Here is a 138415-nt window from a genome sequence, read left to right on the forward strand (position 1 = left end):
ACCGAGCACAAAAACGCCAAATGTGTCATCTGTGACACATGTGAGGTTATCACAAACACACTCCGACAAATTTGATGCTGTTGAACAACAAAAATGTGGCGAGTTTACCTGGTGATATCCTCATCCGCGACGCGAACGCGAAAACAGCAAGCAATTAACACCACACCGATGTTGTTCACAGGACAGCAAGAGTAAACGATCGGGAGACTCTAGTCGTCGTTATCGTTCCCCTCGCACGGTTTATTTCTCCGGTTTCAGCGTTTTTGCTTCACAACTAAAGCGAGCAGTTGACTTTGTGCACTAACATGGAGTCGAGTCAACCAGCGCCACCTCTGGCCAAGTGCCACAGCCTACAGCCAGATCAACTTGTGACACACATCTGCACCACGTTTGAATTCGTGTCATGCACATTTGTACCTTTCAAATTTGTCTGTTTGTGCGTCATGCAAATAAACCTTTGAAAAGAATGAAATGACACTAATATTTCACCAGTGTTGTAACATCACATGTCGTTAGCGTAGTCTGTCTGCGTCTTGTGTGGTTAATCTAATGAACATTTGTAAGGAGATGGCAGTTACTGTGAATGTACAGCAGGTGATTAGTAATAAACAGTCAGTGAGAGTGGGTGGATTTAAGAAAGTCAGTGACTCAGGTGTGTCGCTTGGTTTGTCATCTGTTTGTGAGACTGGAGGAAACGTAGAAATCCTTTGTTTTAAATCTTAGTTAGGAAGATTCCTGTTTGAAAACAAGAACTTTTTGTGAGAAATGCAAGAAGTACATCTGCAGAAAGCACACAGTTACATTCTGTCCATCATGTGGACAAAATTGTAAATGTTGAACATTGGAAAACTGAGAACGTTGGGCAAGTTCAAAAGAAATGTGTTTGTAAGAACGAAAAACCAAATTGTTCCTAAAATAGTTATGGAAAGTCTAACAGTTGTGTGTCTGTGTTCTACATGTTTATCTGATGGGAAATAAAGTTGCTATTGTTTTATTGCAGTTTCTTGACAATTCTGAGTGGATTTACACAGTACGGGTCAAAATGACCTGCAACAAAATCAATGTCACTTTTTTGTTTTTCAACATAATACAAGGGTTCATTTCCAAAACTTGCTTATGATCTTCAATTTGTAGCAGATCCACTATCACACAGCAGCTGGAGCAGTTTCAAATGGAGGTCAGTCCACTACTACCATAGCCTACTACTAGATTAACTTGTGACACATCTGCACCTGCTGCTATGATCACATTGAGTAGAGGCTGATTGGCTGCACTAAACCCTGGTACATCCAAATCTACCCACAAACATGTTGACAGATGCAATGCCAGCAATGTGGATTGTCAACACTAAAAACAATCAGTAAGCAAAGACAACAGGGATCACTTTTTTCTGTTTATTTAGCACCCACAACATTTGTAGTCACCTTCTGCACAGGGGAAGTCCACACACACTGTGTGGTACCACTTTACGCAGAAGGTGCATTCAGTCTGCAAGATTGAATGGGATTGTCAGAGTCATTGTCTGACTGTTTATTACTAATCACCTGCTGTACATTCACAGTAACTGCCATCTCCTTACAAATGTTTATTAGATTAACCACACAAGATGCAGACAGACTACGCTAACGACATGTGATGTTACAACACTAGTGAAATATTAGTGTCATTTCATTCTTTTCAAAGGTTTATTTGCATGACGCACAAACAGACAAATTTGAAAGGTACAAATGTGCATGAAACGAATTCAAACGTGGTGCAGATGTGTGTCACAGGTTGATCTGGCTGTAGGCTGTGGCACTTGGCCAGGGGGGGCGCTGGTTGACTCGACTCCATGTTAGTGCACAAAGTAAACTGCTCGCTTTAGTTGTGAAGCAAAAACGCTGAAACCGGAGAAATAAACCGTGCGAGGGGAACGATAACGACGACAGTAGTCTCCCGATCGTTTACTCTTGCTGTCCTGTGAACAACATCGGCGTGGTATTACTTGTTTGCTGTTTTCGCGATCGCGTCGCGCATGAGGATATCACCAGGTAAACTCGCCACATTTTTGTTGTTCAACAGTAGGGATGGGTACCGGTGTCCGGTGCCATGATGGCACCGGTTCTGACATAAACGGTAGTAACCAGACCGAAAAGCAGCGCACATTTCGGTGCTTTATTTCGGTGCTTTTTTCCCTGAGCTGTGATACACTTCTAGCCAATCATTTTACGTTTCCGAGGATAGTAGGCGGGGCCAGGTACGTACGTTCTGTTAGAGCAGAGCTACAGATTAAAAATGTCCAAGGCGAAGCGGTCAAAAGTCTGGCTGTACTTCACAGCAAAATATGCAAACTCAGCAGCCTGCAACAAGTGCTTTAAGCTGATACTGTGATACTGTCAAAGGAGGTAACACCAAGAATCCGATTAAACAGCTGGCGACGCATAGCGTTTTTTTAAAAGCCGAGAAATGCGCCGTATTTGATAGCTTGCTGCGAGACCTCACACCGTGCACGTCGGGTGGGTTGCCAGTTATCGGACCCGGAGCAACATCCCCCAAAACCCCGAAGAATAGAGTCCTGGCCCCTATCCCTGCCAGTGTAGCAGAAATGATGAGGATGATGATGCAGCAGCAGCCGTTCTTCTCTGCGTGAGTAGCTTAATGTTCGTGTGTAATTTACGTTGAGTAGGCTAACCACGTTATTACATTAATGCATGTAAGGTGAACTAGCAAACATCATCATAGCTACATGCGGCTGTCTTCTTGTTTGATGGCAGATACTCCCTTCACCCTGGCCAAAAAGGCTAAAATGACCAAAGAAAAAGTGGGAAACAGTTAAACATGAGAGGTTTTTGGACAAAGTTTGTGTTTTTTCCATTGATTAAGCACTGCTTCCAGCCAAGAGTGATACCATATATGCCCCATAGCTGCAGAAAAGGCTAACATTGTTATCTTTTTACAAAAAACCAGCTGAACATGAGAGGTTTATGGACCAATTTTGTGTTCTCCATTCTTTAAGCACCGGTTCGAGCACCGTTTAAGCACCGGCACCGTTTCAAAAGTATCGATTTGGCACCGGTATCGGATAAAACCTAAACGATACCCATCCCTATTCAACAGCATCAAATTTGTCGGAGTGTGTTTGTGATAACCTCACATGTGTCACAGATGACACATTTGGCGTTTTTGTGCTGGTTTGTCGGTGGGAGCTCCTGAAACGCAAGACTGCCACACATCTGTTCGACCAACGCCAGTTGATCTAAACGCCAGTTGATCTGGAACACCGGTCCAAACAATTTGAACCATTGTTATGTTTCCTTTTGTGTTGAGTTTGACTGATATTTGCTGGATAGCAAATGTTTTAAAGCTGTGCAACCTTTATCTGCACATAGCAGTTAAACTGTTTAGATCAATCTTTATTGATAATATACATTATTTATTTATGAATTACTGTGTACACAAGAATAAGTTAATGTATTAAGATAAACTGGCTGAAATTTTTGTATTATTCTTGTGATTTTTTATTTTATTTTATTGGCCCTGTTTAGTTACAGGCCAGGTGACCCTTTAAGGGTTTAAAATGCTGAGCTAATGAACGGCTGGGAGCAGGAATCTTTCTTCACTGAAGCTTCCACTTTCACGGGTCTGGTAGGAAGTTGTCAAAGACGACCCCCCCCCCCCCCCCCGCCCCCCAGCTCATTATTCAATTACACTGAATTCCTTTTTTTTTTTTTCATTTGTTAGAAAATTTACTATTTATTTACGTTTTTGGCCATAATCCTTTTTTTTTCTTGCCTGTCCTGCTTGGTTCTTTTGCCATCAGAATTATTGTCTAAAGACAAAGAAAGATAACCAACGGATTTACTTTACCAAATGGACCATCCCAGCCTACTGGTCTATTTGAATCTCCTTTGCTTTTATTGTTTATTTTATTTTATTTTATTTTCACTTGCTGAACATGGGACAGACTTGACTGGGGAAAAGAAACGGGAGAAAGAAAGAGGGAAAGAAAAACAGCGGGGAAGAGGGACGGCGATAAAGGGCAAAAAACAAAAACCAACAAAACAAACAGACAAAAAATGCATATATCAATCACCTGGATCACCTGTTGAGAAAGAAAAAAGAGAAAACAAGCAAAGAAAAAGAGAGCAATATAATAAACAACATCACGATGATATATGGGAATATAACAGTAAATACTTAATATTAAACATTATTGTGCAGCACGTAATATCGACAGCGCACAGTGTGCTTTGAGGTAGGAGCCAAAAAGGGTGTAGTTTGTGTGTGTGAGCACCCGTGTGTACACCTGTGAGCATGAGTGCGCTTGTATTTAAAAGGTTCCTTCATGTAATGATCTGCTAGATCATGTATTTTAATAAGAGAGGCCTTTATAAACCTGCTCTCCTCCAGGGCATGAAGCAGGTATGGAGGAGATCCAGGCTCCAGACATCCAGAGGCCCCCAGAACACAAGAGACCAAGGAGGACCACCGGAGAGGCAACCGTGCCACTATCCCGGAAAGAGCTGAGGAGAGTCCCAGATGAGGGATCAGCTGGGAGCAGAAGCCAGGGGGGGTTGCAGTGACGTGCCCGTGAGCTCCGTCAGCTGTGCCAGAGTGACCGAGCCCCAGGCGAAGAGGCAGAGGGCATCCCACCCCCCAAGGAGCCCGAGTCAGCCCCAGGTTTCAGGCCCCGACAAGCAGCCACCAGGAATGAGCCGGTGCGTACCTGGACGCTCATCCCCGGACAGAAAGAACCACCAATGCACCGATGTCTGAAGGCGTCTGCCACTGGCAGGGGGAGTGGTGGGGGGAGATAGGCCTCCATACCTTGGAGGGCCTGAGATGTCCCCAGAGAGGTGGCGTCTGATACCCGACCTGACATATGGACACAGACAAACAGGCACACACAGATACAAACATCCATTCCCACCCTCATGCTCTCATATGCAATTACTCAGCAGCAGGTAAGCGCAGAGCCCCTCCTGGTAGCCCTCAATGTCTACGTGTATTTAAAATTGAGAGGTGGGCAACGGCACCAGGGGTGAGGTCGTACACCCTGATGGTCTTCTGGATGCCGTGTAGCGTTCCCACCCCCAAGGTCCTATATGTATGTGTTATGAGAGTGTGAGTAATGTGAATGTCTAAGTTGTGGGATAAAATTGAGGCACAGGCAGCCAGAAGGGGACAGAGGGGGGGATGCCTCCCCTGCACCCTGGTGACACACCTTTACCCCAAGGCCCTGCATGTGTGGGTGATTGTGGTGGAGCGGGAAGAGGGAGGCAGCTGGAGATGGGGAGGGAAGGAAGGGAGGGGCAAGGGGGCCCAAGCCCATCCGGACCGGGGCCCAGTTCAGCAGCGCCGCCCGGCCCCACAGAGCCCAGGACGGCCCACCCGATCCCACCACAGAGAAAACTGCACCCACCCCGTCATACACTCATCCTCCAGACAACACAAGACATAGACACCCAGGCTGAGTTCTTCCTCCACCTCTCCTGTATCTCCCCCACCTGCAGAGTGAGTTCCTGGAGAGAGGAGACCTCCTGCAAGATGTAACAGCCTCCCCCACCAGTCTTCCATACAAACGTTAGACATGCAAACACTCAACACAGCAACACTGAAAGCATTTGAGTGTAAATTTCATTCAAATCAAACTTTATACACAATTACAATAATGGAAAAAAGTCTAAATATTAAAACACTACAACCGCCGAAAAAACAAATAAAACCAATCACAATCAACATCAAAATATGATCATAGAAAAATAGAAGAAGATGATGACAGCTCCAGCACCGCCCACGACCCTGAAAAGGAGAGGTGGAAGCAAACGGATGGATGGAAAAATAGAAGAGACATATCATACAATTCATATACGTTCATGTGATATCTTTGGGTTCAAAAACCCAATAACCTTGAATCCTTCTTTTAAATTACATTTAAATTTCAGCTGGCAGCAAAGAAATTAATCAGAAATGAACCACAATTAATCTGCAGCTTCATCAATGTGATGCTGAGTTTCTGACTGAAATTCAGTCTGAACATGTCTGACTCTGTGAAACAGTCAGAGTGTTTCTCTATCAGCAGGAGCCTCTTTACACTCAGCTTCACACAGACGAGCTGAGGAACGATCAAGCAAACTTCTTCTTCTGTCATTTTTAACAGCAGCTTGCATCCAAAGATGTTGCACTACTGCCATCTCCTGGCTTTTACTCTTACTTCTCTTCCAGATCCTCAGATCCTCTTGATGACATCAGTATTTCTCAAAAATGAAAAACCACTCCTTTCACCTCATCAGGACTTAACTGATTAACCACTTTTTCAAACGTAAGTTTCATTTCACCACCAGTTCCCACCCTCAACACTCTCCTTTGACTTCTAGACTTCCTGCAACTAATAACCACATGTTCAACCGTCTCCATAGCATTACACCATCACATAACCCAGTCGGATGTTTCCCCATCATAAAAAGAGAACCATTCAGAAAGCAATGACCTGTTTGTATTCTCCTGCTGCCTATTTAACCCACTACTCCTCTTAACTTCTATTGTGTTTTGTACCCCATGTCTCCCTTTTGTTCCATTATCCCATGCCATTCTCCAGAAGTTCTTACTTTATGTCCAAACTATTCTTTTCCCTCAGATTTCAACAATGGTATCTGCACATCTATGTCTACTTTTTTTAACAGCTGCTTTAGCCAACCTATCTGCTCTTTCATTACCCACAATACCTCGGTTGAGGGGGTCAGACCAGCACCGTCTCTTTCAGCACACATGGATATTTCATCAGTCTCATAGACACTGAGAACAATTTGTGTATGAGACTAAAGAAACAGTCCACACATAATTGAACAAAAGGCCTCTAAAGTTCTGTGGTTGCCACATTTCCGCATGACTGTTTAATTACAGCAAAAACCATCATTATAATGATCTTGATTGATATTGTAATCTCAGTTTTCAACACAATTGTTCATTAACTTAAACAATGTTACAAGATAAATATATATTCTTAGTGCTTATTTTCTGATTAGATGGTTTTATGTATTTTAATAAGAGAGGCCTTTATAAACCAAGCCCAGACGTGAGACAAAAACTAGTTCAGAGGGTGACAGGTCACCTAGCAACAGAGGCTTTAGTAAGGGGAGGTTAAGAAACAGGAAGTTTAGTGCAGAGCTGCAGAGGCGTATTAATAAAATACAGAAAACCAGACAGAAAAAGCGGAACTAAGTAACACGCTGACGCTGACGCTGGTTAAGTGGAGCTGTGGTGAGCACTTTTAAATTAATATAGGGCCTAGAAATTTGACCGTTATCGGTGACGGCGTTCCCAGTTGATTGACCAGCAAGGTTGGACCTGGGCTTAGACGCTTTTAAATTTGTCAAAATTGTGTAAGAAAGGTCTGGTATCAGTAGAAGGGGGCATAAGGGTTGGACCCGGGCGTTGGATGCCAGAAAACCCCCGTAGGGATCATGGTGTTTGTGTCTGTGTGTACTTGGGTTGTCTGATTATTGTGTATTGCTGCAAGTGTGCAAGAATTCTGCTAACCACGCTGAGGATTTTTATGTGATGGATGTCGTTTGGTTAATGTTTGCAAATGGAAAGAGCTTAGTATGTGTGTGTGTGTGTGTGTGTGTGTGTGTGTGTGTGTGTGTGTGTGTGTGTGTGTGTGTGTGCGTGTGCTGAGGGTGCATTCTTTTTATATTAAAATTAGTAGAGTTACAGAGGGTATATAGAGTGTGAACATAAAATAAGAGCTCGATTAGAAACGGATGAAAATCCAGTAAAGTGAAGTGTGTGTGTGTGTGTGTGTGTGTGTGTGTGTGTGTGTGGCAGGAAGTGAAGCAGGAAGTCTGAATATAGCTTGTGAGCTTGTGAGAGACGTTTCAAAATGAAAACAGAGGAATTAGAGAATGAAAGTGCTAAGTAATAGTAATGAAAATGATATTAAATAAATGTCTTAGTGTGTTAATACAGGTGCCCATGGACTTGCTCAACCTCCTGGAAGAATACAGCAGAAAAATGATAGATTAACAGAATTGGGACGAAAACAGGCTTTGGTTTAAAATTTCACAGCTTCACCTCTCATCCTGTCCTTATCCTCAGAAGAAGCTTAAAGGGCAGTTAATCTCCTGATGAAGAGAGAAGACAGACAGAACAACACCGTGGACTTGAAGAATTAACAGCAGGCAAAAAGACAACTGAAGGGTCCAGCAGCATGTATGTTGATGGAAACATGCGCTCTGAATTACAAGCTGGAAAGTGTACCAGTGACATGACTGTGTGAAACCACTGGATGGGACTGTCTGAGTCTCATATTTGCCATGCTGGGAGTTAAGCGCCAAGAAAAGACTGAAAAGAGGAAGAGAGAATGAAGAGAGAAGAAGAAACAGCTGATTTGGGCCTGTGTTTGATTTGGGAGGCCACACAGGAAGTTGAGAGAAGAGGGGATGAGGACCGGTGAGAGGTGAAGGCTGGACGTGTTAAAGTGACAGCAGAGGAAAATTGGGTTGAAAACTGAGGCTGAATTTGTGGGTTTAGAAACATCCAGAGCATCACAACAGATGTTTTAGTATTTGACAGTGACACCAACTGTGCCATGTGTGCAACAGCGAAACCACCCAATCCAGGACCCTCCATCACTGACTGGGTATAGTGTTTTTAAAAAATAGTTTTATGTTATCTACAACAAAGTATTTGACTCTGTATTGTTAAGGATTGTAATTTATTAAATCATAGAATTATTTACTTCATGTGTTTATGAAAGCTCATATGTTATTTGTTTACAGCTTCAGTGTGATAACTGCAACTGCTGGTTCCATTCTGAATGCCTGGACCTGACAAATGAACAGCTCAGCAGTGCTCAGAAGATAGAGTGGAAGTGTGTGCTTTGTGTAACCTAATTCCACATGCAGTGAAAGCTACTAGAATAATCTGCTTATAGTTATTATTGGTGTTTTGAGGAACACATGTGTAAAACACAATATGTATAACATTCTTGCTTTGAGCACGTATTTTAAGTGTTTCCTTTTTGATTTTTTGGGTTGATTTGTGTGATGACAGATAATGAATAATAATATATCAAAACTGTATAATAGTAATCTGAGAAATGTAATTTCTCACCCCGACCGGTCGAGGCAGATGGCCCCGCCCCTCCCTGAGCCTGGTTCTGCTGGAGGTTTCTTCCTGTTAAAAGGGAGTTTTTCCTTCCCACTGTCGCCAAAGTGCTTGCTCATAGGGGGTCATATGATTGTTGGGTGTTTCTCTGTATGTATTATTGTGAGGTTTAACTTATTATGTAAAGTGCCTTGAGGTGACTATTGTTGTGATTAAGCGCTGTATAAATAATGTCTAAAACTAAAGTTGCTACTTGAGGTGGTGTGTGAAAATATTTTCATAATAATGATGTTTTGAAAATTAAAATTTTGTGTGGAAATATATTTCTTGTTGTTAAGCAAATACTTGAATGAACTCATTTTGTTCAGTAATGGATTAGGTTATAATTTTTATCAGAAAACAGTACAGTAATTTTGGATGTGGATCACATGGTGAAGAGTGGGGATCACCCAGAGTCAGAATCTAGTGAGATAACTGTGTCACCTCTTACAGTTTTCCTGTAATCTGAGCTCAAAGATGAGAATATATAGAGTACAGTAGAGTAAATTGGGTAAAGTTTACTGTTAATTTTCTGGAAAACCGAACAGTAATTTTGGGCGTGGATCACACGGTGAAGAGGGAAGATGGCCTAGAGTCAGAATCCAGTGAAATATCTCCTCTTACAGTTTTCCTGTAATCTGAGCTCAAATATGAGAATATTCAAAGTACAGTACAGAAATTTGGGAATAGTTCACTATTTATTTTCTTGTCTCTGAAATCGTTCTGTACTTTGGGCTGTAAGGCAGAGGAGGAAGAGTGGGGGTCTCCCAGAGTCTGAATCCAGTGAAATATTTTCGTCACCTTCAGAAATTTTTTTCAAATTGGAATAAAAAAGACGATCAAAAATACAGTACAACAGTTTTATTTAGTTGGGGTAAGATCAGAGTGAGAAGACAATTCTTTGGAAATATATTGTCAGCTCTTACAGAATTTAACATTTGTAGTGTAACAATATATGATATTTCTAAAGTTAAAGTGGATTGAGCAGTAAAATAACAATAACAAAATAACAATGACAGGATACAGAAGAGTCGTATTTCTAAGCCAGTCGGCACCCGTACCGTAACTCGCGTAAGAATAGTGCAACAACATTTTAGGTGCGGCTGGCGGTGCAGCTAGCTTGACTGTGACTTCGTAAGTGAGGGCTCACTTGACCGCAGTCATACTTGGCCATTTTAGAACACACACTCACAGACTTACACTGTGCAAAACAGTCCAGCTGCTGATAAATGCCAGCCATTGGTGTGGCTGGCATTTACAGTGGGAAAAGGATAAAGGGTGATTCTGATCTTGATGTATAAGTCAGAGTCAACCCTTGTGGGCAGAGTAGAGCTCTGCCCACACTATTGCCTCACAAGTAGATGGTTCCTGGTTCAAACCTTTACTGGAGCCTCCCAGTGTGCAAGCCACAAAAGTGCAGCTCATTTCTTCTTTTTTCTTTTTTTGCACACAGAAACCCTTATTAAATATTAAGAACAAACCCTTATTAAATAACAATAGTACAGAAATGTTAAATAAGTTGAAATACTCAAGGGCCTTCCTGCTCCCATCTTTCCTTTATCTCCATGTTTGATTTTCATGTCGCAGCTTCCTTTTGCTCTGCTGGCTAGTCTGCCTTTGTAAAAAAAAACAACAACAAAAACAAAAACAAAAACAACATAGCAGGTTGAACTGATTGCTTATGCTTTAGGGGTTTTTTTCAGTAAATTTTATATCTAATGTCCTTTTTTATAATGGTTAAAAAAAATATATGCTGTGGTCAACGAGCTCACTTTTGGCGCCGATTGACTTGTTCGCACTCCAGGCCAGTAGAGGGCGAACGGCTCCAAGCTGGTTTGCTAACTACCAATCAAAGCAACAGGAGAAGAAGAGAACGCGGACGGTACAGTGGCGTCATTTCATTGTTCATTCATTGGTATCGAGGCCTACGTCTCTTTATAGGTGAGCTGGGGGTTTTGGTGTGAAGACGTGACACGACTCTTTATGTGTGCGATGTAAAACTTACGTTGTGGTGTTTATTAAAGAAGAAAATTAATTAACAGGCCAAAGTGAGTGAGTCTGCGGCTAGCGAACATTAGCTTCCTGGACGTATTACAGTCAAACATTATAAATAGCAGTGGATGAATGGTGAAGAGTTGCGAACTAAACGGTGTTTACATAGTTTAGAAATTAGGAGCAACACATACCTGTGGCGTTAGGGTTCGTTATCGTGTGATTAATGTAACATACGCATTAGTGCTAACAAGCTAGCTACTTTACGAGTGCAAAACTGGTGTTGACATGTCTCCACTGACAAATGAAGGCAGTGCGTAATATGAAGGTGGTACTTTTCCAAATACAGCATACACACACAAAAGTTAGCACAGCTGCTCAGCAAAAGTCTGTTTATGTCACTCAGCCCCAAAGCAGCTCCTGTCACAGCCCGGAGTTCTGCTCTTCTCATCTGCGGATCATTTTGCAGCAGCAACATGTAGATACGGTTTAAATGAATTGTGTAGTCTCTGTGTGTACACTTGACTACTCGAGTAGTCACACATGTTAGATCACCTGTGATGAGTACAGATAAGAAGCTATCCTGCCAGTGTCTGACATGGACATCATTCTGACCACCACAGACAGTCCACACGTTGAATCTTCTGCGGTCTAATAAAAGAAGCTGAGTGAATGATTCTCTCCTTTTATGTGACTTGATTTTGGCCTGTCCTCATTGATGTTTGGTGTGAACACATTCAACAGTTTAAGCAAACATGCCCTGCCTTGTTAATGTTTGCGAAGGCCTTTGTATTAGCTGAACAATTGCTTTTAGATTTAGTTTGTATTTATTTGTATAAGGTAGCAATTTCATGACATTGTTAACCAACAGAAATGGGAAATGGCCTTCACATACTTTTAGATCAATAAGTATGGAATGTGTTCCTAACAGACATATTTCTTGATCTTCTAGGATACACAGAATTCATCATGGTGAAAATTTTTATTGGCAACCTTGCCTGCAATGCCACAGCAGAGGAGCTACGGGAACTCTTCGAGAAGTACGGCAAAGTCACAGAATGTGACACTGTCAAAAACTACGGCTTTGTACACATGAGCAACATGAGCGAGGCAGAGGAGGCTATCAAAAACCTCCACCAGCACCAGCTGCACGGCTGGCGCATGAATGTGGAAATGAGCAAAGGGAGGCCTAAGTCCACCACCAAACTGCATGTCAGCAACCTCGGGGAAGAGGTCACTAGTGACGTTTTGAGGGCCAAGTTTGAAGAGTTTGGCCCAGTGGTGGAGTGTGACATTGTTAAGGACTATGCCTTTGTTCACATGGAGCGAGTCGAGGATGCAATGGAAGCCATCAGTAAGCTGGACAACACAGCCTACAAAGGTGAACGCTCAGGCAGGGGAGTGCAAGTTGTCTTCTCTGTACATGCGATTTTGGATTCTATTTTGCCGCCGTAGGGATAAGTAAAGTCCTCTTTCTGATGTATTACCACAGAGTATGGATAACCGTTGCTATAACTGACGAGTTAACTAAAAATAATCACAAGTTTGGAAGGTCTTTTTGTAAAACCAGTGGCAGTGTACTTGATGAATGGGCCCTGCACTGTCATTCAGTCACCTGCACGCTGTGCTGCACGTTTTTTCGCTTCTCTCAGTCATTGTCGCTTTAACGTGTTTAATGGTCGTTAAGAAGCTTTCCGTGTCAGAGTCCCCACGGTCTCATGCGTGTCTTCTCTTTCCTTACAAGGCAAGCTGATGAGCGTACAGCTATCCACCAGTCGGCTTCGCACTGCCCCGGGAATGGGAAATCATACGGGCTGCTTTGTCTGCGGGAAACACGGCCACTGGTCGAAAGACTGTCCAGTCGCTCGGAACGGTAGCCACAGTGACAGCATGAGAGGCCGCGGCGCCCGGGCCCTGCCACACGGTCTCCCAAGTTATGGCAGCTACGGGATGGCCTCACCTGCAGCAGCTGATTACATGGGTGGCTCTGCATATAGTCCGGCTAGTTACGTAGGTGGGTTGCCTCCACCTCTTCCCCACAGGCTTAGCGGCTACGCCTCTGAGCCGGGGGATCGGTACGGCAGCAGAGCACCAGGCTCCTATGCTGATAGGTCACCAGCCTTTGATCGTGACCATTTCTATAGCAGCGTCAACTATTATGAGAAGTACAGAGCTCATCCTTTTGGCTCAAGCTATTTTGAGGATCGGCGCATGTCCTACCTTCCCCCTCCCCCACCTTCCTCCATCTCAAAGCTCTCATCCAGTGTAGATCCCTTTGAGCGTCAGGCCGTGCCTCCGCCTCAAGCGCCTGCCGCATGCTACACAGGTGAGCACACCCCGACCAGACGAGCAGCTGTCCCATCGGCCGGCTTTGCCTATGAGCGAACACAACTGTCGCCTGCCTCTGCCTCCCGGAGCTCATACACAGCTGCACGACCCAAGGGTCATTATGCATCACGTTATGCGCCTTACTAAAGCCAGGTGAGCACCACAGTCCATAACGTTACTTTAAGACATTAGCAGTCAGCGGGCACTGACGCGGTTCTGTGTTTGTCTGAACTTGGACTGTTTTTAACGTTGTGAATCTTTTAAAGTTGTGGTAAGTGTCAGCACTGTTTCTCAGGAATGCTGTGCTCTCTTTCTAGGTCTGTCTGTGAACTGCAAGACTTTTCCTTTGCCGTCACTTCAAGTGTGATTCCTTCAGTCTGCGTTGATGTACGGCAAAGAGACTCTGTTTGGAAAATGGTGTCCGTATCTTCTAGGCATCTGAGATGCCAGTGGCCTGCAGACGACTCGTCCTTTTCAGCCATGTTCCCCTAGCTTGTTTTCTGAAGGGGCGATTAGCAAATGTCACACTTTGACATTTTTCTTACTCTGCAGGTTTTCAGCTCGGGTTTTAGCCAAGTCTTTCTTTCTTTACATGTCTCTCATCATTTGTTGCAAATTGTTCAAATCGGCAAATGATAATTTTTGGTCTTTCTTTGTCATTTAGACATATTCTTGTTCAGTTAATACATGTTTTGTTTTTTAAGATTGCATGAAGCGTACCTCATTCCACATAATGGCATAGGTTACCTGTTGCACAGAAGAATTGGATCTTGCCCTTTCACACATTTGACATGTGTGTCAGTAAAAGGAATTTGGATAAAGAGAAAAAAGTGTTACAAATGATCATCATTGCTGCAGCGGGCGGTAACTCTCAATGTGTATTTTATCACAGGTAAAGCCAGACGTGTGGAATCGAATGGTGCAGCGTTTCCCTCTGTAGTGGATTAAAAGGCTAAAGGCAGCAGCAGGGAAATGGATGTGTGTGCAGTCTGGCGTTTAGTTAGCATTTACAGAGGGATACTTTGAGTTTAAACCAAAGTTAAGCCTGGAGATCATAAACATTCCAGCTTTTTTCTCATTTAAATGTGTCTGTTGGGTTCTGCTATTTGTTCATTTTCTAATAATTGAGGTGTCTGCTGGGCTAAAATTCTTCAACTAAGTGACACCAAAGTGAGACTGCTAGCTGATATGGATTGTGCAACTGACAAACGGTTTTCTTCCCGATGATAGTGGTGCTGACTGCCTGTAGCCAACAACAGAAATGAGCCACGATGTGTGAGATCTCTATTGTATCCATGTAACACTGAGTAGGAACAAGTCTGTGGGGGGACGGAGCAGAGCTGTAGAAGTTGTGAGGCACGTCCTGTGTACTGTTGAAGGTGCCTTTCCTTGTTTCGCTTATGAGTGGATTTGAAGTTTGTATTTTTCATACTAGCTGAAAAAATATTAATATACCTTTTAAAAAAAATCTGAAGTTAATGATTTTTAATAAAGCCAAAATTATTTTGGTCATGCTCTTTTCAGTGTTTTTACTTGAGTATGATGAATGCAGTGGTGTGGCTTTTGGTATTTTGTTCTAAAAATGCTCCAAGTATGAATATCAGAAAATAAAATCCAGCTATTTTTCCAAATAGGGGCTCAAGGTTAATGTTCAAGACGATGTCTTGTAAAAAAAAAAAAAGTCTCCATGAAAGGCCATTCTTCACCTATTTAAAATCTATATTTCTTTGAAATTCTGTTTTTTGTTTGTTTGTTTGTTTGTTTAAAGCTCTTCATTGATGTAGAGCCACAGTTGAATTAAACTTTTCAGTGCAGATTTTAGGGAGGAAAAACACTAACCCCTGTCTCTTCATTGTGTTAAGATTCCATTTAAATCTTAACAATTCCATTCCATTTAAAAGAGAGAGAAGTCACCGGGACAAGCCGGGAGAAATAAAAATTATTTTGACAAACCAAAACAGCCTTATGTGCTGAGCCACAGTTTGGGTCATGTGTGTTTTATTCTGCTGCGGATGGTAGAGTATACAGGACGATCCACTGTGCCCAAACTGGGATGGATCAGAACGAAATTGCCCCCTCTTTCGCTACGTTGTTATCAATAAGGTTTTCATATCAGAACATATTGGACGAAACGCATTGACACTAATCTGTATGTGGTAGTCCAGTTAACTTGAAAACTTTGCTCCGTGAACCGAGATGGGACCTCCAAACTCCAGGCTACAGATCCAGCTTTGAGTGGGCTGTGTGTCTCCGCATGAACGCTTTCAAAGACCCAAAGATATTTATCCAGCGACTGTATGAAAGAACCTTTTTCACTTTTTATCAGCGTGATTAGGTGCTAATCTTCCAAAGCAAGTCGGATTTCTTAAATGTCACTGTTCAAGTACTGATAATAATGTTTAGAAAAAAACTATTTTACACGTAGTCACGAAGTATATCCTCCATCTTGCCTATTCTCCTGCCTTGGTTTCCTTTGCTCTGCATGTGGAGACGCCATGGCTTAGCTTTCGGTGCTAGCTAGTCCCTCCCAAAAAGCGCTAGCGGGGTTAGCTGTATGTATTTGCCTGCCAACGCGCTAGCCGCCATTTCATTCTCCGAGGGAGGAGACGAGGAGTGCGACTTTTAACAGGTATGAATTGTATTACCCCGTAATTGCGAGGAACAAAAATCGGTTGCGAAAATGACCCAGTGCACCACAGTTCCAGCTGCTCCAGAAGTGTTTGCTGTAAAAGAGATCTGCTAATCCAACATCCAAGCTACAGCCTCGCGACTCGTGTAGTGAAGGCCGCAGCCTGAATGTTGTGACGTTACGTAAGAGTAACTGACCAAAGCAGGCGTAGTATAGTGCGGTAAGTTTAAGTGTGTAAGTGTTTTGTCACGGTTTTGATGCACATTGTAATCAGATGAGCTGCGGTGATGTTATTTAGCGGTGCCGCTAACGACTTTTTTCGGCTGCGTGCTCAGTGTCTGGTTAAGCACCGCGCGGGCACTGCTGTGCTTGCTAATGGCTCGTTCGCGCGTTTCCTTTGGACTCCGCACACCACGCTGGTTCTTTGTAAACTAAACAGCCGATAGAAATGGCTCCGCTGAATCCAGTCCACTGCAGCTTTGTCTGTTGGTCAGCTCCTTCGTCAAACTTTAATTGTTGCGCTTAAACTTTTGCCCAAAGAGCGCGTCCATTACGTTATTCTCCAGTTGACGTTCAAGGCCCATACGGTGACTCGTTAAAGCTGAGTGGGTTATCTTTAATGAAATACTGTCAGAGTGCTGGCTTTGTTAGTATTGCTGCCACTCTATTCTGTGCGGACTGTACCAGTGTTGTTCGTGTTGACCCCATTAGATTACGTGGAGACTTTCTATACAGTTAACTAGTAGGGGTCCTCACTCCTACATGCCCAGGAAGCCTTGTCAATGGAAAAAAAAGTCCATAAAGTTTGAGTAGTGATTGCTCAACAACACTGCTGGAAACGCTCATTATTGCAGAGGTTCACCTTACAACCTTGGAGTTGTGATTTGGCGCTATATTAATAAAATTGAACTGAATAGCATTTTGTTAAATGAACTGGTAAAAGTTTCAATTCAGTCATCGGAGTCATGACGCTACTAATGCTGAAGTTCCTCTCTTCCTTTAGTGACGTGGACCCTGCACAATGGTGAAAATATTCATAGGGAACTTGTCCCCAGACACCACATCAGATGAACTTCGCTCTCTCTTCTCTCAGTATGGCAAGATTGCAGAATGCTCAATTGTCAAGAACTTTGGCTTTGTGCACATGGATGACAAAACGGAGGCAGAGGAAGCCATCCGCAATCTCCACCAGTATGAGCTGAATGGCCAGCCTATGAACGTGGAATTAAGTCGTGGCAAGTCAAGGGGATCCACCAAACTGCACGTTGGCAACATTGCCTGTACCAACCAGGAGCTGAGGGCCAAGTTTGAAGAGTTTGGCGCTGTGTTGGAGTGTGACATAGTAAAAAACTATGCTTTTGTTCACATGGAGAGAATGGAGGATGCCATGGAAGCCATTAATCAGTTAGACAACACAGCTTTTAAAGGTGAACTCTTGGGCTGGGCTTGATGATTTAATTAAAGTCAGATTAAAGATGTAGTATCAATATTGTTGTTATGTTGATGGGTAAATTATTGCTCAAATGCAGGTGAGTAAAAAGAACTAAGGTAAGTTTTAATAGACAATTCCAACATCATTTTAAAGCTGGTATCCGTAATGTCTTTGGTAATATCCGCCTGTGTTGTGGACTTAAAGGGACACAGACTGGAATTTATGACTCACTCGTCAGGTAAACACCTGTTGTGTGGTTATTCCAAGTATTTGATTTGAAGTACATAGAGTGTACAAATCGTACCAAATGCATAGTCCCATTAAGGGCAGGATTAAAACGGACATGACGTAGTCCTGTTCGTAGAACGTGGTGTTTGACACGCATTTATTCGCAGGATCATAAATCTCGGGTTGCGCCGGTGAGATCCACGTCCGCACCACGGGTACAAGTTGAAATTGACGCTCACTGATCACATCGTATTAGTTACCTGTTGTGTTTTCGGTGGTTTAAGAAGCGTTTCAAGTTACGGATTTCAGCTTTAATAACCATATTTTTAGTGCTCAAATCATTAGGTATGTCTTCTTGCTACTGTTGAGATACAATGCAGCCTTTTAGCTGATTGATACAGGCAGGAAATATGAATGCAGGTATAAATCCTTATTGAGTCTTTTCTTTTTAAGGCAAACTGATGAGCGTGAAGCTTTCGACTAGCCGCCTGCGTACTGCGCCGGGAATGGGAGACAGATCGGGTTGTTATCGTTGCGGGCAGGAAGGCCACTGGTCCAAAGAATGCCCTCTTGACCAAAATGGCTACCACGGTTCAGAGCCAAAGTCTGATGGATACGATGCCTCGAGATTTGGCGGGCGGGGTCGCAGCAGGGGTTATCATCCGGACTTCAGTGGCGAACCAGATTACGGTGGCAGCTATGCTCCTGTGCACGGTTTTTCCCGAGGTTCCGGTCACAGCAGCAACATGGCAGGGTACAGAAGAGGTGCAGGCTATGAGGGTGCAATGAGGTATGGGCCACACCCGGGGTATGGTGTAAATGCTGCTGCAGAACATAGCATGGCTCAGATGTATGGCGGCGAGGCAGCATACAGGGGCAACGGCTCACTCTATGGCGCGTTCCCAGCCTACCCGGTGCGACGGTCGCCTTACGAGGAAAGAGATCCGTACGGGGTTGTGGACTACTACGAGAAGTACAGGGCCAATACTTACGGAGGCAGTTATTTCGAGGAACGCCGCGCTGTCCCCTTGCCTGCTCCAGCAGCGTCCTCCTCCACGGCTATAATGAGAGAGCGTCTGCCTCCCTCTAATGTCAACCCATACGAGCGCCCTCCCCTCCCTCCTCCACCAGCCCCAGTCTCTTCATACTACGCACGTGACCGGAGTCCGATTCGGAGAGTTGCTGCCGAAGCAGATGGATATACATATGAGCGTTCGCGCCTTTCTCCGGTGACCGCCCTCCCAAGAAGTTCTACCTATGAAAATCCGCGGGATCCCGGCGCGGAGCGGGCACGGTATACATACTAGTGCTTGTCCCATGCAGTCAGGGCAGAGCTGATTTACAGTAAGCAGGTAGGCTAGCCGAAGTGCCATGTAAACGTCACACAGTGAATCTCATTGCTGTTGTTTGAAGCTAAAGTCAGCGCTCTGTATGTGGGTGGGTGGGCACAGTAAGCAGAACATTTAAGTCTAAATGGTTGGATACATTCACAATATGCTTTGATCTTCTTCCAGGTCCTAATTCACACTCCAGTCCAAACAGTGGCTCAGTTTCCCATCTCTCATTGTCTTGTAACACGCTGTGGTATAGCTGCAGTTAGCAAGTATGTAAAAGCAGGTCCAGCCTGATTCCTTACGTGACACTGCCACAACTGAATTTTTGCCCTTCTGAAAAAAACATACATAGCCTGAACACATTACATTAGTGCATGGTGCTTATTGTAAAGGTGAGTCTTCTGTTAATAGAACTTAAAGTGTATTCAGCAGCTTCTAATGTATTATGTGCGTTTAGTGTATTTGTGTTAGTGGAAGTATGCCTCATAACTGCAGCGACGGCTAAACAAATGTGAGTGCTTGAAGCCTGAAAACGAGGACCTTCTCTTCCTTCTCATGGTTCCACTTTTCTGTTCGGGATCAGATGAAAACATTTGTGAAATTAAGATGGGAGAACTTTTTTTTTTTTTTCTTAAGCTACATTGTGTTTGATTTTTTTTTTTCTTTTTTTTCTTTTATTGACAGTAGGAACATTACTTAAATTCCATTGATTTCCATTGCTATGATAAATATGAGATTCACATGTTCAACCTGTAGTAGTAAAGCATTGACCTCGGAACCTTTTTGTCTGTATTGATTTCTCACTATTAGGTTATAATAAAAAATCTGTCTAAAGTTTGAGGATTGTGACCTCTCTCGTGTGTGTGTGTGTGTGTGTGTGTGTGTGTGTGTGTGTGTGTGCGCACTTACTATAAGATGTGAAATCGACTGCAGAGTCCATCAGCCCGTGAACACACAAGTGAAGACTGGTGGAAGATCACTTTGTCATACAGAGAATGAGAAATGCAACTTGTGACATGAAATATGTCATGACATGATGAACATTGACTTGGACATGTTTATATATCAGAATCTGTTTGGCCAAGTTTGTTTGACTCCAGTTCAAGTTTTTTTTTTAATGCAAAAAACCTGTTTTGTTTTTTAAAAAAAAAAAAAACCCTCTTGCTCTTTTACAAGTTACATAGCTATAAATGGGGTGAACATAGTGCAACCCTGGATGAATCTTAGACACTCATTTTAATAGTGTAATACTAAGCCACTGTTACCTTGAATGATATAACAGTGGGCTATTTCTCAGTGTTCATCAGCATGACAGCCTGGGGGAAGAAACTGTCTTTGGCAGCTGGTTTTAGTAAACAGCGCTCTGTAGTGCCTCCTGAAGGAAGCAGTTGCAATGTGAAGGGTCTGCAGAGATGTTTTCTGGCCCTTTCCTAAAACTGGGCCTGTACAGGTCCTTGATGGAAGGGATATATCGGTGCTGATAAGCCTCCCTGCAGAGCTGATTGTCCGTTGGAGTCTGAACTTGTCCTGCTTCATGGCTGACCCGAACTAGTGAGTACTATTATTAATGTTGTTATGATTATGTATAATGTACAGTAACTTTAGTAATGACACTTGGCTGTGTATCTGAAGTTTTACACTGCCAACTTTCACACAGTACGTGGTCTGTCCCACCAAGGGGGAGAGAATTTTAGACCTACTGTTAGCATACAGACACACACACATGTGCGAATGGTTAAAGGAGGTCTTAGTGAAACTACAGGGCTGTTTTGAGGTGACAGACTGGGAGACACTGTAAACTTGTCAGTGAGGACATCAGTGGGCTTACTGAGTGTATCACTGACTCCATCGTCCCTGCTCAGACTGTCCATTGTTACCTAAATAACAAGCTGTGCATAACTAAGGACATAAAACCCCTCCTCAATGACAAGAAAAGGGGCCTTCTGAGTGGGCAGTATTGAGAAGGTTCATCTTCAGAAGTTTCCTGATGACTCTGCGGTGGTTGGATGCATCAGTGAGGGTGTTGAGACAGAGTACTGAGTTATGATGGACTCTTTTGTCATCTTGATGCATGCTCAGTCATCCACGTAGGTAAAACTCCAAAAGTTGATTCTGTTCATCTGGATGTAGCGTTTTCTTTTGTTGTGTGGTACGAGCAGAGTCACCTGCAGCTCAACAAGACAAAGACCAAAGAATTGTTTGTGGACTTTAGGGGGACCAGGAAACCTGTGACCCCTGTTTCAATCCAAGGGGTCGATGTGGACATTGTGGAGGACTATAAATACCTCAGAGTACACATAATAAACTAGACTAGGTTAAAAACACCACTGCACTCTACAGGAAGTAGAAAGTAGAAGTTTTTCCGGAATATCCTGTGTAAGCCTCAGAGAGAGAGGCTGTACAGGAAAATCTCGGCAGTTTGTGAAACCGCAGCTCCCATTCAAAGTCTCTTAATCTTAATCACCTTTCTTCCCTACGCTGATGCTAGGTATGAATTTCAGGAGGTCGTCTACATGCATTAATGTACAGACTTGGAGCCGGTGAGCGTATAGACACGTTATATTTGCGATTTGTTGCCTGTTAACGAGGTATCAAAAATAGGAGATTGACATTTTTCAGCCAATCAATTTTTTAGAATGAAAGGCGCAGGGAGCATTGGTCTGACCAATAGGAATCTTTCTTACTGCGAAGGCCCGTCCCACGTCCGAAGGATTAACCTTTGTGATTTTCTGTTGGGCGCCATTTTGATTGAAGTATTGTGTGAGAGCTAAAGCAGGAAGCACTTTGTCAGCTATTTGCACACATTTAAACCTGAGCTGACTGATCGCTCATACTGATTGAGCCATTTAAGTAATTCTAAAATGGCGACGGGAGCAAATGCAACTCCATTAGGGAAGTTGCACCCTAGTATTGGCGCTAAACGAGCCTTTGATGCCGGGCCTGGTGCGGGGAACGGGCTGATGCCAACACCGGGGCCGCCCGGGTCCTTTCCTTCTCTACAAGGCTTCCAGCCTTCGATGCCAAGCGCATCTTTTCCCCAGTCTCATCAGTTCAACCCGGGGACAAGTTTTTCGAGTCAAGCTCAACAGCAATCTGCTGCGGGGAGCGGAATGGCTAAACCTGGTAAGTTAAGCGAGCTGAAGCTAACTCCTGTAGCCCTCAACGCGGCGTTAGCGAGCTGAAGCTAACGACGTTAACCAACATGGGTGACGAGCCCTGGCCTGAACGGCATGGATAAGGAGCCGCTAAAGTTGGTTAGTAAACGATAGTGGTTGGTGTTTTTTGGTCTAGGTTGTCCTCTTCTGACCTGACGGTTTAGTTAACGAGGGTTAATAGTGAAGTCTGGCGAAACGACAGCTCTCTGCCTGACGGTATGTTTTATTGGTAACAGTGCATTGCCTCGCTTTCATACGTAAACCTCATCAAGGCCATCCATAACTGTCTTTTTCTAAATCGAAGCACATGAGAGAGGAGTAGCTGATAGAGCCCAAACGAGGAGTCACCACGTTGCCGTTCTCCTGCATTTAATCTCGAAATACACTGGCTCCATCAATGCCGTGAAGGGCGGTAGAGCTGGCGTGCATCATGTAATGTTTCACCGGCATGCTGTGTTTCTCGCGGTAGATTTCGGCCAGAAGAAGTCAAGAAAGAAGAGTCGTTGGAGCAGCGAGACGCCTGATCAGAAGACCGTCATACCGGGCATGCCCACCGTTATCCCACCCGGACTGACCCGGGATCAGGAGAGAGCATATATAGGTAAATATTGAGTTGGTGATAATGAAACATGTAGTTTCTTGTATTATGTGTCTAGGAAATTACTTGTTTGGGGTTTAAGTTTCCCTGCCAGTAATAATTTTATCCTGTTTGCTGAACTGCCAACAGTTAGAGCTTCTAAAGACACCCATTACACATTCTGGTTCCAGTATGTTTACTCTAACACGATGGGACATTTTGCTCCAGCTGTTGTCTTTTCTGAAGAGCAATGATTACTTTATGATTGAAAATGTTAAGTTGACTTCTTTGTAATGGAGGCTTAGTGGTGGTGCTGCATAGTGTTATAGTTTGCATACCATTGGGCACCCATTAGCAAGAGGAGTAGATTGTTAAACACCACTGCTTGCAGATATCTGTCCTCAGCTGCAGGTCACTGCTCACTGTCTTGCCTGATTCCCTACACATCATCAGTTTTGTTCCTGTGCATGGAGGAGTTAGTCATAATGTCCTAACATTGCTAAAGAATGCTGTTTATTTTGGTTTGAAGTGTGAGCAATGCTGCTTCAATGGCAAACGAATCCAGTGAGTTTAAAGAAGACAAATTGTTGTTTTTGTGGGCACTGCAAATTCGGAAATGCTTAAGGACTGTGTGCGCGCTCTGATTTTGGCCTGTCCCAAAAACATTGATCATAAAAAGTCCTTTTGAACCACACATGCCTTCCAGCAGCAGTGTAACACCAACATACTGCCTTCACAGGCCCTCAGCGGGTGTTCTGAAGCAGACCAATCCTTTTTTTGTCAAAAACTAACATCATTATTGATGTTGTGCACTCATTGGTAATGGTTGATCTTGGTATGTAAACATTCATTTGTGCCCACCCTCCGTCGTCACACTTGTTATTTTTCCTCATTCAGTAAAGCCCCAAAAACATTGTGAGGGAAGATTTAAAGATGAAGCACAAGTCACTGGCCCTTTATTATTCTTCTCAATAACCCAGACTAATAGTTTCAGTGCCAGTGAACCTGTGTGTTTGGTGTATTTCATCACAGCTTTCATAATGTGCATTAGATGACTGACTGATTTCATTGCCTTTGGAATGATCCCCTCAGTGTTAGATCTGTGGAGTGACTGCGACTGACTTTATAAAACCAAATAGCCAGCGTATCCTCAAATGTTTAAGATTTAAGCACTTTTCATGGAATTAATTAAAGAGTCTTTTATGCGGTAGGTATTATTAGGAGTCGTGGAGTTAACGGACACATTGACGTTCAGAAGACGTTAGACTTTTTCATGCTAAAGTAAACGACCTCTAGGACTTGCTGGTAATGTGTGCTTCTGATGATGTAATACTTTAGAGTCTTGCCAGATGTTTATTTGATCTTCCTTTTGTATTTAACAGACTCACCGTTTGTCTTTACCTCAGTAATGAATGAGATAGTGCTCCAATGTGCAGAGCATTGTCTCTCTGTTGTTATTGTGGTAATCAAATTTCTCTCCATCCTTGTTTTTCTTTCCTAACCTGAATTCTTCCAGTCCAACTGCAGATTGAAGACCTGACTCGTAAACTGCGTACAGGAGACCTGGGAATCCCTGTTAACCCTGAGGACAGGTCGGAAAAAGATTAAATCCACGAACAGTAACACTTTCTCTACCTTCTTGACTTTTTGGAAGACATGTTCAGAGTATATGTGGTTGTTAGCCTAAAACTTTAGTATTAGCTGAAGGATGTAGTTTAGTGAAGAACAGTGTTGTTTAGACAGTTTGAGTTCTTCACATTTCCATTTCCTGTTGCTAGAGGAGAATTGATATATATGAACGTTTTTCTAAAGAATGCTCCTCGTCCATCACCACTTAGTACACGTGACTACTAGTTTCAGCACTTCTCTATACATGCAGTGATTGTCTAGAATTGGTAATGATGCATTTTTAAAAGTAAATTAACATTTTCTTTGAGTAAACTGGAGAGTGATTAACGGAACTCCACTGTTACACTGTTTCCTGTAAAACAACACAAGTTTGAATGTTTTTACTCAAGATGGAGAAGCAGTGTTTGTAATTACACTGAAATGAAAGAATTGTAATAGAACGGACAGCCAAAAGCCAACCTTAGTAACATTTGAATAGTTGTTGGCGCAAACAGAAAGTTCCTTCATGACAGGTGAGATATTTGTTTAACAAAAACACTAAATCAAAGTGCACATTGTAGCTGCTGCTGCTTTTTTGGAAACCAAGTTTTGACAAAGGTGTTTGCTCTGAGCTCAACAGCTGCCATCAGCACAGGAACACTGTAACATGTGCTTCACAGTACCGGAGAAGTGATTGAATGGTCCCTTTGATTTGTTTCTCTCACAGAAATCTGTACAAGCTTGTGCGAATTGTTTCATTTGAATGAAATTACAACCACTGTTTTGATCTTGAGTTAAAAAAAAAAAAAAAAGGCCAACACATTCTCACTCCCCTCTCACCTTTCTATACATTTATAGATGGCTGTGCTTGTTTGCGACCTTTGGTTTCACATGTTACCAGGCTGACAAACTTTAGTGTTTTCCATCCTGATACAGATTGAAGCTAGCGTCCTCATAATGCTATTGCTAACGCTGGGTAGCTCATATATAAACTCGGTGATCCTCTCCTTCACGTTTTCAGGTAAAGGCAGTATTCCACATTAACTCGCTATAACTCAATAGCTCGTCAAAGTCTTCACTCTGTATATTTTCAACCTAATTGACAGCTGTAACTGTATTGTTAACAAAACAAACAAAAACAGTGGCTGCTCACTTTCTTGCAGCACTCACCACAGGAGAGGAGCCACTGAATAATGCCCAACACCCTTTCTGATGCCGCCCTCCCACTTTTGAACTTTGTGCATTAGATGAGCGTATAAACCTCTACACTGTGGAGCTGCATATGTATTTAATTTCTATATTTTATACCCGAATACGAGTCAATACCATCACAGAGACTTTAGTGGTAGGTGTGTGTCCCTGTTATGCACACACCTGAAGGCCACATTAAAGAACACGAGGGCGAGGAGTGGTCACGTATTAAAAGCTATGAACCATTCAGAAGGGTTACTAGTTTGCTACTTATTAAGTTAATGTAAGTTTAGTAATGTAGCTAAGGTTTACATGACTGACACCAACCCCAAATATCTCTGATATTATTTTGAACTCAAACATCCGCACAAATGTTTGGAAAATGAACTTTTCCTAGGTATTGTGTTTCATTCCTCAGTACACTGCAGCGAACATGTGCTGCAGGGCCAAAAAGCACATTAAATTGTGACCTGCCTGAGGTGGGAGTGAGAATAAGTTGAAGGATTTTAAGGCTTTGAAAGCCAGCTTTCCATAGTCGACTATAAGCTCAGTCTTTAGAGCTGTCCTAACAAGGGTATCTAACTAGTCACTGCCAGACTCCTTCTATTGGATGCTTGGCAGTTTACTTAACACAGTCGTTGCCTCAAATTTAAAACTGTAGTATTTCTGCACACTGCTTATTCTGTGTCTGCAGTAGGGGCCTGTCTGGATATGTGAGTGCTATAATTCATGTGTAAAGATTTTCCTCTGACACAGGTTGGACTAGTGTACAAATAAGTTTGCATATTGATTTATTTCACATCTTAGGTTTGACTTGAATTGGCTTATTTTGAAAAGATGGGTACTAAATGCACACAAGCACCAAACTACTGCTTTGTCTTACTTTATTTCACATACTTATTTTGGTCCATTGTTGCCAGTGACTCAGCCCATGGCATGAAGCCTACTTGATTACATCCCAGTGATCCAACTGGGCTTTGTGTTGGAGTGAACGAGTGATCTATTGCTAGTCCTCTCTGGTTTTCCCCTAATGAGGCTGTGAACACTTCTGCCCAGGGAGGAGGAGGATATGCTCAGTTTTCCCTCTGGATTTTGAGGTCTGGAGGAAAACTGACACAAATGTATGTGTTCTTGGAAAGCCAATGGCTGCCTTAGAGTGTGAAGTTGACCTTTGCTAGGTAGCGTCCCGGTCACCTGTACACTGTATATAGTTTTTTTTTAATCATAATCAGACATTTCCACAGCTGTCCAAAACTTGAATGCAGAGCTGCAGAAGCTTTAGAAATCACTTCCCAATCTAATGTGACCAACTTGGGAGGTGTTTCAGGTTGTCAGCGTTGGAAGTTTGAAGCGTAAAATGAAAATTTTTTTTCTCACTCGTCACGTGGACACATGTGGCTCTCTGATGGGGGAGCGTAGGAAAAGGTGGATATCTAATCTTAATTCCTTTTCTCTAACCCAAATTACCCCACATCAACCTAACCCTTTTTCAAGCACAGAGCCTCCTTAACGCAGTACCACAGGTTTTCAGCATCCAAGGGGAGGCACGGACCTCTTCCACCACGTCAGCACCAAGCAACTCTCACAGCCAGCGTTTCTGCTTAGGATTGCAAATTTTGCTTTGATTTGTTTTCTTGCCTCCAACTTTGCTTTCTTGTAGGCCAACAATCCTGTATGCAGGTTGAAGTTATGGCCGTGTATTTTATTTTTTCTTCTTGGTTGATGCCCCTCCAGATTATTTGTTTACTGCCACTATACAGCTTTGGTTGCTACGTTTTTCTTTTGTTTTCTTCTGGTTTTGTTTAAAAAAAAATATTAATTTTTTGATGTCAGAATGGACTTCAGTCTTTGAAATGGCAGTGCAGAGCTCCTATATACTTTTCTTTTGTTTAAGTTTGCTGCTACTGCTGCACTGGCCATGAGTCAGAGTCCATCTGAGATTCTCTCAGTAGAAACAATTACAGTCTCAAAGTTTATTGTTGTTTTAAAGATTCACTGATTGAGATTCTTTTATTGTTAAAGTCTTAGTCAGCTGTAGGGAGCCTGTGTGATTGTTATTGGCAGAGCTTTGCTTGTAGGAGGGTGTTGATGATGTCTGTCTTGTCTTTTGTCTGCCGCTCTCAGGTCTCCTTCTCCTGAGCCCATCTACAACAGCGAGGGCAAGAGGTTAAACACCCGCGAGTATCGCACACGAAAGAAGCTCGAGGAGGAGCGACATGCACTTATCACTGAAATGGTTGGACTCAACCCTGACTTCAAGCCTCCTGCAGACTACAAGTATGATTATCTTTTTTTTTCTTTCACCCCATTGACTGTATTTTAAATTTTTGTTTCATTTTGTGTTCGTTTATCTGATAAAATAAAAGGCTGGCGTTTTATCTGGGACGCCAGTTTGATGAGGGACAGAAAAACAACATGCAGCACGCGGTCTTTTAATGGGGGGCACTGGTGTGATTTTGGTAGAAAAAGTAAATAACAAATGACCAATTGACCGACCGGATGGTTAAGCGTTGCTGTTAGTGTGAGTGTGTATCCCAAATAAGGTAACTGTTACTAACTGTTAACTGTTGGACTGAAGATGTTATAATGCCACCCTCGGTGTCTGTGATGGGAAATTGCAAACAGGGAAAGTTGATAAGTAGATGGATGAAGCTTTGCAAAAGCAGTGTTCTGCAGTCAGTTGGTGCAGAATTAGTGGTTGCATATAGACTGTGTCACAGGAAAGTTGCCTGAAGCAATGTCTAGCCACACTCTCCACAGGTGTGTTGATGCTACCTGCAAAGGAACAAATGCACTGATGTCGGCAAATTAATCTAACATTGCATGCATGTTGAATATTGCCTGTGGTGCAAATTGTTGCCCATTTCAGCAGCAATTTGTGACAATTGGTCCTTAACAAATGTGAGGAAAAGTTTGGGTTTGCTCTTAAAAACACAAGCAGTACTTGGGTCGTATTTAATCCCAAATTACTTTTAGAGTAGTCCACTAGTCTCCCTCTCTGTAATCTACTAGCTTTTTATTCTCTGGGAACAATATGACATAATTAACAACTGAAGGAAAAAGGTTAGAGGGGGCACTGAGAGAAACAAAAGATTTAATTTTCATCCATCCATCCATCCATCCATCCAAACGGTTAACTGGGTAATGTGTCCTCTGGGCCATGGGGCTGTTGGTAATGTCAGACCCTGATGATTAGCTGAGCTAATCAGTCAGCCTTGTGTTTAGATGTTAAACTGCCTGGATCGCAGTTTGCAGCTTGTGACACATTTTCCATGAGGATCTGTTTCTGCAGGTACAGCATTTTGTTCAAGCTGGGGAAATGATGTTCAGAGCAAGGATGTGTGAGTCTAGTGGACTAGATGAGTAATTGTCACTAGGCTGCTGCAATTTGAGTATTTTTTACACAAATTCTTTGCTTCGATGCGTCGTATAAGACGGCTCTATAGCACGCCATTGTCTCCATGGATACACAAACAATTCACCACCAAATCACAAGAAGTGTCGCCTCACTGCGAGCGTTTCACCAACATTTGCAACTAAAAAAGGACCTGCGATACCAATGTATTTGGGAGCAGCATATGAATAAATAACGTGACAACATAAAGCCCACACAGTGTTCAGGCTGGCACAGTTTCGTGTGGAGCTGGAGTCTGTTTACACACTGTGAAAAGCATAGAGACGTCCTGTTACCGAGACGATGAGCTCAGGTAGCATGAAAAAAAACATGTTTCTAGTCTGAAACAGTGCTGCTGTTCCCATAATCACCATTAAACCTTTAGTGGGAAAAAGCTAGTGGAAGTCCTTCAGACTGTCAGAGCAGACGGTGGATGGAAGTCACTGCTGTGATAAAGCAGGACTTGAGCAGAACCGTAGTGTTCTAGCAGCAGCTCATTGTAAAGAAAGATAGCAGATACCTTTGGTTTTGTTCGTATTAGTAAACGCTGAAGCCTGGAAGCTCACTGATAAAACATTGTTTGTTTTTACTGGTCTACATCGTTATTAGTGCCATTAGCACAAATTTGAATCTATCGCCCACTGCTGCCTCACAAACCATCTGAGTTCAGTGAACTCCTGTTAGGGTCAAGAATCTGATCTGGGATGTGGAGTGTTGGCCATTAGATGATGGGTACACTGTGGCCAGAGACATGCTGCCATTATTTTCCTTGTCTCTTATAGAACAGGACATCAACAGAAAGAAGAGTGGAGGTCTCTGTTAGTGCCAACAGTCTGATTGACTTAAGCGTTTCTCTAAGCTTTGAGAAGCGTGTTCATTCGACATTACTACTGTGTTCTTTTCATCATTGTCATGTGCAGTCACGCATGCAAACGAATGATGTGTCATCAGAAAGTGATTTTTATGCATTAATTGTCAGAATGAGAGCGTTTGACTGGTCAGTAACAGAATCATTTCAGTATAGTTTTCTTCTTCAGTGGTCTCTGTCTAATCAGTGATTGGAGTCCATCTGCTTTGTGCTTTCATTTGTATCTTAATGATTCTGTGAAGAGTACACACTTTCTTCCTGTAGAGCAGCCCTACTGCACATTGTGGGACTCTCCATGCTAATTGCTGATGATCTAAATACTGGATTGGCTCTTAGGACATTTAGAAAGCTAAATGCTTTACCTGTTTGTGTTCTCCAGGCCTCCAGCCACCAGAGTCAACGACAAAGTTATGATCCCTCAAGATGAATACCCTGAAATCAACTTTGTTGGTCTGCTCATTGGACCCCGGTAAGTTCGATGCCATCTTAAAGTCATGCAGTTTGTTTGACGTGCTTTCATACTGCAACTGAGGGGGGAAGAAAGAGTTTCTCACGTTTATTTTTCCTCCCAGTGGTAATACATTGAAGAACATTGAGAAGGAGTGCTGTGCCAAGATTATGATCCGGGGGAAAGGGTCTGTGAAGGAGGGGAAGGTTGGTCGAAAAGATGGCCAGATGCTGCCAGGGGAGGACGAGCCTCTGCATGCCCTGGTCACTGCCAACACGATGGAGAACGTCAAGAAAGCTGTGGAGCAGGTTGGAGCACCTCCTGTTCATTATGTGAAGATGTTTAGCATCAGTTTGTTAAATGTAATGCATGTATACTTTGGGGAATATATACCGTGATATTAATGGTGTGAAATGTGTGTCCACAGATTCGTAACATTTTGAAACAAGGCATTGAGACGCCTGAGGATCAGAACGACCTAAGAAAAATGCAGCTCAGGGAGCTGGCCAGACTCAATGGCACACTGAGGGAAGACGACAACAGGTCTGTGACACTGCCCGGGCTTTGTGCACAATCACTTCTTATTTGTTATAACACGAGGAGCCACCTGGTCATTAAAGTACAGAATGAGCAAGAATAGAAATCAAGGATGGATTTGTTCCATTTCTGAAGTCTCCGGACACCATGCTTATTGTCTCTTGTATCCACAGGATTCTTCGTCCTTGGCAGAACTCTGAGCCACGCAGCATTACTAACACCACCCTCTGCACTAAATGTGGTGGAGCTGGCCATATCTCCTCAGACTGCAAGTACAGCAGGTGACGATGCGCTGAGTGTCCAAACTTGAGCTGAACTCCTGACTCCACTCGCCTGAATTGTGTAACGACGTGTGCTTCTTTCACAGCTCGTTCGCTGCACACAGAGCAACTGGTGGAGAGCCCCCTCAGTCAGCTCAAGACAAGGCTCGTATGGACAAGGAGTATCTGTCTCTCATGGCTGAGCTGGGGGAGGCCCCTGTCCCAACGTCAGCCGGAGGACACACCAGCACCCAGGGCGCACCTCGGGCTGCAGGCCCCAACAGCACCCAACCTCCACCGGTTAGTTGGGACGCACGTGGTTCTCTGTACTCGTCGTGTAGAGCTCTGTCTGAAATTCTCTGTGTGTTCAACAGAACCGGCCTCCGTGGATGAGTTCTGGTCCAGCCGAGAACAGGAACTTTCACGGCATGCCTGGGGGGCCCGGGGGGCCCGGTGGTCCTGGAGGACCTCACAGTTTTCCTCCTCCGATGCCCAGCATGGGAGGACCGCCTATGCCTCCCAACCCCAATGGCTTGCCTCCACCCTGGATGCAGCCCCCTCCTCCTCCCATGGGCCAGGGACCTGGACCGCATGGACACCCGATGGGTAAGAGCAGATCCAGACTACACAACAATGTGTTTAGTGATGACATATGAACCCTGCTTCAGGTCCAAGCTACTCTGCGTTCATTAGGGCTGTTGTGTATTTGACATGTTTTAATGCTTTGTATCTTGTTCTATTTAATTATTTTAAAAGTCAGTTTCTAAACCCTTTAAGCCCATGCAGCAGTCTATTAATGACTAACCTGGTATTGTGGATGGATTGTCTCAGTTGTTCTCCTGACTGAAGTTTGGTCCGTTTATCCTGCCATGTGATTGCATTTGTCCCTAACCATCAGGAACCCTCATGTTTTATTGAGTGGAAAAAAGTTAGCGTTCATCCTCCAGCTTCACCGTGTTTATATTATGCTAACAAAGCTGTGTCGCTAGCCACCACGTAGCACATCATTATATACCAGCTAGCCCAACTTCAGTAACCCTACAAATGTCACTGCTGTTTAGTTTTCTGTCTTTATTTATGTTGGAAGTGATAGCAGAGCTGTACGTTTGAGAGATTTATGAAAAACTTCTATCAGAACATGCTATATCATGTTTAGGTGGAAACTAGCGAGCTAACTTCCTGCTAACTTCTAACTCCGTTGAATTTAATAAATTCTGTTTTCGTGGATGCCTGGATGTTAAACTTAATAGTTACACCTGGTAAAGCAGCAACACTGATCATTTTATTAAAGATGAAAGAATTTAGACAGTTTGTAACTCTCAGTGATGCCGCAGTGTTAGTTTGTTTTTGGGACCTGAAGCGGAGTTTGGGCCCAGACACAGCTAATGATGTCAGACTTAAGGTCCGGATACTGCCAACAAAAATCAGAGTGTATGGAGGATTAAATTCTGCATGGTGGTGATAACAGTACAGTCTGGGTAAAAGGCTAAGACCTGGTGATCCATACAGTGCCAGTGATGTCCCACAGATGGCAGGGAGCTGGCACAGGCTGGACTCTCATGAAGGCTTTTAGATTTTTCAAGTCGAGTTACTGAGACGTCTCATGAAAGCTAATGAACTCTGTGTAAGATTCAGTTCAGATTCAGATTCACCTCCTGAGTTCTTTGTGTCGTACTTAAGTTGCTTTGAAGTGTGTTTTATTGTAAAGATTTTCCAATATTGAAGAGGTCAAACGCAAAAGAAGCGTCTGAGCGTCTGCTGTATTAGAAAAGGACCCAAAACTTTACTGTAGAAAATCTGCAAAATAGAAAAGAACCCCCAAACTTATGTGCTTTTGTTGTAGGTCTGCTGCCACCTCCAATGGGTATGATGCCACCTCCACCTCCTCCCCCAAGCAGCCAGCCACCTCCTCCCCCTTCAGGACCTCTGCCACCTTGGCAACAGCAGGCTCCACCTCCCCCTCCAACCAGCAGCATGGCAACTAGCACACCACTGCCCTGGCAACAGAGTAAGAGAGCACAAAAGCTTTATTGAGAAAACTTTCAGTGGTTCAGCACACACACAGCTCTTTTATACGTCAGTGGTTTCAAAACTGGTTCCTGTGTACACTGAAACGAGAGGTAGTGTGTTCACTGTGTAATCTATAACAAAGCGGCTTCATTTTTTTGGTTTCTGGGGGGGCTGTCACCCAAAGACGAGTGTTGGCCTTGGTGTGTTGATTTGACTGAGAGTTTATCACCGAATCAAACAGATAGGCAGTGCATATTTACAATATGTCTTTGTCCTTACACACACACAAAGACGTACTCACCGCACCTTATTCACAGATCTGTGGAGACTCTATGCATAAGGAACCTTTATGTTTGCCTACAGTTCATTTCCATGTGTCCCCTGCTCTCTTACAGACACCACCACCACATCTAGCCCCGCCACCGGCACCCTGCCTCCATGGCAACAGCCCCAACAGCCTGCAGCCTCTGGAGCCCAGCCCCCACCACCCATGGGTACTCCGTCCATGGTGCCTCCTCCACCTGGGGTCCAGCCCCCACTGCCCCCGGGCGCTCCACCACCACCACCTCCACCTCCTCCAGGCTCCACGGGCGTGATGTATGCCCCACCACCACCTCCACCACCCATGGACCCCTCTAACTTTGTCACAATGATGGGGATGGGGGTACCGGGCATGCCCCCTTTTGGCATGCCTCCTGCCCCCCCCCCCCCTCCCCCCCAGAATTAAGTGTGGGTCAGAGGAATGGTCACCATGTACCCATAGACTGAAGTCTGTGCTCACAGAAATGTAACCAGTGCTTTATTTTTTATGGATCCATGATGTTGTGAACAGTGACAGGCTGTGATTGTTCACTCTGTAACTTAATTCCACTTCTTGTCGCTGTTTTTAACGTTTGTGTGGACACGGCGCTCGGCCCATGTGTACAGTGTCCCTCTCTGACTGCCATAGTTTGTTACATAAGTACAGTTATGACTCAGCCAGCCAGCACCAGGTTTAATGTATGTGAAGACTTGCCTGTCATTGGCTTTAATATATCAGAGTTCAGCTTGCATGATCCATTCAGACAGCTCATTCTGTTTAAAGTGACACATTTCTACTCTGACCTGCTCCCCATCTTCGCTTTGAGCTGGACAAGATGAATATTTTTGTATGCAACATAGGAAGTGTACCTTAGTTGCGTAAAACCTTTGTAGTACTAAGATTGTTTTCCAGGGATTCCTGTGGTTTTCATTTTCTTCTTTGGCCTGGGTCTTGGCGGTGACACAGAGCTTTGTGCCCCCTGCACTAATCGACTGCTCAGAAGATCCTCGTTCATGTATCTCTGCTGTGATTAGACGCTGTGTGCAGTGTTAGTGTTGCTTCTGTTTGACTTATCTGAGTAGAAAATTGTTCATTTCTGGAGTCCACCGTGTAATGTTAGCCTGAATTAATGTTGGTTTCATATTAAACTGATCCATGTCAACTTGTTGTTTCTCCTTTTATGGATGTCAGCCCTTTGTGTCAGAAAGAAAGCTAGATTTTCTTTCCCCCGAGAGGAGACCCTGTTGGCCACTTCATTAAAGTGTTACATAATGTGGTCTGCTTAAAAGAACATGGCCTTAAAAATGCCGTGCAGCTCGTGTCCCCATGCTGAAGCAACTTTCTTTAAACGGCCTAAATCTATGTTCAGAAAAATTAGCTTCAGAGTTACTTGATTGCCAACATGTACCAGTTGATAAGATAAGATAAGATAACCTTTATTAGTCCCACACGTGGGAAATTTGTTTTGTCACAGCAGGAAGTGGACAGTGCAAAAGTTATGAGGCAAAAATTAGAATACAATAAGAATAAATACAGTACACAACTGTACAGAATAGAATAAAATACTATATACAGTAGAATAAAATAAAATAAATATACAATAAGATAAAAATAGAATACAAATACAAATACTATATACAACTGAGTAAAAATACAACGATGCCAGAAAGGATTATTGCACTTAGTATTATTGCATATGTATGGATGTGTGTGTTTGATCAGTTAAAGTCTTTATTATGGAGTCTGACAGCAGTGGGGAGGAAAGACCTGCGAAATCTCTCCGTCCCACACCGTGGGTGCCGCAGTCTCCCACTGAAGGAGCTGCTCAGTGCTGTCACAGTCTGCTGCATGGGGTGGGAGATGTTGTCCAACAGGGATGACAGCTTAGCCGCCGTTCTCCTGTCACTCACCACCTCCACTGGGTCCAGAGGGCATCCTAGAACAGAGCTGGCCCTTCGAATCACCCTGTTCAGTCTCTTCCTGTACATGTTGGCTTGTAAAATCCTGACTATGACCGTGCTGTGCAATAGTCTCCCCACACATATCCTAAGTGTTACTGTCAGTCTATGAAGTCTAGGTTGGGTCAGCTCTGAATAAATATCAGAAATGTTGACAGGATTACAGATGAGTACAAAGGATTGGACTGTGGTGTTTTACTCAAAGAGAGATCTGTCATCTGAACTATTCAAAGTTTAAACCATGTAATCTAAATTTAATCGTTTTTCATTTTTAATCTGTGCCATTTGGGTAATTTATAATTGATTACTTCATATTACATGTAAACCGTTTTACTGTGGGTCACGTGATGAGATTAGCCTGAAGACTTGAAGGTGATGTTTCCCACCACCTGACCTTGGACCGGGTTTTCTCTGTGGATTCGTCAGTACTTGTTCAGTTCAGACACTGAATTTAGACTCAAATTTCTTCTTGGTTTGAATGCTTTAAACCAGGGGCAGAAAGATCAATGTGCTCAAAGACGCACCAAATATTTTATTCTCATTGTGCGACTGAAGTCAGGGTCTGTGGAGTTTGCATAGAACTGCTACATATTCTATCCATGTGCGTCTCAGTGAGGCACGGTTAAGTCAAAGTAGCCACATTTACACTGGAAGTTAGAACAAGTATTGTTTACCGAGTTTCGTGGAGTACCCGAACAGTAAGACGAAAGTCTTCCAAGTCGCTGATTGGCCACCTGATGATACTGAGTTTTATTTTGAAACTGTCGACCGGAAAAGCTGTTTGGCTGTTACGTCCTGACGCTCTCAGCTGTACGTGACATATTAAAGAGGCTGGAGCATCGCTAGGCTCCGGCTGTGTTCAACGCAGAGCCGAAGAAGAGCAACGACGCGTCGGGTCACACTCCGGGAGCACAGAGATGGCCAAGCCGCTGACAGACCAAGACAGGAGGAAGCAGATCTCGGTGCGGGGCCTGGCCGGGGTGGAGAACGTTGCGGACCTAAAAACTAACTTCAACCGGCACCTCCATTTCACCCTGGTCAAGGATCGGAATGTGGCCACCAAACGGGACTACTACTTCGCCTTGGCAAACACGGTCCGAGATCACCTGGTGGGCCGCTGGATCCGAACGCAGCAGCATTACTACGAGAAGGACCCCAAAGTAAGCAACCGGGTGCACCGCAGTCGAGCACAGCTAATCGGAGGCCTGGGGGAAGGGAGGGGATGCGGGTTCGTGATGCGGATGTCAGCAGTGATGGCTGCGGCTTGTAACAGCGTTGCTCTTCGTATCCATTTATAGTCACGTTCGCTCTGACCGTGAGTCGTGTGTCTGTGTGTCTGTGTGTTTGTGTCCCTCGACAGCTCCGCTCTTATGAGATGTTACGCAACGTCATCCGCAGCTGTCTCACCTTCACCTGGCCTCTGCTGTTCCTCGCTCACTCATGTGCGTCCACACGGGCGGGCTTGGGGCCAACCAGTCATAGCTCACGTAAACGCATGTCCTCCATCCATCCCTCCACCCCCTCTCCTCTCACCAAAGCGCAAAATGACCTAAAGGCCTTGAGCAGGCAGCGAGAACTGAGCCCTCAGAGCTGCTGCATAGCCCCTTTTGCATTAGTACCCACTCTGATCAGCTCGCCACTGTTTTATTACCTACTGGGCTGGGGTTCCTTGAGGAGGGGGCTGCCCTCACGGGCTCACAGCTCTGATAACTGCGTCACTAAGACTGCATACCAATGCCACGGCCCGAGACCCCGCTGTGCTCCAGCCTGGCTGTTCAGACGGCTATGTCTTGTCCTCCTCCAGCTTATTGACCGGTGTTGTGCCAAAAAGTGATTGTCTGCCAAAACCTGATTTCCGGTATTTGCCAAAAACTGATTGCTCGTATTTAAACTGCTATAAGTAACTTGTTGGCCTATAATATGTGAAACATATGTCAAATGCATCCCTCATGGATGACACAAAGTCATATTGAGCCACAAACAACATTCGTGTAACAAGGTAGAAGCCGCAATCAGTTTTTGGCAGCGACTTTTATATAACCTTTATTTATGCAGTTAAAAAAATCTCATTAACATTAAAAATGTCTTTTGTAAGAGTAAGTTGGGCAGGAGGACAGCAGAAATGGCAGCAAATATTACAATAGTTCTGTAAAAATATTTTAAGTGGGGATAAAGGACCGGATTGGTTATGTGAGTACAATAACACAGAGTTATAAAGATACTTGAAAAAACAGATAATCTTTTAATTCTATATATAACCCCTTTGTAAACGCTGTTCACCGAAGTCTATTTACGAACATACGTAAAGATATTACACATAAAAAATACACAGAAACATTGGAAATCACTTTTTGGCACAACACCGGCTTTCAGGGAGGCCTTCATAGTCAAAAGATGCTGATCTGCTGTGCATAAAAGTATGAAGTGATTCTTTTCAAAGCATGTAAAATGTTAGATGATGATGATTCGTTGAATTTTCAGTAAAGAAGTTCTGGTTCTCTGGAACTGGAGGTTCAGGGTGAGCATTGCATTCAGCTGCTGCACTCTGGTGACTTTTCCTGTGACCGTGTGGCGTGGTGCACTTGGAACAGCTGTCACATTTCTATACACTGAGTCAATGTGCTGCTGACTCTCAGCACTCTTAAATTGGTGCTCAGTTAGACATGTCAGACATGGAGGTCAGTGTTAGACGATACATATGCTGTGACAAAGAACGAAGGAGCCAGTGTGACCTACCCTGCTGACCTCTGCATGTCTCAGTCACTTCGGTCTACACATGCTTCTCATGCTGGAGCCGTATCAGAATGTCAGAAGCTTTGTTCTCTGTACCCGACTTGTAATGCTGCTTCTCTGAAGTGAAACGGTGTCATTGCCTGCAGTTGCTCTGCTGCTGTCTTGTCCTAGAGATCACGTGGCCGGGCCATGGGGCGCATACTGTGTGCTTTATTGTCAATAACCTGACTCTGTTTCAGAGTTTCATCCAGTCATATTTGTGTTGGTGCCTTTGGAAATATTTTTGCACATAGATGTAAAAGTGCAATAACTGAAAGGAAATTCAAACTACCAGCAGCTCAGGATCAGGTGGAAGTGGAATAAAAAGCCATTTTGCTCTGTTTTCTTGCAGCGCGTCTACTACCTCTCCTTGGAGTTTTACATGGGCCGTACTCTGCAGAACACCATGGTGAACCTGGCCTTGGAGAATGCCTGCGATGAAGCCACATACCAGGTGAGGCTAATACAGCACGCTTCCAACAGAAACAAAATCAAATCAACCCACACTGATGCAGAGAGGCTTCCACATCCTCAAGCAATGGCTGAATAAAGTGAGAGGGATGACCAGAGATATTATAGATTTGTAATTAGTTTTTACTTTTATTTTGACTTCCTGTTTTTAATTCAGTTTAGTTTCAGTGAGTTCATGACTGAATCTTTAGTGTTAATGAATTTTTTTATTAATTTAAATTTGAAGAAAAAAAAATTGAAGATGTCGTTTTACAAGATCCCGCAAAAGTTTTTAAGTCCATGCACTTCCAGGTCAGTCTGAGACCTTGGAAACAACCATAGCAATGATTCACAGATTTTTAGTTAGAGCTTGGCCCAAACTATGAAGACATTAAATGAGTGCTTGGCAGTAGACACGGTTTTTATATAAGTGACAGCCATCTGAAGAAAGTTCTTAGTTTAAGGGGTTACAGTCATCACAAGGTGTAAACTGACCTTTGGCTGAATTCAGTTGTGAGCAGCTCTGGACAGCTTCAAGTAATGATGGAAGTGCGATAATGGCAGGGGAATAAAGTCTTTCTCAGGATCTTGCAGAAGTAGATCTCTCTCTCTCTCTCTCTCTCTCTGGAGCACACACTGATGCTTTACTGTCAATAACACTCAGCCAGACAGTGAAGCTCTAATGTCCATTGCCATTAACGTGGGAGGAGTGATTAACAGCTCTGTCCTGCAGTACTCACAGCTGATCCACACCGTTACTGTGCGTGTGCTCATGTTCTTTAGCTGGGTTTGGACATGGAGGAGCTGCAGGACATTGAAGAAGATGCTGGCCTAGGCAATGGAGGCCTTGGACGCCTGGCTGGTGAGCTCCTGATTGGCTGCTGACAAATGGTGATGTGAAGCACAGCCGTGTCTAACAGCGCTCCCGTTTCCACAGCTTGTTTCCTGGACTCTATGGCCTCTCTGGGTCTGGCTGCTTATGGATATGGCATCCGGTATGAGTTCGGCATTTTCAACCAGAAAATTGTCAGCGGCTGGCAGGTATGTCCACCCGGTGCTGTGTATGCACTTAAAGCACCTTTGCACTACAGTCATACTGAATAAGATTAGCCAGACAAAAGCGCCCTCTGTGATGGTAGCAGAGGGTGTTGCATGATGGACCCGTCACAGTTTGTTTACACAAGATATGGGTGATGCTGATTAAAAGGAGCATTAATAGGATTATTAGGAGGATTATTCAGAGCACAGAACGTGGCAAAGTGAGAGAATTTGATGGACCGTCTGTTCACTCTGTAGTCTTAGTGGAAATGGAGTTATAGTCAGAGTACCGTCTTGAAACTCCAGTGTTTGTTGTGTTTGGACAGGACGGTCTGCTGATGTAGTTTTTGTCATATAAGCAGCATATAAGTGCTCAAATATGAGACTTTTAAGGACTTTTTTCGTATTTTAACTAGTTTTAAACAGGAAGATGCCATCTGGTATTTCCACAGGTGGAAGAAGCCGATGACTGGCTGCGTTATGGGAATCCCTGGGAGAAGGCTCGGCCCGAGTACATGCGCCCTGTCCACTTCTATGGCCGCGTGGAGCACACAGCTGATGGAGTGAAGTGGGTTGACACGCAGGTTGGTACCAGGTCGTTACTGTATACTCTTAATAGAAAGTACTGAGACTGTCACATTTTCTTTGACACCTCTAATTGTGCATGCTACTACTACTATTATTATTGGGTAACAAAGACTACAGTTTAACGAGGATACGGGGTAAAGACAAACCCCTCAACTTGCTGTAATTATCTAATAGACACATTTTTTGTTTTTTGGTTATAGTAGTTTAAAAAATTGAGTTAAACAGTGGCTGGATCAGGTTAAATGCACTGGGATTGTATGCATTAGTAACATTTGCATGCTGCAGGTCAGTCCTGTGTCTCTAGTGTCTGTCTGTAGTCTCTCTCAGGGGTCGAGGGGGAGGGAGAGCAGATCCTCTGTTAATCGTAAGGTTGGTGCTTCAGTCAGCATGCCAAAGATCCTTGGGCAAGATACTAACCCCAAGTTTCTCTCCGATGTATCCATCACAGTGTGAAGTAGCACTTTTGTAGAAACACATAGAAAAAAAAAGTGCTGGTTTGAATGAGGTGAGTAATAAAGTACCTGGAGTGCTCGGGTAGAGTAGAAACACGCTACATAAGAACCAGTGCAGTTGCAATTTAGTTGCACAGCTGATATACAGTTGAAAGGTTGGTAATGTTGTGTGAAGCAAGGACTTTTTCCCACGTGATTTATACAGTGCCAAATCACACATTTGTGTATTTGTATTGTAAGATGAAGACCTTATGATAATACAGAGAGAACGGCAACAGTCAGAAAACTCGCTGTGAGCAAGCTCTTGGTGACGATGAGAAGGAAAAACGTCTTTTTAAAGTAAGAACCCTGCGGCTGAACCAGGCTCAGTGAGGGGCTCCAGTCTGCCCAGTGATTTGGGGAAAGTGGGACAAAGATGCACCGTAATCTTCAGATGTGGTTACATTCATGGCAGTAGTAATGACCATGGCAGTAGAAGAATGCAGGGTGGAGAGAGTCCCGTCACTTGTTCTCTGCATCAGAGAAGGTTGAATGCAAACAACAGTAACAGATATGAATGCTTTCTGGTAGCTTCCAGCTCAGTATCTGTGCCTCGGGAATATGTGAAGGATTAGAGAGTTCAGCTCTTCATGTCTCCCCGATGAACACCTCAGTTTGCCTGAAGATGTCTGAACCCAGGAACCTTGCACTGTGGTCTTCCCTCACATTCCCTGTAATGGTACCTGGGACGGATGGTTTGTATTTGCCCTGCAGCCCCATCTCAATCTAGTTGGCTTGTCCTGTGGTCTGTGACATCATCCCTGACAGTAAATCAGCAGACTGTAGTTTAAACACTGAGAAATGATGAAGTGTGTGTGTTCCAGGTGGTTCTGGCTCTTCCCTATGACACTCCAGTCCCCGGCTACAGAAACAACATAGTTAATACGATGAGGCTGTGGTCTGCAAAGGCGCCCTGTGACTTTAACCTGAAAGACTGTGAGTACTGCCCTCTGCTCACATCACTCTGTGAAAAGTAGAACCAGCAGACATGGACTGCTCTTCTTGCTGTTGTCCCACAGTTAATGTTGGAGGCTACATTCAAGCTGTGCTCGATAGAAACCTCGCTGAGAACATCTCCAGAGTGCTCTACCCCAACGACAATGTGAGTGGATTTACAGCTGCACTTCTTATTTATTTTAACTTTTGCTTCGTTCACATGAACTAGTGGATGGTGCTGTGCGTGACATTGAGAGTATTTGCTCATCTGCTTTCACACACGTATGAACTTCAGCGACATCCCATTCTTAATCCCTAAAGTTTAATATGATGTCAGCCCACCCTCTGCCGCTATAACAGCTCCAACTCTTCTAGCTTTCCTCAAGGTTCAGGAGCGTGTTTATCCCTGTGCCAGGTGACATTTTTCCTTATCTGTCCAGTGTTTTAAAAGTTAAGATTGACCCAACTCCTGCAATGATTGCATTTTGGACTTGGAAATAAGCACAGGGTCTGCAAAGGGCACAAAAACGTCTCTTAGTGCACAGGTTCCCAAAGTGTGGGGCCCACCTCTTGGGGGGGCGCCAAGCCATTGCAGGGGGGAGGGGCACGGTATGAAAGGAGAAAAAAAAAAAAAAAAAAAAAAAGGAACGCTTGGACGCTGCTAGCCTAATGGACAGGTTTTTGACGGGGCTCCCACACAAACGCAAAGCAGGAGATGAAGCATCGCTGAATATGTTTCCAAACCAACTTCATTCTAAGCCAAAGACTAGAAAATATGAAGAAGCATATCTTCCCTTTGGTTTCACCTGCACAAGTGCCGAGGTAGGTCTTCCCTGCAGAATTGGTTTTCCCTGCGTCAGGAGCAGCGCTGGGCTCTCCAAATCACGGGCAAACAGTATCCCACATTCTTGATTTTTAGTTCACAAACACTTGTTGTAATGACTAACTACTCCTGACATTTTGGAGATGTTAGCTCTTTATACAGTAAAGTTGCAGTGAGATACAAATAATATCAGGCCGTTCCTGCCATGATTTGTCCCCTCAGTTCAAATCACGGACTAACCTGATGATTTCCTCCTCCTGAGCTGCTCTCTTTTTCTGTGCTTCTTCCATAATAATGTCAGCGGGTGTACCGGCAGCAGATTGATTGTAAGCGTTGAGATTTGGTGTAACAGCTCTTCATGCTCTCCTTCAGTTCTTTGAAGGGAAGGAGCTGCGTCTGAAGCAGGAATACTTTGTCGTAGCTGCAACTCTTCAGGACATCATCCGTCGATTCAAAGCCTCAAAGTTTGGCTCCACAGAGTTTGTGCGGTTAGATCTTTCCACACTGCCAGACAAGGTGAGCTTGCTGTCATTCTGTGTTATTTGCTTCTCTTTTGCTTTTTACTTTCTCTTATTGATTTCTCCTAAAACTGATGATCATGAGTTTTCTGTTTTCTCTCCATGTGCAGGTGGCCATCCAGCTGAATGACACCCACCCTGCTCTGGCCATTCCTGAACTGATGAGGCTGCTGGTGGACATTGAGAAAGTGCCCTGGGAGAAGGTATCACATCGCAAACTCTTAACTTTTCCATCCAGTGTGCATCTGTAGTGAGTCTGTGGGACCCTAATGGTGGAGACCATAAAGTCACTGGGAAGACGTTTAGTGAGCTCTGCAAATAAGAAGTAGGTGCATTAGGAGTCGCTACCTGCCATTAAAACAGATGCAGTTTTCAGACTCTGGCTACGCTGATCAGCCCATATTTTATAGACGTTCTAGGATTCTTCGACCGGGATTCAGTCTCCTTGTTTGTGTCCTTAGCGCTAACCTCAAACCAAGTCACTGATCAGCTGGATGAAAAAGTGCTTTCACATTGGTTCACATTTTCTTTAGCACAGTTTCTTAAATGCTAACCTAGCTGCCTGTGGCTCTGGCCTCTGTGTCTAGGCCTGGGACATTGTGATCCGAACCTGTGCCTACACCAACCACACCGTGCTGCCTGAGGCACTGGAGCGCTGGCCCGTGGACCTCTTCCAAAACCTGCTACCTCGACACCTCGACATCATTTACGAGATCAACAGGAGGCACCTGGAGGTATGAGGGGAGGATGTAATATTGGAGCTTTTCAGGCAATAAGGTGCCTGAAAAGCTTTGTGAGCAGAGAAAATGTGGTTCGTTCTTGAAGAATGAAACATTTTTTTTATACGCGCAGCGGTGAGTAATCTCAGAGTGTTTATCTTCACTCCTCCAGCGCATCTCGAAGCTTTACCCAGGGGACACTGACCGCATATGTAGAATGTCCCTGATTGAGGAAGGAGATGTGAAGAAAATCAACATGGCTCATCTTTGTATTGTGGGCTCTCACGCAGTCAACGGAGTGGCCCGTATCCACTCAGATATCATCAAAAACACTGTGTAAGGAAACCTGTAGGAATCCAGCTGCATAACATGTTACAAAGATGTTTGGAAGTTTTTCTGACTGGTGTTCCACGTTCCTTCCAGGTTCAAGGATTTTTACGAGGTTGACCCTCAGAAGTTTCAGAACAAAACCAACGGTATCACCCCCAGGCGCTGGCTGGTCATGTGCAACCCCGGTCTGGCTGAGGTCATCGCTGAGGTGGGTTAGTTATTTGTGAACGTTGTAAGTCTTTGTAGAGATCTTGCCTAATTCACCTGCTTAACCTCCAGAAAATTGGAGAGGATTACATCCGTGACCTGGACCAGCTGAAGAAGCTTCTGGACTTTGTGAATGATGACGCTTTCATCCGGGACGTAGCCAAAATCAAACAAGTGAGAGCTTAAAATGCCAAAAGTAAAATGCACTCTGTTTGCGTGCTTCTTTTTACACCCTCTGTCTGAACTTTCAGGAGAACAAGATGAAGTTTGCAGCGCATCTTGAAGCGCACTACAAGGTGAAGATCAACCCCAGCTCCATGTTTGATGTGCAGGTGAAGAGGATCCACGAGTATAAAAGGCAGCTACTCAACTGCCTGCATATCATCACACTGTACAACCGTGGGTGCTGCTGAGCTTTAACTCTGAATCCAGACTTGTCTTCTGTTTAACAAACAAACAAACAAACAAACAGTCTTTCTCTCTGATCAGGCATTAAGAACGAGCCCAACAAGCAGTGGACACCCAGAACGATCATGATTGGAGGAAAGGTGAGCAGCAATATTCCTAAAAGTTTAATGTGGTCAGAAGAAAGCCTGTCATGGAAGCAGTTTATTCCCACACCCACTGCACTTCACACTACATCAAATCCAGCCTTATCTAGTATGTGTCTGGGCCACTTTGACACAGTCAGTCATAAACATGGCTGTCCATCTGTCTGCACATGGATGTTGTTGCATCAGAGAAGCTGCTTGTAGACACCTGTCTCACCAAGCAGGACCTTTCTTCTTCTTCTTCTACACTAACCTCATTCAGTAGTTTTATTCACCTGTAGTTTATATACGGCTGTGACAGGACAGGCTATGAAACTATGATTATTTAGAAGTACCTCTGGAGGAAAATTGAGCATGATTGAGTTGAGCTGCACGTCTTGGACGAGTTGAAGCTAGCTGTTAGCCACTACGAATTTAACACCTGTTTTTGAACTTTGAGGGTGTGGTGAGCCTCTTGGTTTCCCAGCATGTGCCTTCTGCGTTTCTAGGCTGCTCCAGGATACCACACTGCCAAGATGATCATCAAGCTGATCACGTCCATCGGAGATATCGTTAATAATGACCCCGTGGTGGGAGATCGCCTTAAAGTCATCTTCCTGGAGAACTACCGCGTCACACTGGCTGAGAAGAGTAATAAGTTTTTGACTGTCTTACTGTAAATAAGTGATGTATAATATCACTTATTTACACTACAGCTGGATAAACCTGATCTTTTATGTTGGGTCATTTTCTGTTGGGACAGTAGCACATAAAGCTGACTCCACTGTATTCTGTGTGTCTCCTCTGTGCAGTCATCCCTGCGGCTGACCTGTCTGAGCAGATTTCCACAGCAGGTACTGAGGCCTCGGGCACAGGGAACATGAAGTTCATGCTGAATGGCGCCCTCACCATTGGCACCATGGATGGTGCCAATGTGGAAATGGCAGAGGAGGCTGGAGAGGAGAATCTGTTCATCTTTGGTATGAGGGTGCACGATGTGGAGGCTCTGGACAAGAAGGGGTGAGTTTTAAAATGGTCTTGGTTCGTGTGTGTGTGTGTGTGTGTGTGTGTGTGTGTGTGGATATACATCCACAACATCAGGGATAAGTGAGATGCTTGGCTACAACAACCAAAAGGAGACTAGAGGCCAAGATCTAGGTAGCATAGAGGGATGTTAGCCAACTTCAGTTGCAGAAAGGTCACTAAGAAGTACAGCAAAGTGTCCATACCTGAGGCCTTGGAAACAGCTGCTAAAGATTCACAGCCTTGGCCAGCCGCTTGAAGAAGTATACCTGACAAACAATATGAGAACAGCACCACCGAGGCTGGGGGCTTTTTTCCATAGGCGAGCGGAGCAATACTGGAAGAGCATATGGGAGAAAGATGCAATGCTCAGCAGCCAGTGGATCTAAGAGCAGTTATTTACTTTATTGCTTAGTTACTTTTTTTTTAATAACATGATACACAACCTGAATATAACAAGGCAACAGACCTTTCAGCCCAGTTCTATTTTTTCTGCATAATCCATCATATTAAACTGAATCAAATGAAAAAGTCTCTTTAAAACTTGTTTTATTAGTTTATTAGTTATCTTTTAACTTTATGCATCAAGTAAAAATTAAATTATATGCAACAATCTTTGACTGGAAGAAATGTGTTTAACATTTAAACCTATTTCCTGCATAATCCAGCAGATAAAATAATGTTTTGGGTTTCTACTCTTTCAAATAGATGCGAGTAAAAACAGCAGAAAATAAATAAAATCAAAGACTCAGCAGCTCTTAAATCTATTGTCACCTGTTTAGCTGGAGTGGGGTGGGTGGAGGTTTGCCCACAGCTGTCCTGTCAGTGGGAGGATCCGGGGGTTTCTCTGTGAATGTCACATTCCCGTGGCAGCGTGCTCGCTGCTCGCTCAGAGTTGAAGTTTAATTTTTCGCTGTAGAAAGAAGTTTTCTTCCCACGCAGCGTGAACAGCAGACGCTGATGTTTTTGTCACTTTTCACAGAATCAAACTCAAAGTAATGTGATTACTTCCACGCTTTAATTGTTGCATGGTCGTGCTCTCTCTGCACTCCATATTATCCATTGTTGATCTGCACACGTCTGTTGCTGCCACGGACGTCTTACACTCAAACATGTGGAGGGTGAAGGTAACAGTGGTCTCAGTGGTAATCGGAGCACTCGGTGCGCTGACTCCCAAGTTAGGCGAGTGGCTCCAGCAGATCCCGGGAACAACATCGGAGATCTCTGTCCAGAAGAGCGCAGTCCTGGGAACAGCTAAGATACTGTGCAGGAGCCTCGAGCTCCCAGGCCTCTGCTCAACTAGTTAGCTAAAGTAACTTAACCATGTAACGGCAGCTGAACAGTATCATCACATAATAATAAAACCGAAAAGTATTTTCCACCTGGGATGTTGTGCTTTTTAAAGCCCTGCTTTACCACCATGGAAACCACAGGAGTAACTTCCATCCACCGTCTGCTCTGTCCTGTGGAGCACAGCTAGCATCTCTGTGTTTTTCTCCGTCCTCAGCTACGACGCCGTGTCCTACTATAACCGTGTCCCCGAGCTGAAGCAGGCAGTGGACCAGATAGCAGGAGGCTTCTTCAGCCCCAGCCAGCCTGGCCTCTTCAAAGACCTCGTGAACATGCTGATGCACCATGACAGGTGAGCGCACGGTGGTCCCTAAACTCACGAGTCAGTACTTTTGCATTCTAACTCACACTGTAGGCTCCAGTGATGTCGTGTCATTGCTGAGCAAACATGTAACTGACTTTCCCAGGTGTTAGACACGAGCTGAAGAGTGAACAATGCAGCTCACTGTTGAAACATTTTTATGTCCTGCAGGTTCAAGGTGTTTGCTGACTACGAAGACTACATCAGATGTCAGGAGAGAGTCAGCGCGCTCTACAAGGTATGCTCTGCTGCTAGTGAGGTCATGTACACAAGTATTGTCCAATAAATGGCACCTGGCCTGTGACGCCCTCTCTATGTTAACAGAACCCTAAAGAGTGGACCAAGATGGTGATTCACAACATTGCTGGCTGTGGAAAATTCTCCAGTGACCGCACCATTTCTGAGTATGCCCGGGAAATCTGGGGAATGGAGCCCAGTCTGGAGAAGATCGCTGCTCCGGATGCCCCTCGCTAAACCAAACTACCTTCGTCCGTAGCTCAGCACGTGGTACGGCAGCCAGAGACGAACCCTGTAGCTTCTCACTGTGCACTGTGGCATTATTTCTTTACAGTAACGATCCCTGTACAACCTCAACCACTTCCAGTTCACCCTGTGCTAACTGGAGCTGAAATGGTCCACTGTGGATGTGTGACAAATTAAAGGAAAAAGCAGAACCTGCGACTCCCCCACTGAGGGCTGTGGAGGTATTTTACCTCCATGGGTTTGATCCACTTTTCTCTTTTTAAGGGGAAAGATTGTTGATCCTGAAAAGAGAGGGAATGATTTTTAGAAGTATGGTCTGCCATTAGTCCATTTCCAGAGAGTGGGAATCAGTGCCAAAGATTAAGGCTGTTGGCGTCCCCTTAATAAATTATTTCATCACTTGTTTTTCCTTTAACTTGTTACATGTCTTTATTTTTCTTTCTTCACCAGTAGCATCTGTATCACTTGTACAAGTACTACTAGGCACTGAGCTGTTTTATGTAAAGTGTAAACTGTAGGACGCATAACAAGTACTGTTCATTTTATTATTTTTACTAGTAGTACTTGTACTCCACTAACCGCAGATTATGAGAAAACTGGGAATGTGTTTGGTCACTACAGGATAATTGAGGCCTGTCTTTAACAAGAGCTAGACTACATTCCCTCCTTCCAAAAGCCAGCATAACTGCAGATAAGCCCGAGTCCTGTCACTGTTCCTGACCAGTCACGTCTTCCATGGAAGAGTGTAGCCTCCCAGCAGTACTGTAACTAAAAAGCATGTACCCGTGTTTCAGCACATGACTATTTCACGTTCACTGTCCAGCTGCTTGTCCAGTGTTGTACGATGTTAGCTGAATGTATTCATTTGTGTGTTTATTATAGTTGAAGTTTGGTAGCTGTGACATCCTGTCAGCATGTGTTGTCTTTGTGCTGTAGTCTGTTAGACATCGATGGTGCCTACTCTTTGCATACCTCTCTGGAACATGTGTGTACTCTCAGCTGTATTTGTGTGTAACATAGAAGAGTGATATTAAAAAAGCATTTATCATCAACTTTTTGACTCCTGGAGTTAATGTGTAATTCTGTTTGGAGCAAAATGAGGAGAAAGGAAAACGATGCATTCAAGGAAAATGTTCCAACATCTGTGAAGGGACCAGCATTTAAAAGTGAAAGCGCACACACACACACACACTTTATCCTTTCATGCAATTCACACAATTTTCTGACTAAATCAACGACCAACTCCAATACTCTATTAGTTTATTTTGGTTTTCTCTTTTTCATTCCAAAGTGAGGAAGTTTGTCTTTTACAGCACGGTCAGCTTTTCCCTATTTTCTGAAATTCTGATATATTTTTTTTTCTTCCTATTTTTCATTAGCACTAACCTTTAAAGTCAGTTTCTAAAACTGACTCAACAGCAGTTGGACTGCCGATTAAACTTAGGACGTCACTTTAGTCTCGTGACTTGTTTGATACACAATTAGCTGCAGTTTTGCTGATTTTTATTTATTTATTTATTTATTTATTTATTTTTATTCTCCAGTCTTTCTCCTGAAATAGTTCACCCATACCTCCTCCAAGATAGTTCAGAGTTTACTACTCTCTACAAATTTCCAACAAACAGGAAGTGGGAAGCTGTATGTGTGTTTTAACAAATTCTTAATATACACCACAAAAACAGTAAATGTACTTATTCTAGCATATTCTTATGTTATTATACTTATATTGTGGATTTCAGGAAGCACACAGCCCCACTCCCCCCCATCATCCTGACTGACACCCTCATCACCTCTGTGGACTCATTCCGCTTCCTGGGTACCACCATCACCCAGGACCTGAAGTGGGAGCCCACCATCACCTCCGTCATCAAGAAAGCCCAGCAGAGGATGTACTTCCTGAGGCAGCTGAAGAAATTCAACCTGCCAAAACGGACGATGATGCAATTCTACACTGCAATCATCGAGTCCATCCTCACCTCCTCCATCACCGTGTGGTACGCTGGAGCCACTATCAGGGACAAACAGAGACTGCAGCGTGTTGTGCGCTCTGCTGAGAAGGTGATTGGCTGCAGACTCCCATCTCTGCAGGACCTGTACACCTCCAGGACACTGGGGCGTGCAGCTCGGATCTCAGCTGACCCTTCTCACCCTGGACACAGTCTGTTTGACCTGCTCCCCTCAGGCAGGAGGCTCCGGTCCATTCACACCAGAACCTCTCGCCATAAGAACAGTTTCTTCCCCTCTGCTGTTGAACACATGAACAATAACCGTATGACTGTTCCCACCACTAACACATGACCCTACGCTGTGTTCACTGCATCATTCCATGTTTGGCATTGATCACCACCTGCACTCATGTATATATCATGTATATATCTATCTACTTAGCACTTTTAATTCTCATTTTTATTTTCATGTCTATTTAAGCGTTATATGACAGTATGTTTGCTGTCATATAACGCATATAACCGCGGCAATTTCCTAATGTTGTAAACCTGCTCAACATTTGGCAATAAAATCCTTTCTGATTCTGATTCTGATTCTTATAAATGCTGATTTATTATGTGGAGGGCTTACACTGGACCTTAAATCTCTTCCTGCTGACCCTCCCACATCTCCGTGGCTGACAGTTGTCAATCACGGCCTGCCTCCTCCTTCCCTCACAGCTATTATATTAAAGGCTCATTCCCCGTGTGATCCCTATTTACTCCACCTGATCCTCAGTCTCACACACACTGCGATGGATGGCAACACTTACGGTAAGACACCAACATCTCTCTGTTCTGTGTTTTATCAGAATGAATGATTTTTACTTTGAATCTTTTTATTGTCTGTCAATATGTCTAATACATTATGTTAGACATGGCTGATATTATAACACAAAACTTTATTCGCCTTTGCATTTATAAGCAGCATAGAACCAATAGCATATTAGAAAAAAGTGTATTTGTTCATAATTTGTTTACTCTCAAAGTAAGAAGATCATTCGGACTGACAGCAAAGTGGAACAGTCCCCCATCATACAAACACAAACCAGCGTCTCTCACTGTGCATCCTGTAGCTGACTCGCATCACTTTTGGTTGATGATCTAATAATTTAGTTCATGCTGATTAATGTGATGACACTGTCTGGGAGGTTTTAAACAGCTAATACAGTGCTGTGCAAAAGACTTGAGTCCCCCCTCCATGTGTTGCTAGAAAAATGGGGATATCGATGCAGTGATTTATTGAATAGTTCTCCAGAGCTCTTCTTTGGATGTTTCTGTTCTCTGTCAGGATGATCCCGCACTGTTTTAATAGTAATAATAATAATAGTAATAATATAATGTTGAGCTCTGGGGAGGCCGGTCCATGAACGATGGTGCTCCACTGTGTTCTCTCTCCATCTCTGCTTTCACTGCACTGATGGTGTGTTTGACGTTATTTTCATAATGATACTTTTCTGAATTCATCATTTCATCAATTTTGACAAAACCCCCAACACCACTGTCTGAAAACCAACAACAAAACATGACAGAGCCTTGTTGCATTTTAAAGATGACTGCAGGCATACATACGTATTGATGGTGATTTAAATCAATGTTCACAGTTGGCTTCATTCCCCCATCAAACCGGCTGCCACTGATTTTCAGTCCAATTTCTGTGAAATTAGGTGAACTTCATCAGCATGCTAGACAGCCGTCCTTCTGGCTCCAGAACAGCAGATGGGTCAGATGAAGGTCCTGGGTCAGGTGCTATTTCTTAAGGACACGAGTTTCAGACATTGTTCATTTGCTGTCCTTTCTTTTTAGGCCACCTACTTCGGGGCTCTACTTTAATTTGTCTGACACGCTGCACAACATGCTGAGATAAACCAAGTTACCAAGAAAAGAAAGAAAACGATGTTTTCAACAGGCTGCTGGTAACAAAGTGCCTGAAAATACTATTTAAAATTTCTTGTGGCAAACAAAAAAGTTCATCTGAAAATGGTGAGGTTCAGGTTTATTGTGTATTATTGTGTCTTTTCCTTACAATTTAAAGTGGCTTCAGGTGACTGTTGTTTTGATCTGGTGCTATATAAATCAAATAAATTTAATTGAATAAAATAAGGGAGAACAAAAAGAAAAAAAAAGAGCATCACCTAAAAGAAAGTCTGGGTCCTTAGAAATAAAAAAGAGAGGGATGGCTCAAGACTTTTGCACACAACTAACTTATATTCTAATTGTGTAGCTCATACATACATAAACGTGTCATCATAATAAACTTAATCTCTGTAGATTAGCTTTATTACACCATGTATGAAATAACTGAATCAAAAGTTGTGAAATATTTAATGATAGGTCGTCTTTAATGTGTTGTAAAGAGTAAACATAACTTTTGTTCCAGAGTTTGATGTCCTAGAGGTCCCCCCCCTCACCCCAACCAGTAAGGAGGTCTTCACTCAGGCTGTGAAAGCCAGCTTTGCAGGCTTCACTCAGGAGAGAATCAGCTGTCACTTTCCACAGGGTACAGTGGGAGTGGGAGCTTTGATTAGTTGTCACGTGTTGCCGACTCTATTATTAATGCATGTGCATGTATATTTAGATCCTAGGTTGTGGTCGAAGTGGGAGGTGAACCACTGGCTGGACTGGTGCCAGGGTGAGTTTGGGCTCTGCTGCCTGGGCTCAGACCTCAGAGGTCTGGATGGCAGCGAGCTGTGTGGTCTTGACCAAGAGGCTTTCCTGGGCCTGCTGTCTGACTCCACTGCAGGAGAAATCCTGTGGGAGCACCTGGAGACCATGAGGAGAGGTGATAGCACTTTTATTGAAAAGCACAGAGTTAGCTTTCTAGCCACATTGTTTTCTATCATTGCACAAGAATGGTGAAGAATTCAAAACTCTGAAATTTTTAATGGTCAGTTCTCTTTGCACAGTCCTTTCTCTCAGCAGGTCATTATGTGGCATTTCAGACAGTGTTGAATAGATGTGCTGAGCCACATACTACCACCTGTATATGTTTGGACTATGAAAAAAAATAGAACTGCTTCAAACTTGATACTATTACTATCATCAGTGAAAAAAATTATATATTGATATATGGAACAGAGTGAACTGTATGCATAGTTCATTCACAGATGCGTTCATACTGATTGTGAATAAAGCCCATTGTCACTGAGAGAACGTGACTGCTCTTCTTCATTAGCCGTCTGCACGCACCACCCAACTCTAAGCTTGAGACTTTTGTTGTTTTGTTGTCGTGTTTCCTTCAGAAAATTACTCAGAGATTGAGGGATGCTCAGACAGAGATAATTACCACCTTCAGTACCATCCCAGTGAGAGCTCAGACCTCCACGATCTGGAACCAATGAGTGTGCAGCATGGAGGCCACTATCCAGCCTATTCACGTGACAGCAACAACATTAGCTCTGCAGCCCCGCTGCAGGAAATACGAGGGAATGGAGGTGAGACAGATCACATGATAATGAGTCATCAGTTGAATAAAAAGCATTACAGTCAGAATTGCTCCACAAAGGGAAAAAGACCCAATATGGACAAAAGTAAGTGAGCCACATACAGTTTTAGAGCTGATGTTAATGCCAGAGGAGCTTACTGAGTGAGCAGAGCATTTATGTGGGCTGACAGGTGCTGTGGCTCGTAACACATCCACTTTGCAGTTAGAGGACTTACAGCTGACGTGGAATATAATAATCGTTTCATGGTCGATGGGTCTTGGAGCCAGGGTTGTGAGTTTTTGAGGATCACTTGTGTTTTAGTAATGCTCTTTAGGAAAATGGTTGCTATTTCCCTTTATGCTTTCATTATCCTCCAGCAGTGTATTTGGATCTTTAGTTATGTTCTTGTTGAGCCCACGTGTCTCTGTTATGTAATATTTCCCTTCTTGTGTGCCCAGTTGTGTGTGGACATCTCTGTGTCTTGTCTCCGTGGTTTTCTGGTTTCCCCATTACTTGTGTCGCGTTTGTATGTCTTTGTCCTGGACTCAGTCTTATTTTATTTGTTACTTATCTCCTGTGCACTGTCTTTAGTTTTGCTTCCTTTGCCTTGTTTCCCAGTGAGTTTCAGGTGTGTTCCTTGGTGTATCCATCTCCCTGTGTACATATGATCTGAGTCTCCCTCTGTTCTTTGCCGTGTCCTCCCTGCAGCTGTGTGTTCTGTGTTTCATCCTTGTGGAAGGAGGCTCTGGACTGTGCTCCGACTAAAGCTCTCTTCTTCAGTTAGTTAATTTTAGTTACTTTATTACATCAGCTCATTTTTGGAAGACTGTAGACTAATCTACAGTTTGATATGACCACTCAGTTGAGCTGGCAGACATCACTTGATTCCGTTTCCAATGTGTGTCCAGGGACAGGCTCAGAAGTGGAGAGTGTTCTTGGGGATGAGTCTGCCGCTGTGGGCACTCAATCATGGGCTGCTCCGCACCATGACGTCCAGCCAGTAATGGAAGAGAGCATGTCTGAAAATGCCTTCATGTTACCTCAGCAACAGAGGAACTTCAGGGAATGTGCAGGCAGCAAAACTGATCTGGAGACAGCTGTAATACCAGTAGCAGTTCTTGCTGGCTACACTGGTGAGTAGAGTGGCTGAAGGAGGTAAACGATAAGGTGTAGCCATGAGGTAAGCATACTCATTTGTTCTGTCATGTCTCAATAGGCAGTGGGCCCATTCAGCTCTGGCAGTTTCTGCTGGAGCTTCTGACAGACCGCAGCTGTCATTCGTGCATAAGCTGGACAGGAAATGGATGGGAGTTCAAACTGACGGATCCTGACGAGGTCATTAATGCTGAGTTCACAACATATCAGGATATATACCTGCATGAGTAGAGCATGAAGGGCTACATTTCAATTAGGGTATTTTTCACTTTGTAATGGCATATTTGTAACCTCCACATGTTCCACTCTGCAATGAAAGCACCAAAGAACCTTCTTCTATGAGCTGACATTGCTAACTACTGCTTCAATATTGGTCATTTAGAAATCATCATGGTGCTGTTATAAAAAGGAAACACGAGGCTTATTCTGCTGGTGTTTACATGTGGATTATTTCTTCAGGTGGCACTGCTGTGGGGTCGCAGGAAGAACAAACCTAAGATGAATTATGAGAAGCTGAGCCGTGGTTTGCGCTACTACTATGACAAGAACATTATTCGCAAAACCGCTGGCAAACGCTACGTCTATCGCTTCGTATGCAACCTGCAAGGCCTTCTTGGATATGAGCCTGGGGAGCTGCATGCCACACTGGATATCAGCAGTAAGAGTCTATAGTGAGGCAAGAAAAAGGAACAGTACTCGTTAAGCGTCTTATAGTTTTCACTTTACATGACACAGCTCAGCGCATATGCTTGTTTGACGACATGGAAGTGGTGTACCACTTTATCTCTGTCACTGTCAAATAATAGAAATCAATTCATGTCAGTTCATTTTAAAAGTTATTTATTCCTCTGTGAATAGTTAAGGGACATGGACTCGTTTAGCAATCCTTTGTATATTTAACTTATACTATAAACATCAATTAAAAGAAATAAAATCAATGAAACCGTAAATGAATTACAGCTGATTTCTATCTGCTTCATCTCAGAGAAACATTCTCATTCATTCCTCTTCTTTTGCTTATCCAGTTCAGGGTCAGCAACGGGCGGCAGTCAATTCCAGCTGCCATAGGTTGAGAGGAAGGACAGAGCCAGGACAGGTCATCAGGCAGGGCTAACACAGAGTGCTATATTGCAACAACAGTTGCCTCAAGGTGCTTTATATTGGTAAATGGATGGGTTCTTATATGACATCTTTCTATCATACTCCATACAACAAACCTTAACCATTCAGACAAGCACGTTTCTCGACACCTAAGTGCTTTCTAGCTAACATTCAAATCTAGTGGACGCCTCGGAAAGCAACTTGGGGTTAGTATACTTAGAAATCTAATGCAATTTGACCCTCAAAGTGACTTTTTTGTTAGGGAGGATTTATTTGTTGTTGAGTTCAGTGTTAAAATAAGTTCTTTAAAAAGCCAAAATATGCCAGATTGAATATGAAGGGGACATGAGCAGAGAGCACAAACATGCTGAGGGATCGGCTCTGTTAGTTCAGTGAGAGAGTCACAAACTCATGTGTAACCTTAGGTCTGCATTTTTAATTTGTTAAATACAAACACAATGATAGCAGAAGTGCTGCCACATGTCTAACCAGAAAGCGAGGACCAACGTGTTTATTTGGTAGTTCAATGAAAGGCTTCAGTTAAGAGGGAGGAAAAACATTTGCGTTCACGTTTGCAGTTTTCTCTTGTTACACAATATTTTACATTTTAAAAAACAAACAACCCTCACATGAGATGACAGTGCTAGCAGTGGCCCACAGCTCATTTAAGTTTGAGACGCCTTCCCTCTTGGTGACAGTGGGAAGGAAAAACTCCCTTTTAACAGGAAGAAACCTCCAACAGAGTCAGGCTCAGGGAGGGGTGACCATCTCCCACGATCAGTTGGGGGTGAGGTGAGGAAGACAGAACAAAGACACACTGTGGAAGAGAGCCGGAAGTGAATAATAACTATCGAGAACACAGGGACAACCCACACAGAGAGACTGTGATTGGCTGTGAGTGGACAGTGCTCCCTAATGTGCAGCCTGGAGGAGTCCGTCTTTGCCTACCACCCACTTTTATTCCGTCACAATGAAACGAGTATCCTTTTAATCACGTTAAAAGGAGAAATAAATAAGAAGATGGCATTAAAACAAGGAGAGAGAAACAGTTATGTAAGAAAAAGAAATGAATCTAGTGAATTTAAAAAGAAGTCTCAGTATGAGATGGACATGTATCCACAAAGCTTTAAATGACTGAAAACAAATTTCAGCTGACTGAAACTTAAGAAAAAGGAAAAATCAGACTTTAAAATACTCACTGAATGGCACCATATCAATGAATTTCCTTCTCAGGAAATATTTTTAGACTGACTGTGAGTCGGTGACCTTACATGTATTTTCATTTTCCTGAATATATTATGACTTATCTGCCACCCCAGAAGCTAGACTAAAATGCAAACAAGTGGAACATAGTAAGTATAATGCCTCTGAATGTAGCAGATCATTCACCACACACCCCTGACAGCATCAAGCATCAGGTTTAGATCAGAAATGGCTGAATGCTGATTTTATTTCATCCCTCAGAGAACAGGAAACAGAAACAGAGCGAGAGTGTCAAGTGTGTGAGGATTAATTCCACCACTTACCCTCCTGAGGTGTGCTAATGGAAGAGCCATCAAGGGGAAAAGTGTGTGTCTTTGTCTGAGCCTGAGTGTATGAGGATGGATAATTTATTCAGGACAGAGCAAGTGTATGTTCATGTGACATAAAACCTGATGTTTTCTACCAGATACATTTCTCTTTAAGAGCTAATTATGACTTTATGCTTTCCTTTCAACCCTGAGAGTTTCTGAATATGTTCGCCCTGGAAGGAGTGTTTGAATAGAGTTTGGTTACATAAAGCTGCTTGGCCAAAAGGTTATTACAAATTAAGTCAATAAATATGCAAAGGCAAAAACAGGTTGGCCAAGTTGGTCCTGCTCAGCAGAAAGACCAAAGGAATACACCACCTGAAATTAACACTAAGTACAAATCTCTGAGTTGAAGATGAAAAGCTTTTTATGTTAACACACGTTACAAACTGGCCTTGCAAACAAAGCTCCTCACAATGACTCAAACCACTCTGAAATAAATCTGCTCAAGTAGGAGTGAAAAGGCAAGAAATCAATAACCTAGCCCTGAAATGTATAACAGAGGTTAAATTAGAAGGCCTGATTTCTCTGCAGGAGCTGACGAGTCTAGCTAACCACACACAAATGCACTGCACTTCACCTGTGCACTGACGTGAAAAGCAAAGAGAGTTGGCTGAGCAAGAGTGAAGACATCAATTAGGCTCCATCCATTTAGTCCACCCACCACCAGCTGATCCTTGGTAAAAACAAACAAAAACACAAAAAAACACCTCCTGACAGCGATTCTGAGATCCCGCTGTACCCGAGTCCATGAGAGGAATCATGTGGTGAGCTGCTGGAACCACTATGGAGCTTGTGCAGCTTGCACATATTCACAGTGAGAACTTCACATCACTGGGAATTTGGACTACAAGATGCCCTTTTATTATTAAGGGAGGGTTCAGATTGACTCTCTACCAATATTATGTATTATAGTTTGTAATACCACCAACTGCTGGTCAGATCTCAAAGTAGCTTGGCTGCTCTGCTTGGTTTTAGCTACTGGATTGTATGTACGGAGGCTGCATGTTGGCCCTAACCTTTGATGCAACACATGTTGTGTACCAGCATACCTACTGTATGCCTCATACTATATAAAGACTTCAAAAGCTGTGGATAAAAAATATTAAACCTCTGAAATATGTCGGCATCTGTCTGTTTTTGTATTTTGTCCTTTTTGTCTCCCCAGTCTGTCATGTCTCTCCGTATCCCTGATCCCAGTGTCACGTTCACGTTTCTTAGTCTGAGTCTCACTGTGTGTGCATGTTACTTCCTGTTTTATTCTGTCCTTTGTGTGTGATGTTCAGCTTTGCTCCGCCTGTCTCATTAGCTGTGATTCAGTTCAGCTGTGTTCCCATGTGTATATATTGTCTGCATCTCCCTCTGTTCCTCATTGTGCTCTCCCTCATGATGCGTACCACCTCTGCTTGAGTGTAGCTTTGTATTTCTCATTGATTACTGTACTTTTGATTCTGACTGACCACTGTAACTCTCTCTATTTAGGCATGTGTCACTCAAGCCTGTCCCGCCCGCAACCAGAGAGAGAAAGTATTACTCTGATACTAGCATGTAGAGACATTGGCTGACAGTTAAATATAGAATTGATTTTAAGGTTTTATTATTTGTTTTTAAACCTCACCATCGTTTGGCTCCAGGTTACATTTCAGATCTCCTTAGCCTACACCTACCCACTCGAACTCTGCGCTCCTCCAGTCAGACGCTTTTATTATTTCCATACTCCCAGTTCAAATCTAGAGGTGACAGGCTTTCTCCATTGCCGCCTCGAGACTCTGGAACAGTCTTCCCTCTTCCTCCTTCTTCAAATCAAATCTGAAGACCTACCTATTTTCCAAGGCTTTCAGATCTCTCTGACACCTATTTTATTATTCTGGTCTTTTATCTCATTGGATGATGTTTGCATGTGTATACTTATACATGTATTTTATGTTCATGTATGTGTGCTTGTGTGTGAATGTGTACACTTTTGTATATGTATGTGCATATTTGCATGTACACATATATTTTTACAAACATATATGGATGTCTCACAATCTTTTCTATAATGTTTTGATCTTATCTATTTTAATTATTTTAATTTGATTATATTATCCCTCTGTTCAGCACTTTGGCCGACACTTGATGTCCTTTAAATGTGCTATATAAATAAAGATCACTTGACTTGACTTGATGTTCTCTGCTTTTTGATAGCAATAAAGCTGTGATTTTGACTGTTTGCAGAGTCCTGCATTCTGCCTGCCACATGACATGCTTGTGTCACGACAGTATCATTAGCTAAAAAATGGAGAGAGGTGGAGGAATCTTTTCAGAACTGTTCCTTTAATGCAATGGCACACTATAAAAACACCTCTACACATACAAAAATATACTAGCATATTTAAAATGTCATAAGCCTAAAAAGTCTTCATCTAAGACCCTTTTTACCTTTAAGAAGCTGTTTTATACAGCATCACTCGTTTAAAAAATGCTCAATATCGTATGCTAACTTTACCCACTGACTTCACCAAGTACTTTATACTTAAACACCAAAAAATGTATAAAGCAAACAGAAACAGAAAAATTCAGATGGAAAGATTTTATTATTTCTTTGAATCTATTTTTATTTGGGAGCACATGATCATTAATAGCTTAGTCACAAGTTCAGGTCAAAAGCATATCAGCCAGTAAATATGCTCACACACAAATAGTGTCATGCTCAGGTGAGCACCTAATGCTGTGTGAAAAGTGCGTGAAACCATGAAAATATGATTAGAAACTATTGACTTATTGTTTCTCTCACAGTCTTTAAGGCAGATTTGAGACCTATGTACGAGTTTCAAATCACTGTAACAATACTCCACTTAAACCACACATACACCAAGTGATTTTAATCATTTATAACCTATTGTTAGAAAAAGTCTCACACAAAAAGACACAGTGAGACACAGTAGCGAGCTCCAACGCATTTATTTACTTGAAAGGAAGGAAAAGCATACACAGTGAACGTCTCTGCAAGTTCCATTTATACACTCCTTCCAACGTTATCTTGGGAACATACGTGTGTGACGCTCTTACAGGGTTTAGAGTGCATCATTTTGTGATAGCTGTTGATGCACTTTTCACAAAAAAAGCTTGATATAGACAGCACTTTATAATGAATCATAATCAAATACTTTATTAACTTAAAGAAATTATGTGGTTACAGATTCTCTAACTGTATAATCTTATTATTTTCACTGTGGAGGATGTGCAAAAGGGTGTGACTACTGCACTGTGTACTGTGCATTACACTGAGGAGTCGTACAGACAAATATCCACAGGCAGGAATGATTTCCTGTGTCATCCAGTGGTGCATTTGTGTAATCTCAGTCTCTCACTGAATGTGCTGGCATGTCACGGAGTGGGTGGAAGGTACTGTCCAACGTTGTCCTTATCTTGGACAACATCCACCTCTCCAACACCACCCCAGCTCCATCCCCCACAATATTACTGGCCTTGCAGAACCAGTTTCTTGATCCGCACTTGATGTTGGCATTTATGGCCCCTTAACTTGCAACATCAGAGGATGGCACTGACCACAGCAGACTTGTAGAAAATCATGAGCACTTTCTCACAGATGTTAAAAGACCTCAGCTGCTCTGACCCTTCATATGCCCTATGTGTACTCTAGGGTATTTACAGTCCTCCACAATGTCCAAGGGGAGAGGTCCCTTGTGCCGCCCCTGTGTTGCTGATCACCTTGTCAGACCTTGTGGTCTTCCTGTCAGGTAATCAACAATCCACAATTTTGTTGTATATGTACAGTCAAGGACGAGCCTTTCTAGGATCTTCATGACGTGTAAAGTCAGTGCCACTGGTCTGTAATCCTGGGGGTCACTGGGACATGTAGTGTGCCAGCAGCATCCCCATATGACATATAACAGCACTGCTCCTTAAAATACTTGAATCACTATAAGTTTAGGAATTAATCACATCCTTAAAATGACACGCTCACCATTACATAAATCACATGTACACCATAGTTGGAGTTGGGGAATGGCTGCAATCGCAGTATTGTGAGATGGTGAACGATGTACCTTTATGATCAATGATCTTCTTTAATAAACTGTTCACCATCACCTCACCTTATCTAATGGTATGCACTGATGAGATAAACTACATACTGACTTGAGGTGAGGGTTTACTTGATTTTGTGCCATATAAATAAAATAAACAGAATAAATTATATATAAATTATGAGCCTCGCCTCTGTCAGTGCGCCCCAGGGTGGCTGTGGCTACATGTAGCTTGCCATCACCAGTGTGTGAACGTGTGTGTGAATTGGTGGATGACTGAATGTGTAAAGCGCTTTGGGGTCCTTAGGGAGTAGAAAAGCGCTATACAAATACAGGCCATTTTTACCATTTACCATGTTCTGCAGTGGGGATTTGTAACTTCATTAAATGTATTTATCATGATTTATTAGCAATAAAAAAACATGATGTTGTGCTGTCAAAACAGCAGAGAGTCCAATAAAAATGATTCAACAGAGACAGGAGGAAGCATCAAAGAGTTTTATTGCCAGTCGATTAAAGAGAATTTAAGAAGTGTATCCGTTCTACATATCCAGTGAGTGTTTATGGCAACAACGTGATACAGTGTTTGTGTGTCATTGTGAATTCTGTTTCTTCCACTGTTCTGGTGTGAGGGTCTTCTGTTCAAAAGCATGGATCTCTTTCAGCTCCTCGGCTAGACAAGTATTCACCATCCTGCCAACACACAGTACACACAGCACAGTGACATGACGAGCTTTAAGGCTGCAGAAACGGCTAGAAAGGAGTTTCACTGAAACCCGCACAGACGTATAATCTGAGCAAAAGTCCTGCGTTAAACTTCATTTCTTTATATTTTGCCAGGAAAATAGAAAATATTTGCTGTGGTTTATGGAAATCTGCAGACATATGTTGCACAATTCTAACCAGCTTGAAAGGCAACACTGAACACTCTGAGGCTGCTTCAGGTCATTTTCAGGAATAGTTGCCCTTCATGAAGGAAATCCAAAGCTCTTCTTCGGAGGTTTCTGCCTTTGTTCTGTTCTGTGTCAGGATAATCCCACACAGCTTCAATAATGTCGAGCTCTGGGGAGGCTAGTCCATGACTGACAGTGCTCCACTGTGTGGTCTTCTATCCAGGTATGATTTAACTGCACTGGTGGGATCATTGCCATGCTCCACACCACTGGCTGAAACCACGACCAGAGCCTCCACTGTGTTTTAAAGATGACTCTACACACTCACAATGTTGAACCTCTCTCCCCACCTCCTCTGTACATACCGATGATGAATTGAAGCAAAAATATACAATTTTGTTTCTCTTTTTGTTTCATTTCCTGTTAAAATTGCTAATTTTTAAAGGACTCAAGCCATACAAAGTCTTGCACTAATAGCCATTAAGGAATCACTTGGTATTTGCAAAAATACTTGTTTTTTTTTTATTGTTTACATTTTTCATATATTCAATTAAAGTAATTGGAACAAAATATGTGTTTTTGCAGTGCACTACTATTAAAGTGTCTAAAGACACAATATAAAATTCTTTGCCTAGTTTTCTGTTACATGTAGCCATAACACAGGTTCATCCCTTGAGCCTTTTTTACTTCTTAACCCAAGAAGGTTAAGGTTACAGAGAAACAAATAAACTATCCACAGCTTTGTTTTGTCATCAGCACCTCATGCGTACACACTGGCACATGTGTTATTACCTGTGTCTCTGCAGCAGTGGTTTGTTCTCAAACTGGGGCGAAACCACCAGCACTTTGAAGCTGGCAGCACATCTGTTGGCTGATGTATCCTCCACCTCCTGGTTAAGCACAAGATCAAGTATGTGAGTACCTTTACTTAAGACAAATAATCTAAATACTTCTATAAAAATACATTTCAAGGTCATTATTACTCATCCTTTATTATAAAAAGGTAGATTTGCAGTAGTTCTGTGAAGTGAAACTATTGAGTATCAAGCTGCAACTAACATTTTCATAACCAAATGATGTGCTCATATTATTTGCTGCATTAATCAATTCATTGTTTGCATCGTTTAAAAACAGTGAGATAGCATCACCATTAGCCAGAAGCCAAACTGACACCTTACTATACTTCTGTACTTCCTCTGAAATATACTGGTTTATGTGCCATTAGAAAAAGAACTCATGTAAAGTATGAAAAGTACACTGATGTAAGTGTACCTTCTTTCATTCCAGCAATGCACATTATTACAACATAGTGTCAATAATTACAGCTCTGATTTTTTTATGGTAGTTTCATTTTAACAGAGGCAAAAATACATTACATAAAAGTTATAAATTGATTTGTGTGTCATGTGTAAAATATGAGTGAGTGGTGGTGAAACCCTTGTTGCCTAAAAAAAGCTTGTAGTTGGTCACCAGGCTTGCACACATCTCATGAGACATTCTGGCCCAGTCTTCACAGAAACTCTCAGCTGTTTAGGTTTGTTGGCTGCTGTTTCAGCTCCATCCACAGATTTTCTATTGGAGTCCTGGAGACTGGCTATGCCACTCTATGACCTTAATGTGCTTCTTATTTAGCCACTCCTTTGTTGCCTTGGCGGTATGGTTTGGGTTAGTGTTGTGATGGAAGACCCATCTTCAATGTTTTATGATACATGGTCCTGCCCAGAGGTGGAAAGTAATGAAGTACAAATGCATTGGTACTGTACTTAAATATACTTTTAACCTATCTGTACTTCAGTATTTATTTTTCTGACAACTGTACTTTTACTCCCTACATTTTTAAACAAATATCTGTACTTTCTGTACACATTTTCAAAACACACCAGTTATTTCAGGTTCGACAGGATCATCTCTTATACTCGGGATTTTAAGTGGGCTGGAAAGTGTGCAGGTGTTTGTATGTTGAAGCCTTAACACAAAACACCATCAAAGTATAGTGTTTCACCCTCCATGCTTGGTGTTCTTTGGGTCATACTGAGCATTTCTCTTTCTCCAAACATGGTGAGTCGAGTCGAGGCCAAAAAGCTAAATTTTGGTTTCACCCTATTACTGCGCTTTCTCTCAAGCCTTCTCTGATTATTTAGATGTTTCCTTCCTTCTTCAACCCAGATTTCAGTCTGTTACAGTGTAGTGTGTTTTCCAAGTGGTGTTCCAGGTGGCCTTGGTCCTACCTACCCTTGAAATCATCAACTTCTTCTGTCTAGTTTTGGGCTGATTCAACCGTTATCATCCTCACAAGATCTTGCATATGGCATACAACCTGGGATAATAGGGGGTCGTTTAATATTTCTTCCATTTCTGAATTATAACAGTTGTCACCTTCTCACCAGCTTTCTTTCTTTTGGTCTTGTAGCCCATTTCAGTCTTGTGCAAGTCTACAATCTTGTCCCTGATGTGCTTTGACAGCTCTTTTGTCTTGTATGTGATGGTGGAGAGGTTGGAATTGAAGAAACTGATTATGTAGATAGGTGTGCTTCTACCTCACATCCATGTCCAACTTAGAATTACAAATTAAACTAACAGACATGTCTTTGAAATGCGGGAGGAATCACACAGACACATGGGCATTATGCAAATAGCACACATAAAGGACCCAGCTGGGGTTCAAACCTTTTTTCTGTGAGGCAACAGACCTAACCCACTGTGCTACAAATGGGCCCTTGTAGCTGTAAAATGTTACTTCGAAGTTAAGGTTTTGTTGTTAATGACTGAAAGCACTTTGAATGTGCGTATTACACACACACACACACACACACACACACACACACACACACACACACACACACACACACACTCACACTCTCTCTCTCTTAGGAACAGCCTTGAACCTACCACGTGCACTGCCGCCAGCTCTTTGATAAGTCTGTCCCGGATGTGATCAGCTGTTACTGACATGTCTACATGATATAAAAACGGAAACAAACCGATTGCAGGGTTAGTGGTTAGCCGGACCGGCAGCTGCTTTGTCACACTGGATCTGATGACTGATGTAAACTGCCACTTAAAATAAGGGCGTTATATTCACTCGTGCATTTTCGGTATATTTAAAAGAAAAATACTCTTCGACTGTTAAATCGTTGAAGATGAGAGTATTACCAAAGGCTGTGATGCTGTCGCTCCTTAGTGACTCTGTGCGGACGTCCTACTGGCGTCAGTCTTCGGCGCTAAGATCACAACAGACCGAAAGAAACACCAATTGCATTGTGACAAATTACACAGTGCCCAATCATTTGAGAGCCGTACATACAGTAGGCGGGACCAATTATTTAAAATAGCAAATCATAACACTAGAGGTCTATGCAGAAAGCCAAATTAAAGTTTTGCAGTTTCGATTAATGAATCAGAAAAGACTGCACGTATCCGACATCTTTAGTCATAGATGTGTTAGTATAGCCTGACTGGTATAAGATGTTACGCTTTTGTTAGCTACTCTGCGTCGTTACGCTTTTTTGAATTTTGAATTTTATCAGGCAGATTTTTCGACTACTAATACAGAGGCTGTTTATGTGTATGTACTTTTTTTTAAAGCGACCAAGCAGTCGGAGGTGGCTAACTGTGGATGAAAAACGTAAAGATTTTGTGCAAAAGTCACGTAAGTGTTGAACAATACTTGGAGTTATTTGGTGTGTATTATACCTGTATAATACTTTAGCATGTAGCCAATGTTAGCCACTGTGACCGATATCTGGTAAAGTCGTGATTCAGTCTTGGGCTCATGAGAGTAGTCTGCTTATGCTGTTACTATGGTAGTGGAGGTGGAAAGTTTCTTCGGGGTGTATATGCTGTACTGCATCAATCCAAAATTTAAAGGCCGTATCTACATCGGCTTCACTGTGAACCCAGAGCGAAGGATAGGACAGCACAATGCTGGGAGGCACAGAGGAGGGGCCAAGAGGACCAGCGGGAGAGGACCGTGGTAGGGCCTCGCAACTTTATACTGTACGGTGTACCGCACCTTGGACATTAGTTACTATTTACTGTGTCCGTCTGTCTACAGGGAGATGGTCCTCATTATCCACGGCTTCCCATCTGATATTGCTGCTCTCAGGGTAAGTATCAAGACACTGTCCAATCTATAAGTGATGGAAATGAATCAAAAACTCTCAGAGCGCCATTGTGACTATAATAAAGTGTCACCCAAGCCCATAAGGCTAGTCTTAGCACCAAATAACCACAGAATAGAAGAGATGGTGACCATAGTGTTTGTGTTCTGAGACTCCTGTTTTTTATGTCACAGCCTAATTGCATTTCCAATAAATCTGAAACACAAACACAACAGACAACATCTCCCCTCTTCTCAGGTGTACGGTAGTTCTGATGCCTTGAAAGTTGCTGGAAATTTGGAGGTTTTGGAGTTTCAGAAAGGCTGATCTTGTGTTATGAGACAGTAAGGGCCTCATTTCTGTAGCTGGGACAATATGATTCAAAATAAAAAAAATATGCTCCAGACAGCAGGGTTAGCTAGCTTTACTACTTGATTTCTCTGTTCATTGCGTCTTTGCACAACAACATGAGCAACAGAAGAAATCCTCTTTTTGCGGAAACATAGATAGCAGAGGGGCGATCCAGAGACATGCTGATAAGGTGGGCCCTGAAATGTTTAAAGACCACTTTAAACATTATATTTTATTAATGGAATTGCAGATTCCCATCCCTACCTGAGAATGGTTCTACCAGAGGTTTCTTCCTGTTAAAAGGGAGTTTTTCCTTCCCACTGTTGCAAAGTGCTTGCTCATAGGGGTCATCTCATTGTTGGGTTTTAGTGTTTACTTGGTGGAGAGTCTTTACCGTACAGTATAAAGCACCTTGTGGCACTGTTGTCTATATAAATAGAATTGAACCAGACTGAAAACAGACAAGGTTTTAGGCACAAGTGAAATGAGGAAAATACTTCACATAAATCAGATTAATATTTTGCTAGCTCCATCCAAGCTGGACACTGTCCTGTGTGGCTGTGTGACTGTCATGTTTCTGTGTGCCAGTTTGAGTGGGCGTGGCAGCACCCTCATTCCTCCAGGAGGCTTGTGCATGTATCTCGGCGCTCCAGAAAAGAATCGAGCCTGGAATTCCACTGGCGAGTCGTCTCCAACATGCTGAGGGTTGCGCCATGGAACAGACTGCCGCTAACAGCCCGCTGGCTCAAACAGGAGTACAGGATGGACTTTGAGCCTGGCCTGCAGCCTCCCCTCCATATCCCCATCGCTTTTGGCACCGTAAGAGCCAAAAAGACACCCTCGCTACAATGTCAGGACGAGGAAGAGGAGGAGGCGTCCATGTGTTTTCTCTGTGAGAAGCACATCAAGGTAGAGTCATCTAACAGATCAGTATCAGTGCTTTTACACATTTCTGTTCAGTTTAAACAGCAGGATGTCTTTAATGGTCAGCAGGATTAACTCATCAAAATACTCAATGGCTCAGATATCGTTTGGTTGTTTAGATACTTGTTTTTCAAATCATATCCATCTGAGCACATTGTTGATATATATTTTTTTAATCTAGAAACATTTTAACCTACTTCAATGACCTTTCTTCAAATAAACAGGCAGTGGAGAGAATGTGTGGAGCTTCCTTCTCTGCAGCAGAGCTCCTGACCTGTCCCTCTGTTTTATTTTACTTTAGTCTCAGCCAAGCTGATTTCCTCAGGAACAAATAAAATACTGAAATGAACATTAAGTTATCTAAGTGAATTTTATTCAACTCAACTTTAACTTCCCCTGAGTATCCAAACGACGCAGGGTTGAAAATAATGTGCAAAGTCGGGCTCCCGACGAAGGGACAACAACTTCTGTCGGGGATAACTACCTTGACACAAGACTGGCTCTAGTGAGCCTTGACATCCCAGTCGACTATCTACTGCTAGCTGGTGGGATGTCAGGCATCTCCGAAAATGTGGGAACACTTTTACAAACAGGTGATGTCTTCATAAATCGAGGTCTCGCCTGAAAATATCTTGAAAGTTTATTTTGTGTCCCAGAATCAGTAATAGTTCAAACTTTACTTGAAATTTTAGCTGAATTTAATGTAATGTAAACAATGTAATGCTTTTGTGCTCTTCGAGGTGTCAGAGAAGCTGAGCTGTGTCCACCCTTCCTGTGGGATGAGAGGTCATGTAATCTGCCTTGCCAGATATTTCCTGAGGTCTGAGCCATCCCACCTTCTGCCAGTTGAGGGCGAGTGTCCTTCCTGCGACAGCTCGATGCTGTGGGGAAGTCTCATCCGACATAAACACGGCTGCTTCGGAGACCTGGAGGAGGTCACGCTGTCTGCAGCCCAAGTTAGTTACAGCATCTCATGCTCAGTATGTTTAGATAGAATACATTCAGCTCTCTGTTCATTACTCACTTTTATTATTTGCATGTCTCCTGTTGGTTCTTTACTGAAGCCTCTCACAAAAAGCTTTGCTCACATTGATTATGCCAGAGGCGGTTACTGGAGTCTCACTGTATTTTCGTTTTGTATTTTATTTTTTTCATGTGCAAAATTAAGACAAAATGCCAAAGCAGTGTGTGAAAACCAAGTACACCCTATGATTCAGTAGCTTGTAGAACAACGTCTACCAGCCACAACTCGGAGTAATCATTTTCTTATGGCGTTATCAGTCTCTCCCATGGCAGTGGAAGAATTTTGGCCTCTGGTGTGTTTGATTCTTTGGGTCACCGTGCTGACTAGGGTTGTTCTGATTTCACAACTTGGACACTCTCATTCCTTACACTTTAATGACACATACATATGGGGCCTTTTGAGGTGGGCACACTGAACAGGGTCCTCACCTCTGGTGCCGGTGCTGGTTGGCGCCCCCACCCACTGGCTGGTGCATTGGTGTTTCTCGGTGTCTGCGGCTGGGTGCCCGTTTGGTTTGTGGCTCACTCTCAAAGGCTGCTTTGCATGACCTGGCCCTCCTGGCTCTGATGGGCCCCTGCTTGGGTGGTGGGCGTGGTGCTCTTGGGTCTCAGGTCCTGGGCCTGGAGCTCAATCTGCTCTGGCACAGCTGGCTGCCGGCAGCACCTGCGGGCTCATTTCTGTGGCCCTGGGCCTTCTGCACTGTGGCTGCTGGCTGCTTACCTCTGCTCTTCTCCAGGTAGGGGCTGCCATTGTCCTTGAAGTGGTCTGGGGGGGCCTCTGGATGTCTGTTGCCCCGGTCACCTCCTTGCCTGCTTCATATCCTGTATTAGTAGTACTGTGTGCTGTTCAGTCAAATTTCTAATTTATTCCATTTTTATTATTTATCTTTAATTGCCAGGATTGGCTCTCCACTCTCTGGACCCTCCGTTCTGTCCAGTTCAGCTACAGTCTCCCCTCTGCTCTGCACAGCCAGCAAACTGCCTGCTTATCCACATGTCCGTAATCTGCTCTGCAATAATTATTCGTCTTTTATCTAATTGCAGTTCGCTGGCTGCAATGTTAATGATAACAGACGGCTAATGTGGCTATCGGGTAATTGCTAACGCTAAACACCTAATGTTATTGTGTGTGCCAGCCAGGCTAACGTTTATGATAACTGTTTAATATTTCAGTGTTGCTGAAATGAGAGTTTTACTGAGCTCTGAAATTCCTCTGAAAGTGTTGCTCAGTGTAATGCATGTTAACTACTTCAGCTGTCAGTGGGGGGAGGAGCTGTGAGCCTAAAGTTGCCTGTCAGCTGGAGGCAAAGATGATTGACACTGTTGCACACGAGTATCTTAATTCAATGTTAATTTTAGATTCGATTAATATCGGAATAAAGTTGTTTTTTGGTGTTTTGTTGGCACGAGGCTGATGCTGTATGGCATAGGTGTCAAACTCTGGCCCGCGGGCCAAATTTGGCCCGCAGCCTAATTACATTTGGCCCGCGAAGCCATACCAAATTACTATTAGAGCTGGTCTACTGGTATTATACAGCTAATATATATATTGTTTAGTATTAAGCTTTGCTTGTTCCATATTCAGTTTTCCAGCAAAACTTATTTGAGTCCATAAGAAAAGATTCATTCTTATATCTGGACGAAGATTTTTTTTTTTTTTTTTTTTTTCAATAAATATTAACGTTAGTCCGCGACTTTGTTCCAGTTTTTAATTTTGGCCCACTGTGTATTTGAGTTTGACACCCCTGCTGTATGGTATTCTGAGTGGTAATCTATTTAACAATTTACTACTCTGATCTGCAAACTGTCAAAACCTCTGTTTTCATAGAAGTGCTCAGACTTGATGATCAGTTAATTATGTGCATTTGAGCTTAGCAGTACTGGCTTCTACTCGCCTATTTACCTATGTACTTAGTTTTTCACACTTTGTTTCTGCATTTTATCATTTGAATCAGATGATCTTTCATTGATCTCTAATTGATAAAGACTGTATGCATTCTAATTTACGTAACTGGACATATAGGTACAGTTGGGCCTTAAAATGTCACATCCCTTTCAGAAATCGTGTGTGTGTGTGTACACCACACCAGTAGATCTGGAATAAAATGAAGAGTAAATATAGACGATTTAAGGTGCTTAATTACTTTGCTAATTTGTACTGATCTTCCACAGAGTCACTGGGCAGACAAACTGCAGATATGAAGAAGGGGAAGCTGTAAAAAAATGTGTTTACTTCTCACTGGACATCACATCACTGTCAGAAGAACTGGAGCACTGCGTGGAAAGGACCGTGCTTCCAACATGATCTGCAGTTTGTGACGACTGTGTCAGTGGCCTGGCATTAATATGGTGCTTTTCTAGCCTTACTGACTACTCAGAGCACTAGAAGCCACGTTTCACCATGAGTTACACAGCAAATTCTCATTCACAATCTATTTGAACCTCTAACTCATGCAATCATAGGGCAAGAGGCAGGATACACTCTTTTTTGGTTGTCATTATTAGTGTTGAATTAGGTGCGAGTGATGTAGCGTTAGTGCTGTCTTCTCTTCGTTCCAGTCTGCTGGAGTCTGAGTTTGGGAGGAAAACCACACAGGGAGAATATGCAGAGTACACACATGTATTAATTAATAGTTACGTGGTAATTCTAAGTGTGGATATGGGCGTGTGAATGGTTGAATCTCTGTGTTAGCCCTGTGATGACAACATATCCATGATGTTCCTGCCTTTCCCTTACCCAGTGATAGCAGGAACTCCAGCCTAACTTTTGTCTTGTTTCTGTCACTTTCTCTTAATTATTTAAAAAGCAGAATAAAATCTTCCGTTTTTATACATGACTGATAACTAATTCTTCCATTCTGTATGTATTATTGTAATATTATGCCTTATAATATAAAGCGCCTTGAGGCGACTGTTGTTGTGATTTGGCGCTGTATAAATAAAACTGAATTGAATAACTGTTTTGGGGGTATAATCTTGGTTATGGTTCCCTGAGCTATAAGTCTGGCCCATATTTTTTCTGTACACTACCACAGAGGATTTTAAATCAGCCATGATGTGACTGAAGTGCGAACTATTTGTATATGTATGAATATGTATATGTACACTACAGGTGAAAACGTTTAGACCACTCCAATTTTTCCAGTTATTTATTGCAAGGTCTGTCCTACAGAGAAATTGCAAAGAAAGTCAAGGTGTCAGTACAGTTTCCTTCACCATCAAAAGGCTCAGTAACAAACTCTGACAGGAAGAGGTCTGACAAACCCAAAGACACAACTGAATCAGAGGACAAGTTTCTGAGAGTTAACAGCTTGCGTAATAGGCGGCTCACAGGACATCTTCAAGCACAAATTAATAGTCGTATTAATCAAGTCTCAGTTTCTTGCTTCTTCTTTTCCTGGTCAACCTCCATGAACTGATTTGGCTAATGTGCCTTGTTCCTTGGCCTGGAAGTCCCCCTGTTTTCTGTTTGATGTGTGTGTATGTTTGTGTGTATATATATATATGTGTGTATATATAATGGAGGGTAAAGTGCCACTTTGATATTACGCATGATTGTTATTCTCAAAATACTGATTTGGTTTTAACTCAAGACTGTACTGGAGCATTTTCGTGGCTGTACGTGAGTCTTTTGCGCCTGTCCCATCTTCACTCCTGGGCGGGAGGGGCTTGTACGGTGATCACTGGCTGAAAGGCACAGAAAATAAGGTTGAATATCATTACCTCTATGAGCCCTGTCTAAAGTTAGTAACAATGATTGTGTGGCCTATTCTTAATGGGATAACAAAAAAATATTAATTTACTGTGGAGGGCCTCAAGTGCCATGGTTAAATAATTATAATTGAAAATAAATCATTAATTAGATATATAAATAATTAATCAATAATATCATGTCAATTAATTTCATGTAAAAGATTTAATAATTTTTTATTTAGTTGTTTTCAATTGTAATTAATTAATTACGCAATTAGTTATTCAATGGCTTATTTAATTAAGTCATATTGGCACTCCTGACCCTTCTGCTGTGTTCATGAATTAATTTTATCGTTCAACCTCACCCATCAAAGTCATGGCAAGATAATCGATTGCCATGAAGTGGATTTGGGGCAGGTATGCCAGAATGCATTGAAAACCACAAATGGCACAAGTGTAAGTAAAGTTTTGAAATACCTTGTTTGTGTATTTTGAAAGATTGTGAGCACAAATCTAACAGTTAACGGTTAACAAAGTTAACTGGCAGCAGGAACAACTGTCTTTGAAAACGTCAGAGCACTTTTGCAAAGAGGCTCTATCTCGACAAACTGACCCAATATTTGAAGATTATGCCACTACAATCTCAGCGAAAAACTGTAGTTGGAGACACACAAACAGGGTATTTCAAAACTGTAAGTATAGTTTGGCTCCACACATGTCCAAATGCCTGTGTGTAGGCATTAATGAATATGACAATGTGACAGTGCACTGCGATTGCGATCATGAGCATCTACTCACTAGTTTAGCCGGTGGCCCACAACAGTTGACCACCTTACAGCAATAGGCAGCCAAAGTAACAGAGATGGCAAACAGAGTCGCCTGGATGAGTATACCTCCAGCACAAAAGTGGGCGTTGATTTTCTGTAAATAGAACACAATACACACACATGACATATGGACATCTTTCATGTCATTCTTCAGCTCAACTTCCTTCATTAAATTGTGCATTTAGCATACTGTGAAGTGCCGTCACATTACTCTTCCACCTATTTCAATTCAATTTTATTTATATTGTTTACATTTATTATAATTGTAGTTTTTCCATATTTATATAAATAAATAAAACTATATTGAATTATATAGCACCATATCACAAGCCCGCTGCCCCAAGGTGCTTTATATTGTGAGATAGCCTCTGTCAGTGCGCCCCAGGGTGGCTGTGGCTACAATGTAACCAACTACTCTTTCAAGAATTTTCCCACATTAGAATAATGGAAGACAATAGATGGTTCTTAGTTTGACACTTCCCTTTCTTCCACTAATTTGAAAATAAAATGAATGTAGTTCAACTAAATATAATAACAATATTCTTATAAAGAAGGCATTTGTTACTCACCTCAATTTTATGGCAGATTTCACCGTAGTCCATCATGTAAGAGTGCCAGCAGTAATAGGGTGTGCTATCCTTAATCAGAGTGCAGACTAGATTGACGATGGAAGCGACACACGCCACAATCTGCATCACCAAGCAGGCCCTTAGCTGAGAAAAACAGCTGATACAATTATTTGCTTGGAGACATGGATACATTGTGTAAGAAGATATAAAAACAAAACACTTTAAATTTCAATCCTGATATAAAAAGTCAGTTTCACTCCTCCCACTTGTTTCCAGCTAGTTGCTAACAAGGTGACTGCTGGTGTCTGTTTGCTGTATTATGAGAAGTACTGCTTCTACATCCTGGCCATATGTGCTGTTGCATGTACTGGTCACTGCCAGTCCTGGCAGTAAGATGTCAGGGACAAGGTCACTTGACATGTGTAACAACCAGCTGCATTCAGCCTTACTCAGTGATTCTTAAAGGAAGTGAGACTGAGAGCTGTTCTGTTTCTGTGGCAGGGGACTTCAACAGTGGCATTAACTGATACGGTAAATATCTTCCCGTACTCTGTGGTTGCTGTTTTTAAGCTGTTATGTTGTATGTGCATGCTTGTGTGCACACTCACTGTCGGCAGATGAAGATTCTTTGCTGCTATAGCTATGCTCCCAGCTATTATCACCTGTACAGAGAACAAAACCACACACAAGAAGGCTGACATTAGGCCCAAGTCTGGAATTAACCAACTAACAGAATTAACAGGTAGTGCAACTTTTCTATGAACTGGTAGTTCGATCCCTGGCTACTCCAGTCTGTGTTCCAAAGCATCCTTGGGCATGATACTATGTACAGGTTGCCCTCAGTGGATTCAGTGCAGTGTGATTGTTAGCTAGAAAGCGCTCAGGCATGAAAGGAAGTGCTTGTATGAATGGGAAATGTTGTATAAAATGCTTTAAGTGCTCCAGTAGAGTAGAATTTGCACTCAATATTTTCATTCAGCATACTTTCTTGTATTTAGCTATCAATTGCTAGTAGTAGTTGGATGACTGCAATTAAACAGACTGGCGAAGGTAATTAAATAACTAATCTAATTTATAACACAGACAACTTGCCAACATGTTGCAGTCACTCTGAGTCTACACTGATGGGTACTACACTTATTTACTACATCCCTTTGAAACAGAGAACTCTATATTTTGGGTTATCTTCTTATATAAAAAGCAAGGTTGTTAAGTGCCGGTGTCATTTTGCAGATCAGTGATTGTCCTGCAGCAAAGATGTCACTATTTGAAAACATTTCATGTCTTTTATTCTAGCTGGACTTGGGATGCAAGTAGTTATGAAGAATGCAAGCTTTCTTGTCTTATATAGTTTCTCTGCTCATCTAATGCTGTGTGTGAAGTGTCTGCAAACTTACCAGGAGAGATGAGATGAAGAAAGGTATAACAGCGTACGTATTACCCCAGTTACTCAGAAACACAATGGTGCTGAGCATCGTGAAAACACTGAGGCTGATCTGAGTGATCTGAAGTAAAGTCAGGAAAAGGTGTCAGAAAATAAACCTAGAACAGTTGAATTTAATGATCTGGACAGATTAGTGAGTACTTTTGGCAATATAGTGTGTATATATAAACTAGTTGAAGTCGAACACACACACACACACACACACACACACACACACACACACACACACACACACACACACACACACACACACACACACACACACACACAGAGAAAATACCCCGAGAGCTTTGGGTTCAGCTTCCAGGTATTTCTCTTTCCTGTGGATGTGTTTCTGGAAGGTGAGTGTGACCAGAGGACTTTGAGCTGGGCTGATGGCTTCTTCCACAGCTGGTACTTCTTCTGAAAGCAGCAGTGAAAGCATCTCTGTTACTGCTGCACAGTTTTGACTCAGCTCAGTATCCAAACTGTGCTGCTAAACTTCACTGCAAATCACAGCGGTATTCATGTAAGTTTGGGTTTATATTAACATTATAACTGTGTTTACTCAGAGTCCAGAATCTCTGAGGGTGACAATAAAAGGCAGATTCCATCGTGGGGTTGTGCTGTACCGTAATAACAGTGCTGAGGGTTATTTGTTGTTTCTCTGCTCACTAACAGCAGGCGTGTGTCGGCGCGCAGTCTATGTGCAGATTTAGCAGAAACAGCTGGATTGCAAACATGCCTCAGTATCAACACCGACATCTGGATTTTATCAGACGCACTGCTGCTCTCTCATTTCCCCTTAAACCAAAGCGGGGACATCGTAAATTTAGCACCGAGAAATAAGGTTGTTAAGTATTAAATAAAATCGCTCCTCTTGAGAATAAAGTCGAAATTCGCGATTAAAGCCAAAAATCTGCTTTGAGAAAAAAGTCGAAATGTGGAGATTACAGTTGTTTGGTTGTTTAGCTCCTTGACATGATCAGCAGAAGGGTGCTGAAAAGATAGCGCGGAAAACTGCATCTGGTTAGAAGCAAAAACCCACAAAAACCTAGAAAAGCGGATTTGTACAAATGATGGTTACACCCGTGTTTGCACACGATGGGTGTTGTATCACAAGACGGCTGATCAGTTAGTTTCACGATGTTTTTGTGTGTGTAGAGGCTACAGTTACAACAACTAAGCTACAAATGTCGATAATAATGTCAATAATATTTTTTCTAGTGTACCGCTTGTACACCATCGTTTAGATTTGAATTATTATATCGATATTTTACCTGCCATGATCACAAGATCCGCTGCAACTTCGTCCAGACAGCTCGCCAGTTTCCCTCGTTTATATGCTGACCTCGGGATTTTGTAGGGAAGTTCGACCCACCCGGGGTGTAGTGGCAAAAAGGGATTTCCTGTTTTTAAATTGTTGTAATTTTTTTTATGTGAAATATATGTCAAATGTATCCATCGTGAATGATATCAAGTCACCTTGAGCCACAAACAACATTCCTGTTACAAGTTAGAAGCCGCAGTCAGTTTTTTGGGGGTTTTTTTTGGCAGAGTTTAAATATCCTCTATGAATACGGTAAAAAAAAAAAAAATCTTGTTGACATTAAAAAATGTCATTTTTTAAGGACAGCAGACATTACAACAAATATGACAATAATTCTGTAAACATATTTTAAATAGCTAAAAAGTACTCGATTGCTTATAATGTAGGTATAATAACACAGAGTCATGAAGATACTTGAAAAAGAGGTAATTTTCACATTTTACACAGTATAGAATAGAATAAACCTTTATTTTCCCACGGATGAGAAATTTGGGTGTTACACAGCTCTTATAGCAAGGAGAATATAGAATATAAAAGGGAGACACAAAGTGTTCCTATATACATAAGCAACTGAAGTTCGTATATACATGTAACAATGTACAGGAATATGTATGGAAAAATTGCACAGAGCTATGTATAAGATGTACAGTGAGCAAACAAGCTGATAAGATGACCATATAACCTCTTTGTAAACCCTGTTCACTATGGTCTATTTACCAATATAAGTAAAGACATTACATATAATAAAAACACATGTAAACACTGGAAATCACTTTTTGGCAGACAATCGGTTTTTGGCACGAGCTGCTGTATCCTCTTGGGGGCGGACCATGACGATGTCCTCCGAGTACAAGTGCAGTTTTCCCACAGTGTTTTGATCATGACACGTATTTAGCGCTGCTATGTTTGCTTTTTTTTTTTTTTAGTTATACCTGACTACCTGACCGAAAATAATACAAAGACAACATAAGAAAGCTAAAGTTTGTCATTCTCGCTTATTATGATCTCAGCTACTCTGTTTTTGGTTTTCCGATGCTCTTTCTCTCTGCTGTTTCCAACACTAATCTCTAAGTTTGTTTTGTTTTTTTTTGGGGGGGGGGGGGGGGTTGTAGATATGATTTTTCTACAAAGAGTATTAGGAAAATATTTCTTTTTGAGGGGAAAAAGAAGTATGTGGAGAATGCAGTTCTTCCACGACTGCCACGGCTCCTATGCCCTCTACAGTTTTGTGATACCATCAGCACAGACACATATTTAGAAATAATATAATCATTTTTATTGGAAAAGGGCGTAAAAACAAGGTACAAAGTGCTCACATGCTGTGCACAACAGTAAAGTCTAACTTTTCTGCTGATGTCTTCATTTCACAGCCTCTGCCTGCCCTGACAGTAAGAGTGGAGCTGCCAGTCACTGACACAGTTATAACATCACAACATCCCTTTTTTATTACATCAACAAAAGCACACGGATAATCATTTAAAGTATTACTGAAGAGTTGGTTCACACGAATACATTTGACACCAGGAGAGAAACTCCTTTGTTGGTACAGTATGGTGTTACGGTGGCACGCAGAAGGTTTTGGTTGCATTTGTTCAATTCTTGAGACATCTCTCTGAGCTTTTTACTTCCCCGCTTCAAACCTACAGAGAAATTTAGCTTGTGCATTTCAAAAGTTAAATGTAATAGCACTGACATTCCTATTGCTTTCTTCCTTTTTAAAAAACTTCAAACATACATAGATTGAGTGGGTTCAGATGTCCTCTCACTTCTCTGTGTTGCAGGAATTTTAAACAAAACAATCTGCTGTTCAACATTTATACGCTCTAAAATTTAAATGGACTGTCATTTACATATTTCTCTACTCTTACTGACCACTTCAGAATAAGCTAAAATAAACCATACATTTGTTCTTTATCTGACATCCAAATTAGAAACACAAATGAACCCAAAATGCGAATGAACAGCTTACTTTAAGTTACTGTTGTTTAAACTGCATAGTTCCCTACTGCCAATTAGTGGTTCCCTTGTGTCATTGTTGTTTATTCGGTATAAACACCAAATAAAACGTGCATGAGCCATTAAAAATCTTATCAGGATTAGACTAAAGTCATTAATGACCAACATGGAGGCTCCATTCCACTACAGTTTGACAAAGGCAAAGAAAGTAGGCTGAGACAATGATCAGTGCAATAACTGATGATCCCTTCAGCTGATGATAGCTAATGATCCAAACACAGTATACCATCACCTCCCTTTTTATGAAAAAAAATTAAGAGCATACAAGATGCGATTAAAAAAACAAAACAAACATTTAATACAACATCCTGTAACAGTTAAAAAAAAAAAAAAATCAGTAATGCTTTTAAAAATAGGCTGCTTCTAATTTTAAAAGAAAAGATGATTAAAAATGACTTTTACCTCACAACTCTTGAGTTAAGTGATAGCAACAGTTGGATTATGACTCATAACGGGGGCCGCTGTTGTCAATAATGAACAATACAACTCTGTGATCCAAACACTGCTTATGTACCATAGTGACACAAATAAACATCCTAGCAACTGGCATTAAATGACAAAGTAAGCGCTCGACTTGTCATACTGGCGTTTCAAAACCTGACTGTATGGAGTGTAGAGTGTGTGGCTGTGACAATAAAATGAAAACCAGTATGCTTTTGTTATTCAAACTGATCTACATTTAACTCGTTTAAAACTAAATTTAAAAAACTTTATATTCTCAAATTGTACAATCAAGCTGTTTAAAGTAGCACATACCTCTGAATGAAAACTGTAACTAACCATCAACCAGTTAAATTAGGAGACAAAGACAGAAATGACAGGTTTCAGTAATCATCCACCTAAGAAGGTCTTAGTGACTGCTTATCCCTTTCTGGCCAATCCCCCTCACAGGGATTGGTAGCCATCAGTCCTCCTCTTGCGGCTCACCAGATAGGCCACTACCACCACCACGATGAGCACCAGCAGTGCCACTCCCACTCCAATGGCAACCTTGTAACTACGCTGGTCCGCAGGACAGTAGTCACCTGGAAAACACACACACACACACACACTCCCATTTAAACAACATATCACTTTTTTAAGTGACCAGTTTTCTAAGAACTGATAAAATGTCAAATGTCACTTTTTGAAGATTGTGGATGTCTGTAACAGAGTTCAGTCAAACTGTCTGTTCAGGCTAAATTTTATTCTTCAATCCAACAACTGACAAAGATAATGGAGCATGAATGCGTTCCATGAAACGTAACTATTCTATGAAATCTGCTTAGGACTGTAGTTAAACCTGTTCTTCCTGAGCTGCATTCCAGAGCAGTCGACTGTCAAGCTGTCACGCAGCTGCTTTAGTTTCCACTGTTGGAAACTCTAATGATGAAAAGCCACTCACGAGGAAGTATCCGATTTTTTAAATTTCAACCGCGTGTGTTGTGCATTACATGTTTTTAAGGACTATTACTGATGCAGCAATGAATAATCACTGCTTCCTTGCTTTGGCTTCAGGACCTTGGTTTTTAACTTTATACACATTTTTGTATGCTGATCATATTACATCATTTGCTAAAATATTGTTTGGAGAATATTATTCAAATAGGATGTGTAAAGTTTAAATCCCCATGAAAGATAAAGTGTTTTAAGTCTGAAAGTTACGCATTGCTGTAAGAAATAAAGTCATTCCAAACCTACTGTTTGACTCCATTAGAACAAATGAGAATAAGAGACTACAACTTTTTGACTTGGAATGGAAAACATTTAGACTAGAGTACTTCCAAACCTAGCTCGATGGACATTTCCTGCTTCCATTATTGTAAATGTACTGGTTCTTATATAGCGCTTTTCTACTCTATCAGAGAACTTTATACAACTTGCTTCATTCACACTAGCACTTTCCATGCTTTTTATACTTAAGTGCTTACTATCTAACATACACACATTCCAATGTATAGAAAGCAACTTGGGATTAGCATCTTGCCCAAGGATGCAGACTGGAGCAGCCAGGGATCAAACCACCAACCTCCTGTTTAGTAGCTAAGCAGCTGTACCTCCTGGGCAATGTTTTTAAGACTGATAGGATGGTTTAATGATTAATTGTTCTTCACAGGGACACTTACGATCGCCAAAGTTGTTCTTGGTCAGATTGAAGGCTTGCGTTCTGTCAGAATTTACATCCAGGGACAGGTCGTTGCCCATGTAAATAGAATCCGCGCTGCAGGAGTAGGAGTGTCCAATCTGTGCAGGGAACAGATGGACTGACTTGTTGATGGCATTGTAAGTTGTACCTGCAAGTGTGAAATAGAAAGATAATTTTTACAGACTGATGATCAAGTATCGTGACAATCGAGTTAAAGAGTATTACACTGAAAGTAGTAGCATGACATGCTTAACAGTAACTCCACAGGTCTTGTCTGTATATTGTTGAGCAGGCACACAAACAAGGAAACAGCAGCTTGTGTTCTTTCTGTGTTTACCATCCATGTGCAACACTTACCTGTAGCTAAAGTATCAGGGGACATCCAGTGAGTCCAAACTCTCATCAGTGAAAATGTTACGAAATAAACATTGACTTACCGTCTGTGGTTAAAGGGTAGTTCAAGCTGAAAGACACGGCATCAACGTAGACGGTGTTATTAGGAACACTCTGAGGAATTATAACAAACAGGGAACCTTTTACAATGTAACACTGAAACACTGTGTCCAAATGTGACATTTTGGTTTTCGTTTTCTTGAATCCACTGAACATTTTTCTGGGTCAGAGAGTTTCTGTGCTCATTTACAACAGATAAACAGGTTTCAGCAAGTACACATGCTGCTAGCATTTGAACTTGAAGTGTGAAACAGGAAACAGCTCATCCGACCAGTTTGACAACGTATTACTGTTTTCCTCTTAACCCCGGACACATGCTTGAGACCAGCCTACATAACAAAGCAATCTACTATTCCTGGCTGTCGTGTCTGAGCTTTTCTATTTAAAATCTGGTTAGCCAGGCTAACCACTACAATCTGATATTTAATATGATAGCACTATATTAAAGTATATTATATTACTACCGCAGTAGATACTCCATTACAGAACAGACTACAGAATTTAAAAAAAAAAACCCCTCACTTTAAAAAAAAAAAAGAAAGAAAATGAAAGTAACCCAGAGTCCCAGAAGCTTTGGTCAGCTTTGACTCTGAAAACTGAAAGCTGATTTTCAGCAGTGTGTCTTTCTTTATTGTGATATTATTGAGACCAGTTCACAAGTGGGGCTTTTATTAAAAGCTGTTGGATCTTTTTATGCTTACAGTAAAGTTGCCACCAGGAGCAGCATGCACTTCTACTAAGCTAACATTTATATTGGAGGCAAACTAATTACAAATGTTTCCTTCTATCTTTATTTTTTTCTGGCTATGAATCCATATTGCATCTTTGAAAATGATAACTGATGCACGCTCAATCCTCCAACAAAGGAAATCCCAGACAGTTCATTCTTTCGTGTGCCCACACTGTATGGGAGTTGTGGAAGCACAATCAAAGAGACAGGGGAAGTCACTTGGATGAGTGCGAAATATTTTGAAACATTTCTCTCGCTGGAAACACAATGTTCAAATGAACAGAACCAACTCTCTGGGATAATAAATTCAAATCGATTAAATTTTGTGCATAATAAATATGACATAAGGACAACCAGGCTGCAGTTGGTGGTATAATTACACATCAGCTGTATATTTTATTTGACATAAACACTTTAAGTGTTCAGATAGACTATCACTTACAAAACCACAGAATGAATCACATGGATGCAGTAGGGCGAAGCCGCCTGATGTAGTTTCCCTATGGGCTACTTCTCTTTTAACACTTCTGCAATTTATTTCGCTTGACTAGTATTTCCAGCTTACATAGATTTACTCGTCAAGGAAACTGTTAACACTCTGAAGTGCTAACCCTAATCCTACATCTTGGAAAAATGTGGAACAGACTTTTTTTGGAAATGTGATTGTTTGACGTTAGAGTGATTATTTACTTTGTTTCCTGAAACCTAGAGCTCAGTTTAATAAAAACAGAAATTACACATTCTGATTGCCCATGGTTGAGACCAATAAGGTGTCTATCTGTTTATCTTATCCTAAGATTGCAAAGTTAGGGTTGTCATGACTTGGACGTCAGAGGTTGAATTGACGTTCTTGTCATAAATGTGCAGGATAGGGTAACTGTGGTAATTTCAGGTTAAGATGAATGATTGGCTGACCTCAGCACCTCTTTAACCACCTCATTTTGATCTTATAATGCTGTATATGTCACAGGCTTTGGGAAAAGAGTTCACCAAGTACCTTGGTGAAGCTGAAGTTAATGAAGCCCTCTTTAAAGGAAATCTTAAGGTTGGCGCTGTTTTCATTGCAACTTCCACTAGTACTGGTTAGATGTGGCTGAACAATGAAGATTGCCTGGGAATAAACAGAGAAGAACAAATGGTAAATGGCCTGTATTTATATAGCGCTTTACTAGTCCCTAAGGACCCCAAAGCGCTTTACACAACCAGTCATCCACCCATTCACACACACATTCACACACAAGACAATTTGTTTAAGATAACAAGGCAGCAGCAGACTTTCTTTAAAGAAACTCTAGTTCATGGGTCATGTAAGTTACCCGATTGTCTTGTTACACAAACACTGGCAATATTTAACCATTTACAGTAACAAAATGAGGAAATTAAACTTGCATGATAGCAAATTCTCTCTTCCTGAAGACAGAATGCTGACAACTAAATCACTGAAAGCTGAGTCACATCCTCGTGCTGGACTCATTAGGATGTATTGCTAATAGAATATCTATATGCTATGTTAAGACTAATTTACATGCCACAAAACAAAAAAACAAACAAAAAGAAAACAAAAAAGCTAGACAGTTGATATTAAGAAACCTACATTTGTTGATACTTTTCGGATCTGCAGCGCCATCTGAGCCCTCAGGCAGGTCTCATTTTTATTTTTTGTGATATTGTAGTATCCTACGGTCAAGCCAGCGGAGGGTCTAGGTGTGGGCGTTGGTGAAGCCGTGGTAGTCGTGTTTGGAGGCTTGGTGGTGGTGGTTGGAGCCTTGGTGGTGGTGGTGTTTGGATGCTTGGTGGTGGTTGGAGCCTTGGTGGTGGTGGTGTTTGGATGCTTGGTGGTGGTTGGAGCCTTGGTGGTGGTGGTGTTTGGATGCTTGGTGGTGGTTTTTGGAGGCTTGGTGGTGGTGGTTGGAGCCTTGGTGGTGGTGTTTGGATGCTTGGTGGTAGTGGTGGTGGTGTTTGGCCTGTCAAATTGACTTGCAGGGGCGACAGTTGCTGAAGGTTTGGATTTGTTTGTGTCTCCAGCCAATGACAGCGCTTGTGGGACAAAGAAACAAAGAATCCTTTTCAGCATTCATACTAATTCCAGACTAAATGAACTCTTACTTTACTGTTGCTGTATAAGCTGACTTTTAGTTACTTTGGGCTTCGGTAAGAAAACACAAACTTTCTTATTGCTTACATTTTTGCTTAAATAAATTCTGGCTATGTATTTATTCACACGGTAGTTTTATCATTACATTTAATGATATTAAATGAAATGAAGGTCCAATGTGCTTTCATTACCAGCTGCTCAAACTACTGTTTGATGGGATCAAACAGTAGTTTGAGTAGAGTACAGCGGGATTACTCAAAGCTTCTATGATGGAAATGTGTGTGTATGTCTTTTCCCTTTCTGCTCTCTATTATTAGTCTGTATATCACTTTGGTCAACCTGAGTTGTTTTTAAATGTGCTTATAAATAAATTGACAAGATATCAGTATAAACGGTCTCTGCACATTAAACAAAATAATTTTATTACAAATCAAGCAATCGATTTTCTTGACTGATCAATTAATCAATAAAATACGAATAGTGAAGTTATAAACTTTAAGGTAGGTGGTTTGTATTCGGTTGCGGAAATCATGTTCTAAAAACAACAGCTGTCATCTGTCAGCAGACATGTGACTCGGTCTTGCAACAATATCGAAAGACAAATTTCTGTCTCCCCCACAATCTAGGAAGTCCCTGTGAAGTAGAGTTTCACATACATTGTATTTCGTGACAACGTCCGTGGGTAAGCACACACAGACAAAGCCCCATTTTGAGCCTTTTTGTTTATATATTATATAACACAGTATCTTTGTAGACTCTAAACACTTACTGTGGCACTTAAGCACAAAACTAAGAGCGAGATCTGACGTGAGTTACGCCTTTCTTTTTCATATATGGATCTCGTTTATTTTAATATTAGTATTGTTTAGGGGTCTTACCTGAAAGCGCACAGCACGCGATAAAGACGAAAACAGCAGTCCTCAGCATGATGGCAAGTGCAGAGCAGTGGGGAACCAGGAGCTTTGGAGCAATGCTGTCGCGCCTCCACCTATAAATACCTCACTTTTCAAGCAGCAGGAAGTCCATGCTTAAAAAAATAAAAGCATCCGTATCCGCAGTCAGCGCTGAAAATGTACTATTCTGAGTAACAGCTTCTCATTCAGTAATTTTTTTTTTTCGAAATAGGGCAAGCTGCCCTTGCAGTACTATAGTGCAAACCCCAACAATTAGACAGTCCTTGAGCGACGGTGGTGAGGAAGGACTTTCTTCTTCTTTCTTTTTTTTTTTAGGACGAGACCACCAACAGAACCAGCCTCGTAAACAACGTGAAATTAAGGAATTACAAAATCCATTCTAGTAGTATACAAATAATAATAGTTTTTTCTACAGGCACTTTACTTTAAAGTTACGTTTAAAATGTGCAAAGTATCACTATGCTTCCCACTTCAAATTGATGTTTTGATAAATTATTAAATAGTATTCCGTTCTATATAATGTAATGTGTTTTGTTTAAAATGTAAGTTTTAGAGTGTGATCATGCGTGGAATTAATATTGTAGATGAATTTAAGTTTAAGAAGAGGTAGACAGAGAAATTAGTTAATTTTTTTGGCCTCTCCTGAAGGCCAAGAACAAATTTAATTTTCCAAGTGGACCGTTACGGCTTTTAGCTATACTGGTCCACTTGATAGTTATAGTCTACTGGATTTTTATTAGGATTTTTTTTTATTGTCGGTTATTACAGTCAGAACTGACAGAAATTTTGTGAAGAGAGAGAGAGAAAGCGAGAAGACACTGAAAATCTGCTTCATCGCCTGCTAACCCCCCCCCCCCCCCCCCAAAACAACACATTAGGGAAACCACAGCAACAACCACCATATGCAAAAGTAACAGTAACTCATGAATATTAAATTTTTATGAGCAACACACAGTATTAATAATGATATGTTTAGAGGCAGCAGCCAACCAATATAGCTGCATTTTACCACAGCCAGGAACGGGGATTTGACTTGTTCTGCAAGGAAACGTGAAGTATGAATTTTATTTTGAAAGCATCAACAGACAGAATAATTACGAAGATTTAAAACTTCAGAAATGAGCAACAGCAAGGAAACGAAACCAACAAGACTGCTAGCAGGAGGGAACCCACAGTCTCAGCGCTAACAGAAAGGTCGATGAGTAAAACAAAACTCCAGATTTCTGTCTGACACTCACAAACACTCTCTTAAACGGCTGCTAGCAGTTCGCTTTGATCTGATCGGAGCGTCATTATCAGTAGTTACAATTGGCACGTTAGTAGGAGGGTAATGCTGCAAGTCAACATGCAGGTTGTAGGCTAGTACAATTATTATTACTGCTAGTAGGAACTAATACTATAAACAGCATAACTGCAAGTATTTTAGCCTTAGTAATAGTAGTAGCTATAGCGATAGGACTTTATATTAGTGGTAAAAAAAAAAGGTGTTGTTATGATACTGACAGGATTATTAATACAAAGCAGTAAGAATTAAGGTTGCCATAATTAAGCTAACATAACTTAAATCTAATGACAGTGCAGTAGTTATGAGCAGTGATGGTACAGAAGGTTCTAGTATTAACTATATAATCAAAGTTCAATACACACTCCAGGTCAAAAACAGAGAGAACAAACACAAATAATGACATGCTACGGCACATATACTTAACACAAACATGGCTTTAAAAGAATATAAGTATAAATACTGTGTCCTACAGAGTGAAAGGTGCACTTAGTGTAAATATAAATGGTTAACTTTCTGACTGTTAGCATAAATAGACAGAACATGTCATGTGACACGAAAACAGGAAATAAGGTGGTTCCCAGAAACACACAAGCAGGTGACACTGCCAGTCATCCTCGTGACGCTTCAGGATTGCATTGAATGCACCCAAACATGTTAGTTTTTCTTTTTACATTTACAATCAGTGAAGCTACAGGTAACTGCACAAAAACCTCACTGAGGTTAAGATAGTGAAATAACTCAAGTATAAGCTGGCATGGCTTAACTATAAGTTCTGCATGTTCTGTGTATCCTGTTGTGTTTTCTGATTTTTAAAGAAATCCAGATTTTGTCCAGATTTAATTCATGTATGTTAGTAATCACAGCTACTACATCATCGGTACCTTTTTAACGGATCAAGACTTTCTTGTGGCCATTTTTTAAACCATAGATGTGAGATAGGCCTCATGTTAGTTTCTTTATGACCCGCAGTTGTTTGCACTTTTAGACCTGTGGTGTGCGTACAATGTCCACTACAAAGATAGCCTCGATGGGTGATGGCCAGACGGTTTTAAAGACAACTGTTTTCAACGCTCAGTGTTTCATATACAACCCTTATTATTGCAGGGTCTTTACCCAAAAGCCTCTGTTGTGGTGTTTTGATGCTATATTAATAAAACTGAATAAACAAAAATTGAAATTGAACCCAATTGCAAAAAACTTGGGATGCTGTGAAAATTGTGAATTCAATTTAATTTTATTTATATAAAACAAAAGTTGCTTAAATGCACTTTATATTTTAAGATAAAGGCCCTAAAATAATGCAGTGAAAACCCAACAATTAGATGACCCTTGGTGACAATGGGAAGAAAAATCTCCCTTTTAACAGGAAGTAACCGCAGCAGAACCAGGCTGAGAGACAATTCAAAATATTAACTCCTTTTGAATTTGAGCAACACATCTAAAAAAAGATGGGACAAGGGTAAGAAGGGTGGAAAACTAAGTGTTACTAAAAAGGAACACCTGGAGGAACATTTTAACTAGATTCACTGGCAACAGGTAGTAGTAATATGATGAGATGCCAAAGAACATGTTAGAGAAGAAAACCCTTTAAACAAAAAACATACTTCACATTTTTAGTACATCTGGGTATTTAACTTTAAAATAGTACCACAGTACCTAACGATGGAATATAAACTCCTTCCTCTTTGAGGCTAACAAAATCTTTTATCAGTTATTCTAATGCAGCACTCTTCCCCCTTTTTGTTATATCATCAGCCTTGAAGAGAATGGCATGATAGATTTCCACAATATATTTTAGTAATCTTTTTTTTAAGACTTTTAATGGTTTTAGTCTTGGCAATTTATCAGAACAGATTTTCTATTTTATGAGCTGGTTAGAACGCTTCCTGAAGATCCAAGGACACAATTTAAAGATTTGTCTTGATGCATGCTCAATCATCCACGTAAGGAAATCCCAAAAAGGTGATTTTGTTTATCTGGAAAAAGTGTTTTCAGTGGGAGAAACATTTTATAACTCATTCAGTCTCAGCTGACTGCAGGTTTCCCCAACTTTATAAAGAGTATATTTGCATAATGACTGAAACTACAAGCACTAGCAAAGCAAAAGGCTGTGAGGGCAGTTTCTTGATCATTAATATGTAAATTGTCATGATCAGTGGTGAAACACTAATCACCAATGATCATTGATTGACCATTGATCGGTGGCCATGAGTCCCATTCACAGAGAGTTGGGGAATGGCTGCAATCACAGCATTATAAGATGGTAAGATGATAACCCTTAGGCCCCCTCCTTGATTCAGAGATGGTCTTTCCCTTTTCACGTAAATGTAAAAGTTTTTGTCAGGGTGAGATGAAGTAGGACCCAAAATTGCACATGCAGAGGGAAAAGGAGGTTTAACTAAAGGCGAGCACTTTAATGAGCTGAGAAGTAAACTTGACATAAGCAGAAATACAAAACAAAACAGGAAACTAAATAAAAGCTGATTATAGCAACTCAGGTATGGATGCAGAGACAGACAGAGCTTGACATAGACAGACATGATTGGGAATGCTGGGAAGGAGGAGCGGGATTTTGAATTCAATTCTGAATTTCACAGAGAGCCAATGAAGCCAATACAGGAGAAATCTGCTCTCTCTATTCTAGTCCCTGTCAGTACATTTTGGATTAACTGAAGGCTTTTCAGGGAGTTTTTAGGACTTTCTGATAATAATGAATTACAGTCATCCAGCCTGGAAGGAATAAATGCATGAACTTGTTTTTCAGCGTCACTCTGAGACAGGGTATTTGTATGCTGCGCTACATATTTGTTTAATATGTGCATTGAAGGACATGTCCTGGTCAAAAATGACTCGAAGATTCCTCACAGCACTACTGGAGGCCAAGGTAATGCCATCCGGAGGAAGTATCTGGTTAGATACCATATTTCTAACTAGAGGAACTACCAGACCCCCGTCATCAACGAGTGCCCAGTGGAGAGAGTGGACAGCTTCAAATACCTCGGAGTTCACATCACGCAGGACCTGTCATGGTCCTGTCACATCAACACCGTGGTGAAAAAGGCCCGACAGCGTCTCTACCACCTCAGACGCTTGAGAGACTTCCAACTGCCCTCCAAGGTGCTCAGGAACTTTTACTCATGCACCATAGAGAGCATCCTGGCGGGAAACATCTTAACCTGGTTCGGGAACAGCACCATGCAGGACAGACGAGCTCTACAGAGGGTTGTGCGGTCAGCTGAGCGCACCATCCGCTCCGAGCTCCCTGACCTGCACTCAATCTACAGCAGGCGGTGCTGGACCAAGGCCAGGAAGATTGTGAAGGACCTCAGCCATCCCAACAACAGACTGTTCTCTCTGTTGAGGTCAGGAAAGCGATTTCGCTCCCTGAAGACCAACACAGAGAGACTGAGGAGGAGCTTCTTCCCGCAGGCGATACGGTCTCTCAATCACACCACCACACAGTACTGACCCACACATACAGTTCTTACACACACTGGACATTCTGGACATTGTTTTCACTTCATTACTTAAATCACGCTGCTGTTATTGTGTATATGCTGCTGTTATTGTGTATATATTTATTTATATTTCTTCATACATTCTTATATAGTTCTATATTATGTATTTTGTTGTACAGTTATTTTATTTTCAACTTTAATTTATATATTTTATCTTATTCTTTCCCAGTTAAATTTACCCTTCATTCTAATTTGTGTTGTACAGTTATTTCATTTTTAACCTTAATTTATATTTTATTCCTTCCTAGTTAAATTTACCCTTTTTAATTTTTCATATTTATTTCCTATCTTATTCATAGCCTTTTCCTTTTTTGTTTTCTTTAGGTCACGAGCAGTTATCCAAGCATTTCACTACATATCGTACTGTGTATGACTGTGTACGTGACAAATAAAAATTTGAATTTGAATTTGAAGAATTTTAGCAACAAGTAGTTTTATTTGAATTTAGAAGCAGAAGGTTAGCGGCCATCCAGGTCTTTATGTCTTTAAGACATTCCTGCAGTTTAACTAATTGCTGTGTTATCTGGTTTCATGGACAGATAGTGTGTCATCTGCATAGCAGTAAAAATGTATGCTATGCCTTCTGATGATACTGCTTAAGGGAAGCATGTAAAATGTAAACAGAACTGATTCATCTGAACCCTGTGAAACACCATAATTGACCTTAGTGTGTGAAGAGGACTACGTGAACAAATTGGAGTCTATTAGATAGATATGATACATGATGGTTTAACTACTGCTAGACTGAAAGCCTGTGGTGCATAGCCGATTAATTGAGATAGGTTGGTCATATTTAAGATTGACACATTAATTAATGGTACGACTTTTTTGAGGTGTTCTTGTAGAAATGGGGTCGAAAAAATGGTTTGGATGAAGTAGAAAGATCACTTGGAGAAAAAGACTATGGGAAGTCCTCTCAAACATACATTATTTTGTGGCTTTATGGCAAACATTCCAACTCAAAATGTAATCTAATATTTTGAGATTTTTCACATTTGAATGAACTAAAAGCCATGGTAATGAAAATAAAACAAAATAGCCTTGAAACCTATATTTAAAATAAGAAAATTAACCTTTTTAAATTATGAAAAAAAAAGCTTTCATGATATTGTTTTTTTTTTAACACTAGTGTATTTGAAATTCCGTCAAAACACACTTGTCTGTGTTAGCGTCACATTCGGACACAGATGGTGAACTAAACCTTTAACTGAAACATTAGGTCAAATTTGGGCTCTGCCTGAACTACTGCTACATTTCCCGGGAAAATATTATGATAATGAGGTCACTCTAAACCAATCCCAATACTGCAACCCCAAACGGACACGCCTTCAGCGGCGATAAACGAGAGAAGCGTTACAAAACCATAAAGGGAAAATACTCCCGCATGCGCAGTGGCTTTAGTGTTGTTTGAAGTGAACTGCTGCTTGGAACTGCCTTAGAAGCTGTAAAGTCGCCAAGCATTTGGTTTTAGCAATATATTTCCCTGTTTTTTTCACAGCACTTTTTGCCTCTATGCATCTTAGAGACGATGTTAGGCCACCATTTCCCAAATGCCGACAAGTCGCAACAACTGGTCAACTATGTGGAGGATTATCTGGAATGTGTGGAGTCGCTGCCCCTGGACATACAAAGAAATGTTTCTCTGCTTCGAGAAATTGATGCAAAGTATCAAGGTACTGTGCCTTCCTATTTCCTTGTCCCACGCGCGAATCGCTTTGTAAGGCTTTAAGGGCAGTGTCGCGTGCTGTGCTGAAATGGTGGAGAACGCACGAGCCCCGGGTTCCCATTTTGCAGAAAGCTTCATGTCCGTGCTCGTTCTTACTTCCCGGAACTGAGATGTGGATACTCGTACTGACGCGCAAAGTGTTTTAAAAAATGAGGTGGACATCCGTCAGCTAGCATAGCTCTGACATACTCCCTCTGCACCAAACTGCAGGGCAGAATGATTACACTTGATATCGGAAAACATGTACAGTATGACGTGATACACGAGCATTGTTTTAATAAAAGGAGTGTGGTGTCCCGCGGCAAAATCGGCCTAACATATTCCAAAAACTAGGACCTTATCTGTATAAAATCAACTTTTGAACAAGAGCAGTGTGTGTCCCCGCACGGTGTTTTCGCTGAGTACTCTTTGCGTGTGGAAACTACGCCTAAACTTGAGGATTTCTCCGCTTTTAACGAAGTCTGTTTGTGTCACTAGATGCTGAAGTGAAATCTTAGAATAAAGACGTGCAGGAGATCAATAAGTGCGGTCATCTATTTGTGAAGCCTGTTTGACGGCCGAGGTTAACGTCGCAAGCAGCTTGCATCGCTTTAATAGATATGAGCTGATCAGGTTCTCCCCAACAAAGAGTCGCTTTAGCTCATTTTCGCCTTGTCAGTGAGGTGTGTTTGGTTATGAAGTCCTTGATGGAGGCCTGGAGCAGGCGTTAACAAAAGCCTTCGGTACCGGAAAGCCTTTGCTTTGTTGCCTCATGTTGACACAGAATAAGCAGCAAGTCCCTGACACTTCGGGCTGAGCGCGAATGATTATTTCATTTTTATATTCAGCAATATTCAGTGTTTATGGGCTGCTAATGCACATTCTCCGCGCGCCGCTCCGCTCTATTAAGTGTGAACTGCAGAGCTGCAGGACAGCTGCTACTCTAGCTATCCCTCTCTCAGCAACTGACTGTCGTCATTTCCTGTAGGCGGGACCACACTGGGATTCAGCCCTCGCCCATGCTCCTGCTGTTTAGGTCCAACTCCAGTTTCACTTTAAGTAAAGAAGAGCCTGGTGCTGGAAGATGATTTTGCAGTAATTTTACGCTGGGTGTCCCTAAAGTGCGGTCTGCGTATAAAGCCAGCTAGCTGGCAGTTAGTCACCTGTGTGCATTTCCAAAACCCCGATGTCCTGGTAACCTATTTGTAGGTTTCCCATCCCTGTGTGTCAGTTACCAACATCACGTGCTTCTGCTGTATTGCCAAACAGGTAATATTAGTTTACCTGGACGCCGTTCACTTGGTTGCCTGTCATTACTGAAGCTGGTCTAATGTCCCTGAGACAAGTCAAATGTTGTTGCTCGCTTTGCATACGTTCCTTAAAGTTGGAGCTGATATAGTTTAAACCACAAACCCACTTCAGCTACTTGGATTACTTTTGTCATGTGCCAGATGGAATTTTGTAAAACTAATTTGTTTTTAGGGTTACTCAAACAGTGACCACTGACATTATTTCAGTGTCATTGTCTAATATACGTCCACTTCTTTGGATGCTGTGATATCGAGCCATGTTAGCTTTGATGTTGAGGGAGCCTTGTTGTTTTTGTCTTTGGGCAAGTGATTTTATTTACTGAATTCCCAATAATGACGTACATTGACCACTAAAAACTCATAAATACATTGTCCATTGTTCAAAGAGCATTTGATCCACTTGACATTTAAAAACATATTTAACCATTACCACAAACCTTCCCCTTAGGGGTGGGGCGATATAAACGATATAAATTTGGCCAACGATAGAGATTTTGACGCTCTACCGCGATAGCGCATGATGATGATGTCATCAAGCTGTGCCTGTTTGAAAGCATCGACCAAATGCTTTCAACTGGTGATTAGGGTGGTTTGTCCCTAACCACCAGAATCCCTCACGTTAACTTTTATTGAGTGGAAAAAAAAGTTGGCGTTCATCCTCCAGCTTCACTGTGCTAATGTTGTGCTAACATAGCTGTGTCGCTAGCAATCACGTAGCACAGCATAATATACCAGGTAGTCCAACTTCAGTAACCCTGCAAACGCCACTGCTGTTTAGTTTTCTGTCTTCATTTATATTGGAAGTGGTAGCAGAGCTGTACGTTTGAATTGGTTTCAAAAATCTCAGTCAGAACATGGTATGTCATGTTTAGGTGGAAACCAGCGAGCTATCTTCCTGTTAATTTCTAACTCCGTTAAATTTAATAAATAGTGTTTTCATGGATGTTAAACTTAATTGTTACACCTGGTAAAGCAGCAACACTGATGATTTTATTAAAGATGAAGTGTTCGTTTGACTTTGGGACCTGAAGCAGAAAGAGTTTTGGACCCAGATTACTCCGCGAAGCTCCTCACTACGGCAGCCGTAATGCTCTGACAATCAATCAAGCAGTGCAGCTTACCAAAGTTGTGCTAAAACATTTTAACAGATTTCTGCACGCCAAAATCGATTCGAGGTCAGTAAGCATAACCAGAATTCATACATAAGGCACACTCTCGACTTTTGAGAAAATTAAAGGATTTTAAGTGTGCCTTATAGTGTGGAAAATATGTTATACAGAAGAAAAGAATATATCACGATATACAGGGAGTGCAGAATTATTAGGCAAGTTGTATTTTTGAGGAATAATGTTATTATTGAACAACAACCATGTTCTCAATGAACCCAAAAAACTCATTAATATCAAAGCTGAATGTTTTTGGAAGTAGTTTTTAGTTTGTTTTTAGTTTTAGCTATTTTAGGGGGATATCTGTGTGTGCAGGTGACAATTACTGTGCATAATTATTAGGCAACTTAACAAAAAAACAAATATATACCCATTTCAATTATTTATTTTTACCAGTGAAAGCAATATAACTCTGTTCAGAGAGGTGTACTGTTTTCCCGCCTTGTAAATCTCACATTTGATGATGGACCACAGGTTCTCAATGGGGTTCAGATCAGGTGAACAAGGTGGCCATGTCATTAGTTTTTCTTCTTTTATACCCTTTCTTGCCAGCCACGCTGTGGAGTACTTGGACGCGTGTGATGGAGCATTGTCCTGCATGAAAATCATGTTTTTCTTGAAGGATGCAGACTTCTTCCTGTACCACTGCTTGAAGAAGGTGTCTTCCAGGAACTGGCAGTAGGACTGGGAGTTGAGCTTGACTCCATCCTCAACCCGAAAAGGCCCCACAAGCTCATCTTTGATGATACCAGCCCAAACCAGTACTCCACCTCCACCTTGCTGGCGTCTGAGTCGGACTGGAGCTCTCTGCCCTTTACCAATCCAGCCACGGGCCCATCCATCTGGCCCATCAAGACTCACTCTCATTTCATCAGTCCATAAAACCTTAGAAAAATCAGTCTTGAGATATTTCTTGGCCTAGTCTTGACGTTTCAGCTTGTGTCTTGTTCAGTGGTGGTCGTCTTTCAGCCTTTCTTACCTTGGCCATGTCTCTGAGTATTGCACACCTTGTGCTTTTGGGCACTCCAGTGATGTTGCAGCTCTGAAATATGGCCAAACTGGTGGCAAGTGGCATCTTGGCAGCTGCACGCTTGACTTTTCTCAGTTCATGGGCAGTTATTTTGCGCCTTGGTTTTTCCACACGCTTCTTGCGACCCTGTTGACTATTTTGAATGAAACGCTTGATTGTTCGCTGATCACGCTTCAGAAGCTTTGCAATTTTGAGACTGCTGCATCCCTCTGCAAGATATCTCACTATTTTTGACTTTTCTGAGCCTGTCAAGTCCTTCTTTTGACCCATTTTGCCAAAGGACGTTGCCTAATAATTATGCACACCTGATATAGGGTGTTGATGTCATTAGACCACACCCCTTCTCATTACAGAGATGCACATCACCTAATATGCTTAATTGGTAGTAGGCTTTCGAGCCTATACAGCTTGGAGTAAGACAACATGCATGAAGAGGATGATGTGGACAAAATACGCATTTGCCTAATAATTCTGGACTCCCTGTATATCGTTACCACACATGCTTCAAATTATACCGTGATATGGATTTTAGGCCATATCACCCGGCCCTATTTCCTGTCTATATTCAAAATACAGCTGCAATTAAGGAATTGAAACACGGAGGGAAAAAAAACCTATCCTTCCTGAGTCTTATTCTGCTGAAGATTGTGTTGTTTTTAAAGGGAGCTTGTCCTTCCCACTGTCGCCAAGTGCTTGCTCATAGGGGGATTCCTCTCTTATTGTTTGAGGTGATTGTTGTTGTGTAAATAAAACTGAATTAAAAGTTGTTTTATTAATATTTTTTACATTTAAAACACCCATTAATTATTATGTCCTGTACTTTACAGATGTGCTGAATGAAGTGGATGAAGTGTTTGAGAAATACAAAGGTGAGCAAGATGGAGCTCAGAGAAAACGTCTGCAGATCCAGCTACAGAGAGCGCTCATCATTAGCCAGGAGCTTGGTGATGAGAAGATCCATGTAGTGACCCAGATGACAGAACTGGTAGAGAACCGTTCCCGCCAAATGGACTCTCACTCCCTGTGCCTCCAGGAGCCCAGTGAGGCAGAGCGGCTCACTACAGAGAGGCGTTCCAGCATCCAAGAGTCCCCAGCCCCCGAACGCACCTCAACCCGCCGCCCACGACGTCAACGCAACAGCGAGAGCCGTGACTCCAGCCACCAGTCTGCCAATGGCTCTCTGGATGACCCTGTGGAAGAGCTGTCCCTCCCTCCACCCCGAGAGAAGAAGTCAAAGTCTGCAAAGAAAAAGAAACGTAAGGCTAAACAAGAGCGAGATGCCTCACCGGTCGACTTTGCCATTGATCCTAATGAGCCCACCTACTGTCTCTGTGAACAAGTGTCCTACGGTGAAATGATCGGCTGTGACAATGATCAGTGCCCCATTGAGTGGTTCCACTTCTCTTGTGTGGGGCTTACCTACAAGCCCAAAGGAAAGTGGTACTGCCCTAAATGCAGAGGGGACAACGAAAAGACCATGGATAAAAGCCTAGATAAGAACAGAAAAGACCGCAGGTCCAGGTAGTGACCTGTATCTGGAAAGCAGCCTGGCATCAATCCTGTCAGTCATATTTACAAGCACTTGTGGTGCTATAAGAGGACAATCGAACACCATTGGCAACCAAATTTAATATTAATCAAGGACAAATTGGGATTTAACTTGGGCTGACACTTGTGCTCCAAGTCTGTAGGGTCACCAGCTACTTCAACAATCATCAGCTTGAACCAGTTTTCTTTTCTTTTCATGTACAACAATAAGCAACTGCATTTTTAACTCCTTTTTAACTCTGGACAAGGTCCACGTGTACATGGCAATTTTCTTTATTGTACTCAGTGACTGAAATCAGTGTCTACAGGAATGGCTTCTAGAGTATAACCTACATGTGTTTATAAGAGACTGATATTTAATGTAGGAGATGGCTGTTGACGGGACACTGGATGTCATTTGTTTTCACCAATTCACTAATGTGTACATTCCTTTTATAATCATTAAAACAACGTATTGTAATTCATTTAACATACTCTTGTCGTTTGTGAACAAATCAAAAATCGGACCAGAGTTGGTTTTGATTTAATTTGTTTTGTGCTGCTCTCAGGGACCACTGGCTTAAAATTTGGGACTCTTCCACATTTGGTCTTAGAACTGAAAAAACTTCAAGTCCTGTCTCTCTTCTTTCCAAGCTCCTTTGATATCTTTAATAGATATGCATCATAGCACCTTCCTTCAAAAAGGCTGAATTACCTGCTTTTGTTTGAGAAAGATGAGAAACCACATCACATTCTTCAAGGCACATATTCTACTCAGCATTGTCTTATATATATTTGTCAGTTTTTATTCAATGGGAGAGCCCTGATATAATTGACCTCAGACAAAGGTATTGGCGGACTTGCACCCATGAGTAATTCTTGATTCAAGATGACCATTTGCAGCTCCAAGAAATGGACACTGACTGCAGCACAAAACAGTGTTATCACAAGACAAGCCAATGAATAATGATGTTCTGAGACCAGCAGTAGATAAAATCGATTTTATTTCTATATAAAAACTTCTGGCTTTACAATTCAAAGGGCAGAGGAACATTTATCAAAATAGGAAAATATTGAGAAATGTAACACGCAGCTCTGCTTTTAACACATCACATGGTACCTCACAGTAACAGCAGCATAACGCTTCAGCTGAGAACCCCAACAGCTCAGTGCTGGGCAGCAGATCAGTTAAACTCCAGCACACTTCACCCTGACGGACCACAGAGCAGGAGACTCACTCTTCAACAAAAGCCTAATGTGTTCTCCGTCTCATGTACAGTTATGGCCAAAGGTTAATTTCATACACTTTGCTGTCTTTAAACATGTTTCTATGATATTTCATGAATTTCAAAAATGTTTTCAAATAAAAAAAAATAAAAAAAAATTTGATTTTGCAGTGACGTGACTGCTAAAAGCTTTGGCCGTAGCTGTACTAGCAGTGAGGAAGGAAAAAAAAAAAAAAAGTAGTAAACCACCACAAGCACAGCAAAGCCTTCAGGTCATTTTCAGCTTACAGTCAAGAGTCTAACCGGGATTGTGAGCAGATCCAGTTTTACACACTGTCCTCATTGTGGAAGCAGTCATGTTGAGTGGAGCATGTAGCTGGAGTATTACAGACACCATCGGCCTCACGTAGCTTGTCTGTGCAACCTAGTCTTCATCTTTCCCTCCAGTTTTACTGAGCTGCAGCAGGGATGCAAAATGAAACGGTAAGTCACTCTGTATGTTGACAATGTGCAAACAATGTTCATTTAACCATTGCCACTTACATGCTGGAGGGTGGTCAAGCAGCAGGGACCAAGGAAAGAGGACAAAGATTAAAAAAAAGTTGTAACAACAGTGCTTAAAGGAACAAAGTGCACCATCTGGTGGTAAAACACTAAAAGACACCTACCTTAATTACATCAACCCAGTTCCAGCCTCTGGGCAGCTCACCTTTGTGATCTGAAAGCAGGAATTCGAATATTATGAAGCTAACCTATAAACCTCTTACTGCTGTCTAATGACAGTTATATTAATGAATAGCCTAGACCTATTGCAGCATAACTAGAGGAAAATTCAGGGCCATCTAATCCAATTGTAATTATTTTGTCAAAAATGGAAGGTTTTATGCTTAGTCTTAAAAGTCGAGAGGGTGTCTGTGTCCCGAATCCAACGTGCAAGCTGGTTGGACAGAACAGGGTCCTGAAGCTAAAAGCGCTACCTCCCATACTACTTTTAAATACTCTAGGAACCACTAGTCCTAGCAGTCTGAGAGTTAAGTGCTCTGTAGGCTCATTATTCAAGAGCTTGTATGTGATGAGAAGGATGTTTTTAATTCGATTCTGGATTTAACAGGAAGCCAGTGAAGAGAAGCCAATATTGTAATTCTATCCAGAGTAAGCATCTGGTTTGATAGTATACTTCTAAAATTGTTAGGGCCGAGAACAATAACCTCAATTTATCTGAATTTAGAAGCAGAAAGTTAGCGGCCATCCAGGTCTTTATGTCTTTAAGTCATTCCTGCAGTTTAACTAATTGGTGTGTGTTATCTGGCTTCATGGACAGATAGAGCTGGGTGTCATCTGCACAGCAGTGAAAACTTATGCTATGTCTTCTAATGATGCTGCCTAAGGGAAGCATGTATAATGTAAACAGAATTGGTCCTAGCACTGAACCCTGTGGAACTCCATAATTAACCTCAGTGTGTGAAGAGGACTCTCCATTTACATGCACAAATTGGAGTCTATTAGATAGATATGATACAAACCACTGCAGTTAAATACTTCTAAAATATTATGGTCAACAGTATTGAATGCTGCAGTGAGGCTTTCAGGGTTTTACTGTCAGAGGCCATAAGTTCATTTGTAACCTTCACTAAAGCTGTTTCTGTGCTGTGATGAGCTCTGAAACCTGACTGAAACTCTTCAAATAAGCCATTCCTCTGCATCTGTTAGCTGTATGACAACTACTCTTTCAGGAACTTTTGAGATAAAGGAAGGTTGGACCACGTTTTTGTGGTCAGCACCCTCTCAGTCCATGGTGAATGGACTGTGCACAGTGATGCTAGTGTTTCAGCAGCTTCCAGGCAGGCTTGAGCCTTAGTACTTCCTGAGTTGTTCCAACTCATTTCCTCTCAGCTAAAGGGGACGGTTTTGGTTGTCTTCCATTTTTTGGCAAAAGCGTATAACATGTATTAATGAACAATGGTTTAAACTGATGATCCTGAAATCTGCACTTGTTTAGAAATGGCTCCAATAGGCCTTCTACAACTACAGTTTTCCTTCTTAGCTTTTGAATGAGTTCCTTGGACTTTCCCATTGTTCTGACTACTGGTGAGTCCAGTGAGTGCTGCCAAACATAGTCATTAATGATCGTTGACAAGAAGTTGAAGGCATTCACCTATTAAAACGTTTAAGTGAGTGCAAGTGTATATTTGAGCCTGTATTCATACTTTAGAGGAAATCCAAAATGAATTAAAACTTGTGCTTTTTATTTTTTAGTCATTAACGATATATATTGAAAGAAATAATTATTTGATACCCTGCTGAATACAGTGGGGCAAAAAAGTATTTAGTCAGCCACCGATTGTGCAAGTTCCCCCACCTAAAATGATGACAGAGGTCAGTAATTTGCACCAGAGGTACACTTCAACTGTGAGAGACAGAATGTGAAAAAAAAAAAAAAAAAAAAAATCCATGAATCCACATGGTAGGATTTGTAAAGAATTTATTCCTAAATCAGGGTGGAAAATAAGTATTTGGTCAATAACAAAAATACAACTCAATACTTTGTAACATAACCTTTGTTGGCAATAACAGAGGTCAAACGTTTACTATAGGTCTTTACCAGGTTTGCACACACAGTAGCTGGTATTTTGGCCCATTCCTCCATGCAGATCTTCTCGAGAGCAGTGATGTTTTGGGGCTGTCGCCGAGCAACACGGACTTTCAACTCCCGCCACAGATTTTCTATGGGGTTGAGGTCTGGAGACTGGCTAGGCCACTCCAGGACTTTCAAATGCTTCTTACGGAGCCACTCCTTTGTTGCCCTGGGCGGTGTGTTTTGGATCATTGTCATGTTGGAAGACCCAGCCTCGTTTCATCTTCAAAGTTCTCACTGATGGAAGGAGGTTTTGGCTCAAAATCTCACGATACATGGCCCCATTCATTCTGTCCTTAACACGGATCAGTCGTCCTGTCCCCTTGGCAGAAAAACAGCCCCATAGCATGATGTTTCCACCCCCATGCTTCACAGTAGGTATGGTGTTCTTGGGATGCAACTCAGTATTCTTCTTCCTCCAAACACGACGAGTTGAATTTATACCAAAAAGTTCTACTTTGGTTTCATCTGACCACATGACATTCTCCCAATCCTCTGCTGTATCATCCATGTGCTCTCTGGCAAACTTCAGACGGGCCTGGACATGCACTGGCTTCAGCAGCGGAACACGTCTGGCACTGCGGGATTTGATTCCCTGCCGTTGTAGTGTGTTACTGATGGTGACCTTTGTTACTTTGGTCCCAGCTCTCTGCAGGTCATTCACCAGGTCCCCCCGTGTGGTTCTGGGATCTTTGCTCACCGTTCTCATGATCATTTTGACCCCACGGGATGAGATCTTGCGTGGAGCCCCAGATCGAGGGAGATTATCAGTGGTCTTGTATGTCTTCCATTTTCTGATGATTGCTCCCACAGTTGATTTTTTCACACCAAGCTGCTTGCCTATTGTAGATTCACTCTTCCCAGTCTGGTGCAGGTCTACAATACTTTTCCTGGTGTCCTTCGAAAGCTCTTTGGTCTTGGCCATGGTGGCGTTTGGAGTCTGACTGTTTGAGGCTGTGGACAGGTGTCTTTTATACAGATGATGAGTTCAAACAGGTGCCATTAATACAGGTAACGAGTGGGGGACAGAAAAGCTTCTTACAGAAGACGTTACAGGTCTGTGAGAGCCAGAGATTTTCCTTGTTTGAGGTGACCAAATACTTATTTTCCACCCTAATTTAGGAATAAATTCTTTACAAATCCTACCATGTGAATTCATGGATTTTTTTTTCCCACATTCTGTCTCTCACAGTTGAAGTGTACCTCTGGTGCAAATTACTGACCTCTGTCATCATTTTAAGTGGGGGAACTTGCACAATCGGTGGCTGACTAAATACTTTTTTGCCCCACTGTATGTATGTTTGATAACTGATGAAATGAACAGCCTCCAGTTTTTAAATGGCAGTTTAAATAGAACACAGAACATCAGATGTGGCAAACCTGGTGACCAACTACAAGAAACACCTTACCGCTGTGTTTCTCACCAAGTACTCACTCGGGGGATCATGTTTTGCTTGGGGATCAAATACTCATTTCACTCAATGGCACACAAATCAATGTATAATATTAATGAGGCGTGTTTATCTGGATTTTTGGGTGATATGCTGTTACTTGAAATTCAAACTATCATAAACATGAGAGGTTTTTCATTTAATTGTAACTGAGCAAACTCACAAATTCAGCAGGGGATTAAACCATTACTTCCACTACTTAATACAGTATAGTCATTCCACCCAGAAAAAAGAACTGTTTAAACAAATCACACCCAAAATTACCACAGCATAAATACCCAAGTTAAGTGTGTGTAAACATCTGATCACAACTGTATATAAATACAATTATTACACTTGTAGATGCATTATGAAACACTAACCAACGAGGGACATCATGACAGCTACGTTCATCTTTATATGCAGTCTAACGATTTTCCATCAAAATGTTTCCAACAGCCTTGCTGGTGGTGCTTTTACTTTATTGTGTTAATCTCAGAGCCATAATTGACTTGACTCTTTTAGCCTTGGAAAAAGTACAAAATTAGTCATCAATAGGAATAGTTTGTGTCATAATAATCAGCCTCAATTTCAATCAGTTACTAGAGGAATATGGCAATGCAGATGGAATCTCAATAATTTAGATAATCTTCACCTGAAAAAAAAAAAAATTGCTCTATTAAAAAAAAATAAAAAAAAATAAAAAACACCTGCTGTAAAGCCAGGACATCTTACTGTTCATGATTGACTGAAGAAAATAAGAACAACCCTACGTTTCTCTTCAGCACTGTAGCCAGGCTGACAAAGAGTCAGAGATCCACTCAGCAATGAATTCCTTTAACCACAATTAGTAATGATCTCATAAATGTTTTCAAACAAAATTTTAACCATTATAGAAAAAATAATACATAAACTTCTCAGAGAAAAGTATGTATGTACATTAAATACCATTGATATTTATTTAGACCTTTTCTCCAGTTGATCTTTCTGAGTTAACCAGTAATTGCATCCTCCAAATGATCAATCTTTTAGAGTCCACTCCAGATCACTCAAAGAAATTCCAGAAGGTTAATTACGGAGTTCCACAGGCGTCTGTGCTAGGACCAACTCTGACCAATTCAGAGTCAGAGCACAAAAGTTTACCATTATCCCCAAATTAAAACCATCTCTATTTTAAAGAGCTTTTAGAAGAATATGGCAGAATTTTTATAACGTATCCAACAATACGAGCTACTGGACACAGTTTCATGTACCTGTTTTGTTTATCATCCTTCTTTTCTGGGCTTTAGTCAGCTGCTCTTTCTTTTCCTTCTTCTTTGCTGCTGTGGCAGGTTCACTCACCTCACTGTTTGATGTCAGCGTCTGCACAACAACAACATCATCATCATCATCATCATCATTTTGGGTTTATTCCCCTCAAACTTTGATGACTCAAGCCAATCAGTCAAACACTAAATTCTGAGCAAAAGCGTGCATCTTCCTGATGCACCCGCAATCATCCAGGTAAGTAAATCTCCAAAAGTTGATTCTGTTCATCTGTTCGTAGCGTTTTGTGGGAGAAACGTTTCATCACTCATCCAAGTGACTTCTTCAGTCTCAGCTGACTGCAGCTTTCGATCTTATAAACAGTACATTTGCATAATGACTGAAACCAGCCCACTGAAGGAACAATGGGCTGGGAGGTCAGTTCCTTAATCTTAATTATGCAAATACTCATGACCACTGATCAACAACCACTGACCAAAACCCACTGATCAATGGCCATGAGTACCATTCACAGAGAGTTGGGGAATGGCTGCAATCACAGCATTGTAAGATGGTGACAGATGTACCCTTAGGCCCCCTTATAGACTGTGATAGACTGTCTGAAGCAGTTAGAAGAAGAGATGGCTATTGAGTGGACCTCATACCACAGGCTGTACCCAGGGGAGTCTACACAAAGTCTGTATGGTTTACCAAAGATACATAAACAGGATGCACCTTTAAGACCGATTGTCTGCATGATCAACTCTGTTACCTATAACATCTCCAAGTTTCTGGCTTCGATCTTCAACCCGCTGGTGGGCAGCTCTGAACACCACATCCAGAACACCCTGCATTTTGTTGAGAAGGTGAGAGATATCATTATGGAGGCAGATGAAACCATGGTCTCGTACGATGTTACATCTCTGTTCACTTGCATCCCAGTCATGGAAGTGTTGGAGGTAGTCCGTAAGAGATTACAGGATGACCCCAACCTCAGCAACAGGACCAGCATCGAGAGCAGCATCGACCAAGTGTGTTTGAACTGTGTCTTCATTCCATTTCACATACAAGGGTCAGTTCTACAGGCAGAAACATGGGCTCCCCAGTTTCACCCATCGTGGCCAATTTGTACATGGAAGAAGTGGAAAAGAGGGCTTTGCCATCCTACCCTGGAACACCACCAAGCCATTGGTTCAGATATGTGGATGACACCTGGATGAAAATCAAATCTCAGGATGTACCACAATTCACATATCACATTAACTCAGTGGACCGACACATCAAATTCAGCAGGGAGGATATGAAAAGTGGCAGGTTAGCCTTCTTAGACTGTGAGATTTCCATCAGTAAGTGGGGGACATCTAAAAGCTGATGTGTACCGTAAACCTACATATACGGATCAGTATCTAAGGTTTGACTCTCATCATCCACTGAAGCATAAACTGGGTGTCGTCAGGACGCTACAACACAGAGCGAACACCATCCCCACTGAAACAGCGGCCAGGGAGGCAGAAGAACAGCAAGAAGGCCCTGAGTAAATGTGGTTATCCCAGCTGGACTTTTGTCAAAGCTGGAAAGGCACCTAAAGAAAGCTCCAGCCGATCCAGGAGAGAAGGACAACCGCTGACTAAGTGACCTGTAGCTATCCTGTACGTGTCAGGAGTATCGGAGCAGTTGAGACACATTTTTTCTAAACACCGGGTCTCTGTGGCTTTTAAACCCCAAAACACGCTGCGCCAAAAACTGGTCCACCCCAAGGATCGGGTCTCCCGACACAAACAGAGTAACATAGTGTACGCTGTTAAGTGCAGGAGGATTGCCAGGATTTATACATCGGGGAAACCAAACAACCTCTGGCTACAACACAGAAGAGCCACCTCGTCAGGCCAGGACTCTGCAGTCTATTTACACCTACAGGCCGGTGGACACTCTTTCAATCATGAGGATGTACACATCCTGGAGGCCATTTACGTGAAAAGGGAAAGACCATCTCTGAATCGAGGAGGGGGCCCAAGGGTACATCTGTCACCATCTTACATGCTGTGATTGCAGCCATTCCCCAACTCTCTGTAAATGGTACTCATGGTTATTGATCAATGGGCTTTGATCAGTGGTCATGAGTATTTGCATAATTAAGATTAAGGAACTGACCTCCCAGCCCATTCTTCCTTCAGTGGGCTGGTTTCAGTCATTATGCAAATGTACTGTTTATAAGACTGAAAGCTGCAGTCAGCTGAGACTGAAGAAGTCACTTGGATGAGTGATGAAACGTTTCTCCCACAAAACGCTACGAACAGATGAACAGAATCAACTTTTGGAGATCTGAGCAAAAAACTACATGCAGTGCTAACAAAACCATAACAGGAGCTGGGATATTTTCCACCTTTTACCAGATAATAATAATAATAATAATAATAATAATACATTTTATTTGAAAGCACCTTTCAAAACACTCAAGGTCACTGTACACATTAGAATAAAAAGCAACATAAAAGCAAGCAGTTCACACAATCGTAAAAGCATAAGACATAAACTAATAAAAGAGCAGAGTGGAGAGGTTATGTGGGATAAGCTATTTTGAACAAGTGAGTTTTGAGTTGGGACTTAAAGAGAGAGAAGGAAGAGATGTTTCTTAAATCAGGAGGTCGGGAATTCCAGAGTCGTGGAGCAGAGCAGCTGAAAGCCCTGCTCCCCATGGTGGCAAGACGGGGGGAGGGGACGGAGAGTGAAAGGGAAGAAGTAGATCTGAGACAACGAGATGGGGCGGTGATCTTAACCAGATCAGAGAGACATTATTAGTGTGTGAATTGAAAGAGTACTGTCGAGGATGACACCAAAACTTTTCACAGAGGAAGAAACGCTGTTCTTTATTATGGTAATATTGGGAAATAATAATGTACTGACCACAGCCGTTACTATAGACTTGTGGTTCTCCATGAGCGTCTCCTGGTTCTCCTTTGCCCACTCAAACAGAGTGTACATCATTGCAGCACCCAGGTTAGCCTCCACCTGCTCCTCCAACTTTGCCAGGATCAGCTGCTTCGTCTCTGCTGAGCTGTTTTCAAAGCAAGATGGTGGAAAGAAAAGAAAATCCTCAAGTACTGTCCATCAGCCACAGTCTCACCCTGCACTCTCCAATACTGTAAATACAGTACTGTGCAAAAGTCTTTGTTTGTTGTTATAAACAGCCATTTTTGATATTCTTTTAAGCAAAAGTTCTGTGTTTTGTGAGTCTTTCAAAGTTTCTCTTTGGCCATCGGCTTCTTTTTAAATTACTTTCAGGTCAGGTCCTCAGACCTTTTTCCAGAGGAAAGGGCTTTTTTAAGCCTTTTAACCCTGACCTATGAACCATTCAAGCAGTTAAAGTCAAGCAATGAAACTAGTGTTGTGACCACACATGACAAATAGCAAAGAAACCAACTTTAAATTGTATCTTCAGACACGTTGTTACCAGCAGCCTGTTGCAAAAAACATTAGATCTGTATGTTCAGTTTCAAATGACATATCATTATTGTAAATAGTTTCAGAGATTCAGCTAATTTCTTTAGCCGAATCTCTGAAAAATGCCAAAGATAGCAGTTTGACAGCAAACAAAAGTAGTTTTTCATCAACAGCTAATTCTAAAAGAGCTGTTAGTCCAAAATCTTGGTTTAACAAATTCAAACTGAGGACAAAAAAATAAAACTGAAAACACAGAGAAATGACAAAAATCTCCCTCAGAATTCAGGGTGCGTTGAAGAACAAAGTGCTCACACCAAGCTGGTTAGAAAGAACTACATGAAAATAGTTTTCTCTTTCAAAAGAGTGAAAAAGGCCAATTTTGGAGGCTTGATGGAGGAGTGAATCATTTCAATCAAATATCCTTGGTCAAGATACTAACTCCAAATTAGATGAGTATGTGTGTGTAAATATTAGAAAGCACTCAACCATAGAAAAAAAAGTGCATGAATGAGGACTATAGGTTCTACATAAGAAACAGTCCATTTACCATTTCTTCAAAGACCTGAATTTAACACAAACTAAGGGATCAGTATACTTGGAACTTACATCCTGTTGTTGAAAAAAGCTTCAAGTGAGATCAGTGGAGCAGTTTCAGGGTACGTCTCAGGCCATGTGATGTCCAGAATGAATGCTTTGCTGTCCTCGAGTTCTCCTACCTTTTGTGTAATATTCAAAAAGACGAGAAGGTTACTGACACTGAATTCAGCCTTTAAGTTTGTTAACGTTTTAAAGTAGCTGTGAGCATGATGGCTCAAATTTCTTGTTTTAATTCTATGACCATAGTTCTGAAACTGGATGCTAGAGGACTGCAGAAGACAATCTTTTTTGCACAGCCTTGGACAGTATGGTGGACATACTCACCCTAAATTGGAAAGAAACTGGACTGATTTCCTTGAAACATTCATCCCCCTCATAGATGGAGCGAAGAGCTTCGAGCTCCATCTGGGATCACATAAACAAGTGAAGTAACAGGAATATCATCAGGACTGAAGTACATCAAGAACACATCAGACAGCACGCTACCAGACAACCCTGAGAAATACAGTCATTAGCTTAGCAAAGGTTTGCAGGACAGAGGTCTGTCACAAGGCCTTATACACTCGTATGTGCTAAATTCATTGCTTTTACGATCTTTGTATCCAAGCCGAAACAAGTCACCATCACAAGGAGCCGGAGAAGCAACAACACAGTAGCGGTGGAAAACTGCTGTGTGCCGGCTAACACACGGGCTGAATCCCTGTTTGTCGCTGCAGGTACAAGATTAACCTTGTAGACATCTGAATGGAAGGTGTCGTGAGCGACATCTGAACCGGGATGAGCTGGGAAAGTGTCGCTGAGCTTTTGTACCCGAAATAATAACAGTCTGTTAACTTGGCTGCTGTCTGGAACCGAGGACCACCCCGATCAATGCTAACAGTCACGCTACCGTCAACTAGCTAGCAGTTAGACGCTAACAGCATTCTTGCGTTCTTTCATACCTCTTGATCCTCGTTGGCTGTCATACTTTTCTTTTCCTGCACTGCACACTCTGTACTGAGCTTCAGACGTGGACACGGCACACTCCTAAAAGCCCATTCCTGCCATTCAAACTTTATCACTTCTCTAGCTCACACTAAAACACCAAGATCTGAACACGCGCATGCGTAGTAGACGTACCCCTGACCTTTAAATTAATTGTCAAACATCGTTTTTGTCATTTAAAGACAAAATGCCGCAAAAAATGTTGCTGGAAAGGCCCACGTGACTTTTCGATTGTTTTTAGATCGTCAATAAATAAATAAAAAACTTTAAGCAGAAACAAGAGCAGGAGCTCTAAACACACGGGGGCAGTAGTCGTTCATAACAATTAAACGAAGAGCTAAAACCAGAGTAAAATGTATTTTGATCTGAAAAAGAAATAATAAAGTTTAAAAAAAGAGTTAAATGTTTTTTTTTTGATGTTGTGATAAATTACATATACAAATATCTGATTACAGTAAACACGTCAACAAAAATTATCATGACAGACTTTTAGCCACTACGTTGCTTACTAATATGCTCACTTTATAGTTTTAATACTAAATGGTATAGTTTTTCAAAACAAGCTATAGCCAGCGCTTTTGCATAGTATTTTATTATAAGTAGCTGACATTAGACAAAAAAAAGTATGAAATGATTTACAAAGACAAATGGTTTACATATTCAAATTACAGAGGAATCTGAATGGGCTTTGTTAATATTTTGATTGGTTTTAAGACCACATTTATTCAATTCAGTTTTATTTATGTAGTACCAAATCACAACAACAGTCGCCTTAAGGTACTTAACACTGTAAGTTAAAGACCCTACAATTATAAGAGAAACCCCAAGATTCAGACGACCACCTGTGAGCAAGCACTTTGGTGACAATGAGAAGGAAAAACACAGCTATCTACTGTGACTGGTTTGAGGTGAGGGGGGCGAGCGAAAACAAAGACATAGTGTGGAAGTGCTTTGTCAAAAAGGAAAGTTTTAAACCTAATCTTAAAATTAGTGTCTATCTCCCGAATCCGATCTAAGAGCTGGTTCCACAGAAGAGAGGCCTGAAAGCTAAAGGCTCTGCCTCCCATACTACTTTTAAATATCCTACGAACCACAGGTAAGCCAGAAGTCTAAGAGCAAAGTGCTTTATTGGAGTCATACGGCACTATAAGGTCTTTAAAATACGTTTGCAGTCCCCTCAGAAGCATTTCAGAACATTAGGTCAAATGAGAGAAAGAAGCCATTATTGGTTGAATATAGTTAACACAAGAGCCAGCACCTCCAGGTCTGCTGAGCAGAGAGAACGTTCTTGGAAGAATTCACAGAGGAAGACTGTTTTCTCTTATTGTAACCATCTACACTGACCAAGGATTCCCATTTTTCTATAAGTATTTAAACATACAAAAGCAGTGTTTTTTTGTTTGTCAGTGTTTTTAATTTATGGTTTTATTATTCTTCGTGCAGTTGCAATTAGCCTTGTGTGATCCGTTTACTTTTCTTTTTTTGTTTTGTTTTAACAAATGTATAAAAATAAAGTTCATAAATATAAGAAAAACAAAGTGTCCAAATTATCCATAGTGGATCAAGGCATTAAATTATTAAAAAGTATCATGTACATGGATGTTTTTTGTTCAGAAAACTGCAGGCTCTAAAACAGTTAGCTGCAGTCAGTCTTCCCAAAACAGTATCCTAGCCTAGTGGTATACAAAGTTTTATATGAGAATGTGCATCTATCTTATTGGTTAAAACTGATAGGGAGAAATTATAGTTTACACTTAATTTTCCCTTCGCTGGTGCCCCAAGCTGGTCCCCCAAGCTGGTCCCAAGCTCCCCACTGGGGAGCTGTACCTACAGTGGCTTGCAAAAGTATTCGGCCTCCTTGAACTTTCCCACATTTTGTCACATTACAGCCACAAACATGAATCAATTTTATTGGAATTCCACGTGAAAGACCAACACAAAGTGGTGTACACGTGAGAAGTGGAACGAAAATCATACATGATTCCAAACATTTTTTACAAATAAATAACTGAAAAGTTGGGTGTGCGTAATTATTCAGCCCCCTGAATCAATACTTTGTAGAACCACCTTTTGCTGCAATTACAGCTGCCAGTCTTTTAGGGTATGTCTCTACCAGCTCTGCACATCTAGAGACTGAAATCCTTGCCCATTCTTCTTTGCAAAACAGCTCCAGCTCAGTCAGATAAGATGGACAGCGTTCGTGAACAGCAGTTTTCAGATCTTGCCACAGATTCTCGAATGGATTTAGATCTGGACTTTGACTGGGCCATTCTAACACATGGATATGTTTTGTTTTAAACCATCCCATTGTTGTCCTGGCTTTATGTTTAGGGTCGTCACCCGCTGGAAGGTGAACCTCCGCCCCAGTCCCAAGTCTTTTGCAGACTCCAAGAGGTTTTCTTCCAAGATTGCCCTGTATTTGGCTCCATCCATCTTACCATCAACTCTGACCAGCTTCCCTGTCCCTGCTGAAGAGAAGCACCCCCAGAGCATGATGCTGCCACCACCATATTTGACACTGGGGACGGTGTGTTCAGAATGATGTGTAGTGTTAGTTTTCCGCCACACATAGCGTTTTGCATTTTGGCCACAAAGTCTCATCTGACCAGAGCACCTTCTTCCACATGTTTGCTGTGTCCCCCACATGGCTTGTGGCAAACTGCAAACCGGACTTCTTATGGTTTTCTGTTAACAATGGCTTTCTTCTTGCCACTCTTCCATAAAGGCCAACTTTGTGCAGTGCATGACTAATAGTTGTCCTATGGACAGATTCCCCCACCTGAGCTGTAGATCTCTGCAGCTCGTCCAGAGTCACCATGGGCCTCTTGGCTGCATTTCCGATCAGCGCTCTCCTTGTTCGGCCTGTGAGTTTAGGTGGACGGCCTTGTCTTGGTAGGTTTACAGTTTTGCCATACTCTAGTGATGTGACGTTCGGCAAAATCATCACCATTGGGTACATTAGGTATGACAGGAACACTCTTGTTTCTATTGGTATACAATGTACTCACAATTCGAAGTTTTTAACTCCGGATCCGAGCTGGCCGAGTGAGATCTTGAGGGAGAACAAAGGGAAGCGGCGGCGGCCTAGAGGGAAGCGAGCCGGCGTCAGGAACAGGCTGAGAGCTTGTGCACACCGCACACCTCTGCCTAGCATCCTGCTCGCCAACGTCCAGTCACTGGAGAACAAGCTTGATGACCTCAGGGCCAGGATAAAGTTCCAGAGAGACATTCGGGACTGCAATCTCCTCTGCTTCACCGAGACATGGCTGAACCCAGCGGTGCCGGACCACGCCATCCAGCCGGCCGAGTTCTTCTCAGTTCACCGCATGGACAGGACACGGGACTCGGGGAAGTCAAGGGGAGGCGGCGTGTGTTTAATGGTGAACAACAACTGGTGCAACAGTGCGAACGTTGTTCCTCTCACACGCTCCTGCACACCAAATCTGGAACTACTGTCCTTCATGTGTCGTCCTTTTTATCTACCTCGGGAATTTACATCGGTCATTATAAGTGCCGTTTATATTCCACCACAAGCCGACACGGTCACCGCCTTATGCGAGCTGCATGAGGCACTCACACAGCACCAGACACAGCACCAGACACAACACCGGGACGCTGCGCTTATTGTGACGGGGGACTTTAATAGCGCCAACCTCAAACGCGCAGCGCCGAACTTTTATCAACACATCACCTGCCCCACCAGAGGTGAAAGGACACTGGACCACTGCTACACTACGGTCAAGGATGGCTACAAGGCACAATCTCGCCCTCCGTTTGGCAAATCTGATCACGCCGCCATCTTCCTCATGCCAAAATACAAACAAAGGCTGAAACAGGAAGTTCCGGTTCAGAGGAAGGTGGCGCGCTGGACGGATCAATCGGTGGCCGCGTTACAGGACGCACTCGACGACGCAGACTGGGGCATGTTCAGAAACAGCTCCGATGATGATGTCAACGTGTTTACGGAAGCGGTTGTGGGATTCATCGGGAAACTAGCGGATGATACCGTGGAGACAAAGACTATCACAACGTTTCCCAACCAGAAGCCGTGGGTGGATAAAACCATCCGCGATGCTCTGAGATCCCGCACCGTTGCCTACAACACGGGACTCACGACGGGGGACATGGACCCGTACAAAGCCGCGTCATATAACGTGCGGAGGGCGGTGAAAGAGGCGAAGCAGCGCTACGGGAGGAAACTAGAGTCACAACTCCAACAGAGTGACTCTAGGAGCCTGTGGCGGGGACTAAGGACAATAACGGACTATAAAGCACCAAACAACCGGTATGACGAACGCGGCCGTGACTCTGGCAGACGAGCTGAACACTTTCTATGCTCGCTTCGAGGCTGCAGCTAAGGACTCCGACAATGCTAGTGCTAGCGGCGCTAACGGCTGCAGACAGGAAGATACTGCCAGCACCAGAAACGTTCTCGTCATCTCCGAGCATGAAGTAAGGAGAGAGAGAGTGAACACCAGGAAAGCAGCAGGACCAGACGGCATCCCAGGTCGTATCCTCAGAGACTGCGCATATCAGCTAGCTCCTGTGTTCACTGAGATATTCAACATCTCTTTATCTCAGTCGGTGATCCCCACATGCTTCAAAGAGTCCATCATTGTTCCTGTCCCGAAGAAACCCCACCCTGCTTCTCTCAATGACTACCGCCCTGTAGCCCTCACCTCAGTAGTGATGAAGTGTTTTGAACGCCTGGTCAGAGACTTCATCATTTCTTCACTACCAGACACACTGGACCCACTACAGTTCGCTTACCATCCAAATCGTTCCACAGACGATGCCATCTCTCATCTCCTCCACACATCACTCACTCACTTGGACACTAGAGTCCAGTGGTTGGACTCATCTCAAGGGGGGATGAGTCGGACTACAGAGATGAGGTCAACAGACTGACTGAGTGGTGTTCAGTTAACAACCTCCAACTGAACACCACGAAAACTAAAGAACTTATCTTGGACTTCAGGAAGGGCAGAGCAGACCCGGCCCCACTTTACATTCACGGGAACTGTGTGGAGAGGGTACACTCCATGAGGTTTCTGGGCGTGCAGATCTCTGATGACCTCTCCTGGACTGCAAATACCACGGCGGTGGTTAAAAAGGCCCAGCAGCGTCTCCACTTTCTGAGAGTGCTCAGGAGGAACAACCTGGAGGAGAGGCTGCTGGTGACATTTTACAGAGCCACCATAGAGAGCATCCTAACGTACGGCATAACATCATGGTATGCAGGGTGCTCAGCTGCGGACAGGAAAGTACTGCAGAGGGTCATCAACACAGCCCAGAAGATCACTGGCTGCTCTCTGCCCAGTCTGGAGGTCACTGCAAACTCTCGGTACCTCAGCAGAGCTGGCAATATCATCAAGGACAACTCTCACCCCAGCAATCAACTGTTTGAACTATTACCGTCAGGCCGACGGTACAGGTCACATAAAACCAGGACAAACAGATTCAGGGATAGCTTCTTTCCCAGAGCTATCACCGTAGTAAATAAGCACAAAAACAATTGAACCTATTCCATACCGTCACTGTCATTATATTATGCTGCTATTCATACTGTCATTATATCAGAATCAGAATCAGAAAGGGGTTTATTGCCAAATGTTGAGCAGGTTTACAACATTAGGAAATTGCTGCGGTGCTTCAGTGCAAACATAGTGTCATAAAGATATAAAAATAAGAATAAGAATTAAAAGTGCTACGTAGAAAGATATGTGCATGAGATATACATGAGATATATACATGGGAATAAGAATTAAGAGTGCTACGTAGAAAGATATATACATTAGTGCAGGTGGTGATCAGTGCCAAACATGGAATGATGCAGTGACACAGCGTAGGGTCATGTGATAGTGGCGGGGACAGTCATATGGTTATTGTTCATGTGTCCAACAGCAGAGGGGAAGAAACTGTTCTTATGGCGAGAGGTTCTGGTGCGAATGGACCGGAGCCTCCTGCCTGAGGGGAGCAGGTCAAACAGACTGTGTCCAGGGTGATATATATATTAATGCTGATATATTAATGCTGATATCCTGTATATATTGTACATACTATTGTTTGAGTACTTAAGATTGTTTTTTTGTACTTTTTATATTTTACATTTATATTTATTATTGAAACTTGCACCAAGGGAGTGGCACTCCAATTTCGTTGTACTCTGTACAATGACAATAAAGGCTATTCTTCTTCTTTAAAGGCTATTCTTTAGAAGGGGGAATTATGTTAAAATGCTCTTCATAGACTACAGCTCTGCATTTAATACCATAATTCCCTCCACACTCACCACCAAGCTGGAGCATCTGGGACTCAGCTCATCTTTGTGTCAGTGGATCTCCAACTTCCTAACTGGCAGACCACAGGCAGTAAGGATGGGCGGACATGTCTCAGCCTCCACCACTCTCAGCACTGGAGCCACCCGGGGGTGTGTTCTGAGCCCCCTGCTGTACTCTTTGTACACATATGACTGTGTGGCCACTACCAGCTCCACCACCATCATCAAGTTTGCTGACGACACCGTCGTGGTGGGCCTGATCTCTGATAACAACGAGACAGCCTACCTGAAGGAGATTAGGAATCTGGAGAACTGGTGCCAGAGGAACAACCTCCTTCTAAATGTCAGTAAGACAAAGGAGCTGATAGTGGACTTCAGCACTAAGCAGGAGAGGAACTACCAGACCCCTGTCATCAACGAGTGCCCAGTGGAGAGAGTGGACAGCTTCAAATACCTCGGAGTTCACATCACGCAGGACCTGTCATGGTCCTGTCACATCAACACCGTGGTGAAAAAGGCCCGTCAGCGTCTCTACCACCTCAGACGCTTGAGAGACTTCCAACTGCCCTCCAAGGTGCTCAGGAACTTTTACTCGTGCACCATAGAGAGCATCCTGACGGGAAACATCTTAACCTGGTTCGGGAACAGCACCATGCAGGACAGACGAGCTCTACAGAGGGTTGTGCGGTCAGCTGAGCGCACCATCTGCTCCGAGCTCCCTGACCTGCACTCAATCTACAGCAGGCGGTGCTGGACCAAGGCCAGGAAGATTGTGAAGGACCTCAGCCATCCCAACAACAGACTGTTCTCTCTGTTGAGGTCAGGAAAGCGATTCCGCTCCCTGAAGACCAACACAGAGAGACTGAGGAGGAGCTTCTTCCCGCAGGCGATACGGTCTCTCAATCACACCACCACACAGTACTGACCCACACATATAGTTCTTACACACACACTGGACATTCTGGACATTGTTTTCACTTCATCATTTAAATCACTTTAAGCATATTTGCACGGCACAAGACATAATGTGGATTGCACAACACTGGTCACTATATTCTTCATTTCCAGTTAATACTTGTACAGCTGCTGTTATTGTGTATATATTTATTTATTTATATTTCTTCATGCATTCTTATATAGTTCTATACTGTGTATTGTGTATTTTGTTGTACAGTTATTTTATTTTCAACTTTAATTTATATATTTTATCTTATTCTTTCCCAGTTAAATTTACCCTTCATTCTAATTTGTGTTGTACAGTTATTTCATTTTTAACCTTAATTTATATTTTATTCCTTCCTAGTTAAATTTACCCTTTTTAATTTTTCATATTTATTTCCTAACTTATTCATAGCCTTTTCTTTTTTTTTTTCTTTAGGTCACGAGCAGTTGTCTAAGCATTTCACTGCATATCGTACTGTGTATGACTGTGTACGTGACAAATAAAATTTGAATTTGAATTTGTATCGAGGCTTCAAAGCTTGTGTCGAGTAATGGAGGGGGCGTTTCCGCGATGCGCGTAACGAGGCTTGCTTCATTCATAGCGAGGCTTATCCGAAGCCTTCATTCAAAATGTGGGTGTTTGATGGAGAGTTGCGGTTAGTTTGGAGAGAGTTTCGAGGTTTAGGAGAGTGAGGAGAGAAAGTCAGGAGAGAATGGTGCCAGCTAAGAAGAGGAGGATGTCCTCCCCTTTGTGGGAACATTTTGATCTTATATCTCCCAACAAGGTATGTAAATTTCTACAGAAGATGTATTTTCATAATACTGATGGTGCAATACAATTTAGGTTAAGTTGTCTTTACTTTTGTACAAGGTGAAGTGTTTGCCATGTGCCAGGGAGCTGGGATATAACAACACCTCATCCATGCTTAGGCACTACAGAGCTTTGCATGAGAATAAGGGGAAGACCCATTGTGGAGCAAGACCAGGTGAGCCATCAAATGCCATGATAATATAGCATGCAGTAATGTTACTAAATGATATAACAATATTATATCACTGTAATAAGTTACGTGTGCGATATAGGGCCGGGCGATATGGCCTTAAATCCATATCGCGGTATAATTTGAAGCACGTGTGGTAATGATATATATCACGATATATTCTTTTCTTCTGTATAACGTATTTTCCACACTATAAGGCACACTTAAAATCCTTTAATTTTCTCAAAAGTCGAGAGTGTGCCTTATGTATGAATTCTGGTTGTGCTTACTGACCTCGAACCGATTTGGGCATGCAGAAATCTGTTAAAAAATGTTTTAGTACAACTTTGGTAAGTCACACTGCTTGATTGATTGTCAGAGCATTACGGCTGCCGTAGTGAGGAACTTCGCAGAGAAATCTGGGTCCAAAACTCTTTCTGCTTCAGTTCCCAAAGTCAAACGAACACAGAGTTAAAAATGGTCTAAATTCTTTCATCTTTAATAAAATCATCAGCGTTGCTGCTTTACCAGGTGTAACAATTAAGTTTAGCATCCAGGCATCCATGAAAACAGAATTTATTAAAATTAACGGAGTTAAAGTTAACAGGAAGCTAGCTCACTAGTTTCCACCTAAACATGACATACCATGTTCTGATTGAGAGATTTTTGAAACTAATTAAAATGTACAGCTCTGCTACCACTTCCAACATAAATGAAGACAGAAAACTAAACAGCAGTGGCGTTTGCAGGGTTACTGAAGTTGGACTACCTTTTTTTTATTTTTTATTTTTTTATTAGTAATATAAACATACAAACAAAATGCACCATATATTACAGATTCAGAGAATAGACATTTCTTACATATTAGCAACTTTCATACATAGTGAAAATAAAATATAAAGATGGGGTCACATAATTTAACAAATTATTAACTCACTAAATCAAAATCTTCCATAAAGGAAACAAAAAAAGCAGCCTTTTTCTTTTTGACTAAAGTCAAAGATTTAACCAACAGGTTTAAGTCGTTTTTCCAGTAAGCTAGTGTTGGTTTAGTCTTAAAAAAGCGACATTTATGTATAAAATGCTTGCACAAGATTAATAACACATTAACACCATAATTAGCTTTCTTTTCTTTCAAAAACACTCCAAACATTATCATATTTAAGGTAAATGGGGTAATTTGAATCCCACTGGAATAAAGCCAGGTATGAAAATCCAACCAAAATATTTGTATAAAATTGCACAAAAAGAATAGATGGTCCAAATCCTCCTCTTCTGTTTCACAAAATACACAATTACCTGTTTCTATTTTGAATCTATCACTAAGGAGTCTATTTGTCGGGTAAATTTTATTCAAGATTTTAAATTGGACTTCTTTCCCTTTAGGAGGGATAGGGAAGGTGATATAATCAGTTCTTATTTTTTCAATTTCTTCCCTTTGGAAATCTTTTAATATGTAATTACGTCTAAGTAAATTTGGAGAATAAAGACTCCTTAATGAAGATCTAAGAAACTTATTGTTGCATTTAACATCACAAAATCGAATACCATCTATATATAATTGCCTTAACTTAGGGGAGATGTCAGAATATATTAAATTCAACTTCAAATTCAAATTTTATTTGTCACGTACACAGTCATACACAGTACGATATGTAGTGAAATGCTTGGACAACTGCTCGTGACCTAAAGAAAACAAAAAAGGAAAAGGCTATGAATAAGATAGGAAATAAATATGAAAAATTAAAAAGGGTAAATTTAACTAGGAAGGAATAAAATATAAATTAAGGTTAAAAATGAAATAACTGTACAACACAAATTAGAATGAAGGGTAAATTTAACTGGGAAAGAATAAGATAAAATATATAAATTAAAGTTGAAAATAAAATAACTGTACAACAAAATACACAATATAGAACTATATAAGAATGTATGACGAAATATAAATAAATATATACACAATAACAGCAATAACATTATATCATTTGTTAGGCGGTCGCACTTTTCTCCTCTCCTCCTCACCCTTATCTTCCCTGCTTAGCCTCTATGTCCTTGTCTTGTCTTGTGTGCATTTACTTTCCCTGGAACAGTCTCTCACTGTCGTTCTCTAAAACCTAAAAGAGAATTATGGATTTGATCAACTGGTCTCTGACTGCTATTGACACCCTTTTCTCAACGAGAAGTCGGGGCTCGGGAGAGCCTGAGTGCCCTGGAGGGACTTTCACTGCCGGTTACACGATGGACGGGTGGCAGAACTGGAGGACCGTGTGCCTGGCGGGACTGTCGATCGAGGACGCTGAAGATATCTACCTATTCGGAACCATGATAACAGGGTTCATGCTGATCGGCGTTGGCTTAGCCCTGGTTTATCAGAGAAATAAGAGAGCGGAACCGGCTGTTCAAACCCCCACAAGGCTGCCCGCTGGATTCGAAGCGACGGGACGAGGCGCGACCTCTCACAACGAACGTAATATGGTCAACACCTTGGAGACGCTTACAGCTGCTGTGAAGGCTCAAAACAACACCATTGAGCATATGAGGGGAAACATCAGAGAAAGGCCTGCTCAAAATGACACCCTTGAGCGACAGTTGGAAAACATCGCGGAACGGATCACTGCAGTTGTAAGGTCTCAGAATCAAAAGACTGACAACACCATGGAACAGAAGTTTGATACCATCATGGGGAGGCTCGCGGCTCTCCAACGGGAGATCGAGGGACCAGTGTCAGAGGGCTAAATTCGAGCTGCTCACAAAGGAGAAATCAACAATATTCAACATTTGGACACCACGGCGCCAGCTGCTAGGCCCAAGGCTGGAGCCCACCAAAACAACTCCCTGATAACGACTGTGTGATGACTATTCTTCCCGTCCCATGAAGGCCACCTGGGTTGGCTGGCAGACTGTTTACTTAGCCTGATAGAGCGAAGGACACTGTCTCCGCTGAACTCTGGACACGCACACACACACACTTACACTGATAAGCACGCACTCATCCCCCTCCCTTCCAAACGCCTTTGATGCTTGTTTCCTGCGGGGGAAGACAGCGGGTCTGCGCGCCGCGCTGAAATGATAGCATGGTGTAGGACGACTGCTGTGTTCCTTCGGATTACCCCCCACCCCCCTTTCCATCCCCTGTGGCTTGTCATGTGCTCTAATGTTGTGCTGTGGACATTAATGTGCTCTCTGAGGACAGAGGAGTTTTTTTTGTTTCCTGTTCTCATGCTGTCCTCCCATAGGTTGCCCAGCGTGTGAAGAGGTCTCTTTTTTTCCTCTTGTACTTTTCCCATTGTTGTGTAATTTTTTCAGTGTTATTCTCTGCAACGCTGCCGATCTCCGACTGTATTCCCATGTGATGTCTTTGTTGTGTGTGTAAGTCGGGGGGGGGGGGGGGGTCCTATTCCTCTGTGGGGCAACCTGCATATGGCCAATAAAGCATTCATTCATTCATTCATTCATTTACAACTATGTTTTTAAGTGACAATGGAATGGATTTTATAACCCGATTAAATTTACTTTTAGAACATTGGATATTAAACTTTTGGCAAAAATCTTGATGTCCTAGAACATGTCCTTCCTCATCTACAAAATGGGCAATTGCCCAAACACCTTTTGATAACCAATCTTGAATAAAAATAGATTTTCTGTTCATCAGTATATATCTATTGTTCCAAATTGGGCAATTATGTGGAGTGAAATTATGTTTAAATAACATTTTCCAATAAAGAAGGACCTGTTTATGGAATTCAGAGAGTTTAGCAGGTAGCTTAGTAATTTCAAAGTCACACTTTAGGAGAAAGTCGATACCCCCCAGTGTGTTAAAGACCTTACTTGGTATAAAAAACCAAATGGAGTGTGGATTATTTAGGAAGGATTTTAACCATTTAAGTTTCAAAACACCATTCATTATATCAAAATCAATTGCGTTTCCACCGCCTTCAATGTATGGTTTAACCATTCATCTTTAGATATATAATGGCACTTATTCCTCCAAATAAAATTAAAATTCAAGCTATTAATTGTTTTAATAACTTTATTCGATATTGATAAAGAGTAAGCTGGATATATAAATCTAGATAAACTATCCATTTTGGTTAATAATATTCTTCCAAAAATTGTGATGTCTCTTTGTAACCACTTATTTAAGATGGTCTTACATTTGTCAACATTATCTAAAATATTTACTTTTTCTAAGACTTTGTGATCTTTTGAAATTGTGATGCCCAAATATTTTACCTCCTTCTTCACCTTTATATTGTACAGTAATTGTGAATTACACTCCTTTAATGCCAATAATTCACATTTATTTAAATTTAACTTTAAGCCTGAAGCTTTTGAGAATGTAGTGATTATTTGTTTTACCAGGGAATCTGATGTTCATTTTTTAAGAAAAGAGTAGTGTCATCCGCAAGTTGACTAATTATTAAAAAATTATCCATAATCTCAATTCCGGCAACGCTGCTGTTTTTAATTAGAATTGCGAGCATCTCCACAACCATTATGAACAACAACGGAGAGCTTCCACACCCTTGCCTAATTCCTCTTTTGACGCTAAATCTTTTACCAGTGCCATAGCCTAATGACACAGAGCTATTTATATCATTATACAGTATATCTATTATCTTCCTAAATTTATCCCCAAATCCAAATCGAGTTAGTGTTTCTAAAATAAAAGGATGTTCTACTGAATCGAAAGCTTTATAAAAGTCCAAGAAAAGAATAAAACTGTCATCACTAATTAGATCATTGTAGTCCAGTAAGTCTAAAACCAATCTGATATTATTATGAATGTTCCTGTCTTTCAAAAACCCTGATTGTGTCTCACTTGTAGCTCTCTTCACGACAACACAGACACAGGTCGGTTCTTTGAAACGGGCGTTTATTACTTGGGCCTTCTCTCCTCAGCTTCACCATCACCAGTACGCCGATACGCCATTATGCCAATACGCCGTGAGAACTGGTCACGAGCGAACAGTACAAACCAATTAGCAACTTTACAGTACACATATTAAGTCCAAACACAAATAAAAAACATTTCTCAAATGACAAATACCTCGTTGGCTGCTTGTCCTGAAAAGAGGCCCTTAAGTCCTTGTATTGCCCTTTCTTTTAGTAAACTTTTAGCTTAAAATCGCTTCATGAGAGACATCTGCTCCCTCGCAGTCCATGAAAAGTCTTGTGTACTCTCGTTAAGGGTATTCTCACGAGACACTAGCTCTTACACCTTACACATGTACATTTCAAATAAAGACATTTCAACACAAACTATATACATTCATGAAATTATGTAACTTATTATAAATCAGTCATCTACATCATGAAATCCACACAGAACATTTTAACAGCATTTACATCACTAATTATACTTGAAACCCCTTGTTTGAGCCTTGTTGCAACTGAGCTAGAGAAAATTTTATAATCTGTATTTAATAAAGTTATGGGCCTTAAGTTATCCAATTGTCGTTTATCTTTGTTTGGTTTAGGAATCAATGTAATTAATCCTTGTTTCATGCTAGATATCAATTCTCCCTTTTCAATACTGGCCAGTATAGCTTTGAATAAAATTTCCCATAAGTCTTCCCAAAAAAATTGGAAGAAATTAACTGTAAGCCCATCTGGACCAGGGGATTTATTAAGTGCCATTTTCTTAACAGATGCATCTAACTCTTCAATTCTGAAGTCAGATTCATATAATTCCTTCCGATTCTAAGCACAGTTCAATAAAGCAATGATCAGATAGAGGTGCATTTGACATTACAACTTTTACAGTGTGGCTAAGAATGATGTCACTTCCTAGCCAATAGTCTATTCTAGATTTACAAGCTCCATTTGGTTTAAACCAGGAAAAGCTCTTAATTCCTGGATTTCTTACTCTCCAAATATCTGTCAAGTTGTTATTTATCAAAAAATCTATAATTAGGTTATTTTTTTGTGGTCTACCTGTCCTTGAGGGCCATCTATCAGTCCATTCATCAGGAGTCATATTCCAATCACCACCCATTAAAATGTATTGTTGAAATCTCCCAATTCTTTGAATCTTTGGGCTGAAGGAAGGACAATACTCGGTGTATTTATGCTCAATCAACAATCATTTATTTCCATACAATTCAACACTTAAGAGCATAAGGACCATCATGATGGGGAGACATGCCTGAAGAGGGTCACAGCAGTCTCGAAATGGTGACGTGTTACTCAGCTTCTTATAGCCGCTAGTGGCCCCCACCTAGTCGTAAAAGCCCAAACATTCACATTCTTTCTCTGTTACGGCGTCCAAGTTACGACCTTGGCTCCCTGTCTTTCTCTGCTCTCTGTAAAGGTGGGGGAATGGAATGTGGTCTATCTCCCCTGTCTTAGACACAGAGTCTCCTGCTTACAACCTTCTTTTTATGATTCAACAATAAAGCATGTCAAGAAAACAGTGTAATACATTCACAGCAGATCAAGGATACAGAGTGATGCACACTTATCTAATAAACTAATAAGTGAATATGTTCTTTTAACTCAAAAGTATAATGAGAACTAAACTACATACAGATCACACACTCTATATTAAAGGGTATAATATGATCTACAGCAGTATTCTAATTCAACTACTTTGATTACATATATAAGGTAACCTATAATAACAGAATAATCTAATAGTATTCTGTAGGGTATTGATCTTTAAGTTCAAAAATATTTGAAGTTATATCTTCTAACATAATTTTATTCTGACTTTCATTGTTATATCCATAAACGTTGACTAAAATGAAAAACAAACTTTCAACTCTCATTACAGCAATCAACCAATGACCATTCAAGTCAGTCCGTTGTAGTACAAGATCCCCAGGAAAGTTATTGAATAAAATTGCTACACCCCCCGACCTCGTTGAGCCATGGCTAAACAGGATTTTGCTACCCCATTGGTTTGACCAAATAGATACATCACTATCAGATGAATGAGTCTCTTGTAGAAAAATACAGTTTGATATTTTACCTTTGCAGTACAAAAATAAGGCTTTTCTTTTAACAGATTCTCTTAAACCCCTAACATTTAAAGAACCAAAACAAATGTTAACATTCAACATGAACTATAGACAGAATATCACTCACCACGTGAGAAAAAAAGTTGGACTACCTGGTATATAATGTTGTGCTATGTGATTGCTAGCAACACAGCTATGTTAGCACAACATTAGCACAGTGAAGCTGGAGGATGAACGCCAACTTTTTTTCCACTCGATAAAAGTTAACGTGATGGATTCTGGTGGTTAGGGACAAACCACCCTAATCACCAGTTGAAAGCATTTGGTCGATGCTTTCAAACAGGCACAGCTTGATGACATCATCATCATGCGCTATCGCGGTAGAGCGTCAAAATCTCTATCGTTGGCCAAATTTATATCGTTTATATCGCCCCACCCCTAAGGGGAAGGTTTGTGGTAATGGTTAAATATGTTTTTAAATGTCAAGTGGATCAAATGCTCTTTGAACAATGGACAATGTATTTATGAGTTTTTAGTGGTCAATGTACGTCATTATTGGGAATTCAGTAAATAAAATCACTTGCCCAAAGACAAAAACAACAAGGCTCCCTCAACATCAAAGCTAACATGGCTCGATATCACAGCATCCAAAGAAGTGGACGTATATTAGACAATGACACTGAAATAATGTCAGTGGTCACTGTTTGAGTAACCCTAAAAACAAATTAGTTTTACAAAATTCCATCTGGCACTTAAACATTACATGACAAAAGTAATCCAAGTAGCTGAAGTGGGTTTGTGGTTTAAACTATATCAGCTCCAACTTTAAGGAACGTATGCAAAGCGAGCAACAACATTTGACTTGTCTCAGGGACATTAGACCAGCTTCAGTAATGACAGGCAACCAAGTGAACGGCGTCCAGGTAAACTAATATTACCTGTTTGGCAATACAGCAGAAGCACGTGATGTTGGTAACTGACACACAGGGATGGGAAACCTACAAATAGGTTACCAGGACATCGGGGTTTTGGAAATGCACACAGGTGACTAACTGCCAGCTAGCTGGCTTTATACGCAGACCGCACATAGCAGGTTGCTATACACAGGCCAAACTTCAGACAGGAGAACAACTGAGATCATTCATCGACAATACCAGGTTAGTTATTAATATACTGCAACAACATGGGAATAGAGCAGCTGCGAGAGAATTCAACATTAATGAATCAATGGTACGGAATCATCTCTTTGCTATGACTGTTGCCCGGTGTTCTGACAAAACGTCCCACTTTGGCAAAACGTCCTACCGTAAGTAGTTTATGCACATTTCTGCTGTCACAGAGTCATTCCAGCACAAATGTAAGTAGGTATGACGGTTTGCCACTTAACTTTGCCCATCAGAGTATGCTTGTAGCTCATAATTATAAAGCCAGGACGGTTTGCCACTTCATTTTAGCCGTTAAAGTATGCTTGTAGGTCAAATTCACAAAGGTAGCATGATTTGGCACGTAATTTTACCCGTCAGAGTACGTGTCTAGCTGTTATTAACAAAGGTAAGATGATTTGCCACTGAATTCTAGCTGTAAAAGTATGCTTCTAACTCATATTCACAGAGGTAGGATGGTTCGCCACAAAATTTTAGCTGTTAAAGTATGCTTGTACGTCACATTTACAAAGGCAGGACGGTTTGGCATTTAATTGTACCCATCAGAGTATGTTAGTAGCTTATATTCACATAGGTAGGATGGTTCGCCACTGAATTTTGTGTTGTGCGCATGCGTAGAAACAACGGGTAGGATGGTTTGTCAGGTAGGATGGACATTATTTGCAGATGATTGTCACTACCCGATCCGTACCGGAAACCCGATTGGTACCCCGCATGTATGGGCTCAAAATGTGGTCATAAATATTTTGTACTTCTAAATCAGTTTTGTACTTGTAAATCAGGATTTGTATGTGTAAAAAAGATTTGTGTGTGTGTAAAAAAGATTTGTATGTGTAAAAAGAATTTGTGTGTGCGTAAAAAAGATTTGTGTTTGACCCCATTTTTCTTCCTTTCATCTGATTGGTCAATGTCATATCAATAACAATTGTAACAATCCAACCAGAGAACAGATGGGTTTGGCTGTCGGAGGGGCACTTTTTTGAGCTGCAGGTCCTTGAAGGGTAATACAGTTTGAAGCTGGAGGATCTCTATATAAATATCCGATAGCAGTTAGCTCCACTAACTTTCAGCAGCTGTTGAAAGGATAAAGTTGTGGTATATCAGTGGTTAGAAATACCATTATTACTACTTCCGGCCGAAGCATTTTACGATAGTTACGGGTCAGAGCATCTGTTAAGATGTTAAGAATAACAAGTATCTCTTAAAATGTTTCCGATAATGAAACATTTTATATAATGTAGACAAAAACAAAAAAATAAAAAGATAGTGACAGATCAGGACTCCCGATCCTTACTGTGCATGTGCAAAGTCGGACCGTACAAATCGGGTCTACCTGATCCGTACCGCGCATGTGCAGGGGTTTTCTTCTTTTTCTGTTCGTTTAATGGCAGTGTACTCCCCAGTGTACGAGGATACCGCCACCTGCTGACTGAGCGAATGAACCCTATTGTAAACTGAATTAGCGTCATTACAAACGTGTGTTAAATTTGATTTAGCGATAGTCGAGTGTGTTTATGCTTGTCTGTGAGGAGAGGATTGTTGGAATAGTGATGATGATGTGCACTATCACTGTCAATTGTCAGTAAACACTTAATCTGGCTGATGAATCTACACGTGAGATATTACAAAGTCTGCATTATTAACTCTGTAATTAGGCGCCATTCTTCTTATTTTACGGCGCTGTTGCTGAATCGGGGGACGCTCTCTGTTGAGGAGAAAAGCATGAATTTCTTTGTATACGGATTATCCATTGTTTAAATGTCCCGGGCAGTCGAAAAGGAGGCAGAGCTGTTGAGAAATGCTAGGAGCTAACTGGGCGCTAACCGTATCATTCAAATATATTGAATGTCGCAATGTTGGCAAAGAGAGGAAGTGACGTAAGATTTGCGCATGCGGGGTACGGATCGGGTTTCCGGTACGGATCGGGTAGTGACAGTCACTACCCGATCCGTACCGGAAACCCGATCGGTACCCCGCATGCGCGAAAGGGGTCTACTTCCGGCCGAAGCATTTTACGATAGTTACGGGTCAGAGCATCTGTTAAGAATAACAAGTATCTCTTAAAATGTTTCCGATAATGAAACATTTAATATAATGTAGACAAAAACAAAAAAATAAAAAGATAGTGACAGAGCAGGACTCCCGATCCTTACTGCGCATGTGCATAGTCGGACCGTACAAATCGGGTCTACCTGATCCGTACCACGCATGTGAAGGGGTTTTCTTCTTCTTCCGTTCGTTTAATGGCAGTTTACTCCCCAGTGTATGAGGATACCGCCACCTGCTAACTGAGCAAACGAACCCTATTGTAAACTGAATTAGCGTCATTACAAACGTGTGTTAAATTTGATTTAGTGATAATCGAGTGTGTTTATGCTTGTCTGTGTGGAGAGGATTGATTGGAATAGTAATGATGATGTCCACTATCACTGTCAATTGCCAGTAAACACTTCATCTGGCTGATGAATCTTCACATGACATATTACAAAGTCTGTATTATTAACTTTGTCATTATCCACCATTCTTCTTATTTTACGGCACTGTAGAGCTGGGCGATAGAACAATAACGATATGTATTGCGAAATAACTTTTCCTCGATAGAAAAGTTAAACTATTGCGATAGGCCTCATCTCTCTTGTCCTCTTAAAAAGAACAACAGCCAATCCAAATTAAGTGGCGCAGAGCCGAACCAATCACAGCCGCAGCGTCACGTCACGTGACTTGTTATGTGCCGCACATGTGTATTTGTTTGGGAAGCAGCCAGCAGTAATGGAGGAAATGAGTGTGCTGACTAGAGAAAAATCAACCGAGCGTGACCGAAGGTTACCGAAGAGAAAACATGATGGTTCCAATGCCGGAGAGATTGTCGAACGGAAGAGCCATAGAAGTTCTGTAGTGTGAAGGTATTTCGGCTATTTCAAGTCTGACAAAAAACAGAGTAGCGCGCACTGTAAATTGTGCCGAAAGCAAGTCTGGAAATACAATAAAGCGGTGCATGCGCAATCTCTGACTGGAAGCGCTAATTCGTCATTCGGCTTTTGTCAGACTAAAGTAACTGTTAAAACTGTTTGAAAAGCTAAGCTATACAACAAGGAGAGATTGAGAATTTCCTTTTAGTTCTCAGTTTATTTGATATTGACAAAAGTTAGTCAATTTTGTCTGATCTTCTGTAAAACAAACTAAGATTTATTTTTAGAATTAATATTTTGTTTCTAAGTGGAATTGACAATTTAGTAGTCTGTTTCGTTTGTTCTATTTTGAAACTTAAACGCTTTAGCGGCTGCTTTTGTGTAGTTTGCAATATTTGCCTTTATTTATCTGAAAAAGTCTCATGTTCCTTAAGTACATCTACCCTGTTGAACTTATTATGGGAAATAAATATTTAAATCAAAACAAGCTGCTGATTATTTCACATTTTACTTGTGAGCAATGGCACATTTAAATCTTACAAATATAGTTATTTGGCTTATATCGTGATAGATATCGTTATCGCCTGAAATGAAAAAAACATATCGTGATATGAAAAAATCTTATATCACCCAGCTCTACGGCACTGTTGTTCAATCGGGGGACGCTCTCTGTTGAGGAGAAAAGCAAAAATTTGTTGCGGATATGGATTATCCATTGTTTAAATGTCCCAGTAGTCGAAAAGGAGGCAGAGATGTTGAGAAATGCTAAGAGCTAACTGGGCGCTAACCGTGTCATTCAAATATATTGAATGTCGCAATGTTGCCAAAGAGAGGAAGTGACGTAAGATTTGCGCATGCGGGGTACCGATCGGGTTTCCGGTACCGTAGCCGTTGCGATGCTTTCAACCAAAACAGGCGCAGCTTGATAACATCATCAACATGCGCTATCACGGTAGAGCAATAGAGTAGAGTCAAAATCTCCATCTTTGGCCAAATTTATATCGTTTCTATCGTATATCGTTTCTATCGCCCACCCCTAGTGTGATATTTATATTTGTGCGTTGTTTTTGTCTTTCCTCAGAAGAACAATCTCAAATAGATGAAAACCTGGTTAGCATGGTGATTGAGGACTCCCAGCCAGTTAGCATTGTGGAGGACAAAGGATTTAAAAGATTTGTTAAATCATTAAATCCTAGCTATGTTCTCCCCACTAAAATGGTCATAAAAACAGTGAAAATTTAGTTTTTACAGAATAACATGTGAACAGGCAGTGTGTAGCTACCCTACACACTGCTTCACAGCCACGTCGTACTTTTAAACAAAATGTTTTTTCTTTCCTTTAAGCCCTGAAAGTCATGGTGGAGGCCAGGTACCAGGAGATGAAGGAGAAAGCTAAGGCCAGCATTGAGAAGGCAGCAGCTGTGAGTCTGACATCAGATATGTGGACCTCCATCAACACAGAGGCCTATCTTGCAGTCACCTGCCATTTTGTTGATGAGTCCAGCACATTAAACACCATTGTTTTAGGAGTGCAATATTTTCCTAATGCACACACTGCAGAAAATATGGCACAAGTGAAAGGCTCACTCATGACAGAATGGGCAATTACTGACAAAGTCACATGCCTAGTAACAGATGGGGCTGCCAATATGGGGGCTTGTGCAAGGGAGCTATGACTCAAACATGCCATATGCATAGCTCACACCCTGAACTTAGTGGTGAAGTAGGCCCTTGACCAGACCCCTGAGCTCTCTGACATCCGAGCCAAGTCCAGGAAGATTGTGGGATATTTCAGGAGCAGTACCACTGCAAAGGTAAGTTCTTAAGTGTCTTAATTACAGTTTCTTTAATGTTACTTAAGTGTATAGTTCTGCTCCCTTGACAATCTAATGTATGCTTTTTTAATTGTATTTTGTAAGGAGAGGCTTTCAGTGGTGCAGGAACGACTAAGGAAGCCTCAACTCAAACTAATACAGGAGGTGGAAACCCGCTGGAACAGCACTTATAATATGCTGCAAAGACTGTTCGAGCAAAGGGAGCCAGTGGGTGCTGCTTTGGCAAGTCTCACAACAAACATCCCACCTGTTTCATCTGAGGAATTCGGTATAATTTTAGAGTGTCTGGTTGTCCTAGCACCATTTAACGATGCAACCACTGAGCTCTCTCAGGAAAAAAGGGTGTCTGGGTCAAAGGTCATACCTTTGCTCACTATGCTGGATCAATGCCTAAATTAACAAATGGAAAAATCACCATCCATTGGGTTTTCTCTGGCTCAGAAGCTGAGGATGCTATTGAGAGAGAAGCTGGATAAAATACAAACCATGAGCATTATGTTCCTTGCGACACTGCTGGACCCAAGGTTCAGAAAACTGTGGTTTCTCAGCACTGCAAGAGCTAGCGAAGCAGAAAAAAGACTGAAAGCAGAATGTGCTTCCGTAATGAGAGCCTCCACCACCACAGCCATCAACGTCACAAACTGTTGAGGCTGTTTCCTCACGGTACTATTGTTATTGCATTTGAGTTGCATTTATATAAACTGATTGTTGGGATGTCCTCTGTATCTATTATTGTACGATCTGCTGTACAATATAAAGCGCCTTGAGGGGACTGTTGTTGTGATTTGGCGCTATATAAATAAAATTGGATTGAAAATTGAATTGTTAGTATCACATAAAACTCTCCTTATTGTTTAGGTAACAACCTGTGGCGTTGCCTGAATGAAAGTGTCAGGCAGACACAGACACAAAATGTGACAGCAGACGTAAATATTGAGGTCCAACGGTACATGATGGAGCCAAATATTGGAAGGCTGGAGGACCCCCTTAAATACTGGGAGAGACAAAAATATGTCTATCCTCACTTATATAAGTTAGCACTGACCCCTGCCTCATCTGTGCCCTATAAGTGAGTGTTTTCAAAAGCAGGGGAAATATTGTCCAAAAAAATCAAATTGCCTAAGACCTGCCACAGTGGAGAAAGTGTTGTTTTTAAATAAAAAACAATGATGTATCCCCTAAACACTAATCACTGTCCATACCTCAACGTTACAAAAGCACAACCACTGTCCATACCCCAATCACACCTCACAGTAAATCATCATTTCCATTTTAAGCATTTCCAAATAATCATTTTCCATACTGCTAGTATAAATATACACAGTATACTGCCAACTAATATTTTTACATCCAGTAGATGTCCTACTAGAGCAAATGAAGCTTCAAGACGCTTTGCGCTGGGGTGAACCAATTGGATTAAAAGCTTCAGTGCTTCATGAAGCTTTATCTGTCCATCACTACCATACTCCTTCCATTTCTGAATGATCGCTTGAACAGTGCTCCGTGGGATGTTCAAGGCTTGGGAAATCTTTTTTGTAGCCTAAGCCTGCTTTAAATGTCTGAATAACTCTATCCCTGACCTGTCTGGTGTGTTCTTTGGACTTCATGGCATTGCTACTCCCAATATTTTCTTAGACAAACTCTGAGGCCATCACAGAGCAGCTGCATTTGTACTGACATTAGATTACACACAGGTGCACTCTATTTAGTCATTAGCACTCATCAGGCAATTTCTATGGGCAACTGGCTGCACTCAGACCAAAGGGGGCTGAATAATTACGCACACCCCACTTTGCAGTTATTTATTTGTAAAAAATGTTTGGAATCATGTATGATTTTCTTTCCACTTCTCAGGGCCTGCTGTGGTGTAGATTTTAATACACCCCTTCTCTGGATCAAAAGCAGTTCAATGACATGAAAATGAAAGGCTTACAGCACTAAGTATTCCCAGGCAGTCTCCCATCCAAGTACTAACCAAGCCCAGCCCTGCTTAGCTTCCGAGATCAGACGAGGTCGGGCGTGCTCAGGGTGGTATGGCCGTAAGCTGCTGGCCCCAGCACAATGTCTCAATTTATGGATTCAAGTGATTAGGTGGCAAGTACCTGAAGTTACGAACGCAATCCTAAAACCCTACCTGCATGTTTGCATAATACCCAAACCCAAAGGCTCAGTTTAGCATTTATCCAACAGCACTGCCCCTGGATTGTTGAAGATGGCCTCATGAACCAGCACAGGGCCTGGTGTGTTGTACATGGCCACAGCTAGCAGCACAGGGCCTGGTTTGGTGAAGATGGCCTCGGCCAGAAGCACAGGCCCTGGTGTGGTGTAAGTGGCCTCAGCCAGAGCCACAGGCCCTGGTGTGGTGTAAGTGGCCTCAATAGCAACTAAGGCCCTGGTGTGGTGTAGATTGCCTTAGCCAGAGTCAGAGACCCTGGTGGCCTCAGCCAGTGCCACAGGCCCTGGTGTGGTGTAGGTGGCCTCAGCCGGCAACTCAGGCCCTGGATTGTTGAAGATGGCATCAGCCAGAGCCACAGGCCCTGGTGTGGTGTAAGTGGCCCCAGCCGGCAACTCAGGCCCGGGTGTGGTGTAAGTGGCCTCAGCAAGAGCCACAGGCCCTGGTGTGGTGTAAGTGGCCTCAGCCAGAGCCACAGGCCCTGGTGTGGTGTAAGTGGCCTCAATAGCAACTAAGGCCCTGGTGTGGTGTAGATTGCCTTAGCCAGAGTCACAGACCCTGGTGGCCTGAGCAAGAGCCACAGGCCCTGGTGTGGTGTAAGTGGCCTCAATAGCAACTAAGGACCTGGTGTGGTGTAGATTGCCTTAGCCAGAGTCACAGACCCTGGTGGCCTGAGCAAGAGCCACAGGCCCTGGTGTGGTGTAGGTGGCCTCAGCCAGAGCCACAGGCCCTGGTGTGGTGTAAGTGGCCTCAGCCAGAGCCACAGGCCCTGGTGTGGTGTAGGTGGCCTGAGCAAGAGCCACAGGCCCTGGTGTGGTGTAAGTGGCCTCAATAGCAACTAAGGCCCTGGTGTGGTGTAAGTGGCCTCAGCCGGCAACTCAGGCCCTGGTGTGGTGTAGATTGCCTTAGCCAGAGTCACAGACCCTGGTGGCCTGAGCAAGAGCCACAGGCCCTGTTGTGGTGTAAGTGGCCCCAGCCGGCAACTCAGGCCCGGGTGTGGTGTAGATTGCCTTAGCCAGAGTCACAGGCCCTGGTGTGGTGTAAGTGGCCTCAGCCAGCAGCCACAGGCCCTGGTGTGGTGTAAGTGGCCTCAGCCAGCAGCCACAGGCCCGGGTGTGGTGTAAGTGGCCTCAGCCAGCAGCCACAGGCCCTGGTGTGGTGTAGGTGGCCTCAGCCAGCAGCACAAGACATTGGAAAAGAGCCAAAAGCAATGTCGTTAATGTGCCCTCATTAATGGGCAGCTGCTTTGGGTCTTTTAATACACCCCTTCTCTGGATCAAAAGCACTTCAATGACATGAAAATGCAAGGCTTACAGCACTAAGTATTCCCAGGCAGTCTCCCATCCAAGTACTAACCAAGCCCAGCCCTGCTTAGCTTCCGAGATCAGACGAGGTCGGGCGTGCTCAGGGTGGTATGGCCGTAAGCTGCTGGCCCCAGCACAATGTCTCAATTTATGGATTCAAGTGATTAGGTGGCAAGTACCTGAAGTTACGAACGCAATCCTAAAACCCTACCTGCATGTTTGCATAATACCCAAACCCAAAGGCTCAGTTTAGCATTTATCCAACAGCACTGCCCCTGGATTGTTGAAGATGGCCTCATGAACCAGCACAGGGCCTGGTGTGTTGTACATGGCCACAGCTAGCAGCACAGGGCCTGGTTTGGTGAAGATGGCCTCGGCCAGAAGCACAGGCCCTGGTGTGGTGTGAGTGGCCTGAGCAAGAGCCACAGGCCCTGGTGTGGTGTAAGTGGCCTCAGCCAGAGCCACAGGCCCTGGTGTGGTGTAAGTGGCCTCAGCCAGAGGCACAGACCCTGGTGTGGTGTAAGTGGCCTGAGCAAGAGCCACAGACCCTGGTGTGGTGTAAGTGGCCTCAGCCAGCAGCCACAGGCCCTGGTGTGGTGTAAGTGGCCTCAGCCAGAGCCACAGGCCCTGGTGTGGTGTAAGTGGCCTCAATAGCAACTAAGGCCCTGGTGTGGTGTAAGTGGCCTCAGCCAGCAGCCACAGGCCCTGGTGTGGTGTAAGTGGCCTCAGCCAGAGCCACAGGCCCTGGTGTGGTGTAAGTGGCCTCAATAGCAACTAAGGCCCTGGTGTGGTGTAAGTGGCCTCAGCCAGCAGCCACAGGCCCTGGTGTGGTGTAAGTCGCCTCATCCAGCAGCCACAGGCCCTGGTGTGGTGTAAGTAGCATCAGCCAGAGCCACAGGCCCTGGTGTGGTGTAAGTGGCCTCAATAGCAACTAAGGCCCTGGTGTGGTGTAAGTGGCCTCAGCCAGCAGCCACAGGCCCTGGTGTGGTGTAAGTGGCCTCAGCAAGCAGGCACAGACCCTGGTGTGGTGTAAGTGGCCTGAGCAAGAGCCACAGGCCCTGGTGTGGTGTAAGTGGCCTGAGCAAGAGCCACAGGCCCTGGTGTGGTGTAAGTGGCCTCAGCCAGAGCCACAGGCCCTGGTGTGGTGTAAGTGGCCTCAATAGCAACTAAGGCCCTGGTGTGGTGTAAGTGGCCTCAGCCAGCAGCCACAGGCCCTGGTGTGGTGTAAGTCGCCTCATCCAGCAGCCACAGGCCCTGGTGTGGTGTAAGTAGCATCAGCCAGCAGCCACAGGCCCTGGTGTGGTGTAAGTGGCCTCAATAGCAACTAAGGCCCTGGTCAATAGTCAATGGTCAATGGTAACTTTATTGTCGCTGATGGGAAATTGATTCGCAGTATGTCAAAACAAACAACAAACATACAACCAACACATCACGTACACTCATTAAAAAAAGTACTATAATATAATATAAGCCTGATAAAACAACCTAGATATTCCATCGAAATCTAGGTTGTGGTGTAAGTGGCCTCAGCCAGCAGCCACAGGCCCTGGTGTGGTGTAGGTGGCCTCAGCCAGCAGCCACAGGCCCTGGTGTGGTGTAAGTGGCCTCAGCCAGCAGCCACAGGCCCTGGTGTGGTGTAAGTGGCCTCAGCCAGAGGCACAGACCCTGGTGTGGTGTAAGTGGCCTGAGCAAGAGCCACAGACCCTAGTGTGGTGTAAGTGGCCTCAATAGCAACTAAGGCCCTGGTGTGGTGTAAGTGGCCTCAGCCAGCAGCCACAGGCCCTGGTGTGGTGTAAGTGGCCTCAGCCAGCAGCCACAGGCCCTGGTGTGGTGTAAGTGGCCTGAGCAAGAGCCACAGACCCTGGTGTGGTGTAAGTGGCCTCAGCCAGAGCCACAGGCCCTGGTGTGGTGTAAGTGGCCTCAGCCAGCAGCCACAGGCCCTGGTGTGGTGTAAGTGGCCTCAGCCAGCAGCCACAGGCCCTGGTGTGGTGTAAGTGGCCTCAGCCAGCAGCCACAGGCCCTGGTGTGGTGTAAGTGGCCTCAGCCAGTGCCACAGGCCCTGGTGTGGTGTAAGTGGCCTGAGCAAGAGCCACAGGCCCTGGTGTGGTGTAAGTGGCCTCAGCCAGCAGCCACAGGCCCTGGTGTGGTGTAAGTGGCCTCAGCCAGTGCCACAGACCCTGGTGTGGTGTAAGTGGCCTCAGCCGGCAACTCAGGCCCGGGTGTGGTGTAAGTGGCCTTAGCCAGAGTCACAGGCCCTGGTGTGGTCTAAGTGGCCTCAGCCGGCAACTCAGGCCCTGTTGTGGTGTAAGTGGCCCCAGCCGGCAACTCAGGCCCGGGTGTGGTGTAAGTGGCCTCAGCCAGCAGCCACAGGCCCTGGTGTGGTGTAAGTCGCCTCAGCCAGCAGCCACAGGCCCTGGTGTGGTGTAAGTGGCCTCAATAGCAACTAAGGCCCTGGTGTGGTGTAAGTGGCCTCAGCCAGAGCCACAGGCCCTGGTGTGGTGTAAGTGGCCTCAATAGCAACTAAGGCCCTGGTGTGGTGTAAGTGGCCTCAGCCAGTGCCACAGACCCTGGTGTGGTCTAAGTGGCCTCAGCCGGCAACTCAGGCCCTGGTGTGGTGTAAGTGGCCCCAGCCAGAGGCACAGACCCTGGTGTGGTGTAAGTGGCCTGAGCAAGAGCCACAGACCCTAGTGTGGTGTAAGTGGCCTCAATAGCAACTAAGGCCCTGGTGTGGTGTAGGTGGCCTCAGCTAGCAGCACAAGACATTGGAAAAGAGCCAAAAGCAATGTCGTTAATGTGCCCTCATTAATGGGCAGCTGCTTTGGGTCTTTTAATACACCCCTTCTCTGGATCAAAAGCACTTCAATGACATGAAAATGAAAGGCTTACAGCACCAGGTATTCCCAGGCGGTCTCCCATCCAAGTACTAACCAAGCCCAGCCCTGCTTAGCTTCCGAGATCAGACGAGGTCGGGCGTGCTCAGGGTGGTGTGGCCGTAAGCTGCTGGCCCCAGCACAATGTCTCAATTTATGCATTCAACTGATAATTGGCAAGTACCTGAAGTTACCAAGACAATCCTATAACCCTACCTGCATGTTTGCATAATACCCTAACCCAAAGGCTCAGTTTAGCATTTATCCAACAGCACAGCCCCTGGATTGTTGAAGATGGCCTCATGAACCAGCACAGGGCCTGGTGTGTTGTACATGGCCACAGCTAGCAGCACAGGGCCTGGTTTGGTGAAGATGGCCTCGGCCAGAAGCACAGGGCCTGGTGTGATGTGAGTGGCCTGAGCAAGAGCCAAAGGCCCTGGTGTGGTGTAAGTGGCCTCAGCCAGCAGCCACAGGCCCTGGTGTGGTGTAAGTGGCCTCATCCAGCAGCCACTGGCCCTGGTGTGGTGTAAGTGGCCTCAGCCAGCAGCCACAGGCCCTGGTGTGGTGTAGGTGGCCTCAGCCAGCAGCACAATACATTGGTAAAGAGCCAAAAGCAATGTCGTTAATGTGCTCTCATTAATGGGCAGCTGCTTTGGGTCTTTTAATACACCCCTTCTCTGGATCAAAAGCACTTCAATGACATGAAAATGAAAGGCTTACAGCACCAGGTATTCCCAGGCGGTCTCCCATCCAAGTACTAACCAAGCCCAGCCCTGCTTAGCTTCCGAGATCAGACGAGGTCGGGCGTGCTCAGGGTGGTATGGCCGTAAGCTGCTGGCCCCAGCACAATGTCTCAATTTATGGATTCAAGTGATTAGGTGGCAAGTACCTGAAGTTACGAACGCAATCCTAAAACCCTACCTGCATGTTTGCATAATACCCAAACCCAAAGGCTCAGTTTAGCATTTATCCAACAGCACAGCCCCTGGATTGTTGAAGATGGCCTCATGAATCAGCACAGGGCCTGGTGTGTTGTACATGGCCACAGCTAGCAGCACAGGGCCTGGTTTGGTGAAGATGGCCTCGGCCAGAAGCACAGGCCCTGGTGTGGTGTAAGTGGCCTGAGCAAGAGCCACAGGCCCTGGTGTGGTGTAAGTGGCCTCAGCCGGCAACTCAGGCCCTGGTGTGGTGTAAGTGGCCTCAGCCAGCAGCCACAGGCCCTGGTGTGGTGTAAGTGGCCTCAGCCAGCAGCCACAGGCCCTGGTGTGGTGTAGGTGGCCTCAGCCGGCAACTCAGGCCCTGTTGTGGTGTAAGTGGCCTCAGCCAGCAGCCACAGGCCCTGGTGTGGTGTAGGTGGCCTCAGCCGGCAACTAAGGCCCTGGTGTGGTGTAAGTGGCCTCAGCCAGAGGCACAGACCCTGGTGTGGTGTAAGTGGCCTGAGCAAGAGCCACAGACCCTAGTGTGGTGTAAGTGGCCTCAATAGCAACTAAGGCCCTGGTGTGGTGTAAGTGGCCTCAGCCAGAGCCACAGGCCCTGGTGTGGTGTAAGTGGCCTCAATAGCAACTAAGGCCCTGGTGTGGTGTAAGTGGCCTCAGCCAGCAGCCACAGGCCCTGGTGTGGTCTAAGTGGCCTCAGCCGGCAACTCAGGCCCTGTTGTGGTGTAAGTGGCCCCAGCCGGCAACTCAGGCCCGGGTGTGGTGTAGATTGCCTTAGCCAGAGTCACAGGCCCTGGTGTGGTGTAGGTGGCATCAGCTAGCAGCACAAGACATTGGAAAAGAGCCAAAAGCAATGTCGTTAATGTGCCCTCATTAATGGGCAGCTGCTTTGGGTCTTTTAATCCCTTAGCAGTCCTACAAATTTTGCCTAAAAGGGTTAGGAGTCGGACGTACCGTGGGCGGTACGTCCGACTGCTAAGGGTTTAATACACCCCTTCTCTGGATCAAAAGCACTTCAATGACATGAAAATGAAAGGCTTACAGCACCAGGTATTCCCAGGCGGTCTCCCATCCAAGTACTAACCAAGCCCAGCCCTGCTTAGCTTCCGAGATCAGACGAGGTCGGGCGTGCTCAGGGTGGTGTGGCCGTAAGCTGCTGGCCCCAGCACAATGTCTCAATTTATGCATTCAACTGATAATTGGCAAGTACCTGAAGTTACCAAGACAATCCTATAACCCTACCTGCATGTTTGCATAATACCCTAACCCAAAGGCTCAGTTTAGCATTTATCCAACAGCACAGCCCCTGGATTGTTGAAGATGGCCTCATGAACCAGCACAGGGCCTGGTGTGTTGTACATGGCCACAGCTAGCAGCACAGGGCCTGGTTTGGTGAAGATGGCCTCGGCCAGAAGCACAGGCCCTGGTGTGATGTGAGTGGCCTGAGCAAGAGCCAAAGGCCCTGGTGTGGTGTAAGTGGCCTCAGCCAGCAGCCACAGGCCCTGGTGTGGTGTAAGTGGCCTGAGCAAGAGCCACCGACCCTAGTGTGGTGTAAGTGGCCTCAATAGCAACTAAGGCCCTGGTGTGGTGTAAGTGGCCTCAGCCAGAGCCACAGGCCCTGGTGTGGTGTAAGTGGCCTCAATAGCAACTAAGGCCCTGGTGTGGTGTAAGTGGCCTCAGCCAGCAGCCACAGGCCCTGGTGTGGTGTAAGTGGCCTCAATAGCAACTAAGGCCCTGGTGTGGTGTAAGTGGCCTCAGCCAGCAGCCACAGGCCCTGGTGTGGTGTAAGTGGCCTCATCCAGCAGCCACAGGCCCTGGTGTGATGTAGATGGCCTCAGCCAGCCACAGGCCCTGGTGTGGTGTAAGTGGCCTCAGCCAGCAGCCACAGGCCCTGGTGTGGTGTAAGTGGCCTCAGCCAGAAGCACAGACCCTGGTGTGGTGTAAGTGGCCTGAGCAAGAGCCACAGACCCTAGTGTGGTGTAAGTGGCCTCAAAGGAGCGACTAGGCCCTGTGTGGTGTAAGTGGCCTCAGCAATAGCACCATAGGCCCTGGTGTGGTGTAAGTGGCCTAAGCCAGCAGCCACAGGCCCTGGTGTGGTGTAAGATGTAGGCACTGAGCAGAGAAGCCACCAAGAGGAACAAGGACACAAAACTGGGTAGTGGTGGGAGTGGCCAAGCAAAGAGCAACTAAGAAGATAGAAGCCCATGGGGTGGGAGGTAGGGAGTAAGGGGGGCCCTCAGGAGAGGCAGTGCCGGACAGGGGAAAAAACAACCGGGTGTGGTCTAAAGTTGGGC

The 138415-nt window shown here is 42.6% G+C and overlaps 10 protein-coding genes, 1 long non-coding RNA gene and 5 other non-coding genes across 24 annotated transcripts in view; 8 read left to right on the plus strand and 8 right to left on the minus strand.

Annotated features, from left to right (window-relative positions):
• Positions 1-10265: 10265 nt before the first annotated feature.
• On the plus strand, positions 10266-15272 carry LOC120737610 (RNA-binding protein 4.1-like). 2 transcript variants are annotated; one of them, XM_040038415.1, is made up of 4 exons: positions 10266-11067; positions 12071-12499; positions 12863-13599; positions 13764-15272. In XM_040038415.1, exons 1-3 carry the CDS (start codon positions 10845-10847, stop codon positions 13591-13593), a joined length of 1383 nt encoding a protein of 460 aa, XP_039894349.1. In that variant the 5' UTR covers positions 10266-10844; the 3' UTR covers positions 13594-13599; positions 13764-15272. The 2 variants fall into 2 exon arrangements, with proteins under 2 accessions (XP_039894349.1, XP_039894350.1); XM_040038416.1 differs by lacking the exon at positions 10266-11067 and adding an exon at positions 11152-11174.
• Positions 15273-15815: 543 nt separating this feature from the next.
• Positions 15816-20209, plus strand: LOC120737611 (RNA-binding protein 4.1-like). 5 transcript variants are annotated; one of them, XM_040038419.1, is made up of 4 exons: positions 15816-16075; positions 17079-17502; positions 18189-19087; positions 19250-20209. In XM_040038419.1, exons 2-3 carry the CDS (start codon positions 17097-17099, stop codon positions 19040-19042), a joined length of 1260 nt encoding a protein of 419 aa, XP_039894353.1. In that variant the 5' UTR covers positions 15816-16075; positions 17079-17096; the 3' UTR covers positions 19043-19087; positions 19250-20209. The 5 variants fall into 5 exon arrangements, with proteins under 5 accessions (XP_039894353.1, XP_039894351.1, XP_039894354.1 ...); XM_040038417.1 differs by having other exon boundaries at positions 15817-16075; positions 18189-20209; XM_040038420.1 differs by lacking the exon at positions 18189-19087 and having other exon boundaries at positions 15820-16075.
• A 1588-nt stretch (positions 20210-21797) lies between these two features.
• sf1 (splicing factor 1) lies at positions 21798-34580 on the plus strand. Its single transcript, XM_040038413.1, has 12 exons — positions 21798-22192; positions 22694-22825; positions 24318-24393; positions 27725-27877; positions 30242-30331; positions 30435-30618; positions 30738-30853; positions 31021-31128; positions 31215-31407; positions 31482-31713; positions 32951-33115; positions 33513-34580. Exons 1-12 carry the CDS (start codon positions 21931-21933, stop codon positions 33842-33844), a joined length of 2043 nt encoding a protein of 680 aa, XP_039894347.1. The 5' UTR covers positions 21798-21930; the 3' UTR covers positions 33845-34580.
• Positions 34581-36162: 1582 nt separating this feature from the next.
• LOC120737608 (glycogen phosphorylase, muscle form) lies at positions 36163-48987 on the plus strand. Its single transcript, XM_040038412.1, has 20 exons — positions 36163-36536; positions 38501-38602; positions 39382-39460; positions 39536-39639; positions 40089-40220; positions 41540-41651; positions 41735-41817; positions 42847-42990; positions 43103-43195; positions 43580-43726; positions 43884-44047; positions 44135-44249; positions 44321-44422; positions 44500-44647; positions 44738-44796; positions 45288-45429; positions 45591-45798; positions 47309-47443; positions 47624-47690; positions 47777-48987. Exons 1-20 carry the CDS (start codon positions 36294-36296, stop codon positions 47924-47926), a joined length of 2529 nt encoding a protein of 842 aa, XP_039894346.1. The 5' UTR covers positions 36163-36293; the 3' UTR covers positions 47927-48987.
• Positions 48988-50675: 1688 nt separating this feature from the next.
• On the plus strand, positions 50676-55480 carry LOC120737612 (protein C-ets-1-like). Its single transcript, XM_040038422.1, has 6 exons — positions 50676-50694; positions 52301-52420; positions 52499-52731; positions 54190-54478; positions 54562-54680; positions 54960-55480. Exons 1-6 carry the CDS (start codon positions 50676-50678, stop codon positions 55170-55172), a joined length of 993 nt encoding a protein of 330 aa, XP_039894356.1. The 3' UTR covers positions 55173-55480.
• A 6206-nt stretch (positions 55481-61686) lies between these two features.
• On the minus strand, positions 61687-65363 carry zgc:112271 (uncharacterized protein LOC553698 homolog). 2 transcript variants are annotated; one of them, XM_040038315.1, is made up of 4 exons: positions 65250-65363; positions 64986-65050; positions 62889-62986; positions 61687-61896 (listed from the first exon to the last, which is right to left on the minus strand). In XM_040038315.1, exons 2-4 carry the CDS (start codon positions 65046-65048, stop codon positions 61797-61799), a joined length of 261 nt encoding a protein of 86 aa, XP_039894249.1. In that variant the 5' UTR covers positions 65049-65050; positions 65250-65363; the 3' UTR covers positions 61687-61796. The 2 variants fall into 2 exon arrangements, with proteins under 2 accessions (XP_039894249.1, XP_039894250.1); XM_040038316.1 differs by lacking the exon at positions 65250-65363 and having other exon boundaries at positions 64986-65243.
• A 110-nt stretch (positions 65364-65473) lies between these two features.
• On the plus strand, positions 65474-71322 carry slx1b (SLX1 homolog B, structure-specific endonuclease subunit). 2 transcript variants are annotated; one of them, XM_040038314.1, is made up of 6 exons: positions 65474-65745; positions 65997-66069; positions 66151-66202; positions 67136-67456; positions 68212-68427; positions 70667-71322. In XM_040038314.1, the coding sequence occupies exons 1-6, from the start codon at positions 65658-65660 to the stop codon at positions 70694-70696; spliced, it is 780 nt and encodes a 259-aa protein (XP_039894248.1). In that variant the 5' UTR covers positions 65474-65657; the 3' UTR covers positions 70697-71322. The 2 variants fall into 2 exon arrangements, with proteins under 2 accessions (XP_039894248.1, XP_039894247.1); XM_040038313.1 differs by having other exon boundaries at positions 65475-66069.
• A 6267-nt stretch (positions 71323-77589) lies between these two features.
• On the minus strand, positions 77590-84766 carry si:ch211-212k18.7 (macrosialin). The gene is made up of 6 exons (XM_040038312.1): positions 84634-84766; positions 83255-83697; positions 82658-82771; positions 80915-80984; positions 80458-80625; positions 77590-79377 (listed from the first exon to the last, which is right to left on the minus strand). Exons 1-6 carry the CDS (start codon positions 84680-84682, stop codon positions 79238-79240), a joined length of 984 nt encoding a protein of 327 aa, XP_039894246.1. The 5' UTR covers positions 84683-84766; the 3' UTR covers positions 77590-79237.
• Positions 84767-90834: 6068 nt separating this feature from the next.
• On the plus strand, positions 90835-96695 carry ing2 (inhibitor of growth family, member 2). Its single transcript, XM_040038361.1, has 2 exons — positions 90835-91145; positions 95511-96695. Exons 1-2 carry the CDS (start codon positions 91001-91003, stop codon positions 96206-96208), a joined length of 843 nt encoding a protein of 280 aa, XP_039894295.1. The 5' UTR covers positions 90835-91000; the 3' UTR covers positions 96209-96695.
• Positions 96696-97195: 500 nt separating this feature from the next.
• rwdd (RWD domain containing 4) lies at positions 97196-107903 on the minus strand. The gene is made up of 8 exons (XM_040038362.1): positions 107726-107903; positions 107109-107189; positions 106794-106903; positions 105651-105801; positions 102755-102863; positions 98105-98154; positions 97980-97982; positions 97196-97893 (listed from the first exon to the last, which is right to left on the minus strand). The coding sequence occupies exons 1-8, from the start codon at positions 107747-107749 to the stop codon at positions 97861-97863; spliced, it is 561 nt and encodes a 186-aa protein (XP_039894296.1). The 5' UTR covers positions 107750-107903; the 3' UTR covers positions 97196-97860.
• Positions 107904-130765: 22862 nt separating this feature from the next.
• LOC120737644 lies at positions 130766-130884 on the minus strand. The gene has a single exon (XR_005696793.1). It is a non-coding gene; the product is annotated as a 5S ribosomal RNA (ribosomal RNA).
• A 1435-nt stretch (positions 130885-132319) lies between these two features.
• Positions 132320-132438, minus strand: LOC120737645. The gene has a single exon (XR_005696794.1). It is a non-coding gene; the product is annotated as a 5S ribosomal RNA (ribosomal RNA).
• A 2326-nt stretch (positions 132439-134764) lies between these two features.
• The window catches only part of LOC120737565, an 11406-nt gene continuing 7755 nt past the window's right edge, over positions 134765-138415 (plus strand). Inside the window, exons 1-2 of one of the 2 annotated variants that reach the window (XR_005696763.1) lie at positions 134765-135052; positions 136461-137102. This is a non-coding gene — a long non-coding RNA (uncharacterized LOC120737565). The remainder of the gene's footprint in view (positions 135053-136460; positions 137103-138415) is intronic. The other variant, XR_005696764.1, reaches the window with a different exon arrangement.
• LOC120737642 lies at positions 135196-135314 on the minus strand. Its single transcript, XR_005696791.1, has one exon. It is a non-coding gene; the product is annotated as a 5S ribosomal RNA (ribosomal RNA).
• Positions 135900-136018, minus strand: LOC120737641. The gene has a single exon (XR_005696790.1). It is a non-coding gene; the product is annotated as a 5S ribosomal RNA (ribosomal RNA).
• Positions 137157-137275, minus strand: LOC120737643. The gene has a single exon (XR_005696792.1). It is a non-coding gene; the product is annotated as a 5S ribosomal RNA (ribosomal RNA).

Source organism: Simochromis diagramma, unplaced genomic scaffold (genome assembly GCF_900408965.1).
Source record: "Simochromis diagramma unplaced genomic scaffold, fSimDia1.1 OVJJ01000413.1, whole genome shotgun sequence".
Taxonomy (NCBI): Eukaryota; Metazoa; Chordata; class Actinopteri; order Cichliformes; family Cichlidae; genus Simochromis; species Simochromis diagramma.

Coding starts and splice junctions, on each gene's coding strand:
- sf1 (XM_040038413.1), top strand. CDS start 21,931: ATGGCGACGGGAGCAAATGCAACTCCATTAGGGAAGTTGCACCCTAGT. Junction 30,332..30,434: donor GGTCTGCTCATTGGACCCCG/GTAAGTTCGATG, acceptor TTTTCCTCCCAG/TGGTAATACATTGAAGAACA. Junction 31,129..31,214: donor TCAGACTGCAAGTACAGCAG/GTGACGATGCGC, acceptor CTTCTTTCACAG/CTCGTTCGCTGCACACAGAG.
- LOC120737610 (XM_040038415.1), top strand. CDS start 10,845: ATGTCCTTTTTTATAATGGTTAAAAAAAATATATGCTGTGGTCAACGA. Junction 11,068..12,070: donor AGGCCTACGTCTCTTTATAG/GTGAGCTGGGGG, acceptor TTGATCTTCTAG/GATACACAGAATTCATCATG. Junction 12,500..12,862: donor GGACAACACAGCCTACAAAG/GTGAACGCTCAG, acceptor TTTCCTTACAAG/GCAAGCTGATGAGCGTACAG.
- ing2 (XM_040038361.1), top strand. CDS start 91,001: ATGTTAGGCCACCATTTCCCAAATGCCGACAAGTCGCAACAACTGGTC. Junction 91,146..95,510: donor AATTGATGCAAAGTATCAAG/GTACTGTGCCTT, acceptor TGTACTTTACAG/ATGTGCTGAATGAAGTGGAT.
- zgc:112271 (XM_040038315.1), bottom strand. CDS start 65,048: ATGTCAGTAACAGCTGATCACATCCGGGACAGACTTATCAAAGAGCTG. Junction 62,987..64,985: donor AGCTGGCGGCAGTGCACGTG/GTAGGTTCAAGG, acceptor GTGCTTAACCAG/GAGGTGGAGGATACATCAGC. Junction 61,897..62,888: donor CCACTGCTGCAGAGACACAG/GTAATAACACAT, acceptor GTGTGTTGGCAG/GATGGTGAATACTTGTCTAG.
- LOC120737611 (XM_040038419.1), top strand. CDS start 17,097: ATGGTGAAAATATTCATAGGGAACTTGTCCCCAGACACCACATCAGAT. Junction 17,503..18,188: donor AGACAACACAGCTTTTAAAG/GTGAACTCTTGG, acceptor TTTCTTTTTAAG/GCAAACTGATGAGCGTGAAG.
- rwdd (XM_040038362.1), bottom strand. CDS start 107,749: ATGACAGCCAACGAGGATCAAGAG. Junction 107,190..107,725: donor CAGCCAACGAGGATCAAGAG/GTATGAAAGAAC, acceptor ATGTGATCCCAG/ATGGAGCTCGAAGCTCTTCG. Junction 106,904..107,108: donor CAGTTTCTTTCCAATTTAGG/GTGAGTATGTCC, acceptor ATTACACAAAAG/GTAGGAGAACTCGAGGACAG.
- si:ch211-212k18.7 (XM_040038312.1), bottom strand. CDS start 84,682: ATGCTGAGGACTGCTGTTTTCGTCTTTATCGCGTGCTGTGCGCTTTCA. Junction 83,698..84,633: donor CGCGTGCTGTGCGCTTTCAG/GTAAGACCCCTA, acceptor TTGTCCCACAAG/CGCTGTCATTGGCTGGAGAC. Junction 80,985..82,657: donor TTAACTTCAGCTTCACCAAG/GTACTTGGTGAA, acceptor ATAATTCCTCAG/AGTGTTCCTAATAACACCGT.
- LOC120737608 (XM_040038412.1), top strand. CDS start 36,294: ATGGCCAAGCCGCTGACAGACCAAGACAGGAGGAAGCAGATCTCGGTG. Junction 41,818..42,846: donor TGCTCTACCCCAACGACAAT/GTGAGTGGATTT, acceptor GCTCTCCTTCAG/TTCTTTGAAGGGAAGGAGCT. Junction 44,648..44,737: donor TATCATCACACTGTACAACC/GTGGGTGCTGCT, acceptor CTCTCTGATCAG/GCATTAAGAACGAGCCCAAC.
- LOC120737612 (XM_040038422.1), top strand. Junction 52,421..52,498: donor CAGCTGTCACTTTCCACAGG/GTACAGTGGGAG, acceptor ATGTATATTTAG/ATCCTAGGTTGTGGTCGAAG. Junction 54,479..54,561: donor AGTTCTTGCTGGCTACACTG/GTGAGTAGAGTG, acceptor ATGTCTCAATAG/GCAGTGGGCCCATTCAGCTC.
- slx1b (XM_040038313.1), top strand. CDS start 65,897: ATGGTAGTGGAGGTGGAAAGTTTCTTCGGGGTGTATATGCTGTACTGC. Junction 66,070..66,150: donor ACCAGCGGGAGAGGACCGTG/GTAGGGCCTCGC, acceptor GTCTGTCTACAG/GGAGATGGTCCTCATTATCC. Junction 68,428..70,666: donor TCACGCTGTCTGCAGCCCAA/GTTAGTTACAGC, acceptor GATCTTCCACAG/AGTCACTGGGCAGACAAACT.